General features: G+C 40.5%; 1 protein-coding gene, 1 non-coding gene and 1 pseudogene across 2 annotated transcripts; all 3 read right to left on the bottom strand.

The window, feature by feature from the left end:
* Nucleotides 1-36211: 36211 nt before the first annotated feature.
* On the bottom strand, nt 36212-101303 carry LANCL2 (LanC like glutathione S-transferase 2). The gene is made up of 9 exons (XM_078059945.1): nt 100154-101303; nt 92225-92342; nt 56911-57118; nt 55834-55981; nt 54587-54733; nt 50499-50681; nt 43118-43294; nt 42800-42872; nt 36212-39060 (listed from the first exon to the last, which is right to left on the bottom strand). Exons 1-9 carry the CDS (start codon nt 100355-100357, stop codon nt 38957-38959), a joined length of 1362 nt encoding a protein of 453 aa, XP_077916071.1. The 5' UTR covers nt 100358-101303; the 3' UTR covers nt 36212-38956.
* LOC118522670 (U6 spliceosomal RNA) lies at nt 66294-66400 on the bottom strand. Its single transcript, XR_004910748.1, has one exon. It is a non-coding gene; the product is annotated as a U6 spliceosomal RNA (small nuclear RNA).
* Nucleotides 101304-104271: 2968 nt separating the features above from the next.
* Nucleotides 104272-104546, bottom strand: LOC144379698 (CDGSH iron-sulfur domain-containing protein 1 pseudogene; annotated as a pseudogene).
* Nucleotides 104547-144179: the final 39633 nt, after the last annotated feature.

Below are 144179 nucleotides of genomic sequence, written 5' to 3'. Positions count from 1 at the left end.
ATTTATTAAAAAGAAATGCTAACTTTTTTTTTTTATTCCACACTGTCACCAAAATCCAGGATGAATTTTATGCTCACTCGCACAATCTCCAGTGTGCGGTAACTCCACAGCCCTAGTGGCTACTTTCTTGGACAGTGTGGGGCAAGAGTGCATAAGAAAATGTTCAGCTCTTAGGTTCTTGCTGGTTACTTACAGCATAATCCAGTAAGGTTAAAAATTAGGTTAATTATGAAAAGGTTGAAGGTAAAATCCAACCTCCTGTGACCTAGTTTGCAACCTGTAGTGAACCAACACAATTCTCTAGGTATCTGATATTGCAGATCCCTGTAACAACAGTTACAAGTCAGTCTTGGGAGGCGAAAGGTTGAATTTCTTCTTGGCACTCTGTAGGCTGCGCATGAGGGTTGTTGCCCTCCATTCTAGCTCACTGTTTCATTCCAATGTCCAAAGGTGCTGGATGGTCCGTCCTAAAACAGCATCAAGGTGCTGCTAAGGAATACCCAAGAGACAGCTTTAGTGGGACCCCAAAGTGCTTCTAAAATCATGTGTTCCTGGTCTGGTAGATGATGCCAGGACAAGCCCTGAGGTCTCCTGCCCCAAATGTGTGTCCAGACACAAGTCCGTCACTCCTTTGGTTCTCACCAAGTTCCCCAAGGAAACTCGGATGTCTCTGGAAGGAGCAGGTTGTTATCAGCAACTGAAGGGAGGACAAGGCAATCATAGTTCCATCACTTCAAGCTTGTCATTGTCTGGAAGAACTTCCCAGTGTGACAGTGTGGACGCACAAAGAGATCTAAGATAAAATTGCAGAAATCATGCCCTCCAGTCAAGAGTGCTCCTCCCTAAAAATCTGCTGGCCACTTGAGTACCCTTGGACAAGTGTTTCCTTGGACAAGTTGACCTAAAAGTTGTCCGGGACCTCTTGCATCTGACCTCTATGACTAAGCCCTAGAATATAGGTACAGAAGGGGGGATGGTGCAGAGGGGGACTAAGTAAGAGGGGGACAGGATCAACAGAGTCTGACGGGTGGTGAGGGCTCCGGTCTCCTGGGTCCAGGCTGGCTGTCCCCCATGCTGTCCTTTGCTACTACCTGCCAGGACAGGCCCTGTGTGGAAAAGCCCTCTGTGTGAGCAATTACCTAAGAACTGTGGTCTCTCCACCCCCTTCTCTGTGCTCCCCAGGGAAGAGGCAAAACCAGGGACCCTTCTAGGTGACCCCTAGCCCTCACAGAGACTTGGAGGCCTAGCAGGGATAGTCTGTTGGTCTAGTGCCCTGAAGGGATATCTCAGTTCTGGGAAGTCCTGGGGAAGGCACGTCCAGCTTACAGCTCTCTGGCTCTCTTTATCCCCTTCTAGCCCAGGCCACTGCCCGCTGTGTTAGCCCCAGAACCTGCAAAGGACACGCTGGCCGTGCTGACCTTGGAGATCATCTCCATTTTCCTGCCTTCTGCTCTTGCTCAAGTCATCCTTCCTCAGAAGGCCTGGCCTCATCGCCCTCGGACAGGGGCAGGGACAGGGGCAGGGGCAAAGGCACCGGCTTTCCACTCTAGGAGACAGGACACAATGGGACAGATGTTCTTGGTGTGCACCCTGTCCTAGAGAGATCAGGGCCCAGGCAGAGCCACAATGTGACCGCGGGGTGGGAGGTGGGGCCAGTCCGTGGGTACAGCGACTCCAGCGTGTCACCCCACCACTGGGGTCCCGGGAGCTCCAGATGTCTCCGTTTCGCCCTCTGGAAAATAGGGCTACGGAGGCACACGGGTGGGGTGAGGACTAAACAGACCACTTGCGGTCCCGCCGGCACTACTTGGAGAGGGGGAGGCACAAGGGGAGCGGGGGTGGGGGGTTGGGCAGGCCGGCCCCAACCAGTTGAGCTCAGGGCCCACGCCTCCTGGGGCCACTGCAAGGGTGCAGGGGCGGGGGTAGAAGTAGGGGTGGGGGCAGGGAAGGGCCCAAGGGGGCACCCGCAGGGGATCCTGCTTCATGCATCTTGACAAGATCCCTGCTAATATTCTTCATTCAAAAGAAACCAAACCCAAGGATTTATTTTTTTAATCTAATTATGAAAGTAATATGTGCTCACTACAGAAAATGTAATGTAGACTGAACACGAAGCACTAAGGAAAAGGAACATCACTGGCAACTGTCCTAAGGTAACAGTTGGGTACCTCTCCAGGCTTTCTAGCTCTCTTGCTTTAAGGACACACACGGGAATAAAATAGGAATATTTTGTACCCTGTTTTACTCCAACATTTTTTTTCATGGCATTAAAACATTTCCCTACCTCTTCCCTGTAAAGATTAAATAGTAGCCTACCATATGGCTGCTACACAGTGTACTTATGCTCCATTCTCTATAATCTAATTTTCAGGGTTTTGTTCCATTTTGTTCATTTTTTTAAATTTAAATTTTAGTTAATGAACCTACAGTACAATATTGGTATCTCGAGTAGAATTCAGTGATTCTTCACTTAGATACAACACCCAGTGCTCATCATCACAAGTGCCCTCTTTGATGCCCATCATCCATCTAGCCCATCCCCCACTCAACTCCCTCTATCAACCCTCAATTTATTCTCTACCATTAAGAGTCTCTCATGGTTTGTTTCTCTCTCTCCTTTTTTTCTTTTCCCCCTTCCCATATGTTCTTAAATTCCATGTATGAGTGAAATCATGTGGTATTTGTCTTTCTCTGACTTATTTCACTTAGCATAATATACTCTAGTTCCATCCACATTGCTGCAAATGACAAGATGCCATTTTTTGATGGCTGAGTAATATTCCATTATATATATAAAATGCAATTATATATATATGTAATGGATTATATATATATAATATATATATATAAAATGGAATATATATAGGCATGCCATATCTTTATCCATTCATCAGTTGATGGACATTTGGGTTCTCTCCATAGTTTGGCTATTGTTGATAATGCTGCTATAAACATCGGGATGTATATACCCCTTCAAATCTATATTTTTGTATCCTTTAGGTAAATACCTTGTAGTACAATTGCTAGATCCGGGGTAGTTCTATTTTTTAACTTTTTGAGCAATCTCCAAACTGTTCTCCAGAGTGGCTGCACCAGTTTGCATTCCCACCAACAGGGCAAGGGGATTCCCTTTTCTCCGCATCCTCGCCAACACCTGTTATTTCTTAGGTTGTTCATTTTAGCCATTCGGATAGGTATGAGGTGGTATCTCATCATGGTTTTGATTTGTATTTCACTGATGATGAGTGATGTTGAGCATCTTTTCATATGTCTGTTAGCCATCTGCATGTCTTCTTTGGAAAAATGTCTATTCATGTCTTCTGCCCATTTTTGACTGGATTATTTGTTTCTGGGTGTTGAGTTTGTTAAGTTCTTTATATATTTTGGATACTAACCCTTTATCAGATAAGTCATTTGCAAATATCTTCTTCCATTCTGTTGGCTGCCTTTTAGTTTTGTTCATTGTTTCCTTCACTGTGCAGAAGGTTTTTTCTTCATGAGGTCCCAATAGTTCATTTTTGCTTTTGTTTCCTTTGCCTCAGGAGATATGTCTAGTAAGAAGTTGCTGTGGCTAAGATCAAAGAGGTCTCTGCCTGTGTTCTCCTCTAGGATTTTGATGGATTCCTGTCTCACATTTAGGTCTTTCATCCATTTTGAGTTTATTTTTGTTTATGGTGTAAGGGAGTTTCATTCTTCTGCATGTTGCTGTCCAGTGTTCCCAACACCATCTGCTGACGACACTGTCTTTTTTCCATTGGATATTCTTTACTGCTTTGTCAAAGATTAGTTGACCATATAGTTTGGGGTCCATTTCTAGGTTTTCTATTCTGTTCCATTGATCAATGTGTCTGTTTTTTGCCAATACCATACTGTCTTGATGACTACAGCTTTGTCATATAGCCTGAAATCTGGAATTGTAATGCCTCCAGTTTTGTTTTTATTTTTCAGAACTGCTTTGTCTATTTGGGGTCTTTTGTGGGCCGTACAAATTTTAAGATTGTTTATTCTAGCTCTGTGTAGAATGCTGGTGGTATTTTAATAGGGATTGCATTAAGTGTGTAGGTTGCTTTGGGTAGCACAGACATTTTAATGATGTTTATTCTTCCAATCCATGAACATGGAATGCTTTTCTATTTCTTTGTGTCCTTTTCAATTTCTTTCATACGTGATCTATAGTTTTCAGGGTACAGATCTTTTACCTCTTCAGTTAGGTTTATTTCTACATATCTTATTGTTTTTGGTGCAATTGAACATGGGATTGATTCCTTGATTTCTTTTCCTGCTGCTTTGTTATTGGTGTATAAAAATGCAACAGATTTCTGCACATTGATTTTATATCCATCAACTTTGATGAATTCATATATTAGTTCTAGCAATTTTTTGGTGGAATCTTTCTACATAGTCCATTAAGTCATCTGCAAATAGTGAAAGTTTGATTTCTTCCTTGCCAATTTGGATGCCTTTTATTTCTTTTTGTTTTCTGATTGTTGAGGCTAAGACTGCTGGTACTATGTTAAATACTAATGGTGAGAGTGGACATCCCTGTCTTGTTCCTGACCTTAGGGGAAAGGCTCTCAGTTTTCTCCCCATGGAGGATGATATTAGCTGTGGGTCTTTCATATATGGCTTTTATGATGTTGTGGTATGTTCCATCTATCCCTACTTTGCTGAGGGTTTTTATCAAGAAAGGATACTGTATTTTGTCAAATGCTTTTTCTGCATCTACTGAGAGGATCCTATGGTTTTTATCCTTTCTTGTATTAATGCGGTATATCACATTGATTGATCTGTGAATATTGAACTACCGCCACAACCAGGAATAAATCCCACTTGATCATGGTGAATAATTCTTTTAATATACTGTTGAAGTTGATTTGCTAGTATTTTATTGAGAATTTTTGCATCCATGTTCATCAGGGATATTGGTCTGTAATTCTTTTTTTGTGGAGTCTTTGGTTTTGGGACCAAGGTAGTACTGGTTTTGTAGAATGAGTTTCAGACTTTCCATCTCTATTTTGGGAACCGTTTCAGAAGAATAGGTATTAACTCTTGTTTAAATGTCTGGTAGAATTCCCCTGGGAATCCATCTGGCTGAGGACTTTTGTGTGGGTTGGGAGATTTTTGATGACTGATTCAATTTTTTGCTAGTTATTAGTCTACTATTAGTCTATCTTTCTATTTCTTCCTGTTTCAGTTTTGGTAGTTTATAGATTTCTAGGACTTTGTCCATTTCTTCTAGGTTGCCCAGTTTGTTGGCATATAATTTTTCATAGTATCCTCTTATATTTGTATTTCTATGTTGTTGATTATGATCTCTCCTCTTTCATTCATGATTTTATGTATTTGGGTCCTTTCTCTTTTCTTTCTGATAAGTCTGGCTAGGGGTTTATTAATTTTATTAATTCTCCCCAAAAACAAGCTCTTAGTTTTATTAAATTGTTCTACTGATTTTTGTTGTTTCTATATCATTTATTTCTGTGCTAATCTTTATTATTTCCCTTCGTCTGCTGGCTTTAGGCTTTATTTGCTGTTGTTTTCTAGCTCCTTTAGGTGTAAGGTTAGTTTGTGTATTTGAGACTTCTCTTGCTTCTTGAGGTAGGCCTGTATTGCAATATACTTCCCTCTTAGAACTGCCTTTAGTATATATCAAAATTCTCGGACTGCCATTTTTTTCATTTTCATTTGCTTCCATGTATTTTTTTTATTTCTTTTTTAATTTTCTGGGTAAGCCATTCATTCCTGAGTAGGATGTTCTTTAACCTCCATGTATTTGAGGTCTTCCCAATTTTTTTCTTGTGGTTGACTTCCAGTTTCATAGCATTGTGGTCTGAAAATATGCATGGCATGATCCTGATTTTTTGTATTGTTGAAGGTTGATTTGTGACCCAGTATGTGATCTATTCTGGAAAATATTCCATGTGCACTGGAAAACAATGTGTATTCTGTTACTTTCAGATGAAATATTCTGAATATATCTGTTAAGTCCTTCCAGTCCAGAGTGTCATTCAAAGCCATGTTTCCTTGTTGTTCTTCTGCTTAGATGATCTGTCCATTTCTGTGAATGGAGTGTAAAAGTCCCCTACTATTATTGTATTATTATCAGTGAGTTTCTTTATGTTTAATAGTAATTGATTTATGTATTTGGGTGCTCCTAAGTTGGGGGCGTAAATATTTACAATTGCTAGATCTTCCTGATGGATAGACCCCTTCATTATGACATAATGTCCATCATCATCTCTTGTTACAGTCTTTGTTTTAAAATCTAGTTTATCTGATATAAGTATGGCTACTCTGGCTTTCTTTTGCTGTCCATTAGCATGATAGATGGTTCTCCAATTCTCACTTTAAATCTGCAGGTGTCTTTAGGTCTAAAGTGAGTTTCTTGTAGGCAGCATATAGATGGATCTTGGTTTCTATCCATTCTGATACCCTATATCTTTTGATTGGCACATTTAGTCTATTTACATTCAGAGTGATTATTGAAAGATATGAATCTAGTGCCATTGTGTTACCTGTAAAGTTGGTGTATCTGGTGATGTTCTCTGGTCCTTTCTAGTCTTTGCTGATTTTGGTCTTTTTTTCTCCAAAAAGTCCCTCTTAAAATTTCTTGCAGCATTGGTTTAGTGATCAAAATTCCTTTAGTTTTTGTCTGGGAAACTTTTTTTTTTTTTAAAGATTTATTTATTTTAGAGAGAGAGAGACAGAGAGCAGGGGACAGGGGCAAAGGGAGAGGTAGAGAGAATTTCAAGCAGACTCCCTGCTGAATGTGGGGCCTGAGACAGGGCTTGATCCCATGACCCTGAGACCATGACCTGAGTAGAAATTAAGAGTCAGATGCTCAACTGACTGAGCCACCCAAGCACCCCTGTCTGGGAAACTCTTTATCTCTCCTATTCTGAATGACAGCTTTGCTGCATAAAGAATTATTGGCTGCATATTTTTCCCATTCAGCAGGTTGAATATTTCCTTCCACTTTCTTCTGGCCTGCCACATTTCTGTGCACAGATCTGCTGCAAACCTGATCTGTCTTCCCTTGTAGGTTAAGGACTTTTTTTCCCTTGCTGCTACAATATTCTTATCCGTATTTTGTGAATTTGACTGTGATATGCCTTGGCGATAGTCGGCTTTTGTTGAATTTCATGGGAGTTCTCTGTGCTTCTTGGATTTTGATGTCTGTGTCCTTCCCCAGATTAGGGAAGTTTTCAGCTATAATTTGTTTGAATAAACCTTCTGCCCCTTTATCTCTCTCTTCTTCTTCTAGGACTCCTATGATATAAATATTATTAGGTTTTAATAAGTTGCTGAGTTCCCTAAATCTACATTCATGGTCCATTACCTTTCCTTTCCTCTTTTTCTCAGCTTCATTTTTTTTTTCATAATTTTATCTTCTATATCACTAATTTGCTCCTCTGATCCATCCATCCTCATTTTTATGACTTCTATTTGGGATTTCATCTTGGTTATAGCATTTGCATTTTTAATTTTAGCCTGACTAGATTTTAGTTCTTTTATGTATGCAGTAAAGGATTCTCTAGTGTCTTTTATGCTTTTTTCAAGCCCAGATAGTATTCTTATAATCACTGTTTTAAATTTTGTTCAGACATCTTTCTTATATCTGTATTGATTAAATCCCTGGCCATGAGTTCTACTTCCTGTTCTTCTTTTGAGATGAATTTCTCTTTCCCGTCATTTTGTCCAGAAAAGAAAAGAAAGAAAAAAGCAAAAAACAAAGAAAACAACAACACAAAACCTAGAACCTGGGTGTGTTTTGGTCTGCTTGTTAAACGAATCTAGATCCCAAAAGAAAAAAAGGAAAAAAAAAACTAAAAAGAAACAAAAAATGTTAAAATATATAAATAAAAATGTATAAATTTTATTTATAAATTAATAATAAAAGGTTTAAAAAGGGAATTGAAAAAAATAATAAAAAAATAAAGAATAAAAGTAAAAAGGAAACTAGGTCCCATTTCCCCTAGAGCTGAAGCTTTGCAGCACTCTATGACCAGAAGACTTTGTGTCATGCAGTTGTTTGTGCTAATCTTCTGAGGTAGGAGCCTGCTGTGCTGATCCTCAGGCTGACTTGTTTCAGTGGAAATCCACCTCCAGGGCACAGGGGGATGGGGCTTGGTTTAAGCAGCTCTGGCGTCCACTAGGTGGTGCTGTTTTGTTCCCGGAAAGCTTTCAGTGCTGATGGGTGGGATTAATATGGTGGAGTCCTGGTCTCCAGCCCAGGAGTTGAAAGTTTGCACCCCCACTCTTCAGTGAGACCTCACAGAAGAGCAATCAATCACCCCTCTTGTGTTCCTGGTTTCCGTCTGAACCCTGTGTTCATCCTGCCTGTGTCTAAGCTTTTTTATTCCAGGAACATGACTGAGTTTCGAAACTCCAAATTTTAGGGACTCCCCGTGGTGAAGACCCGTACTGTTCCTCTGGGGGAGGGTCTTGCCAAGCTTTTGCTGGTTGCCAGCTGGTCCCAGGAAAGCAGTTACACAACCACACAGCAGTTTGCAGTTTATGGCAAAACAGCAGAAAGCTGGCACCAAGACCTGCTGTTCTCAGCTGGCTTCCCACTCCTATGCCTGGAAACAGTGCAGCAGGTTGGCACCATCCATTCTTCTTGTGACCCAGGGGATTCTCAGACCACACTTGATTCCTGGGATTCTGCCCAGCTTCTCCACCTGAGCACCTTTAAGCCAGGCACATCACCCAAGGGTAGCAGACTTCTGAAAGTTCAGATTCTGTGCTCTGCTGCTTATAATATTTTGTGGTAGCCATGGTAGCCTCCTTAAGCAGAGCTCCCTCTCTGCTGCCATACCCACAGCTACATCTCCCCCACATCAACTCTCCACACCTCCTACCTTCCGAAATGTAGGAGGTGTTTCTACTTGTAGACTTGCACTTTTTGTTCTCTCAGACCTCCAATTGATTTCTTAGGTGTTCAGAATGGTTTAATTAATACTATCTAGCTATAGTCGATGAATGAGACAAGCTTCAGGTCCCCTTACTTCTCTGCCATCTTAATTCCTCCTCTGTTTTTCATTTTTAAATAAGAAAATATTCTCCACATTCAAAAGAATGAGTGTAACTTAGCATAAGATGTTGTGGTAGATGCTGGCTAGATACTTAGAAGAGCGGATCCGTCTTCAGCTGTGCCCACCTCTCCCAGGCCCTGGCAGCCAGGCAGGGGGCTATGCTAGTTGTGGAGTGAGGATGCTGGTAACCCAGGCCTACAGGCTCTCCCTCCCCATTCTGAAGCCTGGATTCAGAGTCTCACGCTGTGGAAACTGGCAGCATCGGGGTCCCTGGATGGCCGTGGGGCTGAGATCTACAAGCTGCCAGGAAAGGGGCTCCAGTGAAAATCAGTCTTCATTGTGATGGCTCATAGTTTGTTAGCATAATTGGATGACGCAGACCAAATGCAATAATAACATGAACACACCACATTGCCTTCCCACTTAAGAAAACGGAGGTCCCTAGGACTCTCTACCTCATTGCACCCCCTACCATTACCCTGAATTTTGTGTTAAAATCCCCTTACTTTTCTTTATAATTTTACCATATATGTCTTTTGCTTCCTTTTTAAATTTATGGTAATAATATAGTTCTCCAACTTGCTTTTTCGCACAAGTTGTTGCTCATTTTTCTCTATTGTGAATAATACTGTACTGTGTATGCTTGTTACTATTTTTTATGTGCATCCACATTTATTTCCTTAAATTGCTGGGTCAAAGCATATGTAGATTTTTTAGGGCTTTTGATACATATTACCTTTAGAAAGATTATACTGATTTATTCCACCAGCCTTTGCCAACACTGTATATGATTGCTAGTCCATATAAAATTACCAATTTGAACGGGGAAGAAGAAGCCCCATTTTTTTATTCAAGTTTGCATTATTTTATTATGTGTATCCCTCACCAACTGTGGAAAATAACTTCTTGAAGTGTGTGTGGTTGCCAAAACCAAGAGTGGCAAGATTAAGCTCGCATAGAAAAGAGAAGGTTAGCGGTGCCTGGGTGGCTCAGTCAGTTAAGTGGCTGCCTTTGACTCAGGTCATGATCCCAGGGTCCTGCGATCGAGTCCCACATCGGGCTTCTTGCTATGTGGGGAGCCTGCTTCTCCCTCTGCCTGCCACTCCCTCTGCTTGTGCTTACTCTCTCTCTCTCACTGACAAATAACTAAATAAAATCTTAAAAAAAAAAAGAGACGGTTAGGAAGAATATGAAATATAGCATTAAATATGTATTTATGAAATATATGTAAAATATAGCACTGGATATATATAGCATTAAATGTATAGATACATGAAATATAGCATTAAATATATATTAAGGGTGGAATAAATAGAAGTCTTTTAAGGTATCCACGTAGATACCTGTGGACACCAGCAGGCATCTCTTCTCCTGAATGGCCTTCTTCAGTTCATTATCCAAGTGGCAACATCACTGTCTGGGAGCAGTGTCTCTTCTGTTCTTTGAGAATACACAGATCCTACCTCTTCTTAAGTGTTCAAATCACCTGAGACTCAGGCAACATCAGTTTTCATCACTGTTCTTCAGTGAGCATGCCTTACTCATTATGAGCTTTGGAATCAAAACATTTCTGCCACTTACTCACTTGGTAACCTTGAGTGAGGTATTTTGCCACTCTGAGCATCAGCTTCCTTATCTGAACCATGAGGAAAGGAACACCTCCATTACCACCATTCCCTTGCCTGTCTGTTTTACAGAAGCTGGAAGGGCTGCACATCATTGTCATTTTCCCATCATATTCATATGGGTGATCATGACAGTTTTGGCCAATGAAAGATACTATGGAAGTCTACTCTGGGACTTCTGGGAGAGATTGAACTTTTCTAATGAATGAGACCGAAGTTGCTGGCACTACCACATGCCAGTTCATTCTGCTTTCCCACTTAAGAAAACGGAGGTCCCTAGGACTCTCTACCTCATCAATGGATGTGATATCTAAAGCGGCAGCAGCTATCCTATGACCAAGATGGAAAGATAATTACCAAGAAAATCACAGAGGTACCTGCTTTCACATTGTTGAATTGCTGAACCAGTGAGCCATTTCTTATTACCTGAAAAAATAAATTCCTGTTAATCAGATTTTCTGTTCATAGTGTACCTCTTGGGTGGTTGTGAGAATTGTGGAAAGTAATTTTTTTAAAAAGACTAAATACTAAGTGCCTAACACTTAAGTAGTCAATAAAAGGTATTTTATGATTATTAGTTGTAGGGTTAGCAGTACCAACTGACCTCAGTTGCCACAAGATATTTTCAACTCTGATGTATGAGTCTGGCCAGGAGTAAGAAGATATTTGTTGAAGGTCATTTCTTTGCTTCAAACTAGCATCAGTGACCTAGGATAAGTCTTGAGCCTCTATGGGCCTCAGTTTCTTCAGATGTTTATAAAAATGGTATCAAAATTCCCTTTCAGATCTAAAATTTTTTATTCTGTTTTATTTTCCTTACAAATCTTTTCCGTCACAGGATGTAGGATCCAGGCTGACACGACCAGAAAAGGATGTCTAGAGTAGGGAAGAGTGTGATATTTCTAGTCACATGTACACAATTCATAAGTCACTTGGGGCACGCTAGAACTCCCAGCCAGGCCTCCTCCTGTGGTACAATATGAAGTACCAAATACCAGCTAAGAAGTCATCATGGGATCAAAGAAGATGGCAGCTCAACAGGAGGACCCTAAGCTCTTGTCCCATGAATACAACTAGATAACTATTAAATCATCCTTAATATCCCCCAAATTGGCCTGAAGACTGGCAGGAAAAACTCCACAACTAACGGTAGAGAAGAGCCCACATGGAAGTAGGTAGGAAATGTGAAGACATGGTTTGGGAGAGAAATAGATCATGGCTGCTGCAGTGGGGAAGGAGCTGTGGTCATGGAGAAATGCAAGAGACAGACTAGCACACAGGGGAGCTCATAGGGAAAATGAAACCCCACAGCAATTGGCTTGGAAACTGAGAGGGGCCAAATTTCATGAGTTCTTGCAACGAGCAGGGCTGAAAGCCTAGAGTTTTAAAGGTCAGCATGCTTAGCTCTGGGAGAGGTCAGAGGCATTGGAACTGCTCTTGGAGAAAAGGCAGGCAAACAGCCTGGGAACACACAGCGTCAAAACAGTCATCTGAAGAGTACCTGGGACGTAGTGGGGAGGTTATTTGCTCATCTCAGAGCATGTCCCAGAGAGACAGCATTCATGTAGAGATCCCTCTGGGAACAAAGGAACTGGCAGGTGCCATTTTCCTCCCCAGCCCATCAACATAAATAGAGCCACTTGCCAGAACCCGCACAGGACAGGTACTCACTACCTAACTTGCCTACACCAAGCCTGCTTACCCCACATTCCTGTGGAACTGCCCCTCCCAGTCACACCTACTTTAGTCCCAGCCTGGCGGACCCCCTGCCTCAGAAGACCACCCAAACCACTGCTCACAATGTGTCTCGCCACTTGCAAGTTTTGCAGAACCTCAGTTCTGGTGGCAGTGGCAACAAAACTCATTCCATAAGCACAGCAGAGCACACCTGGGTAAAGCATGCCACATTCAGGCCAGTCACCAAACACTGCCCTCAACAGACAGAGAGCCTCTGCAGATGACTGGCCTAAGGATACAGTGAGCAGGACACAACAGCAGAGTGCATGCAGCACACACTGGAGACACTCCTGGAAGTGCCAGGCCCTGGAGAACAGGGGGCACTACATAACAGGTCACTACAGGACCTCTTCTTCATAAGGACATTAACCTCAAGAACAGATGTAGCTGACTTTCCTAAAACACAGAAACAGGCACAGAGACTTAAACAAAATGAAAAGACAGAGAAATTTATCCTAAACAAAAGAACAAGGCCACAGCCAGAGGTCTAAGTGAAACAGATGTAAGTAAGATGCCTGATAAAGAATTTATAGTAACGATCATAAGGATACTCACTGGACTTGAGAAAAGAGGGGAAGACATGAGTGAGACCCTTAATACAGAGATAAAGAATAACATAGCAGAGATAAAGGACACAGTAATGAAATCAGAAACATGCGTGATGGAAGAAAGAGAAGACTGAAACAAACAAGAATGAATTAATGACTAGAAGACAGAGTAATAAAAGTAATCAAGCTGAACAAAAGAGAGAGAAAAGAATTAGGCAAAATGAGAATAGACTTAAGGAATTCAGTGACTCCATCAAATGTAATAATATTCATATTGTAGGAGTCACAGAGGAAGAGAAAGAAAAGGGAGCAGAAAAATTATTTGATGAAATAATAGCTGAAAACTTCCTGAATCCGGCGGAGGAAACAGACATCCAGATCCAGGAGGCCCAGAGAATTTCCATCAAAATCAACAAAAGTAGGGGTGTCTGAGTGGCTCAGTTGTTAAGCCTCTGCCTTTGGCTCAGGTCATGATCCCAGGGTCCTGGGTTCGAGCCCTGCATCGGGCTCCCTGCTCCACGGGAAGCCTGCTTCTCCCTCTCCCACTCCCTCTGCTTGTGTTCCCTCTCTTGCTGTCTCTCTCTCTCTCTGTCAAATAAGTAAATTAAAAATCTTTTAAAAAAATCAACAAAAGCAGACCCACACCAAGACTTATTATAATTAAACTGGCAAAATATAGTGATAAAAAATTTTTAAAGCAGTGAGACAAAAGAAGAGAGTAACTAACAAGGGAAAACCCATAACACAAGTAGGATATTTTTAAACAGAAACTTTGCAAGCTGGAAGGGAGATGCATGATATATTCAAAGTGCTGAATGGGAAAAATCTGAAGCCAAGAATACTCTATCTAGCAAGGCTATCATTTAGACTAGAAGGAGAGAGAGAGTTTCCCAGACAAACAAAAACTGAAGGAATTCATGACCATTAAACCAGTCCTGCAAGAAATATTCAAAGGGACTCTTTGAATGGAAAGGAGAGACCAAAAGTGACAGCATAGAGGTAAGAAACACAAAAGCAGTAAAAATGAGTATTTCTATGAAAAGTCAGTCAAGGACTTCACAAAATAAAAGGATATAAAATATAATAGCATATACCTAAAACATGGGGAGGAGAGGGATAAAGAATGGGTTCAAACATAAATGACCATCAATTTAATGTAGATGGCTATATGCAGATGGAGTTATATACAAACCTAATGCTAACCACAAATCAAAAACCACTAATACACATGCAAAGAATAAAGATAAAGAAATCCAAATATTGATAAAGAAATTAGAAAACCATGAAAGACAAAAAGGGATCAGAGAAAATCTTCAGAACTACAAAACAAGTTAAAAAATGACAATAAATACATATCTGTCAATAATTACTTTGAATGTAAGTGGACTAAACACTCCAATCAAAAGACATAGGTTGACAGATTGGATTAAAAAAAAGCAAGACCCATATATATGCTGCCTAGAAGAGACTCATTTTCGACCAAAAGGAATCTGAAGATTGAAAGTGAGGGGATGGAGAAACATCTATCATGCAGGTGGATATCAAAAGAAAGCCAGAATAGCAATACGTATATGGGACAAAACAGACTTACAACAAAGGCTGTAACAAGAGGGGGGCAGGGCGGACTTAAGATGGTGGAGTAGTATGGGGACCCAGAGCTTGCCTCATCCTTCAAACATAGGTAGATCACCATCCAAACATCTCGAACAACTAGGAATTAAGGATTAAGGATAGAGGACTATGAAAACAATCTGCACAGTTGGAGGGAGAGACATGGCAAATGCAAGGTTCAGAGCTGTGAATTGGGGGAGAGGAAAGCCATGCGGCTGCAAAGGGGAGGGAACCCTTTTTGCAGAGCAAAGTCAGGGAGAGGGTGAAAGTGGGAGAGAGTGGAGCAGGCAGGGATTGCACAATAAGCCGCACCAAGGAGATACCCTGGGTTGTGCTGGAGGAGATCGCTCCCCAACCCAGAGTACATTTGGAAGAGCATTTTTTGCTTCTCCAAGGACAAAAGGCCAGCTGGGAGCCATTGAGTGGTGTTCAACAGCAGGGTCAGAGATGTGCACAGAGGGCAGAAAACCTCTTAACAACTTTCGCTGTGAGCCACAATAGACCTAAATCTCTGTGTGCACACAAGAGTGACTGCTTTTCTGCAGCAGAACTGAGCAGAGACAGCGGCAGATTGCAGATAACCTGACTGCTTCTTTTCACTGTCTGCCACAATAGAATCAAGCCTCTGCAACTGCTTTTCTGGGACAGAACAGAGTAGGGTACTGAGTAGGGAGCAGACTGCCGATAAGCTGGTTCCAGCTTTGCACTGAGCGTTACAATAAACTCTAGCTTCTTCGTGCACACTATGCAACTGCTTTTTGGGGACAGGATGGGACAGTGCAGGCTGTGAGGCTCTCCTCCAGGGGTAGGGGGTGGAGAGTGGGAACACACCTTGCAAGGCCCTTTAAAACTCGGAGTTTTGATCCCAGCGACCAGCCTGAGATAAAGTACAGGAGATCTATGGCTCTAGGACTGCCAATGGCCCAGGAACAGACAGGTTAAGGGCAGGGAACTGACAAAAGCCATGGGCAGAGGAGATTGTTTGCTTTTCTGAGAGGGCCTCCTGAACAGCAGTGGCCAGGAGTTCCCCTTGCCAGGGACAAAAGGGCGGATGACACCATATTCCTCCTCCTTCACCACTCCCCACCTCACCAGCACAGTCAGACTGCAAAGAGAAACACAGCATGTCCAGTGGAGGCTGGAGTCTCCGACACTAAACCCTGCCACCCTGCACTGGGCAGGAACATCTTTACAAGGGCAAGTAACCTTGTAAGCCAACCTACAGGCCTCTCCCTCAGAAGACCAACACAGGCCCCTGCATCTACCACGTCTCCTGATTAAAGAATGCTCCAATACACCAGCTTCTGGTGGAAATAGAACTAGGCTTGCTTTTTTTTTTTTCTTCTTCTCTTAATGTTTAAATTTAAAATTTTTAAATTTTTCTATTTCATATTTTCAATGTTTTATCTTATATATATTTTTTTCGTTTTTTTTTTCTTTTCTCTTCATCTTTTTTTGTTTGTTTCAGGCTTATAATTTTTTGTTCATTTGTTGGTTGGTTTGTTTCCTTCTATCGTTTTATGGATCAGGCTTCTAATTTTTTTTCTCTTTTTTTCTTTCCTTACTCTTTTTCATTCTTTCTTTCTTATGCTTTGAAATCAGGCTTGTAGTTTTTGTTTGTTTGTTTGCATTTTTGTTCCTTTTCCTTTTGTCTTGGATCAGGCTTTTTTTTTTTCTTTCTTTTACAGGCTTATCTTGCAAACAAATCGAAGCACACCTAGTTAAAGGTCCAAACACTCCCCCAAATACAAGCAAGGAGGAACTCTGTAGAGGACAGACCAGTGAGAAAGAGCAGCCAAAATGCAACAGAACAGGTGTACACAGCTTATACCAGAAACACTTCCTGAAGTTTTTGTTCTTCTTGTTGTTGTTCTTGTTTCTTTCTTCCTTTCTTTGCTGGAAAAATGACAAGACAGAGAAATTCACCACAAAAGAAAGAACAGGAGGTAGTACTCAAAACCAGGGATTTAATCACTATGGATATAAGTAAGATGTCTGAACTAAAATTTAAAACAACGATTTTAAAGATACTAGCTGGGCTTGAAAAAAGCATAGAAGACACTACAGAATCCTTTACTGTAGAGATAAAAGAAGTAAATCTAGTCAGGCAGAAATGAACAATTAAAGATGCAGTCCCAAGTGGAGACCATGAAAATAAGGATGAATGAAGTAGAAGAAAAAAATCAGTGATATAGAAGATAAAATGATGGAAAATAAGGAAGCTAAAAAGAAGAGAGAAAAAGCTATAGGTCACAAAGGGAGACTTACAGAACTCAGGGATTCCATAAAGTAAAATACTATCTGGATTATCGGGGTCCCAGAAGATGAGGAGTGGGAGAGGGGCAAAATGTTTATTTAAACAAATTGTAGCTGAGAACTTCCCTAATCTGGGGAAGGAAACAGGCATTCAAGTCCAGGAGGACAGAGAACCCCCCTCAAAAAAAAAAAAAAAATAGATCAACCCCTCAATATATAATAGTGAAGATTGCAAATTTCAAAGATAAAGAAAATCCCGAAAGCAGCTTGGGACAAGAGGTCGTTAACATACAAGGATAGACACTTAAGGCTTGCATCGGACCTATCCACAGAGACCTGGCAGGCCAGAAAAGACTAACATGATATATTCAATGTGCTAAGTGGGAAAAATATACAGCCAAGAATACTTTATCTAGCAAGGCTGTCATTCAGAATAGGAGAGATAGAGTTTAGAGGACAAACAAAAACTAAAGGAATTCGTGAACACTAAACCAGCCCTGCAAGAAATACTAAAGGAGACACTTTGAGTGGAGAGAGAGACCAGAAGTAAAAAAGACCAGAAAGAAACAGAGATGATCTACAGAAATAACAACTTTACAGGTAATACAATGGCACTAAATTCTATCTTTTGATAATTACTCTGAATGTAAATGGACTAAATGCTCCAATTAAAAGACATGGGGTATGAAAATGGATAAAAAAAACAAGACGCATTGATATGGTGCCTACAAAAGACTCATTTTAGACCCAAAGACACCTCCTGATTGAAAGTAGGGGGGTGGAGAACAATTTATCATGCCAATGGACATCAAAAGAAAGCTGGAGTAACCATCCTTATATCAGACAAACTAGATTTTAAACCAAAGACTAGAATAAGATGAAGAAGGACACTATATCATACTTAAAGGGTCTAACCAACAAGAAGATCTAACAATTGTAAATACTTATGCCCCTAACTTGGGAGCAGCCAAATACATAAATCAATTAAAACAAAATTAAACGAACTCATTGATAATAATACAATAATAGTAGGGAACTTTAACACCCCACTCACAGCAATGGACAGATCATCTAAGCAGAAGACTAACCAGGGAACAAGGGCTTTGAATGACACACACTACTAGGTATTTATTCAAAGGATACAAAAATAGTGCTCCAAAGGGGCACACGCACCCACATGTTTATAGAAGCAATGTCCACAATAACCAAACTATGGGAAGAACCCAGATGTCCATCAACAGATGAATGGATAGAGAAGATATGGTGTATCTATACAATGGAATATTACTTAGCCATCAAAAAGAATGAAATCTTGCCAATTGCAATGACGTGGATAGAACTAGGGGGTATTATGTTAAGCAAAATAAGTCAATCAGAGAAGGACAAATACCATATGATTTCACTCATATGTGGAATTTAATAAACAAAACAGATGAGCATCAGGGAAGGGAAGGAAAAATAAAATAAGATAAAAACAGAGGGTGAGGCAAACTATAGGGAACAAACTGGAGGGGAGGCAGGTGGCAAGATGGGGTAATTGGGTGATGGTCATTAAGGAAAGCACTTGATGTAATAAGCACTGGGTGTTATATGCAACCGATGAATCACTAAATTCTACCTCTGAAACTAATAATGCACTATATGTTAACCAACTTGAATTTAAAAAAATGTTAAAAATAGATCTACCCTGTGATCCAGCAATTGCACCCCTGGGTATTTACCCAAAGAATACAAAAACACTAATTCAAAGTGATACATGCAGCCCTATTTATAGCAGCATTATTTACAATGGCCAGGATATAAAAGCAGCCCATTTGTCCATGAATTTATGAATGGATAAACAAGATGTGAGATAGCTACATCTATATCTGTATCTATATATAATGGAATATTACTCAGCCATAAAACAGAGTGAAATCTTGCCAATTGTAATGACATGGATCTACTAGAGTGTATAATGCTAGTGAAATAAGTCAGTCAGAGAAAGACAAATCCCATATGATTTCACTCATGTGTAATTTAAGAAACAAAACAGATGAGCAAAGGGGAGAAAAGAGAGGGAAATACAAATTAAGAAACAGACTCTTAACCGTAGAGAAGAAACTGATGGCTACCACAGGGGAGTGGGGAGGGCAGATGAGTTTAACAGGTGATGGTGATTAAGGAGTTCACTTATCATGATGAGCACAGGGTGATTTATGGAATTTTTGAATCACTATATTATACACGCAAACCTAATATTACACTTACGGTAACTGGAATTAAAATAAAAACTTAAAAAAAAGTAGTCGTGCCAAAAAAGTTTATTCTATATATAACTGTCTAGTGCTCTGTTATCCAATAGAACATTCTATGATGATGGAAATGTACTGTATTTGCACTGTCCAATACAGTCACTACTAGCTACATGTGGCTATTGGGAACTTGAAATGAGGTCAATGAGATGAAGGAACTGAATTTTTAAATTTAAGTTAATCTTCATAAAGTAATTTAAATTCAAATATTTATATGTGGCTGGTGGCTACCACATTGGAAATGTAGCTCTAGAGTCTAGGCCTAACTTCTAAGTTACAGGAAGTGGGAGATGGCAGAACATGTTAAATGACACCATGGGGAAAGAATCAGACAAATCCATAGGGGGAAGTTTTGTAAGACAATAATACTGGAGTTCTCAGAAAGTCAATGTCATAAAAACAAAATAAAAAAACAAACAGGTGGGGACAGGGGGGTTATCTTAGGCAAGAAGAGATGAACAAAATATAAAGCATTCACCTGGATTGGATCCTGACTGAAAAACAACAACAACAACATAAACTTAAAAGACAGATACAACATAGTATTATAAAATCACTGTTAGTTTTCTTAGGTATGATATTGGTATTGTAATTATGTGGCAGGATATTATTTTTAGAAGATGCATAACGAAGCATTTATGAGCAAAGGGTCATATTGTCTACAACTCACTTTCAAATGATTCAGCAGTTGTATGTGTACGTATGTGTGAAGAGAGAGAGAGAAACCTAAAGCAGATAAAATTTTTTTAATAGTCCTGTCTTACATGATATCTCTTCTAAGAGAGTAGAAAATGTATCTATTGAACTGAGTGACCTACAAGATTTCCAAGCAGAATCGTAAAGATGCTGTCTGGCTGCTTCTTACTCTTTAGAGTGCAGGCATGCCTTGTTTTATTATAGTTTGCTTTCTTATGCTTAGCAGATATTGCATTTTTTACAAACTGAAGGTCTGTGGCAACCTCATGTCAAGCTAGTCTATTAGCACCAGCAGCATTTGCTCAATTCATATCTCTAGGTCATATTTTGGTAATTCTCAGAATGTTTAAAACTGTTTCATCGTTATTATATTTGTTATGGTGACTTTTGATCAGGGATTGACTTGCTGAATGCTGAGATGATGGCTAATAATATTTTTTAACAATAAAGTTTTTTTTTTAAGATTTTATTTATTTTTTGACAGAGAGAGAGACAGTGAGAGAGGGAACACAAACAGGAGGATTGGGAGAGGAAGAAGCAGGCTTCCCGCTGAGCAGGGAACCTGATGAGGGGCTCGATCCCAGGACCCTGGGATCATGACCTGAGCTGAAGGCAGATGCTTAACAAATGAGCCACTTAGATGCCCCAACAATAAAGTATTTTTAATAAAGGTATGTACATTATCTTTTTTAGAAAAAAAGTTATTGCGCACTTAATAGACTTCAGTATAGTGTAATCATATTTTTTATATGCACTGGGATACCAAAACATCCATCTGGCTTGCTTTATTGTGATATTTGCTTTATTGAAGTGGTCTGGAACCTAATCTGCAATATCTCCAAGGTATGCCTGCAAAATGTATGAGCTGAGAAAGAAGCTAAACAGAGGACTCTTAAACATAAAGGGGTCAGGACTTGCTGGTTTTGGAAATTCTCAGACCTCTAGATGGCAAATAATGTTAAAATTAAGAAATAAGTTTCCAAGCAAAGATAAAATTCAGGGTATTGTCAGAAAACTATGGTATAAAGATGGAAGGCAAGAGTATAGCTATAAAATCTTTTGTCAGGAGTTGTGTTAAACTTCTAGGGTCAAACCTCAGACAATTGTTCAGATAAACAAAAGAGCTAGAAACCTGAAGGTCATTGTGTTTAACAACCTAACAGAAGCTAATGTTGTAATGAGATGAGCATTTAGGAGGCCTGGGGAGGGGATGAGTGTATTTTTCAATTGAAGAAATTTGTATCATGTAGCCAGCTTCAGGGTGGCCCTCAGTGATCTTGGTCTCCTGATATTTGTGCCTCGGTCTAATCCCTCCACAACGAATACAACATAGTGGAAGTGATGGTATATGACATCTGATGTCTGGCCATAAATGAATGGCCTTGGCTCTCTTAGATCCTTGCTCTGGGAGATCCATTGGCCATGTCATTTGGACTCTCAAGCAGCTCTATGAAGAGACCCCTGCCCCCAGTTTATGTTCTTTCGAGACCCAGATATGACCTTATTTGGAAATAGGGTCATTGCCAGTGTAATTAGTCAAGATGATGTCTTACTGGAGCAGGGTAGGCCCATGATCCAATATGACCAGTGTCCTTGTAAGAGTTAAAAAAGGAGCACAGACTGGGGCACCTGGGGGCTCAGTCAGTTAAGCATCCAACTGTTGATTTAGGCTCAGTTCATGATCTCAGGGTCATGAGATCAAGCTCCATCTCAGGCTCTGTGCTGGGTGTGGAGCCTGCTTAGGATTCTCTCTCTCTCAAAATAAAATAAGATGAAAACAGGGAGGGAGGCAAACCATAAGACCTTAACTATAGGAAACAAACTAAGCGTTGCTGGAGGGGTGGTGGGTGGGGTGATGGGGTAATTGGGTGATGGGCATTAAGGAGGGCACTTGAAGTAATGAGCACCAGGTGTTGTATGCAACTGATGAACCACTGAGTTCTACCTCTGAAACTAATAATACAGTATATGTTAATTAAATTGAATTTAAATAAAAAAATTTTTAAAAAGATTCTCTCTGCCTCCCTCTCCCTCTGCCCCTGCCAGAATTGCTCAGCTAAATTGATCGTGAATTTCTGTCCTATGGACACAAATATGTTTATTGTTATTTTAACCCACTAAACTTTGGGGTAACTTGTTACACAGCAATAGATCAGTAATACCGTAAGGATCTTGGGGGAAGGCCATACCTTTAAATGAATAAATGAATAACTTCACTTATATATTTGATAAATTATGTGCTCTGGTCTAGAGCTTTGATGATGGTTTGGACACTTGTCTTGAGTGATCAACTGAAACAAGAGATTATCAGAAACAGCAGTTTGGGAAAATGGCATGGCCTTAAGCATGGTTGAAAGACTATAATTCCATTCCATAGGCACTGAATCCTGAGCCCTTCATTCTTGGCTTTCCTCTGAACACTGCTTTTCTTCCAGTTCTTTCCAAGAGACATGTCTCTTCCTCTCTACCCTATCTTATCTCTTCTTGTCCAGCCACTAGTCTTCTGTGTCAGAGTCCTGGTTTCCCACCATCCTTCTCCAAATCATTGTATCTCCATGGTCCCAATCTCAGTTAGATCCCAATTAGAGGAAATTTTTTAAAATACATCAAAACAAGGAGTAGAATTATGAACTCTTAGGTACCCATCACAAAACCATCAAAAATTATAAGTTCACAACCAATCTTGTGTTATCCATCTATATTACTTGTGACCCTTCCCTAGACTATTTTGAAGCAAATATCAGACATTTTGCCTATAATTATTTAAGCATGTAGCATTATCACACTTAAACTCAACAATCATTCTTTCATATCTTTAAAGATCCAATGAATATTTACATTGTTCCTGATTGTCTTGCAGTTTCTTAAAATAAATTTATTTGTATCAGGATCAAATAAAGTCATACCATGAAATGGATTTCTAAATCTCTTTGAATCTACAGGTTGCCTTTCCATCTCTTTTTTATCTTTTTATAAAACAAACCAGGTTATTTATCCTGCAGATATATCCACAGTCTGGAATTTGCTGAAAGCATCTCCATGATATTGGTATTTCTTATAAACTAGTAAATAGAGAAGCTTGATAAGATTCAGATTCTTTTTTTGTTTTGTTGTGAAGGTCTACTTGAGAAGTGGTGGTGTATATTTCTATCAGAAGGTATATAAGGTCTACTTGTCTCCAGATAGCCATTGATGATCATTGCCTAGACTCACTAATTAATTAAGGGGCAAAGCAGTAACATTTACATTCTATTGTTCCCTCCAATGTATAATAGGGTGAACCTGTGAGAACCATGCTTGTTAGAATAGGGTATAAAACAAGAATATGAAGCTCATGTGCATGATTTAAATGCTTCAATTTTGAGCACATCTTTTATCTGCTGCTTTGCTGTCTCTGTCCACTAAGCTTACTAATCTTTAGATGCTTTGCTGTCACTGTACTGCTCATACTAATGGCTTATCTTCCTTCACTACCCTCACCCTTCAGCAAGAATGGAAATTAGCTCCATTTTTATCCTGGACCTTGAAATATCCGATGCTACTCCCATTAATTTGGGTCTGGTTCAATCTCTGCCCTACAACTCAGTTACATTGGGCAGCTCTCCTGATCCTGAGTTGTCTCATAGCTAGTAAAATGTGGCTCCGAAGCTTCTGCACAGACTTTTGTAAGGCCTGAGTGGAGTAATTGAATGCAGTGATGCTTATCAAGTGCTTCACACAGTGCCCGGCTCAATAAATGATCGATATTACTACCATACCTTAGAAATGAAATGCACTCAAGGGATTAAGCCCATTAAAGATATGAGAGCCTAGAAGAAAGAATGTGAAGAATCCCTATTGTTATATCCCTTGAGTGGGCCACTGAGAACATTACCAATAACTCAAAATGTGCTAGTTTTAAATTAAATACCACATCTTTCTGGAAGAGTTAGCCATATGTGGGGGGGGGGGGTGTGTGTGCTGAAGCTGCAGCTTCTAAGTGGGACGAGCAAGCAGCTCCCTGAGAAAAGGTCTTGTGATTACCAGAAGAAGCAGGGAAGTGGTGCTGGAATGGGAAAATGATGACGATATCTGCCTTACCTGGCTTACTTCTGGGGCAGTGCCAGCTCAGAGGCATTATTAAAACCGTCTTTCCTTAGAGAATAATTCCTAATTTTTAAAGGTGACATTGATTTTGTGAACGTTTGTACTGTGTTAGCTGCTTTCCTCAGATTATTTTATTTAATCCCCCCAACAACCCTGTAAGGAAGTTCTGAATGTGGCAGAGCCCAGACTGGAACCCAGAGAGTCTGACGTTAGAGACCATTCTTATCTGAGTGTCTGTAAATGTTGATGAGATATTGAATAAAATGTACCGCCATCCCCCCAGGGCACTTTAATTTTACAACTTCTCTCTGGATGTGGAATACAGGAATTCCAGGTGTCAGCATATGTCTGTAAGGTTGCAGCTCCCATTTCCTTTCTCTTTCCCCCAACCCTAGCCACCTAGCTTCTGCTCTTATTGACCTTCAAGGTCTGTTCTTTCAGAAATGGCTAATATTTGTGATGGTAAAACGATTGGGAAACTATGGTGTTTTGCAAACACTTGACTTCTTCATTTATGAATTTTCCCATCTGACAAAAATAGCAGGCTTTCCATAGGGGACAAAATCACAAAATTAAGATGTCAGCAAGACAATTCAATGCAAGAAAAACTCAGAAAACCAGAGTGGCCTGGGGTGTGCAGTGTGGCAAGCGGTGCCCATCTTTCACTAGTCCCTGTTTGAACACATGAGAGTGATGCTGACAATTGAGCAAAAAGAAGTTTAAAATCTGCTTGATCTGTGCTGATCATGGTGGCTGGGTAGTGCTTAGTATAGCTTAGGAAGAGTCCCAGAAAAATTATAGAGATAAAAACTCTCGAGGGCTCAAAAATATTGGGCCATTCCTGGACTTTCAAGCCAGCCAGGGAACCTTAGGAGAGTGAAGCTGCAGGGTTGAAGGGCACACTTGGGCTCCCTCCCAAGGTCTGCTGGAGTGCAGCATGCCCTCCCTCAACCCCCAGTGTATTTTGATAAAGAGAATTTTGATAAAAAGAATGAGATCAACAAGGGAGGAAACAGCCACACATTTGGGGAAGCCAAAAAGCAGATGGGTGAGTGATTAATGACTGAGCAGAGGAAGGCTGTGGGAAGAAGGAGGAGCAAAGGGAGTCCAGAGCCCCCAGGAAGGAGAGCAAGAGCTACCTGGTCAGTCACCCGGACCCTACTCAAGGCTGTGGGACTGACAGCTCCAGGGCCTCTGGGTGGCAGTGAGGAGATTGAGTCTAGTTGGTTTAAACCCAGTCAGCTCTCCAGATGCCTCCCCCACCTACCCAAAGGCATCACAGCCCCCTCCCCAACCCTAGCACAAAATTGAAAGCTTTTTTTCTGAAAAGAGTTCTGGTCTTTGGCCCAGAGGACACTAGATCTAACTGAAGGTCAGACTGCCATCTGATGAAGGTGGCCACCCAGCTTCCTGCCCCTACTTCCTTCTGCCACCTGCAGAAGGTCATCTTAGTAGGGACTGGCCCCAGCAGTTCCCCAACAGAGAGGTGGATGAGATTATACCACACGGACCAGAATTTCCATCAGCTTCAGTCTCTTCATAACTCAGCAGTTTTTGAGTCAAGGGAGTTAAGATGGCACAGTAGCAGGGGGACCCTATGCTTGCCTCGTCCCTCAAACACAGCTAGATGAATATCAAGTCATTCTGAACACCCAATAAATCAATTTGAGGACTGAGAGAACAAACTAGAGGGAGAAAAGAGGCCACTTTGTGGAAGATAGGAGATGCAGAGACTCATAATCTGGGGAAGAAAAGGATCATGGCTACTGCAGAGGGAAGGGAGCCCTGATCATGGAGAGAGGGGAGAGAAAGAGAGAGAGAGAAAACATGCACAGCACACAGGGGATTGCACAAGAAAAATACTTTCCCAAAACCGTTGACTGGGAAAACACGAGGGGCTGATTATCATGAGTTTTTACAGCCAGTGGACCTCAAAGACTGCAGTTTTAGAAGTCCAGGCCACGGCCAGTGTAAAGCCTGGCATGTGCAGCGTTGTTCCTGTGGAGAAGGAGGGCAGAGGCCTGGGAGCAGACAGCATGGTCTCTGGATCCCCTGGGACACACTGGGAGAGATAGTTCCCCTTCTTGGAGTGCATTTGGGAGGGGTGGCCTGCCTCTCAAGGGACAAAAGAGCCAGTGGGTGCCATTGCATTCATTAGCACAGGGGCAGAGACACCTGCTGACGGCAGCTAACCTGGATGCTTGTGTTTTGCTGTGCTTTACTCAACTCCAACCTCCTGTGTGTTGGTGTGAGTACCCTTCTGGGACAAACTGGCACCAGCCCCAGCACCCTGAGACCCTCCCCCAGATGATCAGCATGGGTCCATGCTGCCCTGGGTCCCTAAAATTTGGAGTTTTGAAACTCAGCCTGTGTGCCTGAGATAAAACACAAGTGCACTGAACTGCCAGCCCAGACAGAGACAGGGTGAATGCAGGGATCTGAGGGATCCCTGGGACACACGAGTGGAGATTGTTTGCTCTTCTGTGAGGGCTTCCTGTACAGTGGAAGGTGCAAACTCCCGGCTCTGGGACAGGGGAGCAGCCAGGCACCATTTTTCTCCCCCACCCATCAGCACAGACTTCAGTGAGCAGCGTAGCCCCCACAGTGGAGGCTTGAGCCTCTTATACCAAGCCCTGCCCCCTGAGTTCTGCAGGTGCTTCTGTCCCAGGGCAAGCATTCCTGAGAACAAGAGCAGGAGTGGGCCCCCCAGCACAAACCCCCCACATACACCAAGTCTACTGACCATAGAGGTGCCTTGGTGGCTCAGTTGATTAAGCATCCGACTCTTGATTTCAGCTCAGGATATGATCTTAGGGTCATGAGGTCAAGCCCCACGTCAGGCTCCACACTCAGCAAGGAGTCTGAATCTCTCTTTCTCTCTCTCCCTCTGCCCCTTCCCCTGTTCTCTGTCTCTCAAATAAATAAATAAATCTTTAAAAAATGTCTACTAACCATAGAGTGCTGCTGCAAAGCTTCAGCTCTAGTGGAAATAGGACCTGGCCTCTTTTAACAAGCAGACCAAAGCATACCTAGTTACAACTTGCCACAGACTGGACAAGGCCCAAACACTCCCCACTGTAGGCAAGGAGAAACTCTGCAGAGAACTGACTTGAGGGAAAGAGCAGCCAAAAACACAGCAGCAGAGTGCCCACAGCGTGCACCGGAAACATTTCTTGAAATGCCAGGCCCTGGACAGTATATGACCTCTTCTTAATACAGCTATTACTCTCAGGAGCAGGAAACATAACAGGCTTTCCTAACACAGAGACAACAGAGACCTAGACAAAATGCCAAGATGGAGGAATTCATCCCCAAAAAAACAAGAAGAGGTCATGGCCAGGGATCTAATTGAAACAGATATAAGTAATATGCCTGATCCAGAATTTAAAACAACAATCATAAGGATTCTAGCTGGGCTTGAGAAAAGCATAGAAGACACCAGGGAGACCCTTACCACAGAGATAAAAGACCTAAAAACTAGTCAGGTCGAAATATTATTAAAGCGGACTCTATGAAAGAAAGACCAGAAGTGATAAAGACTGGAAAGAAAGAGATGATTTCCAGACACAAGACTTTACAGGTAATACAATGACACTAAAGTCTTATCTATCAATAATCACTCTGAATGTAAATGGACTAAATGCTCCCATCAAAAGACATAGGGTGTCAGAAAGGATAAAAAAATAAGACCCTTCTATATGTTGCCTACAAGAGACTCATTGAAGACATCTGCAGATTGAAAGTGAGGAAATGGAAAAATATTTATCATGCTAATGGACATCAAAAGAAAGCCAGAGTAGCCATACTTATATCAGACAAACTAGATTTTATTTATTTATTTATTTATTTAAAGATTTTATTTATTTATTTGACAGAGAGAGACACAGCGAGAGAGGGAACACAAGCAGGGGGAGTAGGAGAGGGAGAAGCAGGCTTCCCGCGGAGCAGGGAGCCCGATGTGGGGCTCGATCCCAGGACCCTGGGATCACGACCCGAGCCGAAGGCAGATGCTTAACGACTGAGCCACCCAGGCGCCCCAAGACAAACTAGATTTTAAACCAAGGATTTTTTTTTAAAAGACTTTATTTATTTATTTGAGAGAGAGAGAGAGGGAACACAAGCAGGGGGAATGAGAGAGGGAGAAGCAAGCTTTCTGCTGAGCAGGGAGCCCAATGCAGGGCTCGATCCCAGGACCCTGGGATCATGACCTGAGCCGAAGGCTGATGCTCAACGACTGAGGCACCCAGGCGCCCCTAAACCAAGGATTGTAACAAGAGATGAAGGAGGGCACTATATCATCATAATAATCTATCCAACAAGAAGATCTAACAATTGTAAATATTTATGCCCCCAACTTGGGAGCACCCAAATATATAAATCAATTAAAAACAAACATAAAGAAACTCATTGATAATAATACAATACTAATAGGGGATTTTAACACCCCACTCACAGCGATGGACAGATCATCTAAGCAGAAAAGCAGCAAGGACAAAGCTCCACACTCTTGTCGCATAGCCCGCCATGTGCACCCTCACGGCTCCATGTAAGCCTTCTCTGTGTGCCTGCTGGCTGGGTTCTCTGTGGGGCGAGGTGCTGCTCACTGAGAATGTGGCGCCAGATGAAGGAGCTGTAGCAGTGTCTTGGGCCCAGGGCCTGGTCAAACTCGGCTTCCCAGGCAAACAGTTCCGGCATCAGGAGAATGCCAAGAAGAAAGAAATCCTGAATTCCCTCCAGTACATCCCACCCCCACCCAAGTGATAGTTGGAACCAACCTGCACACTTCTGAGGAGTGTGAGGTGAACAGTGCGCAGGTGCACCCCCCCTTCACCTTACTGCAGGAGGCTCTGTCCGCCCCAGTGAAAATGCCACTGTGCTCATGACCAACCCCAAGTTCAATACTTGGTCTAGGATGTGCTGCCACAATGTTGCCTGGAACTTTGAGAAGGTCCTGGTGGGCCCAGATGGTGTGCCTGTGAGCAGGCTTTCCTGCTTTCCAGCCATCGATATTGAGCCTGATATCAAAGCCCTGCTGTCCCGGGGCCCTTCTGTGCCTAAGCAACCCTCCTATCCCTGCTGCTTGGCAGTCACAGCACTGCCCTCTGGAGGTTTCATCCATGATGGTGTTTCCTCGAAATCTGCAAGGAGGAACGCCTGATTTCCAAGAAAATCCCTTGTGATGGGAGCTTCTTGTCCATCCCAGCATCCCCCCCTCCCCAAACCAAGTCTCCTCACTAATAAAGTGTCAGGTGTCAGCCAAAAAAAAAAAAAAAAAAAAAAAGGGAAAAGGAAAAGAAAAGCAAATCAACAAGGAAATAAGGGCTTTGAATGACACACTGGCCCAGATGGACTTAACAGATATATTCAGAGCATTTCATCCTAAAGCAGCAGGACTTACATTCTTTTTGAGTGCACATGGGACATTCTCTAGAATAGACCACATACTGGGCCGCAAATCAACCCTCAACAAGTACAAAAAGACTGAGATCATACCATGCATATTTTCGAACCACAATGCTATGAAACTTGAAGTCAATGAAAAAAAAATTTGGAAAGACCACAGATACATAGAAGTTAAAGAACATCATACTAAAGAATGAATGGGTTAACCAGGAAATAAAGAAAAAATTAAAAAAGTACATGGATGCAAATGAAAATGAAAACACAAGGGTCCAAAACCTTTGGGATGCAGCAAAAGCAGTCCTAAGAGGGAAGTATATAACAATACAGGCTTACCTCAAGAAGCAAGAGAAGTCTCAAATATACAACCTGACCTTACACTTAAAGGAGCTAGAAAAGGAACAGCAAATGAAGCCTAAAGCCAGCAGAAGAGGGGAAATAAAGATTAGAGCAGAAATAAACATAGAAATAAAAAAGAAAATAGTAGAACAGATCAATGAAACTAGGAGCTGGTACTTTGAAAGAATTAATAAAATTGACAAACCCCTGGCCAGACTTATCAAAAAGAAGAGAAAGGACCCAAATACTTAAAAATCACAAATGAAAGAGGAGAGATCACCACCAACACCACAGAAATACAAACAATTATAAGAGAATATTATGAAAAATTATATGCCAAGAGACTGGGCAATATGGAAGAAAAGGGTAAATTCCTAGAACATATAAACTACGAAAACTGAAACAGGAAGAAATAGAAAATTTTAACAAACCAATAACCAGCAAAGAAATTGAATCGGTAATCAAAAATCTCCCAACAAAAAACTCTGGGCAGTTTTTTTTTTGCAGCATATAATCAGTGAACCCTAAAATCTGAAAGGTAAAAACTAAAGTCAACCAATGGGAAAAAGCAATTCAGATAAACTAAACTAAAAAGCAAGCTGAACATGGCTGGAGAAAAACTCCCAGCCCACTGACTGGTCTCACCTGCATTCTTTTTTTTTTTTTTTTTAAGATTTTATTTATTTATTTGAGAGAGAGAATGAGAGGGAGAGAGAGAGAGCACATGAGAGGGGAGAGGGTCACAGGGAGAAGCAGACTCCCCACTGAGCGGGGAGCCCGATGTGGGACCTGATCCTGGGACTCCAGGATCATGACCTGAGCCGAAGGCAGTTGCTCAACCAACTGAGCCACCCAGGCGCCCTCACCTGCGTTCTTGAGGCTGTGGTCCCGTGACGCCGTCCTGGTGTACTTGCAGGTGCCGTGAGTCCAGACCCGAGTAACCAGGGGGAGGAGCAACAGTATGTTTCTTGAAGTGTGGGGACCCCAGATCAGCCGCATTGATGTCACCCTGGGACTTGTCAGAAAAAAATTCTCAGGCCCCACCCCAGGCCTAGTGAATCCAAGTGTTTTCTGAGTCCTCCAAGTGTTGAAGTTTGGGAACCACTCATTCCTTCTGCCATTCTCCTAGGGAATATTCCCTTTCTCTTCTCTCTTCAAATCCCAGCACTGCTGCCACTTCCATCTTCACTCAGAAGTTTCCTACTTCACTGAGAAGACTGAAGAAATCCGAAGAGAACTTCCGCAGCTGCCGCAGCCTCCCAGTCACCCACCAGCCTGTGCACCATCCGTGGGCCACAGCACAGGGGCTAAGCTCCTGTCCACAGGGCACCTGCACTCACGCACTGGCTCCCACCTCCTCTGCTTCGTAAGGACATCACTCCAGCACTGCCCCTTGTTCAGTGTCACATTGTTTTTTTTTACCTGCCCATTGGTTCATACCCATCAATTTTCAAGCATGCTATTATTTTTCTGAACTTAAAAAGTTTTTTCTTTATCTTATGTCTCTCACCAGCTACGGCCCCATTTCTTTCCTCTCTTTTACAACAAAACTTCTTTCTTTCTTTATTTACATTTTATTTATTTATTTGAGAGAGAGAATGAGCACAAGCAGGGGGGAGGGGCAGAGGGAAAGGGAGAAGCAGATTCCCCATTGAGAAGGGAGCCCGATGTGGGACTCAATCCCAGGACCGTGGGATCATGACCTGAGCCGAAGGCAGATGCTTAATGAACTGAGCCACCCAGGCGCCCTACAACAAAACTTCTTTAAAGTATTGTCTATATTGCTGACAAATTCACCAATGACCTCTATCTACTGAACCTAACAGTCAATTCTTAATCTTTCTCTTGCTTATCAGAAGCATCTGGGTCAGTTGCTCATTTCCATCTGCACACACATCCATTTTCCTCACTGGCTTCTAGGAAAACATGCTTCCTATCCCAGTGACTGCTTCTTCTCACTCACTTTGGCTGGTTCTTTCTCTTCTCCCAACTTCTTCTTCTTCTTCTTTTTTTTTTTTTTTTTGTAAGATTTTATTTATTTATTTGTCAGAGAGTGAGTGAGCACAAGCAGGGGAAGCTGCAGGCAGAGGGAGAAGTAGGATCCCCACTGAGCAGGGAGCCAGATGCGGGACTCGATCCCAGGACCCTGGGATCATGACCTGAGCTGAAGGCGGATGCTTAACCGACTGAGCCACCCAGGCCCCTCTTCTCCTAACTTCTTAATGCTGGTGTGGCCCAAAGCTCTTTGTCTGACCTCTTATTCTCTTCCCTGTTCTCTTTATCCTCACTTCCTGGGTGAACTCATCCAGCCCTATGGCTTTCAATAACACTGATAGACTCCAAAGTGACAGCTCCATCCCAGATTTCTCTCTAAACTCCAGACTTTTCGTGTTTGTCATCTCAAACTCAATATGCTTAAGAATGAGCCCTCATCTTCCTGCCTGACCTCCTTCACATCTCAGGTTCTGGTTGCTTGGGACAAACACTTTGGAACTATCTTTGTCTACTTTTTTCTACTCTGCACCTATTTTAGGGAATTCTATTGACCCTAGCTTCAAGAAACATCTAGATTCTGACCACTTCTCACCAACTCCACTGCTCCTAACTATACCGGGGTGAGCTACCACCACCATTTCTTTCTTGGACTAGCCTTCTCTTTTCCCTGCTGCTACCTTGCATTCTCCCGAATGATCCCTTTAAAACATAGACCAGATAATGTCCTTCATTTGCTCAAAACTCTCCAGTGGCTCTCTACATCACCCAGAGTGAGAGCTAAATTCCTAAGAATGGCCTTCCAGGCCTAGTCTTCCTCTATCCTCTATCACCCTCTTCCTCATTCACTCCATTCCAACCAGGCTTTCTTTTTTTTCCATGAACCTGAGTGGTGTGCTCCGACCCGAGGGCCTTTTCACTGGTCTGCCTTCTGCCTGGGTGCTCTTCCACAAACGTTCATCTGGCCAACTTCATTTTCTTCATGTCTTGGCTCAGATGTCACAGTCTCTAGTCTTACTCTGATCATCCTGTTTAAAATAGTAATGTTTTCTCTCCGCCACTGTCAGTCCCTTTTATTCTGTTTTATCTTTTTTCCATATTATTACCTTAACATGAGACAATTTGCTTATTTATGTTCATTGTTTCTCTCTCCCTGCTATACTGCAAACTCTACAAGGTAAGCATCTTTGCTTTGTTCACAAAGCAACTGCCTAGAATAGTGTGTCTGGTGTTGAATAAGCTCTTAATGACCATTTGTTGAATAAGTTAACATCCTCAGAGAGATAAGATATTGCGGCTAAGAAATAAGAAGACAATATATTTAAAAGGTCCCTAAGAACAAGACAAACTCCCGGACATAAAGAAAGGAAACATTTAATAGAAGGACTGGAAAATAGAGTTGAAATCTCTTGGAAAGTAAAGCAAAAAGACAAGGGGATGTGGAAAGGAAAAAAAAAGTTAGGGACCGTCACGGGAGATTAACACCCAAGTAACACCAGGTGTTCAAGAAAAAGACAAGGACATCAGAGGGGGGAAAAACATTAAGAAATAAGTTAGAATTGAAAGACACAGGTTTCCAGGGAAGCTGGAAGGGCCTACCAAAAGTCCAGGACTGACTCATTATGGAGAAGAACAATGACATAGAGAAGAAAACATCTGAGAAGAAAAAGAAGAAAACATAGAGAAGAAAAAATCTGCACCTTGTAAAACGATGACATGCAAGGCACGAGATCACACACAACAAAACAAGGATCACCATGGCTATGAAATTCTCAGAGGTAATGCTGGAAGCTAGAAGACCGTGCAGCAACGCCTTGAAATTTCAGCAGAGAAGTGATTTCTAGTCCAGAATTCTATAAACAATCGGTGATTTAAGTGTCAGAGCAGAACAAAGACATCTTTCAGGCACGCAAGGTCTGAGAACATTTAGCCCAGGTGCCAAGAGGAAATGTGCTCCTCCTTCCCGACTCAGGGCTTCTTGGGGCCAGGAGAGCAGGCCTTGTTCCTTATCCCCCTTTTAGTCCCCAACAGCTGATATAGTATGTGATAACTTCCTCTGTGAAGAAATGGTTTGAAAAGCCGGCCTCATCCATTCTTGGGACCATGGGGAATATTTATGATTATGGGAGGATGTGTGATTGCATTGCTTGGTACATGCTTTATTCTCTTACGGGCAGTACTTTAAAGGGTGGGGTGAACTCTATTGACATGTGACCTGCACTGCTTCTGGTGGACGATCCTGTGAAGGCAACAGGCCACCTGATGCAGAACTGGGAAGATCTCTGTGGGTCTCTAAACGAAGAATAGGCCAGTGAAGTAGAGGACCCAACGTCTCTCAACTTTCCGATCTGTCATAGGCCTGAAATTGTTGCTTGGTTACTCCTTGCCCCTATGGGATTTCCTTGAAAGACCCTGGGGCAGTGAGGCGCTCACGCGTGCGTGCTCACGCGTGCACACACACACACACACACACACACGCTCAAGTGGCTGGAAGCTCCAGCATTTCATGAAGCACGGGATTTTGGAGCTGGACAGTTCTGGGTTTTCATTCCACTACTTAGGAGAGTGAGCCTGTTTCATCACATTTTAAAAGCACTACACCAACACCTTCACTTCCCCCAACAGAGCACTCACAAGTGGCTAGACACTTTCTCTACTTGTTATTTCATTTTAATCCTCCCACCAACCAAATGAAGATGTCCTGATTATTGTCCTGATTTTCTGGAAACAAAACAAAACTTGAGGCTCAGGAAATTTCTTGTCTAAGTTCACACAAGTGGTTGAATTCAGAGGTAAACACAGGCATTCAGCTTCTTAACCTCCAGTACATATGCCCCTTGATGGCTGGGATCAGCCTCATCTTCATGCCAGAGGGCGTCATACTGCACAGCTGGGTGATTACTTACCTGGGGTCCTCTCCTGCCATACCTGGAAGACGCACAGCGTCTTCTTCACCCAGGAGGCTTACTGCCCCCACCCTACAATGCAGAGGAGCTGTCTGATGTCCTCTTAAGGGAGGGCCTCCCCTGCGTCTGAGCTCAAGGCTACTCACTCCCAGCGGGTGTTCACCAAGCAGGACTGTGAGCTCAGGAGGCCAGAATCCATGACCGTGTGTCAGTTCACTCTCAGCACTTAGCCCAATGCTTGGCACACTGTAGGCGTGCAATAACCGTGTGCTGAATGAAGGACTCAAGCCTCCCACCTCTAAGTGGGAGCGGAAAATGGGTGCAGTGGTATTTGGGAAGCAACTGGACCTCATAATAGCCCCAAGCATCTGGGATCACTGGTGCTTCTAGCGATCTAGCTCCGGGGAGCCAGTCTTGGTTACAATGGGGCCTTAAAGGAGCCTGCAACCTTGCTCTGATCAGGAAGGGCAATGATGCAACACAGCCTTCCAGGGCCATGGGCCCACTGAAGAGCAGGCTGACGGGCATCAGGAGGTGACAGTCACTTTGAAAATTGACAGCTGGCTCTCCTCAAGTCAACGTGATATGGAAAAGTTGAGACCTGAAGGTAGCATCTTCCACTGTGATAGGGATCTTCCTAGATGGGCGGGTGCCTCGTGATCCCAGATACCCCTGCCATGCCCATCTTCCACAGCATCCCTGCTCCCTGTTTTGAAGCCCAGCTTGCTAACATGCATTCTTTACTCCAGAACCTGAACTTTTTACCTTTTGGAGTCAAAGGCCACTTCAAAGCTCTGATGAAACTAGGAAGCCCCTCTCCGGATAAATATTCATATGCATATGCACAGAAAACATTGTACACACCTAGGATCCTCCCAACAACCATGGCCCCACCCCGCCCTACAAACCTAGCCTCATGCCGGACTTAGGGCCAAGAAAGGAAGAGCCCCTCTAAGCTGCAGCAGACAGCCTGGGATGGAGTAAGGACAGTCTGTCAAAATGTTCAGGGAACCTGGACTTTAAACTTGGATCACTGCTCTTGTGAATCCAGCAAATGAAGTAATAGATGCTAAAAGCCCTACACAATTACACTAGCAGTTGGAGTCCCCCCCTCCCCCCCCCAGCCTGGAAGGCAGTAGGCTCGAGCAGGTGACAAGGACAGAGAAAGAGGCCCTGTTCCTCCTTTCCTAGGCATGTGCTCTTGCGCAAGGCCTCTCCCAGGTTTCAATTCTTACTTTCTGCAGGGGGCATCTAGGGGAAGGGGTACTGGGTGCAAGAGAGTATGACCAACGGCAAACCCTGCCTGTCCTCCATGCTAGCGGTTATCCTGGGCAAGGCTGTCAGCTTTCTCACTTGTAAAACAGGGATAACAGTGCCCGCCTCCAGCAGTGTTGTCACCATTTGTCACCGTTAAGGACGGTGAGGGCAAAGGCCCGTCACACCATGCCAACTAAATGTAGGCTGCTCTTACCATCATTGTCCAGCTTTCAGGGAGCCTTGGGATAAAAAAAGAACGCATGTGTAGATACCATGTTATCGTTCTAATGAATTATTCAGTACCTCGTGATGTGGGCGATTGCCACATTTTTAAGTGAGGAATGAAATCTTCAGAATGGTGACCAATGCTCCCAACCAACCTCACTCTCAAATGCAGATGGAGGTGAGAATAAACGAAGAGCCCACAAGTCGTCATCGTGGAACTGTCTTTACTAACAAAACCAAAGAACCCCACACACTTTTTGTGGCCATCGACTTTTTTTCTTTCAAATTTTAAAATGGTATTGTGCATACACATAGTTTTTAAATTTAGACACATTTTGGAGATCACAAACAAATCACGAGATCACCGTGCGATGTTCTGAGATCTGAATGCAAACACCTAGAATTACTGAACCGACCTCCGTAAGTCTTCTGTTCCTTGAAGTGGATGCCGTTTCTCCTCCGCCTTCAGGGACTGTCCCTTCTGCAGCAGCTACGTAACAGGTGCTAGGAAGGGGGTAACGTAGAGTCCGAGAGCTGCGCATCTGTTAACATCTAGTGGGTAAGCAGGAGGGTGTCAACCCAGCTGACTTAAAAAAGGAAACCCCATAAATAAAAGCTCCATTTATTCCACAAACACTTTATCTTTCCCTCAGTACATTAGTTGGAAAGAAGGCTGACACTTAACTTCTCATATATGGTGAGATGCCCAGGTAAGTGAGCGAGTCTCCGTTGCTGTTTCTGGTCTGGAGACATGTGCCCAGAATCGGGGGCTTCGACGTGCTCCCCCTGGCTGAGGCAGGATGTACTGGGGGTTTCCGGGGGCAAGCCCCGTGCTGTCCCACTGGCTTCCCCTGAGGAATTAAGTTTGGGCAAAGCTGTTAGCCGAAGCCTTGAGGCAGGTGAGACCTCCTAAGCCGTGTGTGTGTGGTCCGGAGGAGGTGGGTGGGGAGGGAGGGAGGGTGCACGGCTGTTTGGCTCTCTGCCAACAGTCCCCCTCAGCTGATTCAGGACCGCATGTCCTGACTTTAGGAATGGGGTACTGGGCTGCCTGAGAAGTACTGGGCAGGCCCAGGAGGTTGGTTAAAATATAACCAAGAGCATTTATACCCATGGAAGCCATCAACCTAACTTGAGAGAAGACAGTCATGACTTAGAAACAGTGTCTGCAATGAGGGCATCCATGAGGCTTCATCTAGAAAATGAAGGTCCTGGGGCGCCTGGGGGGCTCAGTTGTTAAGCGTCTGCCTTCGGCTCAGGTCATGATCCCGGGGTCCTGGGATCGAGCCCCACGTCGGGCTCCCTGCTCCGCGGGAAGCCTGCTTCTCCCTCTCCCTCTCCCCCTGCTTGTGTTCCCTCTCTCACTATCTCTCTCTCTCTCAAATAAATAAAATCTTTAAAAAAAAAAAAAAGAAAAGAAAATGAAGGTCCATGTTCAGATGCCAGGCCCACAAAGAAGGTTCAGCAACACCCGACGAACTGCATATGCATGAAGGAGATTTGTCTTCTGCATGGATATTCCTGCTCCTTTATGAAAGGAGTGGAAACTAGGGCTGATAAGTGATTAGACAGACCCTTATGGACAAGGACCAGACCAGCGGAGAAACCTATCTAGGCTTTTATGACCCGTGCCTTAGCTCACAAGAGGAGAAGTGCGTGGAAAGTCCTAGGCCACTGGTACGGTGATGACAAACTCTTCTAAAACCTGAAATCCACATGACAGAATTACTGAGAATATGCTAATCCAAATTAATGTCCATTTTTTCAGATAAAACAGGTCAGGCAGATTAATACCACAATTTTCTTGGTTAGATGATGTTTCCCATATGTATAAATGCAGACTAGTCCTTTTATTGCGTCATATATTTCAATCAAATGTGAGATTTCAATCACCCAAAAGTAGACCAAAAATGACCGTATTCCTCCCAAATTTACACTGAGATAACTTACCAAATTTTGATGTGAGTTTAATTGCAGGGACAGGGGAACAGGTGAATATCTGCTTATCGCCATCTGGAATTGTATCTACTGAACTTATAATAGGTTATGATGATAAAATTTTAATAATGTAAGCCAAATCTAGGATTGCCAATGCTTAGTCACCCCTACTTGATTTACAGTATGGTCATGGAAAGGCCTCCCTTGGATGTTTTCTGGTATCACGAAGTCCAGCGCCCAGGGCACTGGCTGGTTTGGGCTGGGACTGACAGGAGCCTCTGGAACTCCACACAGGTGCCCGGAACTTCAGCTGAGAACAGGGCGCCCCAGTAGAGCTGTGATGCATGCCCTCTGGCTTCTTAAAGACACCAAGGGTGAACACAAAACACAAAGAGGGAGCGGAGCGTTCGGCGACCTGGTGCAAAGGCTCAACCCCCACCCCCCACCCCCAACCATTCCAGCAAAACCCCCCTCTTATCTTCCTTTTCGGTTTTTGGAATGGTCTTTCCCTCGTGCTTGTCCGAAAGGTACTCACAGAGAGTGCTGACAAAGTATCACGAGGGTACCACCTTAGAGACGCTTGCTGGTAGATGAGAGAGACACCGCCTGACTATTCCCTCTCAACACAGGAGACGCCTCCCTTCAATCTGATACACAGAGAGGTGGCTGCCGCCGTGCTCTCGCGTGCGCTCGGCTCCGGGCTCATGGGAAGGGAAGGGCTTTCTGTTTGGAACAACTTACACCTCTAGACAACGAACACCAAGGAACATGCAAATGCTACAGAGGGCTGGAGGTGAAGAATTCGTATTTCACACCAGTGAGGGGAACACTGTTACGAAACGCTGACGGGATGGTTTCTGTCATTCATGCTCTAACTTGAGGGTCTTTGCAACAAAGGGGGCCCGTGAAGGTGATTGCTTCTTTTTTTTTTTGGCCTTCTTCCGGATTCACAGTTGGTTCTGTGTCAGGCACTAAGCAGCCTGGCTTTTGGTCCAAACAGGTGTCTTAGTAGTCTCTTTACATCTTTTTGTTCCTCTGCGAAGGAGCAAGTTCAAATGCTGGAAACTGGGATGTCTCTGGTGCCAAGATGTCCGAGAGAAAGTGAATCGCGCCAGCCATGCCTGCAACGTACAACGTGCATCCTTTTATTCAAGGGCATTAGGGGAGTGTCCAAACCAAAGTGACCTGTGATCACTGCCTGTACCAGGGCCTACAGGGATGATGGGAAAGGTGCTGAGGACGTCACAAATGACTTCATAAAAAAACAAAAACAAAACCAAAAAAACACAAAGAAATCCTTACATTAGCACCCAGCAGATGACGATACCAGTTTTCTTCCCTTATTTTTTTTTTTTTTTAGTTGGGTTCTGGGCTTTAATCTTGTGTCTTGCAACTCGGAGATGATCTCATAGAAGGGCCACCTAAAAAGTTACGGGTGCTGCTATGGTGTTACTTCAACTATAAAACTTCCTCTCTCAGCGCTTTATTCCTAGTCCAAACAAAAAGGTTGCATTTTGTATCTTCTTTGAATTTTAAAATTGCCACTTTAATTTTTAAAAACTTTTTAAAGTTTAATTCCAGTAGAGTGGAATTCTCTCTTCCACATCGGCGTTCTGCACGGTAGTCTGCGCCAAGATCGGGCTTTGAAGAGACCTACAGGAGGGTGGGCGAGGAAGCCTGCCGGCTCCAGATCTCTTGACAGGAGTTTGACCTACACAAGTGTGTGCATTTGTCCAATTCTTCACTCTATTAGCTTTAGGTGTACGATTTAATGACTCAACACTTCTCTACGTTACTCGGTGCTCATCACGCGTACTCTTCATCCCCATCACCTGTTTGCCCCAGCCCCCCGCCCACCTCCCCTCTGGCAACCGTCAGTTTGTTCTCTGTAGGTAAGAGCCTGTTTCTTGGTTTGTCTTTCTTTTTTTCCCTTTGTTTTGTTTCTTAGATTCCACATATGAGTGAAATCATATGGTGTCCTTCTCTGACTTAGTTTGCCTTAGCACAATACTGTCTAGCTCCATTTATGTTGTTGCAAATGACAAGATTTCATTCTTTTTCATGGTTGAATAAATATTCCATTACACACACACACACACGAATGCTACTTTAAAATGAACTTTGTTTTTGGGGCGCCTGGTTGGCTCAGTCGGTTAAGCATCTGACTTCAGCTCACGTCATAATCTCAGGGTCTTGGGATCGAGCCCCGTGTCGAGCTCTGTGCTCAGGGGCAGGGGATGCGGGGGGAGTCCGTTTGTCTCTGCCCCTCCCCCTGCTCATGCTCTCTCTCTCAAATAAATAAATAAAATCTTAAAAAAATAAAATGAACTTTGTTTTCATCAAAATCCCCACCGCAAATCACTGTAGTCTGCACCAAGATTGGGCTTTAAAGAGACCTACAGGAGGGTGGGCGAGGAAGCCCGCCAGCTGGCTGGCTCCAGCCTCTGGGCCCCTTATCTCCCTTTTCAATCAGAACAATTCCTCCCTTATTGGATTTTTGTTTATAGCTTTTCTTTTGACGTAAAATTTACATGCACCCAAACACCCAAGTCCTCAGTGGACTCCTCTGAGTCTGACAAATGCACACACTCGTGTAAACCAAATTCCTGTCAAGAGATATGGAATCCTTCCATCACCTGCCCCCCGTGTGTCCCTCTCCAGCTGACCCCTGCTGCCATGCCCAGCACGGAGTAGTCTGGCCTGTTTCAGAATGTCCTTTGAATGGAACCCCACAGTATATATAGCCTGTTCTGTGTGGCTTCTTCCCTCAATGATTTTGCAATTCATTCACATTTTGTGTGTGTCATCAGCTGTTTTCCTACATTTTGGTTGTTCTCAGACTAACCCTGTAAGTTTTTGTTTGAAGAAAGGGTTCCAGTAGCTTAAGAAATCTGAAAAACACTGACTTATTAGAACCTATTAGAAAAAGACAATGACCCACGACACCCTAGAGTGGTCCATTTGTTTTCTTGTTTTGGTGGGGAAGAGCAGCAGATTCACCTCGACGGAGCACTTGGGCAGGAGAAAGCTCCAGAAGGGGTTACCGTGTCAGTGACCCTTTCAGCCTAGTCGCCTCCACAAAGGCACCAGAACTACTCTCCACCCACCCCACAGGGATCTACCTAGAGCCCACCAAGGGAACAGACGAATCTAACTTCCCAGCCTTTAGGGAGTTGTACATTCCAAGATCTTGACCTACTCGGGCTTTGGAGCTGCCATTAATAAACCTGAATGCACTCCATTGAGAGTTCAGGTATTAACTCTGTTCTATCTAATGCAGATGCACTGCATTTTTATGATGTAAAAGACTGAAATTTTTTTCTGAGGATTATTTTTTCATTATGATTGCTTTGAATATTAAAAGGATATTAATCGGCAAAAGATAATGGCAAGTGCTCTATTTTCTGCTTATATTTCTAATATATGATTAAAAAATATACCCAAGAGCAGAAGCAGAATAGGGCCTATCACTACAGATAATTCAGACATCAGAAGGGAAATAAAAAAGGATTAGCTTTACACACATCAACTTGACACCGTAGGTGAAATAGAACAATGTCTCAAAAATACAAACTACTGAAACTTACCATATGTGAAACTGATAACTTGAACAGCCCTATGAACTAACTAGTCCCCACCCAAATCTCTACTCCAAGGTTTCACTGGAGAATTCTACCAAATATTTATGTTAGAATCAACACCAATTCTTCCACCAATTAATACATTATCTGTTCCAGAAAACAGAAGAGCAAAGGATACTTCTCAGTACCATTTATTAGGTCGGTATTACTCTGATGCCAAAAGCAAAGATAGTACAAAAAGGGAAAACTCTAGGCCAAATCCCTCATGAATATAGATGCAAAAATCCTCGACAAAATATTAGCAAATACAATTCAGTGATATATAAGAAGACCAAGTGAGGTTTATCCCAGAGATGCAAGGCTGGCTTAATATTTGAAAATCAACCAATGTAATCCACAATGTTAATAAAGAAGAAAAAAAAAATCCACACGATCATATCAACTGATGCAGAAAAAAGCATTTGACAAAATTCAACACCCATCTATTGTTTGATTTTTTTAAAAAATAGTCAATCATTTATTCCTTCTGAAGTTTACTTTGGAATTAGTATAAGATGTAGCTCTAAAGTAATCAAAAGTTATCACCAATTTATCCTAATATCATTCAACCTTTGCCCTTTGATTTCTGTGGCTTACATCACAAATTATCTAATTCACACACACAGGCACACACACAATATAAATACAAAAAATGTACGAGTCCTCTTTGTAGGGTTTCTGTTTTGTTTTCCTGAATTATAGTCTATATACGGTGCTTTGCAGAAGACTTACTGCGTTTGCTCATTTCCTGTCTTTGCTTGGTTTTCAGAACGTTCTCCAGTATGCTATTATTTTTTCCAACTACCTATTTTCCTAACTACTAATAGTTTTAAGCTACTAATATCAATTATTCATCCTTCTTTATATATCTGAAATAATTAAACATATTTAAATAACTAAACAAGTTTCCTGTGAATAGATCAGTATTATATACACAATGTTACAGACAAAATGCAGAGGAGTAACCTTATGATTTCTTCTTTTACTGAGTAGCAAACACTCTATGTTGTCTGCATATATTCTTTAGAAATATTTGAAGCACGCCCACGGGTGCACGAAATAGGTAAGGCAGAGAGACTCGACGTAATTTTCAGCAATAAACTACTTTGTTCACAGCTGCTTTACAGTGGGGGAGTTATTACTCAAGGAAGAGCAAATGCAACAAGCCAGTGCAGAGACACAGAAGGCCCAAATTCACTCACCCAGATATTTAAACCCAGCGTTTTCTGCTCACTCTTACCTTCAAAGAGAGAGTAGGGTCTGTCAGGGATGCGGCACCCGTGTGCTCCATATTCTAGACACCACTCTGCAAACTAAGGGGAAACACATTTAAGAGCAGAGATTTCACTTGGTGAAAAGGCAGCAAATGAGACACTGTAATGAATTCACCAAGCACTCGAGGAAGAGGGTTCCCGGGCAAGGGGTACTGCTGGGCCAGGAGAAACAGGGGAGACCACAGAGCTGGGAGAAACTGGTTAAGAGAAGGAGGGGAGCTGTAGTTTTGGATTTTGTGCATGCTCTGGAGTATTCCCAAGTTGTCCCCATTAAGACTCCTTACTTTGCAAGCTCGGTAGAGATACTTTTTATCCTGCGTGAGATGGTACAGGGACAGGAACGAATAGCCGTTCCCGGCTGTCCCGTGGCAGATCCCGTAGCCCTTCCGAAGCAAACCTCGCTGCCAAATGACATCACTACACTCCATGGCATCTTTCAGGTATTTCTCCTCCTTAAAGACCTGGGCAGTGAAAAGCAAAACAGCGTGAGAAAGATGTTTTCGATGATGAGTTAGCAAAACAGTTTCCCTTTCTGGCTAGTCATGACACCTTAGGAAACCTGAAACCTGAAACCTTACCCCCTCTGGGGGTAAACACGACCCCTACCAGCAACCCACAGTACCGCACCTCACGATCTTAACCTACCCATCTCTTCCCCTTGTCCTCCCAGGTCATGGTTCTGCAAAAGTAGTTCTAAAATGTAGTTAAAAAATTAAAACAGAAGCTACCAGAAACCAAGAAGCGTTCTGTAATTCCCAGAGCAATATGCCCTGCAGCACTAACATGCTCCTGGTGAAGTCACCTGAGGGACTGACGGTCCCACAATATCCTGTCAGCTAGGTCAAGAATACTCAGTATCCTGGGTCAGCCCCACCATCAGTGAGACCTGGATGGCCTGGCACTTCAGGGCTGGTGCGATCTGTCATAATCCATCACACGGAAACCAGCAGGAGCTTCCTGCAGTCCCCGGAGCAGACGTGCCTGGGCTGCACGACTCACTGGCATGGTCTCCACCGAGGGGTTTCTACGTCAAGAGACGGGTGAGCTCGCCGAAGACAAATGCCCGGCAGGAGGAGGCTGTCTGTTTTTGCCTCCTCAAATTCCCTTTTAAATTTTCTTCTCTTTCCCCTCACGTTTCATTTGTTTTGTTTCTCTAGTCCTTCCCTCAGAATCTGCTGTAATCTCCACTCGCTTAGCTCATTCCATGCTAGTGTAAATGAATTAAGAGGCAAAAGGGTCCTCAGAGAGGATCTCCTTGGGGGGAGCAAACAGGATTCATCTACCTGTGACTGATTAGTAGTGACCTCAAAAAAAAAAGAAAGATGAACTATGTGCATCAGTGTCTGCAGAGGGTAGAAGGGCAAAGAGAGAGACATTTGCATTTCACTCACTATTCCTGATGTAGAATCTATTCACCAGGGTCAGAAGCAAGACTCTTAACTCATGAAAGCAACTGAGATGTGCGCTCTGGGGTCAGACTGCCTGAGTTCGAATCTCAGCTCTGTCACCTTGTAACTGTGTGGCCTGGCCTTGGACAAGTGGCTCAATGTCTCAGTTTTCTCAACTCTAAAAGGATACTAGTTCTTCAAGTCAGTGGCTTGTTATGAGTATTAATGACACCAAATCAATCAAATGGGGGAAAAGTCTTTTCAAGAAACAATGTAGGAACAATCAGATATCCTGATGCTTACAAAAAAGAATCTCTCTTCTTACGTCACATATACAAACCTAATATACAAAATATACATGTAATATATAAAACGTAGTTAGAGACAGCTCATAGTTCTAAATCGAAATCCGTGCAGCTTGGAGAAGAATATTATCTGTAACCTGGGGGTAAGTAAAATTTTGTGACAATTAATAAAGGGAAACCTCACTAAAGTGGAGTTGGGAGGTTAGAAGGGCAAGCCTGCCACTCTACTCAATTCCAGAAAGACTTGTCGATTACAGACCCCAACAGAAGAGGGAACAGGAAACAGGAAAGAATCATCAGTTATAGGCCCCAACGGGGAAAAAAGGTTCACCGCATCTCCTACAAGAATTCGACTACCCCTGCAACTCAGCCAATGAGAAACTGGCATGACCCTGAACTCCTGCTTTTTTCCAATGGACTACATTCAAAACCACCTCTCCCCCGCTCCTCCTTCTTTTCCATAAAATAATGTTCATCTCCTTTGTTTGTTGGACTTGCCTACGGTTTTGTCATAGCTTGCATATCCCAAAATGTAATTCTCTGCTATTCTTGAATAAGCGCATTTTGCTGGTAAAATAACTGGCTGTTTTATTTTTTTGGTTAACAACTTCTTAGACAAGATACAGAAAGAAATTACCATAAAAAACTTGATAAAACACAGACTTTATCAGAATTAAAAACTCTATTCCTCAAAAGATACCATAAGGATTATGATTAGGCCAACTACAAAATTATTTCCAGGGTCGAGCTCTGCATCGGGCTCCCTGCTCGGCGGGAGGCCTGTTTCTCCCTCTCCCACTCCCCCTGCTTCTGTTCCCTCTCTCACTGTGTCTCTCTCTGTCAAATAAATGAAAAATCTTAAAAAAAAAAAAAATTATTTCCAAAACATCTATCTGACAAAGACTTGTAACCAGAACATAGGAAGAATCCTCACAGCTCAATAATAAAAAGATAAAAGATTAAAACAACGTGGGTAAAAGGAACGAACAGACGTTCAGCAAAGCAAGATACATAAACGAGCCATGAACACAAGCAAAATTGCTATCCATTAGAAACTACAATGAAATATCCGCCAGAATATAATTAAAAAGCCTTTCAGTACCACGTGTTCCCAAAGATGTGAACTCTCTTACATTGTTGATGGAATGTAAAAGGTACGACAGCTGTTACTTTGTGGAGATGTCTGGCAGTTTCTTACACTTACTTTCTGATCCAGCAATTTTACTCCGAGGTACTGGCCCAAAAGGAATGAAAACACATGTCTACAAAACGACCTGTACAAGAATGTTCATAGCAGCTTATTCATAAGAGTAAAAAACTAGAAACAACTCGAAAAAAATTGATAAAGTGGTAGATTTATATAAGGGATGCTCACACTCAGGAAGGTATCAACCATCTTGAGGAAGAAGGAAAGAAAGTATAATTTGAAAGAATCTCTCCAGCTGATTCTGATATGCACTCCTTCAAGATATTCCATGTTTCAAATAATCAATTTACAAATGAGCTTTTGGAACACCGTTTATATGAAAACATTTTCTGATGTCTGGTCAACGGCTGACCATCGGAGAGCATGTGGTGGTTTCCTACTTTAAGGAATCAAAAGATTATATCGATATCACTTTGGTATGACTTATATGGTTTTCCTGGGCCGCATATTTGTAAATACCTTCCCAAATACAATTTTCATTTGACCAGTGTTAGCATCTGTTTACAGTGGCTGAATCCACATACTGCTAATGCTGGAGGGCCCATGTGTGTAGTTAGAAGGTAGAACTGGTTACCATCACTTGTGGTTTACTGTCAGATAATCAAGAACTGCTCAGCAAAATAGCTTCCAGCTATAGGGTCCACAAATGTAATTTGCTAGAAAATCATTTGCAAGTAATATAATTCCTAATATAGCACAGAGTATTATTAAAACCCTGACATTTTTCAAGGATCATCTAGAATACAATATAATTTTAAATTAACAGTGTATGTTCATACAAAGTAGAGTCCACCCAACTAACACACATGATTAGCATCTCTAGGAAGGGAAAACAAATTAAGTGAAACTAAACTCAATTTATAGTTTTATTTGTGAAGGATATTAATATTTTTTGCAAACACCTGAAAACCTTATGCTTTCATCAGCATTCTTGAAGAACTTACATGAGTTCACATGCCAGCAAGAGAAAATGTTGAAAACTTATATAAAATGCAAGCACTTCCTAATTCTGAGACAGCCTCAATGAATGCAGATGCTCTTAATTTGAGTTAACAATAACTTGAGAGAAAATGGACCCTCGAGCTGTGTTTCTCTAGCTTTGCATTTCCACCCCACCCCCTACCCTGTCTCTGCCCACCCCACCCTCCGCCTTGGCCAAACACCAATCTCACACTTCACTCATATATTGTAAAACTCTATCATATATGCCTTTTCAAATTACCATTGAGGCCTTCTGTCCCCAAAGATTGATACTCCTCGCCTTCCTCATGTTTGAGACTCTTGATGTAAATGGACAAAATTAAGTTTTAGTGACTAAGTACGGGATCGTAATGTCTTTGCTCTATGCTTAAGAGAAGAGGGAACTTGCTGTTTCGGAAGAAGGCAGGGACAGACATTCCGATGATATTCTGAGCCAAAGCCAGATAAGCAGCAGCTGCTGGGAGGCATCTGTGGTTTGCCGAGAGCAGGGCTCTGCTATGGGTGCTTTGTGTGCTACCCGTGTGACCAGCGGCCGTAGAAACAGACGGCGTGACAACCAACGGGGCTAGGAGAAAGGGATCTCCCTAGGCTGATGGCCCCATTGGACGTCCTGGCTCCCGATTACCTGCTTACCGTTCTCTCGGGGAGGGGGGGAGACGGGGGGCTGGACGGGACACTCAAGCCGAGACCGTCAGCCACCAGGAGGGCCCACCTGCGCTGCTTGCCCTCTTTAATGTGAAAGAGAAAAAGGCGCCCGGCAAACAAAAGCTTTCACTTTTTCTCAAAGTCATACATCTGTTTTAAATATCGAAGGGTCCTTGTTTGTCAACAATATACTCGTCATGGTTGGACAATTACAATATTAGAGACTTATCTCAATGTCACTGAAGTTACAACAATCATTCTAATAAGGCTCTAAAAAAGGGAGGCACTGATTTGAAAGGAATTTTATTTTATTTAAAGACTGAGGTATTAGGCGCCTGGGTGGCTCAGTTGGTTAAACGACTGCCTTCAGCTCAGGTCATGATCGCAGTGTCCTGGGATGGAGCCCCTGCATCGGGCTCCCTGCTCACCGGGGAGTCTGCTTCTCCCTCTGCTCCTCCCCCTCCTCGTGCTCTCTCTCTCTTAAATGAATAAATAAAATCTTAAAAAAAAAATCAAAATAAAAATAAAGACTGAGGTATTGTTAAGAAGATGAATCCTTAAATTCTTTTGATTTCCAAAGAGTATATTTCACTATGCTTTTTCTTTTTAACATAACTTTCTGAGTTATTTTCTTAAATGCTCATACCTGACTTTTATATTTGAATATTTTAGGTGTTACTCTTGTAGGAGGACTAAAAAATTTTGAAAAATTAGGCAAAATCATGAGATTCCCCACAATTTTTCTAAATTATTATGGTTAGTCACAAAGGGAAAATAAAATTGATTCCGGGATTAGTTCTTTTGTTATTTCTAGGTAGAAATATGAATTCTGCTTCATTAATTCTATCTATTTCTACAAAACTAAGAGACTTTGCCAAAACACTAATCAATCATGTGGTTACTGTTATATACTTTGATATATGAAGAACAACCTCCAACACAAATATTACAAATAAAGATGCATTAAAAAGATAAAATTACAAAAGAAGCATTATTTACAATCCAATTAAAAAACGGGCAGAGGACCTGAATAGACATTCTTGCAAAGAAGACAAAGAGACGGCTAACAGACAGTGAAAAGATATTCAACAGACTAGTCAGCAGGGAAGTACAAATCAAAATCATAATGAGATATCATCTCACACCTGCTGGAATGGCTAAGATCAAAAAGACAAGAAATCACAAGTGTTGGAGAGGATATGGAAAAAAAGGAACCCGTGCACACTATTGATGGGAATGAAAATTGGTTCAGCCACTGTGGAAAACAATATGGAGGCTCCTCAAAAATTTAAAAATAGAGATAACATATGATCCATTAATTTGACTACTGGGTATTTACCCAAAGAAAACAAAAACACTAATTCAAAAAGATACATGCACCTCTGTTTATTGCAGCATTATTTATAATAGCTAAGATATGGAAACAACCTGAATGTGCACTGACAGACAAATGGATAAGATGTGATGTGTGTGTGTGTTTGTAATATATTACTCGGCCGTAAAAAAGGATGAGATCATGCCATTTGGTACAACATGGGTGGACCAAGAGGGTATTATGCTGAGCGAAATAAGTCAGACTGAAAAAGGCAAATACTGTAAGATTTCATTCATATGTAGAATCTAAAACAGAAAAATGAATAAACAAACAAAAAGCAGACTCATACCTGTAAATACAGAGAACAAACTGATGGTTGTTGGGGGGGTTGGGCAAAATGGGTGAAGGGAGTAGGAGATAACAGGCTATGGAATGAATAAGTCACAGGAATAAAAGGCAGAGCATAAGGAATATAGTTAATGATACCGTAGCAGTGTTGCATGGTGACAGATGGTGACAGATGGTGGTTACACTTGTGGTCACAGCATAATGTGTAAATTGGGGCAGCACTATGTTGTACATTTGAAACTAATACAACATTGTGTGTCAACTACATTCAAATAAAAACTTTTTTTTTAAGATTTTATTTATTGATTTAAGAGAGAGAGTGAGCCTGAGGGGAGGGGCAGAGGCAGAGGGAGAAGCAGACTTCCTGCTGAGCAGGGAGCTCAACGCGGGGCTCAATCCCAGGACTTCGGGATCATGACCTGAGCCAAAGGCTGACGCTTAACCGACTGAGCCACCCAGGTGCCCTCAAATAAGAAATTTAAAAAATAAAACCAAATGTGGTATAGTCTTCTAAAAAACTTGCTTGAAAACATTGTTTTCTTTAAACGTGAATTATTTTTCCAAGAAATGTTAAAAAACTTAAATGTTACAGGATACAGTAAGCTGTCTGTAATTTCAACTTCTATTTAATAAAATAGTAAGAGAACGCCTTTACGGGGCGCCTGGGTGGCTCAGCTGGTTAAAGTGGCTGCCTTCGGTCAGGTCATGATCCTGGTGTCCCAGGATCGAGTCCCCCATCAGGCTCCCGGCTCAGCAGGGAGTCTGCTTCTCTCTCTGACCCTCCCCCCCTCATGCTCGCTTTCTCTCTCTCTCTTCTTAAAGAAAAAGAAAACACGTTTAAAGACAACCTAAAAAAAAAAAGAAAGAAGCATTGTTTGCTTTCAACTTACAAGGTTAATCCTTGGTCCAGGAGAAAAATCGAATGCATTCTTAATATTGTGCCCAAATATTATCTTGAGACTACCAGAATTATTCAGTAAAGGGACTGCCTATTTTTCTATAACACCCTGTATGTGTAAAACTTTGAACATCACACTTCTCCCTTATGAATAATTTTATAACAATTTTAAACTCAAACTTAAAGGGCCCCAAATAAGCATCACCATCCAACAATAAAGACTTATTCAACCAAGAAAATAAAATGATGTGAAGTCAAACAAAAAAGCGTTTAGTTATAATAATGCCTACTGCCTTCTCGGATATTCACACGCAGAATAAAAATCATTACTATGCTGTCCCCCAGGTTTTCTTTTTACATATGAATATAATCCCTGTTAAAATACACATACATACCCTTATAGCTCCAACTACAGGGGTGATAAAGTGAAACAGGGAGATTTTATTTTGTAAAAACATTAATTCGAAAAGGTTTTTAGTTTGCAATCGAATGTGCTGGCCAAAATCAAACTGAGAACCTGTTGGAGAAAAGTGGATTTCTAAACATTAACTGCTTGTGATACAAGTGGAGGTACTGACCTTGTAAGCTTGCAGAAGCATGTGGATGACCCCGGGCGCACCATGGCACCAGTGGACCAAGCGATCGGTTTCATTGCTTAATGAGGACGGATAATTCCCAGATCGGAATCTTTTGTGGCGCACATAATCAATACTAGGTTTCACCATTTCTGTCAAGGTTTCTTGGTCCACTTTTGCTGCTGGCTTTAAACAAATGAAAAAAACCCCAAACATTTATTTTTCCTTAAGTTTTTTTTTAAATTTTATTTTATTATGTTAGTCATCATACATCATTAGTTTTTGATGTAGTGTTCCACGCTTCACTGTTTGCATATAACACCCAGTGCTCCATGCAGTACGTGCCCTCTTTAATACCCATCACGAGGCTAACCCATCCCCCCACCCCCCTCCCCTCTAGAACCCTCAGTTTGTTTCTCAGAGTCCATAGTCTCTCATGGTTCGTCTCCCGCTCTGATTCCCCCCCTTCATTTTTCCCTTCCTTCTCCTAATGTCCTCCATGCTATTCCTTATGTTCCACAAATAAGTGAAACCGTATGATAATTGACTTTCTCTGCTTGACTTATTTCACTTAGCATAATCTCCTCCAGTCCCATCCATGTTGATGTAAAAGTTGGGTATTCATCTTTTCTGATGGCTGAGTAATATTCCATTGTATATATGGACCACATCTTCTTTATCCATTCATCTGTTGAAGGGCATCTCGGCTCTTTCCACAGTTTGGCTATTGTGGACATTGCTGCTATGAACATTGGGGTGCATATGGCCCTTCTTTTCACTACATCTGTGTCTTTGGGGTAAATACCCAGGAGTGCAATTGCTGGGTCATAGGGTAGCTCTATTTTTAATTTTTTGAGGAACCTCCAAACTGTTTTCCAAAGTGGCTGTACCAACTTGCATTCCCACCAACAGTGTAAGAGGGTTCCCCTTTCTCCACAGCCACTCCAACATGTGTTGTTTCTTGACTTGTCAATTTTTGCCATTCAAACTGGTGTGAGGTGGTATCTCAATGTGGTTTTGATTTGAATTTCCCTGATGGCTAATGATGATGAACATTTTTTCATGTGTCTGTTAGCCATTTGTATGTCTTCTTTGGAGAAGTGTCTGTTCATGTCTTCTGCCCATTTTTTGACTTGATTGTGTTTTTTTTAAGCCTTTGTACTATAGCTAATATGGCAAAGCATCCATTACCTGGAATACTGAGAAACATATAAAATTCAAATTAATTCACTTATCTGGTTATTTAAGACTTGGGCAGACCTTGTTTTATTTCAACTTGTTGTGATGTTGAAGACAACGTCTGAAGGCCATCTGCTGGAGAATTCCCTCTTGCTCAGGGCAGGCCTTTAACTGACTCAGTGAGGCCCAGCCACATTATGGAGGAGAAACGGCTTTACTAAAAGCCCAAGCATTTGTAAGAGTGCTGACAATAATGATTCATCTTTGGCCCTCCATCTTGTTCATGTTTGCTCAGTGGCCTCTCTTGTGGCTATGTGTTCCGGGCCCCTTGGAGAATGACATACATACCTTAGAAATGCCGGCCAAGGCAGGGATGGGGGGAGGCCTGTTTTGGCCTCTCATGAATCTGTCAGAGATAACATAGTCTTGCCCCTTCCTGATGCACAGCTGGGGCCACAAGATCTCACTAAAGGGTAGCTGTCAATTAGGTGCCTGCAAGCCCTCCGAGGTGTGTGCGAACGCTCTGATCTCACTACAATGCCCTTCTGCATGTCCCCTCCCTCTACAAAATCTAGGGACTAAGGTCTGGACTTTGCAGAGAATAACTAGGCAGCTGCTGTAGATCCTCCTCTGCCCGATCCCCCCCGTCAGTAAGGTACCCCGAATAAAACTCTGTGTAAACTCTATGGAGTGGCCTGCTTCGTTTTCTGGTCTCAAAGTGTCTTCTCAGTCGGGGGAGACTTTCCTGTCCCTCCCCCACCTTCTAACACCATTTAAGTGTAAATCTCACCCAAAATGTCCTCACAGAAACACCCAGAAAAATGTGTGACCACATACCTGGGCGCTGTGGCCCAGCCAAATTAATATCTAATATTAACCATCACAGAGAGCTAGCTAACATTTTTAATGGGGGCTCTGAAATACCTACGTCTGTCTTTTATCTGAGCTGTTTCTCCAACATACAACAACAACAAACAACAACAAAAACAACAGCCCCATGTCAATCGCCCTCCTGGAACGGCCGCTGTGAGACCAAGGGTGGGGGGGGGCGCGCGATTCCGCCCGTGGGGGCAGGGAGGGCGCGCCCAGCACCCTGTGGCCTTTGAGGCCGGCCCGCTGCGCTCGGCTCTGTGCTTCGCTTCAAATACCCTCTACAGCCGGCTTTCTGGAGCTGAAAGATCTGGTTCAACTCCTCCGGACCCTCCCCTTTTGTCTCCAGCAGCAGCTAGGGGGGAACAGTCACGGCGCAGGGCGACCCTCCTGACGGAGATGCAGCCGCTCCGGCTGAAGACTTCGAGCGCAGCCCTCCTGCGCCGGCACGTCCCGGCCCGCACGTCCTGGCCCACACGTCCTGGCCCGCACGTCCCGCGCCCGCACGTCCCGGCCCGAGCGCACCCGGCCGGGCTCTCCTTCCGCGGTACCGGCACCGTCAGCTCCGGCGGGCTCGCGTGTGCTCTCCTCCATCCTGTCTGGTCGCTTGCCGTTCTGCCCTCTAGTCTCAGTCTACCTGTTCGTAGTCTGGGCCTCCGGATGGTCTCCTAGTCTCACCAGGGAAGTTGGGTTTCATAGCTGCACGTTCTTCACTTTAAAGGCAGATAAAGGGCACAACCCTGGGGACTTGTGTTTCTCTCAAGGAAACCCCGGATATCTAACAAAATTAACCTCAACACCTACATCTAAACTTTAAGGTTACGTCTTACTGGTGTGGTTTTCATATGGTTAATGTTCCCCTAAGCCAAGTTTCAAAAGCTGGTGTTAAAACATTTTCTTGGGGAAACAGAAAACAGAGACAAACTACCAACTTTCCAGAATAACAGTGCTATTTTAAAAAGAGATATGGACTTCTAGTTACTTTGAAAACATGTGTCTGCACTATAAAGAAAATTCACAAATTGGGATACATATGTTTTGCTTTCTACAACAATAAACAAAGACAACTAATTACCAGAAAAGGGGGTTTTAGGCCCGTTTAGATATGAATCTCCTTTAATGGTAGAGTAGGTTTAAAAAAGGGATTTGAAGTAAAAATTTTTAGCTTTTAGTTAAGAAGTTTTAACCTAAATGCTAATCCATGCTCCTTGACTTGCTAGCTTTGTGATTTTTGAGCATTAACTACTCTGTTATGGGTGTGGTCGATAAAGAAAGGCTTAATTGGGAAAAAAAAAAAAAAAGGCTGTGTACGCGGCAGGGAAGGGCACCACAGGCCATAGGGCCGGAAGCCGGGTGAAGCACTACTTGGGGGGGCGGTCTCCGCCTGCCTGACAGAACGGGACTACTCAGTTCAAGCGATGTCAGGCATGACTGAGAGACCAGATCAGAACCACAACAATAAACCAGTTGAAAGTTTAGAACACAACCGAAAGCAAGTTGGGGGTATCTGAATAGGAAAAAGTCTCTGCCTCAGTCGGGATTCTGGAGGCCCCTTCTGCTCCCTGAAGGTTCCCCTCTATTCGAAGAGTAACGACTCCAATGAGCAGAAGGACATGGACCGAAGGAAAATGTGGCCACTAGACACCTAACCCAGTACAAAACCGCATGTACAATGTGCTCTTAGGGCGCCTGGGTGGCTCGGCTGGTTAAGCATCTGCCTTCAGCTCAGGTCATGATCCGGGAGTCCCGGGATCGAGTCCCGCATCGGGCTCCCTGCTCAGCGGGGAGCCTGCTTCTCCCTCTGACCCTACCCCCCCGCCCTTCTGCTCGCTCTCTCACATTAAAAAAAAAAAAAAGTGCTCTTAGCACTTCAGTGCTTGGGGTTCATGAAGCAGAGCTTAAGTATCCACGATTCAATGTAGGATCCTTATTTTATTTCAGCCTGCTTGACTTACACTAAAATTTCAGTCCCCGTTTCCTATCTGGCCGAGTATGCATATACCAGAGTCACTGTATTAGGGTTTCCGAGCACCCTTCTTCACCTGCATTAGCATGTAGTAGATCCCGGCCATGCCGTGCGCCGCTCCAACATACTGCTTCCTGTGCCACTGGAACAGCAGGGGGCAGCGCTCGGCCTTCCTTTCTTCCCTCGACAGCGTCTTGCCTGACTCGATAATAGCGCTGACTACCTACGGAGGTGAGGAGACAGCGTTAGCCCAAAGAACTTACGTGTATCCTGTTTTCGTCTAATTAACACTAACAATTCTATATAGATTTCTTAACCTAAAAATCCAGAAGCAGGCAGTAGGCACCACTGTTACCTTTAGTTTATAAATTAATAAATACAGGCAGAGAGAAATCAGAAGAGAAAAAGAAATTAGGAAGTCAAACCACGACGTTAAAAGTCCTCTGTATGAACAGTTTACTAGAATCTAGAAAAACTTCCTATAAAAACTATCCTAGACAACTTAGTTGCCTTGTAACTGCAATGTTTTCTCCAAAAGACTGACAGTACATCTAGGAAAGGCTGGAGGAATTTAGCCTTATTTATGAAAGGCTAATGAAATGAGGTCTCTTGTGTCATGCAGATTTTAGTTAAATCAAAAGAATATCATATTTGTAATGACTATGTAGCAAAGACACAATTGTTCCCTCATATCCCTTCTCCCTCCACACTTTTGGTAACAGTGCTCTAAGTTTTGGCTGGGCATCTGGCCTCTCAGCTACAGAAAGACACGGTCCTTTGACTAAGTTCTGGAAGTAGGATGTGAGCAGAAGTGAAGTAGACCACTTCTGGATCATGGCCTTAAAAAAAAAAAAAAAAAAAAGAAAAGAAAAAGGAAAAAAAAGGAGCTGCTTATCCTCTACTTCCTCCCCTGTCTTGAGCCTAGGGGTGCTCGATTAGCTCTGGGGATGATGAGGGCACGCCCCTAGGATATGGGAGAAGACAAGAGAAGAACCCAGATCCTTAAGCCATAGTCACTGCGACTGCCTACCAGTTCAGATGCTTTAGGAAAGAGAAATAAAGATTCTATCTTTTTGAAGCTGCTGTTGTTTGGTACTAGTAAAAACAGGTAAATTAATAGGCCTAAGAGGAGGACAGATTAAAAAAAAAACAACATTCCTAGAAAGGAAAAAAAAGGAGCTATTTATTGCTTTTATGAGATGCCTTAAGAAATTACTCATACCCAGAAGAAGAGTCCAGCCCCTAACGTAGCCCTGTGCTAACAGACAGGCTGGGACGGTAGAGATGACAGGACGCCCACGGCTGACGGCAAGCCCACAGTACCTCTTTAATGGCTGACTCACACACGGTGCCCGGACCGATCTCCGTGTTCAGGTAGAGTAAGGCATACAGATAACCCGCCCGACCATAAAGCAGCTCATCGGGAAGCTCTGAATCTCGGCACACGATGGTTCTCTGGAGCTGCAAAAGTCTACCCAACAAGAAAAATTCTGTTTTCCCGGAGAATGTGTGAAATTCCTCTTTCTGAAACTGTTAGTAACCCCATCAGTTTAGAAATAACCTGTTACTTATTTTTAATTTAAAACTGATTCTAAGAAATACAAACAAACAAAACCCAAACAATAAAAACTTCTCCACTACACTAATTTCCCTCAGATAGCATATTAATAACAACACACCTTCCTGTTCAGAATATCTACCTTGATATCTAGTCTAACTAAACCTTGTAAGAGATGATACTCAATTTTGAAATAAGAATTAGAAGAAAATGATTTAAAATTTAAAAGAAAATTTAAAATACATTAAACTTAATTTATTTTTTAAATTTTTTTTGAAATTACACTTAATTTAAAAGAAATTAAAAGAAATAGTACTAAAATGTAGTCATTGTTTGGGAATTAGCTTGACTCATTCTATCTTTCAGCAAACATCAACTGACAACGTGTGCCAGACACTCCACCAGACCACGGGAGTAGGCCCTGATTTCTACCTCTTCGAAAAAGAATATAAACCAAAAGGTGCAATAAAAGTTTTATACTCTCTAACTGTTCCAAAACAAATGAACCTAAAAAATAACTTAGGATAGTGAATCTAAGGCACGGATATAAGCTAATTTTCATGCAGTGAAGGCAACCAGAAATTATTTAGGAAAAAGAGTAAAGAAACACGAAGAAACAGGTCTATTTCTCCCCAGATTAAGGCAGACACAAGCTTGGATAGAAAGGAGGCATATGATCTTCTCATTACGCTCAGCGTTAACATACAAACCTCCTTCACTTCTTGGAAAGATCTGTTGGCAACAGCAGACGAATTAAAAAATAATTTCCTTTTTGAATGTCTTTCTACCGTAAGACCTTGAATTGAGAATTTAGAGAAAATACTTCCAGTTTGAAAACTCACTTTGTGATGCATTCCTGGGACTCACAGTCGCTTCTGAGTTTGTGATACACCACAGCTCCTACAGCAAGGGGTCCGGCGTCTCCGCAGAGGAAAGTGACCCTGCGGCCATTCAGGTTCCGAAGTGTTCTCTTGACGTAATCCAGGGACCGGAGCAGGTGGGTCTGGTCACCCGTGACCCGATACAGCTGCAGGTACAAAAGGGCTATGCCTGGAAAATGCCCCCCCGGCCCCAAAGAAAAGCATCATTACCTTTCTTTTTCCACCTTCGGGACATTGTTTTATGATCACATGAAAAACTTACATAAACCCTAAGTTTCTGAAGGGGCATCATCAAACAAGCTACATCTGATACATCTTTGAAAAGCAGAGAGAAAGAAAAGCCCTCAGGGTAGAAAAAGCTTAAACCAAGTTGAAATCCATTATCTTGCTAATTGCTCTGTTACAGTGATTCAGTACGTCCTAGACAAGGTAAAACATTAAGACTTCCCACACATTCCCATTTTCTGTACGTTCATTTCAAGATTTTATTCCTTCTCCACTGTATTTTAAGCTAACTTGGATCCTTTTCTTTTTACTTCTCATATAATCATTTCCAAATTAAATCACTACTTTCTAAATTGTACACCCCTTTCTTTCTAATTTTTCTATTTCTCACAAGTTTTCAATTTTCTTTAGTGACCAAGCTATCCAAATGAACAACCAACCAGTGAGTCAACTCACTGTTTATGGGATAGCCATATGATGCAGAGTAAGGTAACAGACACAGAAGACAGAGTCTATCACCTATGCAACCTTCCTATCTTAAAGATTTTATTTATTTATTATTGAGGGAGAGAGCAGACTCCGAGCTGAGCGTGAGCCCCATGCGGGGCTCAATTTCACGACCCTGAGATCACGACCTGAGCTGAAACCAAGAGTCGGGTGCTTAACCCACTGAGCCACCCAGGTGCCCCGTAACCTTCCTATTTTAAAGAACAAATCCAGACACTTAAGTGAACCAGAAAGGGGTTTTTTTCTGAAAATCTACAGACGATGACCTACACAGCTTCTGAAAGAGGCCTGCTATTATTCCTGGACTCTAGTCACTATGATGGCTAAGTTAAAAAAAAACAAAAAACAAACAACTGTATAAATATATACTTAATAAAATATATTACAGAGAAAGTATTGAAGAAAATGATATGATGGTGAAAAGGCCAAACAACATTTATTCATGTTTGAATTGGGATTCTCTAATATTATGTTCTTTGTCTAATATCCTACTCTCACTTCTATTATTTTTCATTTTGCTTTTTACTTTATGTTGTTTTAATTGTTTCACTTGCGTATACCTGACACACAATATTACAGCACCTTCACGTGTACAACACAGCACGGTTCACCATCTATGTTCTGCTAGGCACTGTGTTTTTAAATTTCTCTAAATAGGTAGGGGTTTTTTTTGTCCTTTAATTCTCTATTTCAGAGTATCCTACTTCCTTTTCAAATGCTTAACCTCTCTCCCTCTACATATATTTGAAAAGTCCTTTTCTCATTATCCATTTCTTGAAAGTTGTTTAAGTCAGACAAATATAAAAGTACCATATTTGTAAGCCTTGGAAAAGTATCCTTCCATAGGAATTATTTATGAGGTCCTGTATTTAAGTTGTTTTTGTATTGAAGAAATTAAAATTACAAACATAAAGAAAGCAAGCTAAAAGTACCTAGAAATTTCAAACATACTCATTTTAAAAGGTTTACAAATAAGTACTTCATGATTGACTCAGAAATCCTTAAAAAATAGAATGATGATGTGGTCAGCCTATGAACCCTAAAACCTATAGTTATATATGTACTCAATGCTTAAATATTTTAATTAATTAAATAATTAATTTTAGGGGGGGAGGGGCAGAGGGAGAATCTCAAGCAGGCTCCATGTCCAGCACAGGGCCCAATGTGGGGCTCACTCTCACAACCCTGAGATCATGACCTGAGCCAAAATCAAGACTGGGACGCTTAACTGACTGAGCAGCCCAGGCGCCCTATTTATTTTTTTAAATGTTAGCCAGGTCTTTTTTTTAATTAATTAATTTATTTTTAAGTAATCTCCACACCCAACGTGGGGCTCGGACTCTCAACCATGAGATCAAGAGTCGCATGCTCTTCCAACTGAGCCAGCCAGGCACCCCAGTGCTTAAATATTTTAAAGTAAATGATAGGCAAAGTATTTTTTTAAAAAGTCATCCTAACATTCTGCCCTTGAATACTTCAGTATGAATATCTAAAATATATAAAGCCAAAATAGCATTATAGCATTATAACTACCAAACTAATAATTAGTAAGTGAGACTGAGCTGTGGTATATTTTTTAGTAAATCTTTATGTCAGTTTTGGTACCAGTATCATCCTTGCTTCATAAGATAATAGGAAGTATTCCTTATTTTCCTACCTCTGAAACAGTTTAAAAGTAGCAAAGAAAAAAAATAACACTGAGATTTCCTGTTCTTTTTTTATTATTTTATTTTTTTAATTTTATTATTTTTAAATTCCAGTATAGTTAAGGTTCAGTGTTATATTTGTTTCAGGTGTACAATATAGTGATTCAAGAATTCTATACGTTATTCAACGCTCATCACAACAAGTGCACTCCTTAATCTCCATCGCCTGCTTCATCCACCCTCCCCTGCCCACTTCCCCCTGGTAACCTTCAGGACATTATATACCACATCTTCTTTATCCATTCATCCATCAGTTGATGGACATTTGGGCTCTTTCCATAGTTTGGCTATTATCAATAATGCTGCTATAAACATCAGGGTGCGTGTACCCCTTCAAATCTGTATTTTTGTATCCTTTGGATAAATACCTAGTAGTGCAATTGCTGGGTCGTAGGGTAGTTCTATTTTTAACTTTTTGAGGAACCTCCTAACTGTTCTCCAGATTGGCTGCACCAGTTTGCATTCCCACCAGCAGTGCAGAGGGTTCCCCTTTCTCCATATCCTTGCCAACATCTGTTGTTATCTGAGTTGTTCATTTCAGCCATTCTGACAGGTGTGAGGTGGTATCTTATTGTGGTTTTGATTTGTATTTCCCTGATGCCAAGTGATGTTGAACATTTTGTCATGTGTCTGTTGGCCATTTGTATGTCTTCTTTGGAGAAATGTCTCTTCATGTCTTCTGACCATTTTTAATTGGACAATTTGTTTATCTGGTGTTGAGTTGTGTAAATTCTTTTTTTTTTTTAATATTTTATTTATTTATTTGACAGAGAGAGCACAAGCAGGGGGAGCAGCAGAGGAAGAGGGAGAAGCAGGCTCCCCATCAAGCAGGGAGCCCAATGCGGGGCTCGATCCCAGGACCCTGGGATCATGACCTGAGCCAAAGGCAGACGCTTCACTGACTGAGCCCCCCAGGTGCCATGAGTTGTGTAAATTCTTGACATATTTTGGATACTATCCCTTTATCAGATAAGTCATTTGCAAATATCTCCCATTCAGTACGTTGTCTTTTGGTTTTGTTGACTGTTTCCTTTGCTGTGTAGAAGCTTTTTATTTTGATGTAGTCCCACAAAAAGAGTAGCACTGGGATATCCTGTTCTTTGAAAGAAACTGTCTCTTAGTTTATTGTTTGTTTCCCCCTAGTTTTATTAAGGTATAAGTGACAAAACTGTATATGTAAGTGTACAACAGAGTGCTTTGATACATTTATGCATTGTGAAAATATTACCACAATCAGGTTAACAAATCCATTACCTCACATACCATTTATTTAATGTGTGTGATGAGAACACTTAAGATCTACTCTCTTAGCAAATTACAAGCATACAATCCAGCATTATGAACTATAGTCACAATGCTGTACATTAGATCTAAGAAACTGGTATATCTTGTAACTGAAGGTTTGTACTCTTTGACTACCATCTCTCCCATTTTTCCCACCCCGCAACCTGTGGTAATCACCATTCAACTCTGTTTCTGTGAGTTCATTTGTTTTAAGAATTCACATATATGTGAGATCATGGTTCTGTCTGGTTTATTTCACTTAGCATAATGTCCTCTAGGACCATCCATGTTGTCACCAATGACAGGATTGTGTTCTTTCTCGTGGCTGACTAATGTTTCATTACATCCACCCAGATGTAGGTATAGACACAGATGTACATGTACATGTAAATATAGATAGAAATAGATAAAAATACCACAACTTCTTTATCCATTCAACCACTGGTGGATACTAAGGTTGTTTCCATGTTTTGGCTATTGTGAATGATGCAATGAACACAGGGGTGCATGTATCTTTTCGAGTTAAGTTTTCTCCCTTTGGAAGAATACCCAGAAGTAGAATTGCTGGATTATCTGGTAGTTCTGTTTTTAATTTTTTACATTTACATTCTCCCCAAAAGTGTACTAGGGTTCCCCTTTCTCCACATCCTTGCCAACATTTGTCATCTCTTCTATCTTTAATAAAAGCCATCTTAACAGGTGTGAGGTGATATCTCATTATGGTCTTGATTTGCCTTCTTTGGTCCTTGGCCCATTTTTTAAATTGGATGATGATGATGATGATGATGATGATGATCATTTTTACTATTGAGTTGTATAGATTTTTTGTATATTTTGGATACTGACCCTTTAGCATAAATATGGTTTGCAAATATTTTCTCCCATTCTGTGAGCTACCTTTTTTATTAATTGCTTCCCTTGCTGTGCAGAACTTTTTAGTTTGATGTAGTCCCCCTTGTTTATTTTTTCTTTTGTTGCCTAAGCTTTGGGTATACAAATAACCATTGCCAAGACCTGTGTCAAGGAGCTTTACCCCTACGTATTCTCCTTAGAGTTCCATGGTTTCAGGCATTACATTTGAAGTCTCTAATCAATTTTGGGTTAATTTTTGAGAGTGGTATACGATAGGGGTCCAGTTTCATTCTTTTGCATATGACTCTCCAGTTTTCCCAATATGATTTATTGAAGAGATGATTTTTCTCCACTGTGTGTTCTTGTTCCCTTGGTCAAGGATTATTAACCATTTATGCTAGGTTTATTTCTGGGCTCTCTATTCTGTCCCATTCTGCTATGTGTCTGTTTTCATGCCAGTACCATATTGTTTTGATTACTATACCTCTGCAATATATTCTGAGATCAGAAGTGTGATACCTCCAGCTTTGTTCTTTCTGAAGACTGCTATTGCTATTCTGGTTGTTTTGTAGTTCCATGCAAATTTTAGGTTTTTCGTTTTTTTTTTTTTTTACATAATTATCTGTAGATCTCTTTGGGAAGTATGAATATTTTAACAACATTTCATATTCAATATTCATAACAACATAACAATATTTAACAACATTAATACTTCCAATCCACAACAATGGGATATTGTTCCATTTATCTGCATCTTCTTCAATTCTTTTATCAATGTCTTATAATTTTCAGCACATAGATCTTTCACCTCCTTGATTAAATTTATTCCTAAGGACTTTTCTTTGATGCTATTATAAATGGAATTGTTTTCTTAATTTCTTTCTCCAATAGTTTACTGTTAGTCTATAGAAACACAACCGATTTTTGTATATTAATTTTGTACTGAATTTGTTCATCAGTTTTAACAATTTTTTGGCAGGATCTTTAGGGTTTTCTGTATACAAGATCGTGTCACCTGCAAACAGAAACAATTTCACTTTTTCTTTCTGATCTGGATAGCTTCTATTTCTTTTTCTTCCCTAACTGCTCTGGGTACATGTATATATTTGTTATTTCCTCTTGATGAACTAACTCCTTTATCATTACATAATAACCGTCTTTGTTTCTTGTTAAAGTTTTGAAGTTGAAGTGTATTTCTTCATAAGTATATCCACCCCTGCTCTATTTTGGTTTTCATTTGCATCAAATGTTATTTTTTCCATCTCTTCACTTTCAGCTCTTTCACTTTCAGCAGTCCATTAAAGCTGACATGAGTCTCTTGTAAGCAGCATATAGTTAGGTCTTGTTTTTTTATCCATTCAATCACTGTATTTCTTTTGGTTTGATAATCCATTTAAATTTAAAGTACTTACTAATATGTAAGGTCTTACACATGTCATCTTATTCATATTCTGGCTGTTTTATATTTTCTTTCTTCCTCTTTTGCTGTCTTCCCTTGTAATCTGATGATTTTCTGTATTGGTACACTTTGGTTCCTTTTTAAAAATTGCTTGAATACTACTGTAAGTTTTTCCCTTGTGGTTTATATAACATATAACATTCTATTTTAAGCTGGTAAGTTAACTCTGACCTCATACAAAAACTCTACTCCCTTCAACATTTTGTTTCTAATGTCACAATTTACATATTCTATATTGTATATCCATTTAAAAATGTCATAGCTATAGTTATTATTAATATTTTTGTCCTTTAACTTTTGTGGTAAAGTGATCTACATTATTACAGTGCCTGAATTTGACTATACACTTGCTTTATCAGTGTTTTATATTTTCACATTTGCATCCTTTCATTTCAGCGTAAAGAACTAATTTCAGCATTTCCTGGAAGGCAGGTCTTGTGGTAATGAACTCCCTCAGCTTTTGTTTGTCTGTGGAAGTCTTTGTCTCTCCTTCATTTTGGAAGGACAGCTTTGCTGGGTATAGTATTTTTACTTGGTATTTTTTTCCTTTAAGGACTGAATATATCAACCTACTCTCCTCCCAGCCTATAAGGTTTTCCTGAGAAATCCACTGATAGGTTGATGGGTGTTCCTTTGACATAGGAGTTTTTTGTCTCTTGCTGCTTTCAAAATTATAAAATTATCCATGTCTTTGATTTTAGACACTTTATTATGTGTCTCAGTGAAGTACTCTTTGGGTTGAAAATATATGGGGAATTATAGGCTTCATGAACTTTGATGCTCATTTCTCTCCCCAGATTTGGAAAACTGTCAGCCATTATTTCTTTAAATAAGCTTTCTGTCCTTTTCTCCCTCTTTGTCCTGTGACTCCTCTAATGCATATGTATTGTTTCACTTGATGATATCCCATAATTCACATAGGCTTTCTTCACTTTTTCTTCATTCTTTTTACTTTTTTCTCCTCTGACTTTATAATTATAAATTACGTGTCTTCAAGTTCACAGAGTCTTTTGTTCTGTTTCTTTCTACTGCTGATGCTTTCTATTGCATTATTTTCATTTCATTCATTGTATTCTTCAGCTCCCCAATTCCTCTTTGGTTCTTTTTTTTGTTCTTATGATTTCCATCTCTCTGTTAAACTTCTTGTTTTACATATTGTTTTCCTGATTTCACTGAGGTGTCTTTCTGTGTTTTCTGGAAGCTCACTTCTTCAAAACAACTAATTTGAATTCTTTCTCAAGCAAATTGTAGATCTCCATTTCTTTTGGAGTAGTTACTAGAAAATTATTTTGTTCCTTTACTGGTATTATTTCTTTGATTTTTCATGTTTCTTTAAGCCTTACATTGTCGTCTTAGCATTTGAAGAACTACTCACCTCTTCCAGTCTTTACTAACTGCCTTCGGGGGGAAAAAAATGCCTTCTGTCAGCCCTGCTAGGGATTCTGAGGCTTTATCATACCTTTTCTATGAATATGCCTACTCCAAATTTCTTGTCCCCTCTTAGGAGTGAATTCTTATGATTGTATGCCTTCTCCTAATTCCACAAAGCCAGGCTACATGCTATGAGTCTCCTGTTTGCTTTCCCTACAGCAGTGCTAAATGCCCAAGTTTGTATGTTCTCTTTCACTTCTACAGGGTTGAGCTGGCTTTCTACTTATTCTAACTGTCCACAAAGACTTGTACTCTGCAGGTATAGGGTGGAGCACCATGTGGGTAAGGAGAATGAAATGTCAGAGATGGGGGCGCCTGGGTGGCTCAGTTGGTTAAGCGACTGCCTTCGGCTCAGGTCGTGATCCTGGAGTCCTGGGATCGAGTCCCGCATCGGGCTCCCTGCTCGGCAGGGAGTCTGCTTCTCCCTCTGACCCTCCTCCCTCTCATGCTCTCTGTCTCTCATTCTCTCTCTCTCTCAAATAAATAAATAAAACCTTTAAAAAAAAAAAAAAAAGAAATGTCAGAGATGCCCCTGGGTCAGATGGGGGGATTCACAGGCCAAGTATTCCCATCAGCTAGTGGCCAGGCTTCCTAATGGAGTGTGTGATTAGTAAGATCTGTGTTCCTTGTTGCGTTCTGAACACTGGCTGTTATGCTCCCAGTCTCCCTGCCCCTCAGTCATGTAGATCACCCCTGTATTCTGAAAGAGTGAGAGAGAAGTGAGTGTCTTTGACAGCATCCTTTGTAGCTGGGGAAATAGGAAACTCACTCACATGCTCTCACTTTCCCCTGTGGGAGAAACTGCAGGCTGAGTTCGTCTTTTTGCACTGAGCTGTGCCACCTTGGAGATGGGGTGACATAGGAAAAGTGAAACTGTTCTGCTTACTCTCTTCAGTGTTCCCAATCTCAAGATTTTTTTGTCCTCACAGTGGTGTGCTTGGAAGTTCTCTACTGGATTCCTGGGTCCCACAAAGGTACTCTCACCTGTGCGTGATTGCCACAATCAGTGTTCTTTGGGGGAAAGATGGTAGAAAACTCCTATTCCACCAATTTGCTGATGCTATTCTCCTTGGATTTCCTGTTCTTTCAAGGTTTGGTAAAATTTCCCAGTGAAATTTTGGGGGTAGATCTTGAACAACATTCTCAAGTTTTTATTTGGAAGTTTGTCTATTTAGATGTTACATCTCTCCTGGGGTGAGGTTTGGTAGATTATGTATTCACAGAGAATTATCCATTTCATTTACATTGTGAAATAAATTTATACACAGTGAAAAGGAGTGTGGCTTCTAAAATTTCCTGTTTCAATGGTTTCTCCACCTCATTTATAATGTTTCTGTACCTTCTTCCCCTATCTGCAAACTTCTGTTTGGATCTTAATTATATAATTAAAAGTAATTAATGTCACTACAAGCTTATGCCTACGTTCCCTCAATCATACCTTGGCTATGGTCCTCTACTACAGGGTTGGCCACCCCCACCCCCCTTTTTTGTAAAGGGCCAGAGAGCAACTTTATGTTACTCTTTAACGTCCCCATTCAGTCTCATTGCATACTCTTCTGCTTATCTCAAAATTCTTTAGAATAAAAAAAAAAGAATATAAATATATACTAGCAATAAGTGAAAGCTCTGTGCTGCACATTGTCATCAGGAATTGGTATTGTCAGTGTTTTGGAGTTTGTCAATTCCCTAATAACATACGATGTTGAACATCTTTTCATATACTTACTTCACATCTGTATTATCTTTTTTGGTGAGGGCCTTTTAGATATGTTGTGCATTTTGTAGTTTACCTCACACAAACTTTGTACATATTTTGTTACATTTATACCTAACCATTTCATTTGGGGTGGACGACTAATATGAATGGTACTATGTTTTTTTTTTTAATGGACTGCTTCATGAATGTGTATGTCATCCCTGTGCAGGGGCCATGCTAATCTTCTCTGTATCGTTCCAACTTTAGCATATGTGCTGCCGAAATGATCACAAATGGCACTGTTTTTAATTTCAAATTCCACTTACTCATTGCAGTTACATAGGAAAGTGACTCACTTCTCTATATTAACCTCATATCCTGTAACCTTGCAGTAACTGCTTGATTTTTTGTTATTTCTGATTTTCTACATAGAATGATCATGTCATCTGCAAAGACAGTTTTATTTCTTCCTTCCCAATTTGTATACCTTTTTATTTCCTTCTACAGTCTTATTGCATTAGTTAGAACTTCTGGTACAATGATGAAAGCGGTTGTGAGAGAGAACCTTCTTGTCTTGTTGCTGACCTTAGCAGGAAAGCTTCAAGTGTCTTATCATTAAATATGATGTTAGTTTTAGGCTCTTTTGTGGATGTTCTTCACTAAACAGAAGAACTATTCCTAAGTTTCCAGAGATTTTCTGTCAAGAATAGGTGGTAGATTTTGTCAAATGTTTTTCTGCATTTATTGATAAGATGATGTGATTTTTCTTATTTAATCCCACTCCACTCTCATATCACACTGTATCATTTCAAGGATAGAGCCAGCACCTCATAATAACAAAATATTCCTAATTCCTCCCTCTCGTCCCTTGTATCTTGATGTCATTCAATTTACTTATATGTATTACACACATTTAAGCATATATAAGTATCATATAAACATGCATGATTGAATAATGTTATTATTTTGAACAAATATTTTACACAAATGTTATTTTGAACATATAGTTTGACCCAGTAGAGTAATTAAGAATAAAAAAATAAAAATTATTATTCCACTTTCACCTATTCATTCTCTGATGTTCTTTTCTTTATGTAGATCCAAGTTCCTGACCTATATCATTTTCCTTCTCAAAATAACTTGTTTCAACATTCTTGCAGGTAGGTCTACTGGCAATAAATTCCCTTAATTTTTGTTTGAGGTTTTTATTTCTCACTAACTTTTTAAGGCTAACTGAGCAGGTTACAGAATTCTAGGACCCTGATTCTTTCCTCTCAGTATTTTAAATACTTCACTCCACCCTCATCTTGCTTATATGGTTGCTGAAAAGAAGTCTGGTGTAATTCTTATTTTTGCTCTGCTATAAAGTAGGACATTTTTTTTCCTTCTGTCTTTCAAGATTATTTATTTATGGTTTTATGAAGTTTGAGTATAATATGCCTACATGAAGTTTTTTATTTTTGGTCTACCTGTGGAGGTTTTTTTTGGTTGGAGGGCATCTATCCTATTTGGTGTTCTCTGAGCTTCCTGGATTTATGGTTTGGTGTCTGATGTTAATTTCTAGAAATTGTCAGTCACTATTGCTTTAAATATTGCTCCTGTTTTTTTCTCTGTTCCTTCTCCTTCTGATATTCCCATTTCATATATGTTATGCCTTTTGTCATTGTCCCACAGTACCTGAATATTCTCTACTGGGTATTTTTTAGACTTTTTTTCAATTTCATTTTCAGTTTTGGAAGTTTTTATGTCATTCTCAAGGTCACTAATTCTTTCCTTAATTGTGTTTTGTCTATAATAAACCTATCAAAGGAATTCTTCATTTCTGTTATAGTACATTTGATTTCTAAGCATTTCTGTTTTATTCTTTCTTAGAATTTCCATCTCTCCTGGGGTTTCAAAGATGACATTGGAGTAGGCAGACCCTAGACTTGCCTCATCTGAAAAATACAACTAGGTAACTATTGAATCATCCTGAATACATCAGAAATCAACCTGAAGACTGAAGGAACAAACTCCAAAACTAAGAGAAGAAAAGAGGCCACATTGAAGAGGTAGGAAGTGCAGAGACATGGTTTAGGGGAGAAAAGGATCACGAGTGTTGTGGGAGGGAGGGAGCAGAGGTGGTAGAGAAGGGCAAGAGAGAGGAGCACACAGGGGGACGCACAAAAAACATTTCCCCAAAGCCACTGACTTGGCAAATGAAAGGGGCTAAATTTCGTTAAGTTCTTGCAACCAGTGGGGCTTAAAACCTGTTGTTTTAAAGGTCAGCAGACTTGGCTGCAATAGAGCCCAGAGGGCACTGTCCAAATCCTGGAAGTAAGGCAAGCAAACAACCTGAGGGACAGATAGCATGGAAACAGGGATCTGAAGAGTGTCTGGGGCACACAGTGGAGACATTATTTGCTCTTCTTGGAACATGTCCCTGAAGAGCTGTATTTAAGTGGATGCCTCTCCAGGAACAAAGGAGCTAGCTGGCGCCATTTCTCTCTCCTGACCCGAAGCATAAAGAGAGTCACCTGCAGGAAGCAGTGCAGTGCAAACACTGGCTGCCTAACTTTTTGCACCAAGAAGCCCTACCCCTCTGTGCTCTGGTGAGACTGCCTTCCAGTCACACTTCCTTCAGTCCCAGTGCAGAGGGTCCTTCCTCCAAAGACCAGCACAAACTCATGCCCACATCACGTCTCCCAAATAGGGAGTTCCACAGGGCCTCAGTTGCAGTGGAGGTGGTGACAGGTCTCATTTCAAAAGCAGAAGAGCACACCTAGTTAAAACTTGCCACATTCAGGCCAGGCACCAAACACTGCCCACAGCAGGCAAGGACAGCCTCTGCAAACAACTGGTCTGAAGGACAGAGAAGCCAAAAACATCAGTACAGTGCAAGCAGCACACACCAGAGACACTCCCTGAAGCGCCAGGCCTTGGGCACTGCATGAACACTTTTCATAAGGCCATTACATTTAGGAACATGAAACATAACTGGCTTTTCTAACACACAGAAGAAGGCAGAGATTTAGACAAAATGCGAAGACAGAAGAATTTGTCACAAATGAACAAGATAAGGCCATGACCAGAGATCTAAGTGAAACAGACATAAGTAACATGCCTGATGGAGCATATAAAGCAATGATCATAAGGATACTTACTGGGCTTGGGGCAAAGCACAAAAGACATCAGTGAGATCCTTACCATAGAGATAAAAGTTAAAAAAGAATCAATCAGAGATGAAGAGTGCAATAAAAGAGATCAGAAACACAACTGAGAAATAAACAGCAGGCTGAAAGAAGTAGAGGAACAAACTAATGACCCCGAAGACAATGTAATGGAAAGAAATGAAGCTGAATGAAAGAGAAAAAGGAGAATTATGCAACATGAGAATAGATTTAGGGAACTCAGTAACTCCATCAAATGTAGTAATATCTTTATTATAGGAGTCCCAGAAGAAGAAGAGAGAGAAAAGGGGGAAGAAAATTTATTTGAAGAAATAATAGCTGAAAACGTCCCTAAATTGGGGTAGAAAACAGAAAGCCAGATACAGGAGGCACAGAGAACCCTGAGCAAAATCAACAAAAGACGGTCAATACCAAGACATACTGTAATTATATTTGCAAAACATATTGATAAAGAAAAAAATCTTAAAAGCAGCAAGACAAAAAAAGTCTTTAACTTACAAGGGAAACCCCATAAGGCTAGCAGGAGATTTTTTTTCAACAGAAACATGGCAAGCCAGATGGGAGTGGAATGATATATTCAACATGCTGAATGGGAAAAGTATGCAGCCAGGAATACTCTATCCAGCAAAGCTATCATTCAGACTAGGAGGAGTGATAGAGTTTTCCAGACAAACAAAAACTAAAACCACTAAACCAGCCCTGCAAGAAACATTAAAGGGGACTCTTTGAGTGGAAAGGAGAGACCAAAATTGAAAAAGACAAGAAAACATCAGAAAAAAAATCTCTAGAAAGAATGACAAAACAAGTAATAAAATAGCACTAAATACATTATCTATCAATAATTATTCTGAATATTTGTAAATGGACTAAATGCTCCAATCCACAGACAAAGAGTAACAGAATGCATTAAAAAAAAAAAAAGACTCATCATATGCTGCCTACAAAAGACTAACTTTATTTCATTTAAATTCAAGTGGCCAACACATAGTACATCATTAGCTGTTGATGTAGTGTTCAATGATTCATTACCTGTGTGTAACACCCAGTGCTCATCACATCATGTGCCCTCCTTAATGCCCGTCCCCCAGTTACCCCATCCCCCCCCCCAACCTCCCTTTCCACAACCCTCAGTTTGTTTCCTGGAGTCCAGAGTCTCTCATGGTTTGTCTCCCTCTCTGATTTCTTCCCATTCAGTTTTCCCTCCCTTCCCCTATGATCCTCTGCACTAATTCTTATATTCCACACATAAGTAAAACCATATGATAATTGAAAAGACTCACTTTAGACCTAAAGTCACACGGACATTGAAAGTGAAGGGACAGAAAGTGAAGGGACGGAGAAATATTTATAATGCAAACAGATGACAAAAGAATGCCAGAGTTAGCAATACTTATATCAGACAAACTAGATTTTAAACCAAAGACTGTAATAAGAGACAAAGAAGGACACTATAGGGTAGGACTTAAGGTGGCAAAGGATTAGGGGGACCCTAAGCTTGTGTCGTCCCTCAAACACAGCTAGATATTTATCAAATCATTCTGAACACCCAAGAAATCAGTCAGAAGTCTGAGAGAACAAAAACTGCAAGTCTACAAGTAGAAAAGTGACCTCTTTTGGAAGTTAGGAGGTGCGGAGAGTTGAATTGGGAGAGATACAGCTATGGATACAGTGGCAGGGAGGAAGCTTACTTACAGAAGTTACCACAAAGTATTATAAGCAAAATCTGAACTTTTAGAAGTCTGCTACAGTGGGGAACATGCCAGGCTTAAAGGTGCTCAGGTGTGAAGTGGGGCAGAATCCCAGGTGTGACACCGTGGTCCGAGGATCCCTTGGTTTGCAAGAATGGGTGGCGCCTAAGTGCTGCACTGTTCCCAGGCACTGGAGTATGGAAGCCAGCTGAGAACAGCGAGTGTTGGTGCCGGCCTTCTGCTCTGTTTGGACATAAATTTAGAAAGGCTGGGTGGTTGTGTGACCACTTTCCTGGCATGGCCCAGCAAATGGCAAAAGCATGGTGAGACCCTCCCCTGGAGGAACAGTATGGATCCGCGCTAGAGAAGTTGATAAAATTTGGAGTTTTGAAACTCAGTTTTGCACCTGAGATAAAAAACCTCAGACACAGGCAAGGTGAATGTAGGGTTCTGATGAAAACAGGGGACACAAGAGTGATTGACTGTTCTTCTGTGAGGGCTCACTGAAGAGTGTGGGCATGAACTTTCACCTCCCAGGCTAGATAGTGGGATACTGCCATATTCATCCTACCCATCAGTGCTGAAAGCCTTCAGGGAGGAAAACAGCACCACCTAGTGAAGGCCGGAGCTGTTTACACCAAGCCCTGCACCCCTGTGCCCTGGAAGTGCATTTCCACTGAAACAAGTCAGCCTGAGATCTCCTCCAGAAGACCAGCATGAACAACTTGCTAGCACTAAGCTTCCTGATCATAGAGTGCTGCAAAGCTTGAGCTCTAGGGGTAAATAGGATCGAACTGCCTTTTTACTTTTATTACTTATTTTATTATTATTTTCCAATTATTTTCTTATTTTTTGATTCCTTCGTTTTTAATATTAATTTTAAATTTACTTATATGGATATACTTTATGCATATATTTTTTATTTTTTGTTTACTTTTATATTATATTATTTATTTTATGTTGGGATCTAGATCTTTTTAACAAGCAGACCAAAACACCCAGGATCTAGTTGCTTTGTTTCTGTTCTGTTATATTTTTCTTTATCTTTTATGGTTTTTTTCCCTTTCTTTCTTCTTTTCTAGACCAAAATGATGAGATGGAGAAATTCACCCCAAAAGAAAGGAAGTACAACTCATGGACAGAGATTTAATCAATACAGATACAATGTGTCTGAACTAGAATTTAAAGCAATGATTATTAGGAGACTAGCCGGGCTTGAAAAAAAGCATAGAAGACACCAGACAATCACTTACTGCATAGATTAAAAAAAAAACTAAAATCTAGTCAGGCCAAAATTAAAAATGCTACAACCAAGACACAATCCCAAATGGAAGTCATAAAAACAAGGATGGATGAAGCAGAGGAGCAAATTAGTGATACTGAAGATAAAACTATCAAAAACAATGAATCTGAAAAAAAAAAGAGGGAAAGAAAGGTAATGGACCACAAAGACAGACTTAGGGAACTCAGCAACTTACAAAAATATAATAATATTCGTATCATAGGAGTCCCAGAAGATGAAGAGAGAGAAAAAGGGGCAGATGGTTTATTCAAACAAATGATAGCTGAAACTTCCCTAATCTGGGGAAGGACACAGACATCAAAATCCAGGAAGCACAGAAAACACCCATGAAATTCAACAGAAGCTGACCATCGCCGAGCCATATCACAGTGAAAATCACAAAATACACAAACAAGGAAAGAGTCCTGAAAGCAGCAAGGGAAAAAAAGTTCTTAACCTAAAAGGGAAGACACATCAGGTTCACAGCAGATCTGTCCACTGAAACCTGGCAGGCCAGAAAGCATTGGAAGGAAATATACAACGTGCTGAAGGAAAAAACCTGCACCCAAGAATTCTTTATGCAGCAAGACTGTCATTCAGAATAGGAGAGACAAAGACTTTCCCAGAAAAACAAAAACTAAAGGAGTTCGTGACGACTAAACCAGCTCTGAAAGAAATATTACAGGGGAATCTTTTGAGGGTGGGGGGGCGGGGGAGACCAAAAGCAACAAAGACTAGAAAGGACCAGAGAACATCACCAGAAACACCAACTCCATAGGTAAAAAAAATGGCACTAAATTCATCTTTCAATAATCACTCTGAATGTAAATGGACTATAAATGCTCCAATCAAAAGACATAGGGTGTGGGAATGGATTAAAAAAAAACAAGATCTATCTATAAGCTGCCTACAAGAGACTCATTTTAGACCTAAAGACACCTGCAGATGGAAAGTGAGAAATGAAAAACCATGTATCATGCTAATGGGCATCAAAAGAAAGCTGGGAGTAGCCACACTTATATCAGACAAAATCGACTTTAAAATAAAAACTGTAACAAGAGATGAAGGGCACTATATCATAATGAAGGGATCTATATCCATCAAGAAGATCTAACAATTATAAATATTTATGCCCCCAACTTGGAACACCCAAATATGTAAAACAATTAATAATAAACATAAAGAAACTCATTGATAACAATACAATAAAAGAAGGAGACTTTTAACACCCCACTTACAGCAATGGACACCTCATCTAAGCAGAAAATCAACAAAGAAACAATGGCTTTGAATAACACGCTGGATCAGATGAACTTAATAGATATTTTCAGAACATTTCATCCTAAAGCAGCAGAATACATATTCTTTGAGTTTACATGGAACATTCTCCAGAATAGATCATATACAGGGTCACAAATCAACCCTCAACAAGTACAAAAAGATTGAGATCATATCATGCATATTTTCAGACCACAATGCTATGAAACTGGAAGTCAATCACAAGAAAAAAATTGGAAAGACCACAAATACATGGAGGTTAAAGAACATCCCAGTAAAAAATGAATGGCTTAACCAGGATATTAAAGAAAGAATAAAAAAATATATATGGAAGCAAATGAAAATAAAAAGACAACATTCAAAAACCTTTGGGACGCAGCAAAGACTAAGAGAGAAGTATATTGCAATACAGGCATACCTCAAGAAGCAAGAAAAGTCTCAAATATACACAAAAAAACCTTACACTTAAAGGAACTAGAAAAGGAATAGCAAATAAAGCCTAAAGCCAGCAGAAGAAGGGAAATAATAAACATGAGTGCAGAAATAAATGATACAGAAACAACAACAAAAAAAAATCAGTAGAACAATTTAACAAAACTAAGAGCTGGTTCCTCGAGAGAGTTAATAAAATTGATAAACCCCTAGCCAGACTTATCAGAAAGAAAAGAGAAAGGACCCAAATACATAAAATCATGAATGAAAGCAGAGAGATCATAACTAACAACACAGAAGTACAAACAACTATAAGAGAATACTATGAAAAATCATATGCCAACAAACTAGGCAACCTGGAAGAAATGGACAAAGTACTAGAAACCTACAAACTACCAAATCTAAAACAGGAAGAAATAGAAAATTTGAACGGACCAATAACCAGCAAAGAAACTGAATCAGTCATCAAAAATCTCCCAACACACAAAAGTCTTGGGCCAGACAGATTCCCAGGGAAATTCTACCAAACATTTAAATGTGAATACTCAAACTGTTCCTAAAAACAGAAATGGAAAGAAAAGTTCCATTCATTCTATGAAGCCAGCACTACCTTGATCCCAAAACCAGACAAAGACACTAAAAAGAATTACAGACCAGTATTCCTGATGAACATGGATACAGAAATTCTCAACAAGATACTAGCAAATCAAATCCAACAGTACATTAAAAGAATTATTCACCAAGATCAAGTGGGATTTATTCCTGGGCTGCAGAGGTGGTTCAATATTCGCAAATCAGTCAACACGATACACCTCATTAATAAAAGGATGAGAACCATGTGATCCTGTCAATAGATGCAGAAGAAGCATTTGACAAAATGCAGCATCCATTCTGGATAAAAATCCTCAACAAAGTAGGGATAGATGGAACATACCCCACCATCATAAAGGCCATATATGAAAGACCCACAGCTAATATTATCCTCAATGGGGAAAAACTGACAGCTTTTCCCCTACTGTCAGGAATAAGAGAGGGATTTCCACTGTCCCCATTATTATTATTACAACATAGGACTGGCAATCTAAGCCTCAGCAATCAGAAAACAAAAATAAAAAGCATCCAAATTGCAAGGAAAAAGTCTAATTTTCACTCTTTGCAGATGACATAGAGAAAATCTATGTAGAAAATCCAAAAGATGGGGAACCTGGGTGGCTCAGTTGGTTAAGTGTCTGCCTTCAGCTCGGGTCATGATCCTGGAGTCCTGGGATTGAGCCCCATGTCGGGCTCCCTGCTCAGCGGAGAGTCTGCTTCTCCCTCTCACTCTGTGCACAGACTTGCTCTCTCTCTCTCTCTCAAATAAATAAAGTCTTAAAAAAAAAAGAAAAAGAAAATCTGAAAGACTCCACCAAAAAATCGCTAGAACTAATACGTGCATTCATCAATATTGCAGAATATAAAATCAATGTGCACAAATCTATTGCATTTCTATACACCAATATCAAAGCAGCAGAAAAAGAAATCAGGGAATCGATCCCATGTGTAATTGCCCGCCCCCCCAAATAAGATACCTAGGAATAAACCTAAGTAAAGTGATAAAAAATTTGTATTCTGAAAACTATAGATCACTTATGAAATAAATTGAAAAGGATACAAAGAAATGGAAAGCTTTCCATGCTCAGGGACTGGAAGAACAAACACTGTTAAAATGTCTATGCTACCCAAAGCAATCTACATAGCACCAGCATTTTTCACAGAGCTAGAATAAGCAATATTAAAATATGTATGGAACCAGAAAAGACCCCAAAGAGCCAAAGCAATTCTGATAAAGAAAAACAAAACTGGAGGTATCACTTATTCCAGATTTCAAGCTATTTTACAAAGCTGCAATCATGAAGACAATATGGTACTGGCACAAAATCAGACACATAGATCAATGGGACAGAATAGAGAAACCAGAAATGAACCCACAGCTATACGGTCAACTAATCTTTGCCAAAGCAGGAAAGAAGATCCAATGGGAAAAATTCTGTTCAACAAATGGTGTTGGGAAAACTGGACAGTCACATTCAGAGGAACAAAACTGGACCACTTTCTTACACCATACACAAAAATAAATTAAAAATGGATGGAACACCTAAATGTGAGACAGGAAATCATCAAAAACCTAGAGGAAAGCACAGGCAGAAACCTCTTTGAGCTCAGCCATAGCAACTTATTAGACACGTTGCCAGAGGCAAGGGAAACAAAAGCAAAAATGAATAATAGGATTCATCAAGATATAACCTTCTGCACAGCAAAGGAAACAATCAACAAAATTAAAAGGCAGCTGGCGGAATGGGAGAAGATATTTGCAAATAATATATCTGATAAAGCATTAGTATCCAAAATCTATAAAGAGCTTATCAAACTCAACACCCAAAAAACAAATATTCCAGTTAAGAAATAGGGAGAAGACAGGGTGCCTGGGTGGCACATTCACTTAAGTGTCCAACTTTCAGTTTTGGCTCAGGTTGTGGTCTCAGGGTTGTGAGATCAAGCCCCGCTTCAGGCTCTGTGTTCAGCTTGGATTCTGCTTCGGATTCTCTCTCCCTCTGCCCCTCCTGCTCCTGCTCTCTCTCTAAATAAAAAAAAAGGAAAGAAGAAAAGAAAAGAAAGAAAAAGAAAAAGAAATGGGCAGAAGACATGAACAGACACTTTCCCAAAGAAGACATCCAGATGGCTTACAGACATATGAAAAGATGCTCAACATTGCTCATCATCAGGGAACTACAAATCAAAACTACCTCACACCTGTCAGAATGACTAAAATTAACCATACAGGAAACAACAAATGTTGGTGAGAATGCGGAGAAAGGGGAACCCTCTTGCACTGTTGGTGGGAATGCAAACTGGCACAGCCAATCTGAACAGTTTGGAGGTTCCTCAAAAGTTAAAAATAGAAGTACCCCTAGGAGGCAGTAATTGTACTACTAGGTATTTACCCAAAGGATACAAAAATACAGAATCGAAAGGGCACATGCACCCCAATATTTATGGCAGCATTATCAACAATAGCCAAACTATGGAAAGAGCCCAAATGTCCATCATGTGATGAATGGATAAAGAAGATGTGAGTTATATGTAAAATGGAAAAAAATATTATTCAGCCATCAAAAAGAACGAAATCTTGTCATTTGCAACAATGTGGATGGAGCTACAGTGTATTATTCTACGTGAAATAGGTCAGAGAAAGACAAATACCATATGATCTCACTCATATATGGAATTCAAGTAAGAAAACATAAACATATGGGACAGGGTAAGAAAAAAAGGTGAGAGCGAAACAAGTCATAAATGACTCTTAACAATAGAGAACAAACTGAGGGTTGATGGAGGAACGAGGGCAGGATGGGCTAGACGGGTGATGGAGATTAAAGAAGGCAATTGTTGTGATGATCACTGGTTGTTGTATGAAAGTGACTGAATCAGTGAATTCTACTCCATAAACCAATATTGCACTGTATGTTCACTAAGATTGAAATTGGAAAAAAAAAAAGAAGGGGACTATATAATCATAAAGGGGATAATCCAATAAGAAGATATAATAATTGTAAATATTTATACACCCAACATGGGAGCACCCAAATATATAAAACAATTTTTCACGTATTAGATCACACAACAGGCTTCAACAAACACAAAAAGACTGAAGTCATACCATGCCCCTTTTCTGACCACAACACTATGACACTAGAAGTGAACAAGAAGAAAAAATCTTGAATGACCATAAATACACAGAGGTTAAACAACATGCTACTAAGCAATGAATGAGTGAACCAGGAAATCAAAGAAGTACATGGGGGGCGCCTGGGTGGCTCAGTCGGTTAAGTGTCCACCTTCAGCTCAGGTCATGATCCCAGGGTCCTGGGATCGAGCCCCGCATCAGGCTCCCTGTTCAGTGGAAAGACTGCTTCTCCCTCTCCCCACCCCCACCCCCACTTGCGCTCTTTCTCACTATTTCTCTCTCTCTCAATAAATAAATAAAATCTTAAAAAACAAAACAAAACAAAGAAGTACATGGAATCAAATGAAAATTAAAACATAACAGTCCAAAACCTTTAAGATGCAGCAAAAGCTGTCCTAAGAGAGAAGCGTATAGCAATATAGGTCTACCTCAAGAAGGAAGAAAAAGCTCAAAGAAACAACATAACCTAACTGATGGAGCTAGAAAAAGAACAACAAACGAAGCCTAAAGCCAGCAGAATAAAGGAAATAATAAAGATGTGAGCAGAAATAAATGACATAGAAACTAAACCCCAACAACAAAAAACAACAGTTCTTTGAAAATATTAATAAAGTTGATAAACCCCTAGCCAAACCTATCAAAAAGAAAAGAGAAAGGATCCAAATAAATAAAATCAGAAATGAGAGAGGACAAATAACAACTAATACCACAGAAATACAAACTATTATGAAATCTATATGCCAAAAAAATGAACAACCTGGGAGAAACGGATAAATTTCTAGAAACATATTAACTACCAAAACTGAAACAGGAAGAAATAGAAAATATGAATAGACCAGCAGAGAAATTGAATCAGTAACCAAAAATCTCCAAACAAATAGAAGTCTAGGACCAGGTGGTTTCATAGGAGAATTTTACCAAAATTTTAAAGAAGAGTTAATACTTATTCTTCTCAAACTATTCCAAAAAATAGAAATGGAAGAACTTCCAACTTCATTCTGTGAGGCTAGCAATACCCTGCTACCAAAACCAGGTAAGAATTCCACTAAAAAAGAGAACTATAGGCCAACATCCCTGATGAGAATGGATACAGAAATTCTCAATAAAATACAAGCCGACCTAATCCAACAAAATCCATTCACCGATTCATCCAATCTGACCTAATCCATTCACCACCATCAAGCTGGATTTATTCCTGGCTTGTAAGCGTTGTTGAATATTTACAAATAAATCAGCATGATACATCACATTAATAAAAGAAAGGATAAGAACCATTGGATCTTCTGCAGAACAAGCATTTGACAAAGTACGTCCGTTCATGATAAAAACCCTCAGCAAAGTAGTTTTAGAGGGAACATACCTCAAGATAATAAAACCCATCTATGGAAAACCCACAGCTAATATCATCCACAATGGGGAAAAACTGAGAGCGTTTCCTTAATGGTTAGGAACAAGGCAAGGACGTCCACTCTCACCACTGTTATTTATAACAGTACTGGAAATCCTAGCCACGGTAATTAGACAAGAAAAAGAAATAAAAGGCAACCAAATTGGCAAGGAAGAAGTCAAACTTTCACTATTTCCAGATGACATGATACTTTATATAGAAAATCCAAAAGACTCCACCAAAAAATCACTCGAACTGATACATGAATTCAGTAAAGTTGTAGGATACATAATAAACGTACAGAAATCTGTTGCATTTCTACACACCAATAATGATGCAGCAGAAAGAGAAATTAAGGAATGAATCCCATTTACAGTTTACACCAAACATAAGATACCTAGGAATAAACCTAATCAAAAAGGTGAAAGATGTGTACTCTTTAAACTATAAAACACTGATGAAAGAAAGTGAATATTACACAAAGAAATGGAAAGATATTTCATGTTCATAGATTGGAAGAACAAATAGTGTTAAAATGTCTATACTACCCAAAGCAATCTACACATTTAATGCAATCTCTATCAAAATGACAACAGTATTTTTCAGAGCTAAAACAAACAATCCTAAAATTTGTATGGAATCACAAAAGACCCTGAATAGCCAAAGTAACCTTAAAAAAGAAAAGCAAAGCTGGAGGCATCACAACTCAATTCAACTTACATTACAAAGCTGTAGTAATCAAAACAGAATGATACTGACACAAAAACAGACACACAATCATTGGAACAGAATGGAAAACCCAGAAATGAACCCACAGCTATATGGTCAATTAATCCTTGACAAAGCGGGGAAGAATGTCCAATGGGAAAAAGACCGTTCAACAAATGGTGCTTGGAAAACTGGATAGCAACACACCAAAGAATAAAACCAGACCATTTTCTTACATCATACACAAAAATAAATTCAAAATGGATGAAAGACCTAATGTGAGAGCTGAAACCGTAAGAATCCTAGAAGAGAATATAGGCAGTAAGTTGTGTGACATCAGCCATAGCAACTTCTTTCTAGGTATGTCTCCTGAAGCAAGGACAAAAGCAAAAATTAACTACTGGGACTACATAAAAATAAAAAGCTTCTGCACAGCAAAGGAAACAATCAACAAAACTAAAATGCAGCCTATGGAATGGAAGAAGATACTTTCAAATGACATATGTGATAAAGGGCTACTATCCAAAATATATAAGGAATTTATAAAACTCAACACCAAGAAGACAAACAATCCAATTAAAACATGGGCAGATTTTTGATAACGATGATGGGGAGGAACAGAGATCCCAGCAGAAACATGAACAGACATTTCTCCAAAGAAGACATCCAGATGGCCAACAAACACATGAAAAGATGTTCAACATCACTCATCATCAGGCAAATGCAAATCAAAACTATAATGAGATACCACCTCACACCTGTCAGAACGGATAAAATCAGTAACACAAGAGACAACAGATGCTCGTGAGGATGCGGAGAAAGGGCAACCCTCTTGCACTATTGGTGGGAATGCAAACTGGCACAGCCAATCTGGAGAACAGTATGTAGGTTTCTTAAGAAGTTAAAAAATAGAGCTACCCTACGACCCAGCAATTGCACTACTAGGTATTTACCCACAAGATACAGAAATACTAATTCAAAGGGATACATGCACCTCAAAGTTTATAGCAGTATTATCTATAATAGCCAAAATATGGACACAGCCCAAGTGTCCATCAACTGATGAATAAAGAAGATGTGGTATACATATATACAAAGGAATGTTACTCAGCCATAAGAAGGAATGAGATCTTGTCACTTGCACTGACATGGATGGAGCTAGAGGGTATTATGTTAAGCAAAATAAGTCAGAGAAAGACAAATACCATATGATTTCACACATATGTGCAATTCAGCAAAAACAAAAAAACAAAGCAAACAAAGAAACAGACTTTTAACTACAGGGAACAAAGTGATGGTTATCAGTAGGGAGGTCGGTGGGGGTGTTGGGTTACATAGGTGATGGGGATTAAGGAGTGCACTGGTTGTGATGAGCACTGGGTGTTGTATGGAAATGTTGGATCACTATATTATATATCAAAACTAATATTATACTGTATGTTAACTAACTGGAATTTAAATAAAAACAATAAAAAAAGAATTTCCATCTCTCTACTTCCATTATTAATGTATTCTTACATGTTTCCTTTTCCACTAAAATCCTCAGCATTATTAATCACAGTATTTGAAAATTCCTGCTTTGATAATGTCAACATTCCTGCCGTATCTGATTCTGCGTCTGACGTTTACTTAAGTCACTTCAAACTGTTTTAATCCTATTTTACTTTTTTTTAATTTTTTTATTGTTATGTTAATCCCCATACATTACATCATTAGTTTTAGATATAGTGTTCCATGATTCATTGTTTGTGCATAACACCCAGTGCTCCATGCAGAACGTGCCCTCCTCAATACCCATCACGAGGCTAACCCATCCTCCCAGCCCCCTCCCCTCTAGAACCCTCAGTTTGTTTTTCAGAGTCCATCGTCTCTCATGGTTCTTCTCCCCCTCCGATTTCCCCCCCTTCATTCTTCCCCTCCTGCTACATTCTTCTTCTTCTTTTTTTCTTTCTTAACATATATTGCATTATTTGTTTCAGAGGTACAGATCTGAGATTCAACAGTCCTGCACAATTCACAGCGCTTACCAGAACACATACCCTCCCCAGTGTCCATCACCCAGTCACCCCATCCCTCCCACCCCACCCCCCACTCCAGCAACCCTCAGTTTGTTTCCTGAGATTAAGAATTCCTCATATCAGTGAGGTCATATGATACATGTCTTTCTCTGTTTGACTTATTTCGCTCAGCATAATACCCTCCAGTTCCATCCACGTCGTTGCAAATGGCAAGATCTTATTCCTTTTGATGGCTGCATAATATTCCATTGTATTTATATACCACATCTTCTTTATCCATTCATCTGTTGATGGACATCTTGGCTCTTTCCACAGTTTGGCTATTGTGGACATTGCTGCTATAAACATCGGGGTGCACGTAGCCTTTCGGGTCCCTACTTTTGTATCTTTGGGGTAAATACCCAGTAGTGCAATTGCTGGATCATATGGTAGCTCTATTTTCAACTTTTTGAGGAACCTCCATACTGTTTTCCAGAGTGGCTGCACCAGCTGGCATTCCCACCAACAGTGTAGGAGGGTTCCCCTTTCTCCGCATCCCCGCCAACATCTGTCATTTCCTGACTTGTTAATTTTAGCCATTCTGACTGGTGTGAGGTGGTATCTCATTGAGGTTTTGATTTGGATTTCCCTGATGCCGAGCGATATTGAACACTTTTTCATGTGTCTGTTGGCCATTTGGATGTCTTCTTTGGAGAAATGTCTGTTCATGTCTTCTGCCCATTTCTTGATTGGATTCTTTGTTCTTTTGGTGTTGAGTTTGATGAGTTCTTTATAGATTTTGGATACTAGCCCTTTATCTGATATGTCATTTGCAAATATCTTCTCCCATTCTGTCAGTTGTCTTTTGGTTTTGTTGACTGTTTCCTTTGCTTTGCAAAAGCTTTTTATCTTGATGAAGTCCCAATAGTTCATTTTTGCCCTTGCTTCCCTTGCCTTTGGCGATGTTTCTAGGAAGAAGTTGCTGCGGCTGAGGTCGAAGAGGTTGCTGCCTGTGTTCTCCTTTAGGATTTTGATGGACTCCTGTCTCACATTGAGGTCTTTCAACCATTTGGAGTCTATTTTTGTGTGTGGTGTAAGGAAATGGTCCAGTTTCATTCTTCTGCATGTGGCTGTCCAATTTTCCCAACACCATTTGTTGAAGAGACTGTCTTTTTTCCATTGGACATTCTTTCCTGCTTTGTCGAAGATTAGTTGACCATAGAGTTGAGGGTCCATTTCTGGGCTCTCTATTCTGTTCCATTGATCTATGTGTCTGTTTTTGTGCCAGTACCATACTGTCTTGATGATGACAGCTTTGTAGTAGAGCTGGAAGTCTGGAATTGTGATGCCGCCAGCTTTGCTTTTCTTTTTCAACATTCCTCTGGCTATGCGGGGTCTTTTCTGGTTCCATACAAATTTTAGGATTATTTGTTCCATTTCTTTGAAGAAAGTGGATGGTATTTTGATGGGGATTGCATTGAATGTGTAGATTGCTCTAGGTAGGATTGACATCTTCACAATATTTGTTCTTCCAATCCATGAGCATGGAACGTTTTTCCATTTCTTTGTGTCTTCCTCAATTTCTTTCATGAGTATTTTATAGTTTTCTGAGTACAGATCCTTTGCCTCTTTGGTTACATTTATTCCTAGGTATCTTATGGTTTTGGGTGCAATTGTAAATGGGATCGACTCCTTAATTTCTCTTTCTTCTGACTTGTTGTTGGTGTATAGGAATGCCACTGACTTCTGTGCATTGATTTTATATCCTGCCACTTGACTGAATTCCTGTATGAGTTCTAGCAGTTTTGGGGTGGAGTCTTTGGGATTTTCCACATAAAGTATCATATCATCTGCAAAGAGTGAGAGTTTGACTTCTTCTTTGCCAATTTGGATGCCTTTGATTTCTTTTTGTTGTCTGATTGCTGTGGCTAGGACTTCCAATACTATGTTGAATAGCAGTGGTGATAGTGGACATCCCTGCTGCGTTCCTGACCTTAGGGGGAAAGCTCTCAGTTTTTCCCCATTGAGAATGATATTCGCTGTGGGTTTTTCATACATGGCTTTTATGATATTGAGGTATGTACCCTCTATCCCTATACTCTGAAGAGTGTTGATCAAGAAAGGATGCTGTACTTTGTCAAATGCTTTTTCTGCATCTATTGAGAGGATCATGTGATTCTTGTTTTTTCTTTTGTTAATGTATTGTATCACGTTGATTGATTTGCGGATGTTGAACCAACCTTGCAGCCCAGGGATAAATCCGACTTGGTCGTGGTGAATAATCCTTTTAATGTACTGTTGGATCCTATTGGCTAGTATTTTGGTGAGAATTTTTGCATCCATGTTCATCAGGGATATTGGTCTGTAATTCTCCTTTTTGATGGGGTCTTTGTCTGGTTTTGGGATCAAGGTAATGCTGGCCTCATAAAATGAGTTTGGAAGTTTTCCTTCCATTTCTATTTTTTGGAACAGTTTCAGAAGAACAGGTATTAATTCTTCTTGAAATGTTTGGTAGAATTCCCCTGGGAAGCCATCTGGCCCTGGGCTTTTGTGTTTTGGGAGATTTTTGATGACTGCTTCTATTTCCTTAGTGGTTATAGGTCTGTTCAGGTGTTCTATTTCTTCCTGGTTCAGTTTTGGTAGTTGATACATCTCTAGGAATGCATCCATTACTTCCAGGTTATCTAATTTGTTGGCATAGAGTTGCTCATAATATGTTCTTATAATTGTTTGTATTTCTTTGGTGTTGGTTGTGATTTCTCCTCTTTCATTCATGATTTTATTTATTTGGGTCATTTCTCCTTTCTTTTTGATAAGTCTGGCCAGGGGCTTATCAATCTTGTTAATTCTTTCAAAGAACCAGCTCCTAGTTTCGTTGATCTGTTCTACTGTTCTTTTGGTTTCTATTTCATTGATTTCTGCTCTGATCTTTATGATTTCTCTTCTCCTGCTGGGTTTAGGCTTTATTTGCTGTTCTTTCTCCAGCTCCTTTAGGTGTAGGGTTAGGTTGTGTACTTGAGACCTTTCTTGTTTCTTGAGAAAGGCTTGTATTGCTATATACTTTCCTCTTAGGACTGCCTTTGCTGTATCCCAAAGATTTTGAATAGTTGTGTTTTCATTTTCATTGGTTTCCATGAATTTTTTTAATTCTTCTTTAATTTCCTGGTTGACCCATTCATTCTTCAGTAGGATGCTCTTTAGCCTCCATGTATTTGAGTTCTTTCTGACTTTCCTCTTGTGATTGAGTTCTAGTTTCAAAGCATTGTGGTCTGAAAATAGGCAGGGAATGATCCCAATCTTCTGGTACCGGTTGAGACCTGATTTATGACCTAGGATGTGATCTATTCTGGAGAATGTTCCATGGGCACTAGAGAAGAATGTGTATTCCATTGCTTTGGGATGGAATGCTCTGAATATGTCTGTGAAGTCCATTTGGTCCAGTGTGTCATTTAAAGTCTTTATTTCCTTGTTGATCTTTTGCTTAGATGATCTGTCCATTTCAGGGAGGGGGGTGTTAAAGTCCCCCACTATTATTGTATTGTTGTCAATGTGTTTCTTTGCTTTTGTTATTAATTGCCTTATATAATTGGCTGCTCCCGTGTTAGGGGCATAGATATTTACAATTGTTAGATCTTCTTGTTGGATAGACCCTTTAAGTATGATATAGTGTCCTTCCTCATCTCTTATTACAGTCTTTGGTTTAAAATCTAATTTGTCTGATATAAGGATTGCCACCCCAGCTTTCTTTTGGTGTCCATTAGCATGGTAAATGGTTTTCCACCCCCTCACTTTCAATCTGGGGGTGTCTTTGGGTCTAAAATGAGTCTCTTGCAGACAGCATATCGATGGGTCTTGTTTTTTAATCCAATCTGATAGCCTGTGTCTTTTGATTGGGGCATTTAGCCCATTTACATTCAGGGTAACTATTGAAAGATAGGAGTTCAGTGCCATTGTATTGCCTGTAAAGTGACTGTTACTGTATATTGTTTGTGTTCCTTTCTGGTCTATGTTGCTTTTAGGCTCTCTCTTTGCTTAGAGGACCCCTTTCAATATTTGTTGTAGGGCTGGTTTCGTGTTTGCAAATTCTTTTAGTTTTTGTTTGTCCTGGAAGCTTTTTATCTCTCCTTCAATTTTCAATGACAGCCTAGCTGGATATAGTATTCTTGGCTGCATATTTTTCTCATTTAGTGCTCTGAATATGTCCTGCCAGTCCTTTCTGGCCTGCCAGGTCTCTGTGGATAAGTCTGTTGCCAATCTAATGTTTCTACCATTGTAGGTTACATATCTCTTCTCCCGAGCTGCTTTCAGGATTTTCTCTTTGTCTCTGAGACTCGTAAGTTTTACTATTAGATGTCGGGGTGTTGACCTATTTTTATTGATTTTGAGAGGGGTTCTCTGTGCTTCCTGGATTTTGATGCCTGTTTCCTTCCCCAAATTAGGGAAGTTCTCGCTATAATTTGCTCCATTATACCTTCTGCCCCTCTCTCTCTTTCTTCTTCTTCTGGGATCCCAATTATTCTAATGTTGTTTCGTCTTATGGTATCGTTTATCTCTCGAATTCTACCCTCGTGATCCAGTAGTTGTTTATCTCTCTTTTTCTCAGCTTCTTTATTTTCCATCATTTGGTCCTCTATCTCACTGATTCTTTCTTCTGCCTCATTTATCCTAGCAGTTAGCGCCCCCATATTTGATTGCACCTCATTAATAGCCTTTTTGATTTCTACTTGGTTCGATTTTAGTTCTTTTACTTCTCCAGAAAGGGTTTCTCTAATAACTTCCATGTTTTTTTCAAGCCCAGCTAGTATCTTTAAAGTGATGATTCTGAACTCTAGATCTGACATCGTACTAATGTCCGTATTGAGTAGGTCCCTGGCAGTCGGTACTACCTCTTGTTCTTTTTGTTGAGGTGATTTTTTCCATCTTGTCATTTTGTGCAGAGGAGAATAGATTAATGAGAGAACAAAATGCTAGCAGGGTAACAACGTCCCCAGAAAATATACTCTAAACAAATCAGAAAAGACCTGAAGCAGTGGGAAAAGAAAGGGAAAGAGAGAAAAAAGAAAAGGAAAGAAAAAAAGAAAAAAGAAAAAGATAAAGATAAAAACAAACAAAAGCAGAACAAAACAAAACAAAACAAAAACAGAATGTGATCAAATATGATCAGGCTGGATTATAGATCAGTGCCACACACTAGATTTTGGGTGTATTTTGGTCTGTTAAAAGAAAGTCCCTCCCAAAATTTTAAAGAAAGAAAAACTTATATATGTACAAAAATAAGGGTTGATATGATGAAGGGATGGAATATGACTGTAAAGATGGAAATTATAAAAAATTTTTAAAAAGGATTTGATAAGTTGTTTGAAAAAAGAAAGAAGAGGATTAAAAAAAAAAAAAAAGAAAAAGAAAAAAAGGGAGAGAATGTGATCAGGCAGGGGAGTAGAAAAAAAACCATACACTAGAGATTTAGAGTATATTTTGATCTGTTAGAAGAAACTATCTCAAGATTTTAAAGAGAGAACAACTTATATATATATGCCAAAAATACGGGTAACTACTATGAAGGGATAGAATATGACTTTAAAAATGAAAAATAAAAATGTTTTTTTTTTAAAAAAGGGATTGATAAGATGTTGGTTGAAAAAAGGAAAAAGAAAAATTCAAAAAAAAAGAAAAAAGGAAAAAAGAAAAAAAGACAGTTAAAAAAAATAATTAACTTTGAAAGACTAAAGAATCATGGTAAAAAAGCCATGAATTCTATGTGCAGTGTTCCCCTAGCGCTGGAGTTCTGCCGTTCTCATTGATCGGTAAACTTGGTCTTGGCTGGCTGTTCTCGCTGATCTTCTGGGGGAGGGGCCTGTTGCCGTGGTTCCCAAATGTCTCTGCCGGAGGCGGAATTGCCCCGCCCTTGCCGGTCCGGGCTAAGTAATCTGCTCGGGTTTGCTCTCCGGAGCTTTTGTTCCCTGCAAGCTTTCCGTACAGCTTTGGAGGCGGAGAGTGAAAATGGCGGCCTCCCAGTCTCCGCCCCGGAGGAGCCGAGAACTCAGGGTCCCGGTCCTCAGCGAGCCCCCAGAGAAAAGCAGTCAGTCCCTCCCGTCTCCCCGGTCTCCGGCCACACTCCGCGCTCACCCGGCCTGTGACCGCGCCTTTCTATCTGGCACCCGACCCCGGGTGGAGTCTCCAAACCCAGCAGATCCCCGCGGTGCGCTCCCGCGCCTCTCCTCCCCGGGGAAGAAGGTGAGTCTCCCCGGATCTGCCGCTTGTTGGGTCCCTGCTGGAGGAGCAGTGGCCCGACTGTCCCGGGATCACGGTTTATGACAACCCCGAGCTGACCGCCCGCGCCTGGGCTCCGTCTCTGCAGCCGGCTTCCCCGCTCCGATCCCTGGGAGCTCTGCCGCACTCAGGCACCCCCGGTCTTTCTGTGACCCCGAGGGTCCTGAGACCACACTGTCCCGCGAGGGTTCCACCCCCCACTTCGCCACCAGAGTGACGTCCCTCAGCGGAGCAGACTTTTAAAGTTCCGATTTTGTGCTCCGTGGCTCTATCACTTGCCAGAAGCGGCCGACGGAGGCCCCTCCCCCGCCGTCTATCCTCCCGAATATCGCCTCGGATTCACTTCTCCGCACGTCCTACCTTCCAGAAAGTGGTCGCTTTTCTGTTCAGAGAGTTGTTGCTATTCTTTTCTTCGATCTCCTGTTGAGTTTGTAGGTGTTCAGAATGGTTTGATCCCTATCCAGCTGAATTCCTGAGAGGAGACGGAATCCAGGTCTCCTACTCCTCCGCCATCTTGCTCCGCCCCCCTCCTATTTTACTTTTTTGCCTTTTAGTATTCCTTGTGAATTTTTATTGCAAGGTCAACATAATGTACTGGGTAAAAGAAACTGCAGTAACCGGTCCTTTAGTAATGTGGTGGTAAGGAAAAGGGGAGTAGAAGCACTGTATGGTCCTATGATTAGGTCTCAGTCTTTTGGTGTGCCCCTGGACTATGACCTTTACTAGTGCTTCTCAGTGTTTTCTTTCCTGTAGGTTGGACAGGACAGTTACAGGGGGCTGGAGTTGGGTACTTCCCTTCCCCCAGGGAAGTCTGGCTTCAATAAAACTCCAGTAGGTTAGGTTCTGGTGAAATAGCTTCTCCTGAGGGCCCATCTGGTGAAGAAAAACAATGCTCTCACATATTTCAAAATGGTTCCTCTTTCCTAGCCCTTCCAAAAGCACAAAGGGATTTTTCTCCAATCTCAGTGAGAACACTTGAAAAAGTGAAGAAGGGTCCTTATAACTGGGTCCATTTAGAGGCATTTAACTCTCATAACTGTTCACACTCAGCCTCTAGCAATTAATTAAAGTTTAAATTTCTTATCCCCACACGCGTTCCCACGGATGTTCCTTCGTGTGGCTCTCTACTCCAGTAAATTGTGATTTTCTGTATCTCCCTATCTATCTCTCCTATTTTTGGTGTAGACATTTGCCCTATGACCTCACTTCGCTAATGGATCTAAGAATTGTTTATCTTTCAGTTTGTTCAGCTCTTTACTCTGCAGTGACAACTTCTAAACTCATTTCCCAGACCAGAAACTAGAGTTCTCTCTTCATTTTATGTTTTTTCATTTTTATGGTATTGCTGTGCTTTCTGTAGTGTCCGTTCTTTCTTCAGCCCCTTGTCATTTGGACTTTATTTCTGAAGTGATTTTTTCTTGTCCTTCAATTTCTTTTCTTAGTTCTTTCAGTTCTTATTTCACATCATCTTATCGTCTTGCCATCTCTTTTCCGGGTTCCTTTTATTTCTGCTTTGTGATACAATTGCTTAATTAAGTTCCAAAATTAATGTTGAAAATGCTGCAATTCTTCTCCACATTGTAATGGCATTTTCCTGGTGTTTTTTTCTTCTTCCACTGACAAAATTTGATATTCCTTTGTTTCCAATATTACATATACAATTGAATTTTTTCTTAAGTTTGAATTAGATGAATTTTTCTGAATCAACTATTAACAGGAGGACTCTCTAAAAGAGGGAAAATGTTAGGATAGCTTTCCCCGTTTTTCTAATCTCAAGGGCATCCTCTTCTTACTAAGTGACAGTTTATGTGTATATGGTGACTCGTGGTGACCAGATTTCCTTTGATTCTCATATCCTTATTTGTTTCACATGGGTTCCTACCACTGACCCACTGACGTTTCCTTTTTGACTACACTACTAGCCAGTGCCACCAGGGATGAAGTTCCTGCCTCATAAAATAATCCCCTTTTATAGAATAATGCTGTTTAAAAAAATTCTATAACCTCTGTTCCCTGTATGCTCTCCATACCATATTTCTCTGCCTCTCTTCCTTGCCCACTTCGTGTTCAGATATGCCCTCAAAAATTCCCCCAGAGGGTGTGTGTCATCCTTCTGAGAATAATTATTTATTGATTTGGGAGAGGGGGAAGTGCAGAATACATTTTGCCACCCATGGGTCATTTGGCTTCCTCACCTGGACACCAGTGTCACTTTCTACAGTTATTCTGCATTCTATGTGTTTTTCATACGTTATTATTCGGTGTATTCTCTATCTCACAATTTTGCTAAAAAAAAATAATAAGTTGTGGGTGCTTCATTCATTCTTCTTATATTGTACAGTTTTAGGAGAAAAGATAGGAGGTATGGGTGTAAGTAGATTCCATAGTGCTACCTGAATCCCAAAGCCCTAAATATTATTTTTAACCATGCACACCAAATACCTCCATGATGGCTCAATCACTGATTCCAAAAGATGACAACAAATGGGGATTTTTAAGAAATACTGATTCTTGGACTCCTCTGCCAGAGATCCTCACGTAATCATTCTGGGATGGAGGCTAATAATATGTTATTATAAAGACCTCTGTTTCTGATGCATAGCTAATTTAGAACCTAATAATCATGGACTTCAAACCCCTATTTCAACAAGAAATGTTTTAAGTAAAAGACTTTTCAGGGGAAATCTGTGCTAATAATAACTATGTTATTTTTCCTTTAAAAATATCCTTCTTGGGGTGCCTGGGTGGTTCAGTCAGGTTGAGCATCTGCCTTCAGCTCAGGTCATGCTCTCTGGGTCTGGGATTGAGTCCTGCATTAGGTTCCAGTCCTGTACTGGGCTCCCTGCTCAGTGGGCTGTCTGCTTCTCCTCCTCCCGCTGCCCCTCCCCCCAGCTCATGCTCTTTTTCTCTCTCTCAAATAAATAAAATCTTAAAATAAATAAATAAATAAAAATAAAAATATCCTTCTTTGCTTTTTACTTCAAGTTAGCTAAAATTATCTTGGGGCTCCTGGGTGGCTCAGTCAGCTGAGCATCTGACTCTTGGTTTCAGCTCAGGTCATGATCTCAGGGTTGGGAGATCGAGCCTTGTATCAGGCTCTGCACTCAGCAGGGAGTCTGCTTGAGATTCTCTCTCTCTCTCTCCCCGCCCCTCCCCCCACTCGCAGGCACTCTCTCTCTAAAATAAATATTTCTTAAAAATCCTTCTTGCATTTTAATTCAAGTTAGCTAAAATTATCTAAATTTACATTTAAGGTAAATTTCTTTGGCTCTGTAAGTTGAATTAGCTCCATGTCTTTCTGAGTTTAATAGTTTTGAAAAATTTAATTTTAATGTCATTATGTAAATGTTGTATTCATAATAGGCAAATACAAATAAAGCATCACAGAAATAAATATAAAAATGAACACAAAAAAAAGATCAGGGCCATTATGTCTGGTTGTGCACTGCAAAAGCAGGTGTCAGTTCTCAGTAATTCTAACATGAATACTTACGTCTATGCTGTTCATTGACTACACTATAAAAACTTAACAAGGGCTGTAAACTGATACATAAATTGTTATTAGCAGTAACCATAATGCAGTCTAATCTCTCAGAAGAAGGTCTTTTATTTCTTTTATACTCCCTAAATTATTATTACAATGTTTGGGCTATATGGTAAAATAGTAAGAATGTAAAGGATAGTTAAGGCAAGATAATTTTGAAATTAAGTTTTTTGATGTAATGTGTATTACAGGTTGCTTATTCAATTATTATCACTAAATTCAAAATCAAAATCTTTATGTGTACAAATGAGTCAAATGAGTACAAGCAATAGGTTAAACAGTTTATGCATAATGGAGAAATCACATACTACAACTTGTCCCAAAGATCAAAGTAATAAAGGCAAATAAAAAACTGACCCTAAGGCAAGTTTTCTCTTATTATGCATTTTCATAGATACCCATATATTAGGTCAAATAAATAACGCTATAAAAATATGACATACTACATATCAAACTTCAAGCAGAAAATATTTCTTAGAAATAAAACTCCAAAGCACTCATCACTGAAGAAGTTCAAGATATCACTTAAAGGGTATAAAACTTTACTATTTTCAAAGAAGAAAAATTTTAATTCAAGTCTTATAATTATAAATCCAAAACAGAACATACCAATTACTTGAATCCCACATTCTCACCTGTCCAACCGGTATAAGCAGAGCAATCATGTGGGTCAGCTGTCTTCAGCCCCTCCTCCATTTGCTGTAGAAGATCTTTGATTTTGGTCTGGATTCGCCTTGTGAAATCATGAATGATCTGAGAACCAAAAGAATACAGAAATTTATATTGTGTAAGAATAGAGCAATACTATAATAAATACTTAAATAATCTCAGAACGTAAGAGGTAGAAATTATATTACCTGGCCCTTTTCGATGCTTCATTGGTGTCTACCTTGATTTTATAAGGTAAGTTTTTAAAGGAGATAATGCCCTATATGGACTATAGGCATTGGTAGGATTACAAAAAATAAGTTGTAGAAACCAAAGGAAATAAAAATTTTTAAAAAAAGATGGATTTGACTACACAAACATGTTAACTTCTGTAAGTTAAAGAATGTAAGAAAGATGGCTTAAAAATTAATGACAAGGGGGAAACATCTGCAATATAAAACATTGTAAGTAAAAAAAGACCACAACAATATAGAAATAGACCTAAAATTATCAAGGTACCTTACAAAAAGAAAAATATGAAATGACAAACATATGAAAAATGTTAAATTACTTAGCAATTAATGAAATGCAAATAAATATAAGTACCACAGTTTGCCTTATCAGATTAACAAATAATAAAAAAATTTAAAAACATTAAGTCCCAAGGCTGCTAAGAGCTAAGGAAACAAGTATTCTTAATCACTGGTAGCCTTTCTCAAGAGAAATTTAGCAGCATTCTTAAATAAGTAGTCGATAGTGTTCAAATTTTTTTTCTAAAGATTTTATTTACTTATTTAACAGAGAAAGAGACAGCGAGAGAGGGAACACAAGCAGGGGGAGCGGGAGGGAGAAGCAGGCTTCCCACCGAGCAGGGAGCCTGACGTGGGGCTTGATCCCAGGACCCCGGGATCATGACCTGAGCCGAAGGCAGACGCTTAACGACTGAGCCACCCAGGCGCGCCAATAGTGTTCAGATTTTTATGTCTTTGATGATTTCTGAAAGATCTAGCTGCCAGAGAAACTGCTGAGATATATTAAAATCCATGACTATGATTGTGGAATTTTCTATTTAACCCTTTATTATTTTTTGCTTTCATGTATTTTGTAGTTCTGTTATTAGACACAAATTTATGACTGTGCGTCTTACTGACAGACTGACTTGTTATAAAAATGTCCCTCTATGAGACTATGGAGAAAATGTTTTTGTGTTACCACACAGTTTAGGGCTTTCAAGCACATTTTCCTGAAATTTGGGATTCTAGACTAAAAGCAAACCTTAGGAATTAAGCTACAATTGTATACACTGTAATAAGTCCAGAGAGGTTTACTTAACCCTGGAGATATGTGTTTATATTTGAGGGGGATGAGGCCCTAAAACAGGAAGACACTGGGCGCCTGGGTGGCTCAGTCGGTTAAGTGACTGCCTTCGGCTCAGGTCATGATCTGGGGGTCCTGGGATCGAGCCCCGCATCGGGCTCCCCCTGCTCTGCGGGGAGCCTGCTTCTCCCTCCGCCTCTGCCTGCCACTCCCCCTCTTGTGCTCTATCAAATAAATAAATAAAATCTTTAAAAAAATTAAAAATAAAACAGGGAGACACTTCTGAATTGTATAACTGAAGAGTAACCGGCTTATCTTTTTCATAGAGAAATCGATTTACATTCCAAAGACTTAAGAGTATGATATTTCTAATGAAACTCTCCGAGAAGGAGAAGGGAAGACAGTTGCCTCTTTTCCATTTGTAAAAAGCAGAGAAAAGTTACGTTTCTTCATCATTTGCCTACAATACACACACGTTGCATAAGGAGGACGTTTGACATAGCTTTCATTGTGTTGCCCCACAGGGAAGACCTGAGACACATGGAACCACTCATTGGTTATAGTCTGTCTGATAAATAGTAAATCTCTGATCCAGAAACCTCTTGTGTACATTCAAGAAAAAATTAACAGATAAAGATCAAAGACCTAAACCAGGGTGACATCAGCATCACTGCAGCATTAGGATTAGGCATCCCTTGTTTTTGTCCTCCCTTTAACAATAAAAATTAGGCATCCATCCACAAACAGAAGTGCTTTTGTGTGAGTTGTGGAACCCAGCTCCTACACCAAGGGACCCATGGGAGGTCTCGCCCACCAGTCTATCAGGTAATAAGCAGAGATTCTGGTACTGGCTGTGGAACCTACAGGAGACTGGGAACTAGTTGTCGCCCCCGCCCCCCAAGCTGTGATCTGAGAGTGCATGCAGAACCCCGAGTTGAGCAATCACTTTCGGATCAGAAAACCTTTGGAGAAATCCAGTTTTTGAGAGGAAAAGTTCCAACAGTCCATTAGAGGAAAAAAAAAGAGTTTGTATGCATTAAATTGGGAAAGAGCTTGTCTTTATCAGCATTACCGCTTCCCAAAGGTGGAACAGCATAAGGCTAAATAGATGGCCCATGTTTTCTCCCATAGGGAAAAGGGAGAGCCCTTGAGTGAATGCCCAGTTTTCAAATCTTGCACGTGCAGGACTCTGTTGAAGAGACTCATTCTTCTTTCATGGCAGTCGGAGCATTACTGGGAGGGCTCTATGACTGGGGAGAAGAGGAAAATTGGGGCAGTAGCATATAAGATTCCCAGAGCAGAGCGCATGAAAGGGCTACAGTTCCCGCAGATGTGTTCTGGACTCAGACACAGGTTAATGAAAAATCAAGGAAACATGACATACCCAAAATATCACAATAATCTTCCACTAACCAAACCCAAAGACATAAAAATGTATGATTTATCCAATAAAGAATTCAAAATAGCTGTCTTAAGGAAACTCAATGAGCTGCATCTGCCTTTGGCTCAGGTCATGAACCCAGGGTCCTGGGATCGAGCCCCGCACTGGGCTCCCTGCTCCACGGGAAGCCTGCTTCTCCCTCTCCCCCTCCCTCTGCTTGTGTTCCCTCTCTCGCTGTCAAATGAATAAATAAAAATCTTAAAAAAATAAAAATAAAAACAAAGAAAATACAGAAAGAAAATTTAATGAAATCAGAAAAAGAACACATGACCAAAATGAGAAATTTAACAAAGAGATGGAAATCATGGAAAAGAATCAAAAATAAATTCTAGAGCTGAAGAATTTAATGAAATAGAAAACACAGCAAAGAGAATCAAAAGCAGAGTAGACCAAATAGAAGATAAAATCAGTGAGAAGATAGGAACTGCGAAACAACCCAGTCTGAAGACAAAAAAAGAAAAAAACATTAAAAAGAGTGAAGAAAGCCTATGTGATCTATAGGACACCTTCAAAACAAAACAACAATATCTGCACCAGTTCCACAAAGAGAAGGGGGCAAAACCTTATTTAAAGAATGATAGCAGAGAACTTCCCAAACCCGTGAAAAGGTCTGGACATAATAAATAGATCACCCCATTATTTTAATCCGAAATGTCCCTGTCTAAGACACGTTAGAATAAAACAATCAAAAACCAAACTGTAGGAGAGCTGACAACACGGACTCCATCTTTGGCCCTCCATCTTGTTCTTCATGTTCACGTGATGACCTCTCTTGGAGCTACATGTTCTGGGCCCCTGGAAGATTAACATACATACCTTAGAAATGCCCATCAAGGCCAGGATGGGGGAGGCTTGCTTTGGCCTCCCATGAATCTGTTAGAGATAACATCGTCTCACCCCTTCCTGATGCACAGCTGGGGCCATAAGATGTAATTAAAGATTAACTGCCAATTAGATACAGGCAAGCCCTCTGAAATGCATGCAAGCCCTCTGATCTCACTACAATGCCCTTCTGTGCATCCCCTCCCTCTATAAAATCTCTGTACTAATGTCTGGATCATTCTCCACCTGATCCCCCATCAGTAAGTTCCCCTGAATAAAACTCTGTAAACTGTATGAAGTCGCCTGCTTTGTTTCCCAGTCTCAAGGTCCCTTCTCCATTTGGGGGATGATGTAGGAAAGACGTCAGGGTTCGAAGCCGATGGCCAAGAAAGAATTCTTGAGACGTCTTCGGTGTAAAAAGGTGATTTTATTAAAGCACGGGGACAGGACCCATGGGCAGAAAGAGCTGCAAAGAGGTTGTGAGGGGTGGTGATTATACACCTACAAGTTGGGAGGAGGTTTAGGGATAGCGTAAGTCTCTAAGGAATTTTGAAAACAAGGTTTTCAGGACCTTGAGGGGACTCAGCTATTGTTGGGAAAAGGTCATTTATTACCGTTTAATAAAACCTTAGTCCTGAGACCCTTCAGATGTATATCAGTGGGCCATATGCTTGGGGGATGATTGCCAACACATATCTTGCGGGGTTTAGAGATAAAGGAAAATTTCTGAAGGCATTTTTATATGTTAAAGCAGACTTACGGGGCGGTCGGGCTAAGTGGGCCTTTTGCCCTTAGCAAGGTGCTGACATTGAGGCAGTTGAGTCCCTAGAGGAATTTCACTCTGCCTGCTTCAAGGACTTGTCCGTGGGCTGTGAGTAATAAGGAAATGTAATAATTTCTTTTCCTTTTTTCTGTCTCTGTTTCCCACATCAGGGGATACTTTACTGTCCTTCTCCTACCTTCTAACACAACACAGAGAGAGAAACCTAGAGATAGCAAGAGAAAAGATGATATATAACCTACAAAGAAACCTCCAATGGGATTTCTCAGCAGAAATCCTACAGTCTAGGAGACTAGGGTGATATATCCAAAGTGCTGGAATTCTGAGACATGATTACTGGGCACAGGTTTATCTACTTTTGGCTTCTTATTACCAAGGAACTAAAGATATTTGGGTCCATTGGTAAACAGGTTTACCACATTGAAAAAGCTACTATGAGGAAGCATATACTTCTAGAAATTGTGAAATGTATTCATAAAATAGCCAATTCACAGAATGCTTGTGGAACAGACAATCCGTAATTGTTTACTTCTTAGTTTTCACTAGAAATTAAGGTCCCTAAGGGTTAAGGATTCTAAACAATACATGTCATTTAAACTAATAGAAATAACAAGACTAAAAGGAAACAACTGTATTAAAAGTAGGCTAAGAAAAAGTACAATTTTTTTGGATAAGGAAAGATACGAAGAACATGTTTTTTGTTAAAGAAAAAAAGTGTAACTGTGTCCTAGAGTAAAACGACTGGTTGTTCCAGGATAAGAAAGAGGTAAAACCTGAATGGAGGGGGAGGTTGTAGAAAAGGAGTCTTGGGAAAGGAATTTTCTGTGTGAGCAAGCAGGCTAAGACCGGAATGAATTTAAGTTTTTAAAGAATGAGTCTAAATATCAAAAGTACACATGCAAAATTAGAATTCGGTTTTCTCCCTGTTAAAAGGACAAACTTTTGGGGCGCCTGGGTGGCTCAGTCATTAAGCATCTGCCTTCGGCTCAGGTCATGATCCCAGGGTCCTGGGATCGAGCCCCACATCAGGCTCCCTGCTCCACGGGAAGCCTGCTTCTCCCTCTCCCACTCCCCCTGCTTGTGTTCCCTCTCTGGCTGTCTTTCTCTCTGTCAAATAAATAAAACCTTTAAAAAAAAAAAAAAAAAAAAAGGACAAACTTTTCTTGAAATATTGGTCTATAGAGAGGCTGTGAAAGGTCTGTCTTTACTTTTTAAGTAGTCTGCCCACAAAGCAAAGATTCTGTGTCTTATCAAAGTCATTTTCTGTGCTTAAGTGTCGTCTGTAGCAAGATTTTAATCACTTGGGAGAAGGGAGTCTTCAATATTTCCGAGTTAAATTTTGTTCTCAACTATGTAACCTTTTGGATTTGCCTTTAAAATCTCGTGTTTCCACTTTGGTTATGTGAATCACTACTATTTCATAATGATCTATGATGCTATTTAGTCAAGTGCTCAAAATTTTTGACATTTTGACAACTTTCCAAAATCGAATTCTAAATGGTGTCTTTGCCATTATAACAACCTAGATTTCTCTGAGGGTCCCTGGAAAATCTCAAAGGATTTGTCTCTTACATTGTAAAAAATAGATGTAGAACGAAATATGTTTATTTGGCATGTTAAATTACATGTGAAGCACTACAAATAAGTGATGACAAACTTTCTTAGGGTATAAGGGCCCAAGAGGAGGCAACCCCAAGATGGGCCCCTTTGGCATAAACATTATTGAGTTAAAAGTAATCAAAACCCAGGGGTGGCTGGGTGGCTCAGATCACCCACTGGGTGGCCCCGGGATGGAACCCCGCACTGGGCTTCCTGCTCAGCAGGGAATCTGCTTCTCCTTATCCCTCTGTCGCCACACCCCACCCATGCTCTAAAATTAAATCTTTTTTTTTTAAAGTAATCAAAACCCAGCAGATGCAGGAAAAGCTCTCTGCCTCCCCCACAACTGCCTAAATTTACATTGTAAAGGAGAGCCTGTAACGGGAAGAAAGCTAGTAAAAAAGACTCCCCTTTACCTAAGGAACTCATCTGCATAATATGGCAACCTTGTTCTTCCAAACATCCCCTTTCACTTCCTTGCTAATGGTCTTTCTCCCCCTTTGTGTCCTCAGCACTACCGCCCCCCCTCCGCATACCTCTCCTTAGCTCTTAAAAGCTTCCTGTTGCCTCATTATCTTTGGAATCTCCTGTCTGTATGGATTCCCTGCAAGTACACCTATTAAATTTTATTTTCTCCTGTTAATCTCTTACGTGGGTTTGATTCTAAGTCCAGCTAGAAGGACCACAGGGCAAAGGAAGATCTTCCTCCTCAACAGGTGTATGTGTATGGATATATGTTCCAACATGACCAATTATCTTAAACTGTTTCACACCACAGAAATAACTACATTTCCTTATCAAATGAACTCTCATCACATCTTTAACTATGGCCATTTTTTAAGTCTTTTGTCATTTACAGTCATTGTTTTACTCTTATGCTTTTGCAAATGTGCTTCATCTTCAGAGAGATACACAACGGTAAGAACTCTGGCAAGTAGTCTAGAATACAGATTTCACCTAACTTTAAGATCATAAAGCTGAATTAGATAAGAATTTCCAGAACCAATGAAAAAACTGGACTCGAGCAGAACAAGAATTAACAACATGGGACTGAATGAACTGATGGGGATTATAATTTTTTCTTACAACTTTTTCTTTGAAACGTTGCTGGTTCCTTAATATTTTTTTTCCTCCAGATTTCAGAAACCTCTTCTCTTTACTCTTACGCTACTTGTGACTTACAGTAAAAATGCAAAACACATGGGGAACCAGGGAGGGGAACTGGGACTTGGAACACTTAGGTCAGTGAAAAAAACAATAACCTAACTGGTAAACGTCTGCTTTCACCAAACGTGAACAGTTACGCTGATGTTCACGTCTTCCTTTATTTCCACTTTTCCCCTACGAAATGAACGTTTGTTCAAATACCCCGTTTCAGTCCTGGGCACGCAGACAAGACCAATCCAAACGACACTACTGTTTATGAACAACGCTTTTTTGTTGTTCCTATGCCGTAAATCCCAAGGGCAGGGGACCAGGGGCCAGGCCTGATGATACAACCGGCCTCCGGGAGACGAGGAACAGACTGTCAGGGGGTACGCTTGCAGCTCCAGGGGCTGGAGCGCGTGCGAGGCCCCCGACAGAAAATAAATCTGCATGTCAACCGCCACTACAGCCCTGACATTCACTTCCACGTGCCAAGAAATAGAGGCTTCATCAATGTATTTCAAAGGCATGAGAGGCCAGGAGGCGCCTATCAAAAGGCAAGCTGTCAACAAAACAGAAATCCATAACCCTTCCTCCCGGAAGCAGGGCAGCTTGCTACCAGAACGCGCGCCCAGACGCCGTTCTTCCCCGATTCCCTCGCGCTCCCAGCTTGGGACTCGCGCGGCGCCCGGCGCGGAGAGGTGACGTCAGCGCGCCTTGGGGGCGGGGCGGGTGGACGCTACCATCGCCAACCCCCCCCCCCCAACCTGGCGCGGCCCAAGGCTCGGCCAGCGCCGACCGCCGACTCACCTTTCCGTTGTTGTGAAAAGGGAGGCCAAGCTCGTCGGTGGTGGGTGGGGGGCGAGTACAGCCCGTCTCCTCGGCCGCCCCGGCGGCGAACACCGCGGAGGCAGCGGCCTCGTAGTCCGGGAAGGGGTTGGTGAACGCCCGCTCCTCCATCTCTGCTTCCCCGCCCAGATGGAACTTCAGTCTCTTTGACATGGTCTCGCCCATCTCAGCCGCGCGCTCTTTCCCTACCAGTGGGGCCGCGCGGCACGGCGAGCGGGCGGGGACAAACTTCCTGGCGAGGCGCTTCGATTCGAGCAACGCTCTGGGAGCCCGGGCGTGCTCCCGCCGCCGCCTCTCTCCGCGACCCTGCGCGGCCGGGGGTCGACGGCTTCCTTCACGAAGGCTGCCAGCGGCGAGGACGAGCGGGGCTTCGGAGCGGGCAGGAGCCTCTCCCGGGGGCCGGCCTCGCAGCGGGGCGCCGGCACATCTGGCGGCAGCTGCTGTGCTGCACGTACTGCCCCCACCCCGCCCGGACGCCGACTGGGCCGCCGATCCCCGGTGGCGCGGGCTCGGGTGAAGCTGCCCGGCCGGGAGCGCGCAGGCTCCGCGGGGAGCGCTCAGGCCGGAGCCTCGGCTGCGCTGGGCAGCTCAGAGTCCGCACACGCCTGGCCGCATCGCCCCTTCGCCGCCGCCGCCCGCTCTCAGGCTGCGGCCCCGCGGGGACAGGGGCCCGCGGCTTGCACAGCCGGTCCGCGGCGACGCGCACGGCAGGGCCGGAGTCCCCGGGCTCTGGAATCGCTCCCGGGCTCGCCGCGCCCGGCTCCTCTTCTGCGTCCGAGAGCCTCTCCAGATTTTCCAGAGCAAGCCGAAGGACCGCGCGTGGCGCTTCCCGCAGGAAAAGCCTGTAGAGAGTAATTCGCTGTCATTCAAGGTGTGTGCGGTGTGCAGACCAGGGCAAGCGCGTCCCTAGACGCGCCATCATCAGTCTGCATTTTCACCAGCCGACAGGTTCCGCCGATGTCCTCTGCGCCCGGTGCGCCAGCCACGCGAGCAGCAGCAGCTCTTTGATATCAAGGGAAAAAAAAAATTCCTCTAAAGAAAAGCATTTCGAAACAGCCTAAAACACTGCAAGGATAGTGTCTCCCAGGGGCAGGGGGGGAAACAGTCCCTCCTATTCATCACAGTTGGGAGGGGGGTGTCTGGAGGAGGAGCCACAGGCCTTTTTTTTTTTTTTTTTTCCTTTTCACGTTTTATTTCAGTCCCTGTGTTTGAATAAACATAGGTTTGGTAACAGGAGGTAATGTTAATCATCTAAATATTTAATTGGCCTGAAAGATTTCTCTTTCTTAATTGCCCGGGAACATAACATGCATAGTAAAAGGACACAAATAAATCGTTGCCGTTTATGTAATCACAGTATGATTAACAACAGTCTTTGTTGGCTCTCTTTGTTCTTGTTGTCACTTTAATTATTTGGGACCAAATAGATGTAATGATTTCTCCTTGAGGAAAATATCTTATACCCCCCACCCCCAATTAAATATTGATTGAATGCCAGATGATGCTAGGTGATGACGAATAGACATTTAAAAAGGTAATTTCTGCCCTTCGGGTTCCTACAGTTAGTGGGTGAGAAAGGTAAGGATTACAGCGTAGGAAGAGATTTTTTTTTTTTTAATTCTGGAACCAAGCAAGATGCTTTAGTATAATAAAAAGTGACATGATAGAGGAAAACAGTGTCAAACAGGAAGGGATCAGTCCTCCTGCCTCTGGCCTGGCTCCCCACTGCCTGTACTGTTGTCTCCCCCAACTGTTCATGTGAAACACCCCCTATGATGGGATGGCCACCGGCGATTACAGTGTAGGGGAACATCATTTTAAAGGGATTACTCAGCATAACTATCCTCAGAGTTCAAGGAAACAACTATAACAGCGTGCCTATGTAGCTGCATCCCTTGAGGGCCTGCTCTGCTTTCTGCTTCATTTCCTTGTCCTGGTGTCCAACCCTCAGTAAAGGAAATTTTCTTACTGCTCCCAATTTTCATGCTTTCACCTGGAGGAAATTTAATCCCCTAACTACTGATGTTCAGCTGCCTTAGGAACCACCCCTCTCCCACCTCAGGGACTTCACTAGACAAAATACCCCACAGCAGATATTCACCAAAGCCTGAGTTATTTAGACTAGAACATCACAGGCACGTGGGGCAGAAACAGCCAGGGCTGGCTTTGCTATGGTGAGTCTGGTGACCTTTGCTGTCTCCTCAAACCCATTCGCTGTGAAGATCATTTTTCTCATTCTTAAAATGTGGTGGGTACCTGTGGACAACTGTTGGCAAGTACACAAACTTACACGGAGGACAACCAATATTTTCAAAGACTAAAAAAATGTAAAACCAATTTAAGGAGTTGCCATCTTTTCCTAAATACTGTCTGATCTGCAGGTCTGCTGTTAGTGGAAATTTCACTTACACTATTTTGCAGAGGAGCGAAAGATCTTTCTTCACCCTCCTGTTTCCTGGAGGCTCTTTAATACAGAAGATGCGGGGATCCGTTCTGCTGCCCTTTCAAGCTGCAGGACCGTCATCCTCCGGTGGCCACTCTTTAGTAGCATAAAGACTTGGGCCAGGGCCTTGAAATTACAACTTTTTATTCACTTAAGGCCAAACCAGATTCTTAGGGTGCCCTTCCCTACTCATCTATGTAAGTAAGGGGGGACAGTACAAGGATTAATGTCAAAAACAAATACCTACGAGTGGTGAGGACAATAGGCAATTCCTGACAAAGGAATCTAACTGGGAGAGGGGAACATCTGTGTTCACCTGGCTGAAACTAGGACACCACTCAAGGCTGGGCACTCTGAGAGGGTCCAGGGAGTGAGGCTTCCTCTTGTAGGAGACAGGTTTTCTTGAGAAAGTGAGCGGGGCTGCATGACAGGATCTTCCAGGTAGCGTGAATGTCGGGAGAGGGGTCAGGTGAAGGAGCATCTCTTGAGTACGTGTGAAGGCCTGAGGTTTGGTTTGTTTGCTTGTGTTTTGATTTATTAAATATCTTTTTGTTTATTCTTCACGTGTGTGTCATATGGCAAGCTTCTAGATTTTTCTGTGTTCCTAAGCCACTGAGTGGGTCCTCCAGGCCTCTCTGTGTTTGCCAGAGCTGCCCAAGCCTCCATGATGAAGACCTTTCCTTTGGGTAGTACAAGGGGAACCCCAGTAGGGAGACCACCAAATTCTCCTCTTCTTACACAGCAATTCCCTTTTGAGAGTGTCCTACTCTTTGTCCATACATCAGGGTCCAGGTTGTTGGTTGTTGGGGAGGAAACAGGCTAGCCCAGGGGTATAGAGGGGAGATTGGCTTTACCCCTATTCTCTGTTGATACATAAGATGGTTTCTTCCAACTGTAAGCCATATATGCTCTACAGCTCTAATTTAAGACAAATTTGATCCCTTAAGCCAGTAACTGGTTCTCAAAGTATCATCAGGGACTTTTTGGGGGCAGCTGTAAGGCCAAAAATGTTTTTTTTTCTTTCTTTCTTTTTCTTTTTCTTTCTTTCTTTCTTTCTTTCTTTCTTTCTTTCTTTCTTTCTTTCTTTCTTTCTTTTTCTTTCTTTCTTTCTTTCTTTCTTTCTTTTTCTTTTTCTTTCTTCCTTTTTGTTAATTTTGAGAGTAATTTAACATAAACGTACAACTATATTCTAATGTCATTATTTGAAATATAAAGAAACAGATCCTCACAGAACTAAAATAACTCACAGACCATGACGTGGTTTTTGCCTTTTCCTTTTCTTTAAATTTAGACAAGTTTGTACCATGATGTAGCAAATAAGGTAAATGCCATGAATATGAAAGCAGCAGTTTGCAATATACCCGATCTAGAACCCAGGGGAGGTGCACTAGACAGAAGTGTAGTCATCAGTATAGCATAAAAATATAGTCGATAATATTGTAATAACTGTATGGTGACAGATGGTAACTATACTTATCATTGTGGGTCTTACATAACGCATACAATTGTCAAATCAGTATTTTGTGCACCTGAAACTAATATAACATTGTATGCCAACTATACTTAAATAATAAAAACTAAAACAACAACCACAACAAACCAATTAGGTAACATCATGAAAAATTGGTTTGCAGAATTAAAACTCTCCATTTAAATTTCTTTTCATGATCGGAGGTCTCATATTGTCTCCAGTTTCTTCATTGTATTTTGTGTGAAATCCATCATAGAACGGGGATTTTTGGACCACCAACAGCAGCAGCACACACTGGGGTTGTCTTTCTGGATGTGAAGGTTTACTGTAGATTTGCTGCAATGATCTTTAACATAACATCTTCTGTAAACTAGATAAGCACTTGCAACACTGGTGACTGCTGAAACCCGTTCAGCTGGTGCTCTGGAAGTCAGACTCATTGCCTGCAAGGCATGTAGGATGCTGAGCACAAATGGGCTTGTGTAGACAGTGGAGTCAAGGTGCGAGAGGAGTTCTCAGACATTCTTTGCCTTTTTCACTGTACACTCATGAGTGTACAATGGGGTTTTCTAGAGGCAACATGATATAAGATGTCACAGCAGATTTAATAGAGAAGCAAATATGAAAGTTTAGCTATCTTCTCATAGCCAGGTGTAAAGAAATTGGTAAAAATGTAAAATAATGCCACTCTGCTCATGCACATTATTTTGGTTTTGAAAATAGTTACGTTTCATAAAAATATGTTGTTTACATTAACCTATAGCACGTAATTTATGTTATGTTGCCAAATTAATAAATAATTAACATTTTTCAGTAATAATTTCTAAACTGGTACATATTAATAGATATTGTCCATACAAAAGTTCTTTGGGATTCTCAATAAATTTTAAGTGTAAAGGGATTCTGAGATAAAAAATTTAAGAATTGCTGCCTTCAAACCTACAGAATGGGAGAAGATATTTGCAAATGACATATCGGATAAAGGGCTGGTATCCAAGATCTATAAAGAATTTATCAAACTCAACACCGAGAAAACAAATAATCCAGTAAAGAAATGGGCAGAAGATATGAATAGACATTTCTCCAAAGAAGACATACAGATGGCAACAGACACATGAAAAACATCATGTGTCTCAACATCACTCAGCATCAGGGAAATAGAAATCAAAACCATGATGAGATACCACCTCACACCAGTCAGAATGGCTAAAATTAACAACACAGGAAACATCAGATGTTGGCAAGGATGTGGAGAAAGGGGAACCTTCTTACGCTGTTGGTGGGGATATAAATTGGTGCAGCCACTCTGGAAAACAGTATAGAGGTTCCTCAAAAACTGAAAAATAGAACTACCCTATGACCCAGCAATTGCACTACTAGGTATTTATCCAAAGGATACAACAACAGTTATTCGGAGGGGCACATGCACCCCAATGTTTATAGCAACAGTGTCCACAATAGCCAAACTGTGGAAAGAGCTGAGAGGTCCATCGACAGATGAATGGACAAAGAAGATGTGGTATATATATACAATGGAATATTATGCAGCCACCAAAAGGAATGAAATCTTGCCATTTGCAATGACATGGATAGAACTAGAGGGTATTACGCTAAGCAAAATAAATCAGTCAGAGAAAGACAAATACCATATGATTTCACTCATATGTGTAATTTAAGAAACAAAACAGATGAACAGAGGGAAAGGGAAGGAAAAATAAGATAAAAAGAGAGGGAGAAAGGGAGGCAAACCATAAGAGACTCTTAACTCTAGGAAACAAACTGAGGGTTGCTGGAGGGGAGGTGGGTGAGGGGATGGGGTGATGAGCATTAAGGAGAGCCCCTGATGTAATGAGCACTGTGCTATTATATGCAACTGACGAATCACTAAATTCTACCTCTGAAACTAATAAACACTAAAATAAAGTAAAATAAAATAAAATAAAATAAATAAATAAATAAATAAATAAATGGAATTGCTGCCTTCAACAAGCTGTTCCATTAGGCATATTTCATTTCAGAGATATGGAAAATACAAAGCAGTCCAATGTGTGGATGAATACTGCAAAGTATACCCAGCAATGAGCACTTACCTCCGGCTATTTCCTGTCTCCAGTTGTCTTTTTTACTCTGTCTCCCTGTGACAGCTCCTGTATTTTGAGGTCATTTATATAAGTTCTTGCTTTGTGGGACTCGATTTATGACTGAAAGGTAATGATCAAGGAAAGGCTAAGTGTCTCTTCAAACATGTCAAAGGAGAATTAGAAACTGATCCAAATTTTGTGTCTGGTCATGGATGTTTCAATAGATTTGAAGCTTGTGCTGAAATTCAGAATGTAAATTGGATCCTAGGGCTTATACTATACTTGTAGAATCCAAAAGCATATTAGATTTTAACCAAGTCTGGGTTCTGTAAGCATTCCCAGGAAGACGTGATGGCACATTAGAGAGCATCTTTTTCTGCTTTTGTCCCTATGGCAGTTGTCAACATGGGTTCTCTGCGGCACTGCACCTGTTGCTGAGGACAGGGCCATTGTTCTCATAGGACTTAGCAGGGGCTGCTGAAGAGGTTCTTAACAGAGGAGGGCTTGGTCATCCTTAGAGTCTCTGAGTCAAAACAGACAATTTCAGACTCTTCCATACTCTCTTTCTACCTAGGATCAAAATCTATCATGATTATCCGAAATATCTAGGTTGATTTCTAGGTTTCTGTCGGAATTAGTGAGGATTTAACTTGTTTCAGACTGAGGGATAGACAACGAGGCAAAAAGGAACCCAGAAGCTGGTTAGACCCCAGGAAAGGTTATGGAGGAACAAGAAGAGGTGCAAGAACAATCTCTGCAGGACTCAGTCTGGGCGCTACACCTCATGCAGTCTTCTGTGGAACACGAGGTCAGGACCTAAGGCGGAATGAGGGGCTGAACTTAAAACACCGTGCTTATGAAATCCGGTAACTGGATTTCACATGGGAGACTTAGACCAAAGGTTGTGGTAACATTACCATCTCCACCCTCGTGTCTCATCAAGGCATGTGTCTGTGGGGCACCATTCCTCTGCTGTCCTTCTGGAACATGACCTTAGGAGAAAGGCCACCCTGAGAACAGCATGCTCTTGAGAGAAGCTCATCGTGAGTGCTCCAGAATAGAAGAGACATTAGGATGTACTCGGATAGGAAATTAAAGGTACAGCAGAGATCTCACTGCTGGGGTTCAGGTATCTCTGAGAAGGTCTGGGGACTTGCACGCAGCCCCAGCACCAGGCTATTTGCGAGAGTTTGTCTTCTCTTTACCCTCTGAGAGCCAGGTATAACCATCTGGTGCAGCAACAAAGCCTCAGTTGTTTGCAGGCCTGGTGTGATTCCGAGAACAACGTGGGTGGGATTGGGGCTTGTCCTCAGCTCAACCTGAGATGGGTTGTAGGGAAACAAAGTCACATTGAAGGAAAGATGGGCTTCATCAACCTTGTGCATTTCCTCCTTCTTACTACAGACCAGACACAGCCAGGCAGGTGCCAGACATAGTGGTGCCCTGCGAAGCAGAGGCCGACTCAGGGGAGCAGACTTATTCGTGAACGTAGGAGGCATATTATGAAGACTCCCATATATTTGGGAGGGGGTCAGTTTGCAGGTAGTGAGCCAGTGAAATATGAATTACTACTCTGTTCATGTGACCTTATTCATGAGCTAGGGGGATCGGCCTCCGCATACCTGGCATACAGAACAATTGCAGAGGTAAGGTCTTTCTGGGGAAAAAAATACAGGATTTTTTGGTAACAAGTATTGTAAGATAACTACTCAGGTAGCTGCTCTGCCTCCATCTAGCTAATTATTCCCTTTGCTCTTCTCCATGCAAGAAATTGGCCTCTCCTGTAAAGAAGATATATATACAATGGAATATTAGGCAGCCATCAAAAGGAATGAGATCTTGCCATTTGCAATGACGTGGATGGAACTGGAGGGTGTTATGCTGAGCGAAATAAGTCAATCAAAGAAAGACTTGTATCATATGACCTCACTGATATGAGGAATTCTTAATCTCAGGAAACAAACTGAGGGTTGCTGGAGTGGTGTGGGGTGGGAGGGATGGGGTGGCTGGGTGATGGACACTGGGGAGGGTATGTGCTATGGTGAGCACTGTGAATTGTGCAAGACTGTTGAATCACAGATCTGTACCTCTGAAACAAATAATGCAATATATGTTAAGAAAAAAAAAAAAGAAGAAGATAGCAGGAGGGGAAGAATGAAGGGGGAGAAATCGGAGTGGGAGACGAACCATGAGAGACGATGGACTCTGAAAAACAAACTGAGGGTTCTAGAGGGGAGGGGGTGGGAGGATGGGTTAGCCTGGTGATGGATATTGAGGAGGGCACGTTCTGCATGGAGCACTGGGTGTTATGCACAAACAATGAATCATGGAACACTACATCAAAAACTAATGATGTAATGTATGGTGATTAACACAACAATAAAAATTTTTTTAAAAAAAAGAAATAGGCCTCTCCTGATGCAAGCTGAACTTCATTTGGGACAGCTCTCCCCACCCCTTCATTTATGAAGAAAGAGTTGACTAAGTAGTTGACTCCCTGACTTCCTAAGCAGATAATGACATGGAAAGATCCGCCCCCTACCCTACACATTGCATTCCATTTATATGAACTACTCAGAACAGACTAAGCTACAAAAACAGAAAATAGATTAGTGGTTCTGTGGAACTTAGGGGAGTGGAGATTGGGAAGCGATGGTTAGGAGGTACAAGGTGTCTTTTTGTAGTGATGAAAATACTCTAAAATTGGTTGCGGTGATAGTTGCAAACCTTTGTGATACTGAAAACCATTGAATCGTATACTTTCAACGAGTGAATTCTATATGAATTATATCTCAATAAAGCATTATACACAAAAAACAATGCAGGGACTGATAGCCAATTCCTACCTAGCAGAGTGCTATAATCCTACTCTACAAAAATATAGGTGAAAGAAAGGACTGTTCTAACTTGCACTATGTGAGACTCAAGACACCTGGGCTCCATGTTGGAACACAGATTTATTATTGATTATTGTCCAAAAAGAAGGTTGTGGGAGTGGGCATTGCATGGTATTGTTCAAATGTGCTCTGATATGGTGCCCATGAGACTTAGCAGAGTGACAGAGATAACATAATACCTCCCTAGGCCCTTCCTCAGAATTCTCTCTGTTCCTCTTGCATCCTAGGATTGGTGAAGCCTGGCAGTGCAGTCTGGGTGGGGAGCCCCAAGCCCTGACAAAACATACAAGGGCCCACTCCCATTTCTTCTCGTCAGAGCACTCACCCTACAGGGTACAAACCAGATGCCCCAGAAGCTCCAGGAGTGGTAGCTCGGGGGTTTTCCTGGGGTCCCCATGCCTAACCCAGATTCTAAGAGAGTGGCCTAAAGAGAGTGATCAGGCCACAAGAATGAGGCTGATACACTGATTCAAATTGTTTATGTAAATGGTGGCCCTGTAAAACATCTGCCATGGGCCCTACGTACCCTAAGGTATGCCTTCCCCAACCTCAGAAATAAGGTTAATGGAGAAGAAGGAATGTCATGTGACTGTGTCACAGACAATATATGTGGTCAACTAATCTTCAACAAGGGTGCCAAGAATACACAATTTCTCTTCCAAAAATGGTGTTGGAAAATGATATCCACATGCAAAAGATAGATCCTTATCTTATACCATACACAAAAATCAACTCAAAATCTTTAAAGACTTAAACATAAGACCCCAAACTATAGAATTCCTAAAACAGAGAAAAAAGCTTTATGGCATTGATCTTGGCAATGATTTCACTAATGTGACACCAAAAACACAGGTAACGAAACCAAAAATAAGGAACTAGGGCTGTATCAAACTTAGAAGCTTCTGTACAGCAAAAGAAACAATCACCAGATAAAAAGGCAATCGGTGGAATGGGAGAAAATATTTGCAAACCATATATCTGATAAGGGGTTAATCTCCAAAATGTACAAGGATTTCCTACAACTCAACAGTAAAAAACTAATAACCGGACTTAAAAAATGGACTAAGAACTTGAACAAAATAGTCAAATTCATAGAATCAGAAAATGGAATGGTGGTTGCCAGGAACTGAGGGAAGAGGGAAATGGAGGGTTACTAATGAACAGGCATAAAGTTTTAGTCAAATGAAGTGAATAAGCTCTGGAGATCTGCTATACCACTTTGCACGTATAGTCAACAGTAATATATTTTGCACTTAAAAATTTGGCAAGAGGGTAGATCTTGTTAAGTGTTTTTTTTTCCACAATAAAAGAAAAACAACACCAAACAAACAAAAGGTATGTTCAGTTACATCTCCCCTATAATTTGTGTTGTTGGCATGTTTATATCATCTATGTATGTTATAAACATTGCAATACAGTGTTGATCTTTAAACATACGTCCTTAAAATAAATTAATAGAATTATAAAGAAATCAAACTGTCTCCCCTGCAGTGAGCAGCAGCTGAAATCTCTATTATTTCAATTTTCAGCTGTTAATATTTTGCTGGGCTCACTGGAGTCTCCCCTGGCATGTGTAATTTAGCAAATCAGCCAAGAATTTGGGCAGAGTTTACCATCAGATTTTGGAGTTTATTCCTTCTGTCTCCCTGTCGTCCAGGATTTATTCCCTAACTTTCCATCTGCTTTGCCAGCCCCAAATGTTGTCATTGGACATTTCAAGCTAGGAAGGCTGAGGCTTTCAGCTGCCTTGAGCTGCCTGCGGACTGAAGCTGCGTAACCGCGAATCTCTTGCCTATTGGGGTTCCTGGTTTTCAAAGAATGATTGCACTCCAGTTTCTGCCTGCTTTGGGTCACACACCAGTGCCTATATACATTTAAAAAGATATTTTTAAATTTTTTATTCAGATTTTATAAGTAAAGATTATAGGTTGGCAGAATCATTCCATTATAGCAGAACTCCTTCCTGTTAAATATTCTTCTGTAGCATGATTTTATTGGCTGCGTAAAATGCCGCTGTATGACCTACCACATCTTATTTTACCTGTCCACTATTATTACACATTTAGTTGTTTCCGTGTGTTTAGTAAGTAATAAATAACAAGAAGATATTAATGGCCACCAGATGGCCACCAAAGTGATCATGTAGCAGTACCCCTGCATTGTCCAGCTTTGGGTGAGGCCCCTCACCCTGTGTTATACTTGAAACATCCCCCAGAACACAACTTAGAATGTGTTTAGCACACTGTAGAGCTATGCTATGCTGTGGCCATATCTAGGAGTCCCTGGGACACTGTCAGGGAAATGGGGGATATGAAAGTCTTGGGGATCCCAGTGAAATTATGAGTTGAAGTCATGGAACTAAATAATATCTTCATTGTTAATCCTAAAATTACAAGGCATGCCCTTATTTGGCTGTCTAAGTCTTGTGCTGCTGTGGAAAGTATGGATTACATATGGTATTAAACTCCCTGGGTCCTTTCTTCTTTTATTCATACCCGCTTTGTGCTTAAGTTCTTTGGTCTCTCTGAATCTCTTTCACCTTGTCTGACCCTTCAGCCCATTCCTTCTCCACTGTTCCCAATACTCAGCTCCAGGAATTAGCGTGGATCTATGTAAGCGCAGAGAGTGATAATAGGACATTTTTGAAGACTTGCCTAGGGAAGAAGAGAACAATCTTTATTGCTGATTTACATTTAGGAACTCTCTTGCTGGGTAGTGCTTGGCTTAGAAGACAAAGCATCTTCACACACAAAAAATGACATTAATTATAGTGTTTTTTTACTGAGCTGGATATTTTAAAGATTCTTATTTTGATTGAGAGAACTATGGATATAATGAGACTTTAAACATTGCATTCACTTTCCTTTATATTCCTTTCTAGAATAATATCTTGACTGACAATTTATATATAAGGCTATGCGACTAAGACAATAAAATATTATCTATTGCAAAAGAATGAAGGAAGGGCGGAAGGGAGGGAGGGAGGGATGAGGGAGTGAGGGGAAAGAAAAAGGGAAAAAGACAAAAGAAGGATGGAGGGAAATGATGAACACTGGGTGTTATGTGTAGGTGATGAATCACTGAATTCTACACCTGAAACTGTTATTACACTGTATATTAACTAACTGAAATTTAAATAAAAACTTGTCAAAAGAAGAAAAAAAGAAGGATGGAGGGAAGGAATGAAGGAGGAGGAAAGTACCTTGTGTGGGTGTCTCAAGTGACTAATCGCCTTCTGAGTGAAGTCGGTTGGGGTCTCATAAGCCAAATCTTTTCAAATGAGTATTAATATTATATTCCTACAAGTGACTAAATTTTAGAATGTTAAACCTACTATAGACAGAGTTTTGGATCTTTCAGCTCTCCATCTGTCAGGGAAAGAATTGGCAAGGGTAGGGCTGACTCACATGATGGTAACTTCTTCTAGACTTGTATTATTTCCCTGGCCATATGAATATCATGGGCATTCTATGTGCTTGAGCAGAAAGTCTCTCTATGCTTTTTGTTATTATTTTTAATAAACTCTATATACCCAGAATTCATATCAGCACTGGAGGTTTCAGTTCTTAAAAGGAAATGAGGATTAACTAAGATTGGTTCCATCTCTACTGTGTCCTGTCAAATGTGGGATTCATCCTCCTCCTAGTACCTGGTTAACAAAGATAGAGAGATAGCCCAACATAACCCAACCAGATTAAAAGGTAACCCACCAAAGAAAAATTAGAGATTGGCTATCATGGATCTCATTAATGTAAAGTTTATTGTTTGCCAGTACTAATGCATGAGTATCTATGGTTTTCTTGGGCTCACAGATTCTTCAGATATTTTATTGGTGGATAATGACATGATAACCTATTGATATACTCAAAGTAGACAGTGAAAAGCCCATGGTTAGGCGAAAGTTGTACATTCTGACAAGGGGTTATTTAAATCTAAAAAACACTTTCCCTTAAGTCTAAAAAAATATTTTCCCATCAACATAACAACTCACAGTTACCTTTGTGGAAACATAATTAGGAAGATATGAAGGTTGAGCCTACTAGCATGATTTTGACCTGATTTCTGAGATATTTATCTTTAGAATCTTCAGCCCATACACTTATGGTATATTTTTATTTATTTATTTATTTATTTGTGAGAGAGAGCATGAACAGGGGGAGTGGCAGGCAGAGGGAGAAGCAGGCTCCCCGCTGAGCAAGGAGCCCAATGCGGGACTTGATCCCAGGACCCCAGGATCATGACCCGAGCCAAAGGCAGACACTTAACCAACTGAGCCATTCAGGCATCCCACACTTATGATATTTTTATTATCTTTCAGCATCTTTTAATATGTGACACTGAGATGTATCCAGATGGATCTGGGGGTTCCTGATATATTTGCATCCTACATGTCCTCTTCAGGTTCAGCATCAGTATGTCAGTTAAATGCCTACAATATATAAAATCCAATAACGTTTTTTCCAAAGCAATCTACAGATTTAATGCAATCCCTATCAAAATACCACCAGCATTGGGGGTGGGGCAAGATGGCGGAGGAGCAGGAGACCTGGATTTCGTCTGGTCTCAGGAATTCAGCTGGATAGGGATCAAACCATTCTGAACACCTACGAACTCAACAGGAGATCGAAGAAAAGAAGAGCAACAACTCTCTGAACAGAAAAGCGACCACTTTCTGGAAGGTAGGACGTGCAGAGAAGTGAATCCGAGGCGATATTCGGGAGGATAGACGGCGGGGGAGGGGCCGCCGTGGGCCGCTTCTGGCAAGTGGTAGAGCCGCGGAGCACAAAATCGGAACTTTTAGAAGTCTGCTCCGCTGAGGGACGTCACTCTGGTGGCGAAGTGGGGGGTGGAACCCTCGCGGGACAGTGTGTTCTCAGGACCCTTGGGGTCACAGAAAGACCGGGGGTGCCTGAGTGTGGCAGAGCTCCCAGGTATCGGAGCGGGGAAGCCGGCTGCAGAGACGGAGCCCAGGCGCGGGCTCTCAGCTTGGGGTTGTCATAGACCGTGATCCGCGGCACAGTCGGGCCACTGCTCCTCCAGCAGGGACCCAACAAGCGGCAGATCGGGGGAGACTCACCTTCTTCCCCCGGGAGGAGAGGTGCGGGAGCGCACTGCGGGGATCTCCTGGGTTTGGAGACTCCACCCGGGGTTGGGTGCCAGAGATAGAAACGCACGGTCACAGGCCGGGTGAGCGCGGAGTGTGGCCGGAGACCGGGGAGACGGGAGTGACTGACTGCTTTTCTCTGGGGCGCACTGAGGAGCGGGGCCCCGAGTTCTCGGCTCCTCCGGGGCGGAGACTGGGAGGCCGCCATTTTCACTCTCCGCCTCCAAAGCTGTACGGAAAGCTTGCAGGGAACAAAAGCTCCCGAGAGCAAACTCGAGCAGATGACTTAGCCCGGACCGGCAAGGGCGGGGCAATTCCGCCTCCGGCAAAGACATTTGGGAACCACGGCAACAGGCCCCTCCCCCAGAAGATCAGTGAGAACAGCCAGCCAAGACCAAGTTTACCGATCAATGAGAACTGCAGAACTCCAGCGCTAGGGGAATACTGCACATAGAATCCATGGCTTTTTTACCATGATTCTTTAGTCTTTCAAAGTTATTATTATTTTTTTTAACTGTCTTTTTCTTTTTTAATTTTTCTTTTTCCCTTTTTCAACCAACATCTTATCAATCCCTTTTTAAAAAAATTTTTTATTTTTCATTTTTAGAGTCATATACTATCCCTTCATAGTAGTTACCCTTATTTTTGGCATATATAAGTTGTTCTCTCTTTAAAATTTTGAGATAGTTTCTTCTAACAGATCAAAATATACCCTAAATCTCTAGTGTATGGCTTTGTTCTAGTCTCCTGCCTGATCACATTCTCTCCCTTTTTTTTCTCTTTTTTTTAAATCCTCTTCTTTCTTTTTTCAAACAACTTCTTATCTTATCAATTCCTTTTATAAAATTTTTAGTAATTTTCATCTTTACAGTCATATTCCATCCCTTCATCGTATCAACCCTTATTTTTGTACCTATATAAGTTTTTCTTTCTCTAAAATTTTGGGAGGCATTTTCTTCTAACAGACCAAAATACACCCAAAATCTAGTGTGTGGCACTGATCTATGCACCAGCCTGATCATATGTGATCATATTCTGGTTTTTTTGTTCTGTTTTTGTTTGTTTTTATCTTTTTTTCTTTTTTCTTTCTTTCCCTTTCTTTTCCCCCAGTTTCAGGTCTTATCTGATTTGTTTAGAGTATATTTTCTGGGGACATTGTTACCCTATTAGCATTTTGTTCTCTCATTCATCTGTTCTCCTCTGGACAAAATGACAAGACGGAAAAAATCACCTCAACAAAAAGATAAAGAGGCAGTACCAACTGCCAGGGACCTACTCAATACGGACATTAGTACGGTGTCAGATCTAGAGTTCAGAATCATGATTTTAAAGATACTAGTTGGGCTTGAAAAAAGCATGGAAGATATTAGAGAAACGCTTTCTGGAGAAATAAAAACTAAAATCTAACCAAGTCAAAATCAAAAAGGCTACTAATGAGGGGCAATAAAAAGTGGGGGCACTAACTGCTAGGATAAATGAGGCAGAAGAGAGAATCAGTGAGATAGAAGACCAAATGATGGAAAATAAAGAAGCTGAGAAAAAGAGAGATAAACAACTACTGGATCACGAGGGCAGTATTCAAGAGATAAGTGATACCATAAGACGAACCAACATTAGAATAATTGGGATCCCAGAAGAAGAAGAAAGAGAGAGGGGGGCAGAAGGTATATTGAAGCAAATTATAGCAGAGAACTTCCCTAATTTGGGAAAGAAAACAGGCATCAAAATCCAGGAGGCACAGAGAACCCCTCTTAAAATCAATAAAAATAGGTCAACACACCGACACCTAATAGTAAAACTTACGAGTCTCAGAGACAAAGAGAAAATCCTGAAAGCAGCTCGGGAGAAGAGATATGTAACCTACAATGGTAGAAACATTAGATTGGCAACAGACCTATCCACAGGGACCTGGCAGGCCAGAAAGGACTGACATGATATATTCAGAGCACTAAATGAGAAAAATATGCAGCCAAGAATACTATATCCAGCAAGGCTGTCATTGAAAATAGAAGGAGAGATAAAAATCTTCCAGGACAAACAAAAACTAAAGGAATTTGCAAACACGAAACCAGACTTACAAGAAATATTGAAAGGGGTCCTCTAAGCAAAGAGAGAACCTAAAAGCAACATAGACCAGAAAGGAACACAGACAATATACAGTAACAGTCACCTTATAGGCAATACAATGGCACTAAATTCCTATCTTTCAATAGTTACCCTGAATGTAAATGGGCTAAATGCCCCTATCAAAAGACACAGGCTATCAGATTGGATTAAAAAACAAGACCCATCGATATGCTGTCTGCAAGAGACTCATTTTAGACCAAAAGACATCCCCAGATTGAAAGTGAGGGGCTGGAAAACCATTTACCATGCTAATGGACACCAAAAGAAAGCTGGGGTGGCAATCCTTATATCAGACAAATTAGATTTTAAACCAAAGACTGTAATAAGAGATGAGGAAGGACACTATATCCTACTTAAAGGGTCTATCCAAAAAGAAGATCTAACAATTGTAAATATCTATGCCCCTAACATGGGAGCAGCCAATTATATAAGGCAATTAATAACAAAAACAAAGAAACACATTGACAACAATACAATAATAGTGGGGGACTTTAACACCCCCCTCCCTGAAATGGACAGATCATCTGAGCAAAAGATCAACAAGGAAATAAAGATTTTAAATGACACACTGGACCAAATGGACTTCACAGACATATTCAGAACATTCCATCCCAAAGCAATGGAATACACATTCTTCTCTAGTGCCCATGGAACATTCTCCAGAATCGATCACATCCTAGGTCACAAATCAGGTCTCAGCCGGTACCAAAAGATTAGGTTCATTCCCTGCCTATTTTCAGACCACAATGCTTTGAAACTAGAACTCAATCACAAGAGAAAAGTCGGAAAGAACTCAAATACATGGAGGCTAAAGAGCATCCTACTAAAGAATGAATGGGTCAACCCGGAAATTAAAGAAGAATTAAAAAAAAATTCATGGAATCCAATGAAATTGAAAGCACAACTGTTCAAAATCTTTGGGATGCAGCAAAGGCAGGCCTAAGAGGAAAGTATATAGCAATACAAGCCTTTCTCAAGAAACAAGAAAGGTCTCAAATACACAACCTAACCCTACACCTAAAGGAGCTGGAGAAAGAACAGCAAATAAAGCCTAAACCCAGCAGGAGAAGAGAAGTAATAAAGATCAGAGCAGAAATCAATGAAATAGAAACTAAAAGAACAGTAGAACAGATCAACGAAACTAGGAGCTGGTTCTTTGAAAGAATTAACAAGATTGATAAACCCCTGGCCAGACTTATCAAAAAGAAAAGAGAAATGACCCAAATCAACAAAATCATGAATGAAAGAGGAGAGATCACAACCAACACCAAAGAAATACAAACAATTATAAGAACATATTATGAGCAAGTATATGCCAGCAAATTAGATAACCTGGAAGAAATGGATGCATTCCTAGAGAGGTATCAACTACCAAAACTGTACCAGGAAGAAATAGAAAACCTGAACAGACCTATAACCACTAAGGAAATTGAAGCAGTCATCAAAAATCTCCCAACAAACAAAAGCCCAGGGCCAGACGGCTTCCCGGGGGAATTCTACCAAATATTTCAAGAAGAATTAATACCTGTTCTTCTGAAACTGTTCCAAAAAATAGAAATGGAAGGAAAACTCCCAAACTCGTTTTATGAGGACACCATTACCTTGATCCTAAAACCAGACAAAGACCCCATCAAAAAGGAGAATTACAGACCAATATCCCTGATGAACATGGATGCAAAAATTGTCACCAAAATACTAGCCAATAGGATCCAACAGTACATTAAAAGGATTATTCACCACAACCAAGTGGGATTTATCCCTGGAATGCAAAGTTGGTTCAACATCCGCAAATCAATCAGCGTGATACAATACATTAACAAAAGAAAGAACAAGAATCATATGATCCTCTCAATAGATGCAGAAAAAGCATTTGACAAAGTACAGCATCCTTTCTTGATCAACACTCTTCAGAGTATAGGGATAGAGAGTACATACCTCAATATCATAAAAGCCATCTATGAAAAACCCACAGCGAATATCATTCTCAATGGGGAAAAACTGAGAGCTTTCCCCCTAAGGTCAGGAACACGACAGGGATGTCCACTATCACCACTGCTATTCAACATAGTATTAGAAGTCCTAGCCACAGCAATCAGACAACAAAAAGAAACAAAAAGCATCCAAATTGGCAAAGAAGAAGTCAAACTCTCACTCTTTGCAGATGATATGATACTTTATGTGGAAAATCCAAAGGACTCTACCCCAAAACTGCTAGAACTCATACAGGAATCCAGTCAAGTGGCAGGATATAAAATCAATGCACAGAAATCAGTGGCATTCCTATATAACAAAAACAAGAAAGAAGAAAGAGAAATTAAGGAGTCGATCCCATTTACAATTGCACCCAAAACGATAAGACACCTAGGAATGAATCTAACCAAAGAGGCAAAGAATCTGTACTCAGAAAACTATAAAATACTCATGAAAGAAATTGAGGAAGACAGAAAGAAATGGAAAAACGTTCCATGTTCATGGATTGGAAGAACAAATATTGTGAAGATGTCAATGCTACCTAGAGCAATCTACACATTCAATGCAATCCCCATCAAAGTACCATCCACTTTTTTCAAAGAAATGGAACAAAGAATCCTAAAATTTGTATGGAACCAGAAAAGACCCCGCATAGCCAGAGGAATGTTGAAAAAGAAAAGCAAAGCTGGCGGCATCACAATTCCGGACTTCCAGCTCTATTACAAAGCTGTCATCACCAAGACAGTATGGTTCTGGCACAAAAACAGACACACAGATCAATGGAACAGAATAGAGAGCCCAGAAATGGACCCTCAACTCTATAGTCAACTAATCTTTGACAAAGCAGGAAAGAATGTCTAATGGCAAAAAGACAGTCTCTTCAACAAATAATGTTGGGAAAATTGGACAGCCACATGCAGAAGAATGAAACTGGACCATTTCCTTACACCACACACAAAAATAGACTCCAAATGGTTGAAAGACCTAAATGTGAGACAGGAGTCCATCAACATCCTAAAGGAGAACACAGGCAGCAACCTCTTTGACCTCAGCCGCAGCAACTTCTTCCTAGAAACATCGCCAAAGGCAAGGGAAGCAAGGGCAAAAATGAACTATTGGGACTTCATCAAGGTAAAAAGCTTTTGCACAGCAAAAGAAACAGTCAACAAACCCAAAAGACAACCGACAGAATGGGAGAAGATATTTGCAAATGACATATCAGATAAAGGGCTAGTATCCAAAATCTATAAAGAACTCTTAAACTCAACACCCAAAGAACAAACGACCCAATCAAGAAATGGGCAGAAGACATGAACAGACATTTTTCCAAAGAAGGCCATTTGGATAAATGGCCAACAGACACATAAAAAAGTGCTCAACATCACTCGGCATCAGGGAAATCCAAATCAAAACCTCAATGAGATACCACCTCACACCAGTCAGAATGGCTAAAGTTAACAAGTCAGGAAACGACAGATGTTGGCGGGGATGCGGAGAAAGGGGAACCCTCCTACACTGTTGGTGGGAATGCAAGCTGGTGCAGCCACTCTGGAAAACAGTATGGAGGTTCCTCAAAAAGTTGAAAATAGAGCTACCATACGATCCAGTGATTGCTCTACTGGGTATTTACCCCAAAGATACAAATGTAGGGATCCAAAGGGGTACGTGCACCCCGATGTTTATAGCAGCAATGTCCACAATAGCCAAACTGTGGAAAGAGCCAAGATGTCCATCGACAGATGAATGGATAAAGAAGATGTGGTATATATATACAAGGGAATATTATGCAGCCATCAAAAGGAATGAAATCTTGCCATTTGCAATGACGTGGATGGAACTGGAGGGTGTTATGCTGAGCGAAATAAGTCAATCAGAGAAAGACATGTATCATATGACCTCACTGATATGAGGAATTCTTAATCTCAGAAACAAACTGAGGGTTGCTGGAGTGGCGGGGGTTGGGAGGGATGGGGTGGCTGGGTGACAGACATTGGGGAGGGTACGTGCATCAAAATCCTAGGAGAGAACAGGCAGGAACCTCTTTGACCTTGGCAACTTCTCACTAGACACGTCTCTGGAGGCAAGAGAAACAAAAGCAAAATGAACTATTGGGACTTCATCAAGATAAAAAAAACAATCAAAAAATCTAAAAGGCAACCGACAGAATGGGAGAAGATATTTACAAATGACATATCTGATGAAGTGTTAATATCCAAAATCTTATCAAACTCCAACACTCTCCCCAAAAATATTCCAGTTAAGAAATGGGCAGAAGACATGAATAGACATTTTTCCAAAGAAGACATCCAGATGGCTAACAGACACATGAAAAGATGCTCAACATCACTCATCATCAGGGAAATACAAATCAAAACTCTGATGAGATATCACTTCACACCTGTCAGAATGATTAAAATTAACAACACAGGAAACAACAGATGTTGGTGAGGATGAGGAGAAAGGGGAACCCTCTTGCACTGTTAGTGGGAATGCAAACTGATGCAGCCATTATGGAGAACAGCTTGGAGGTTCCTCAAAAAGCTAAAAATAGAAGTACCCTTAGGAGGCAGTAATTGTACTACTAGGTATTTACCCAAAGGATACAAAAATACAGATTTGAAGGAACACATGCACCCCAATGTTTATGGCAGCATTATCAACAATAGTCAAACTATGGAAAGAGCCCAAATGTCCATCAATTGATGAATGGATAAAGGAGATGTGAGTTATATATACAATGGAATATTATTCAGCTATCAAAAAGAATGAAATCTTGCCATTTGCAACGACATGGATGTAGCTAGAGGGTATTATGCAAAGCGAAATAAGTCAGAGAAGGACAAATACCATATGATTTCACTCATATGTGGAATTTAACAAAACAGATGAACATAGGGGAAGGAAGAAAAAAAAAGAGAAGGAGGCAAACCATAAAACAGACTATTAACTATAGAGAACAAACAGAGACTCGATGGAGGGGACGTGGGCAGGGGATAAACTAGATGGGTGATGCATGTTAAGGAGGGCACTGGTGATGAGCACTGGGTGTTATATGTAAGTGATAAATCACAAATTCTATTACGGAAATGAATATTACACTATATGTTAATAACTAGAATTTAAATAAAAACTGGAAACATTAAAAAAAAAAATCCAATACCTTAAATAGGGCCCAAGTGGAATCATTAAGAGTGTGGACTCTGGAGCCAGACTGCCTGGTCTGAACAGCAACTCTGTTCCTTACTAGCTGTAAAAAGAACCTTGGACAAGGTACTTAAACTCTCTGTGCCTCAGTTTTCTCATCTGCAAAATAATGATAGTAGTAGTAAGGGTTATATGACATAAGTCATTTAAAACCTGGTAGGGTGCTTAGTACACAGTAAATGCTGAATAAATTGTAGTTATTGATAATATATTAGTATGCAGCTTATTTTTTCAAACTCTTTGATCACCTTCAGACATTAAAGCAATCCAGATGTTAATGTAATCCTATTATGTTGCTGTTCAGGCTCTGTTTAAGAAATTGTTGCCACCTCAAAGCCATGAGGCTATTTTCATGTTATCATTTGGGAGCTTTATTCTTAAACCTTTCATATTAATATCTATAACCCACCTGAAATTACTAATGTGTTTACTATCAGTAAGGACTATTTTTAATTTTTTCCCATTTGGATATCCAACTGACCCAGCATTATTGCCTTTACTCATTGTCCTATACTGCCAATTTTGTCAGAAGTCAAGTATGCATGCATGTGTAAGTTTGTTCTTGTTCTCTATTCTTTCCTTTGGTCTATTTGTCTATCCTTTTCCCAATACTGTTTTAATTATTGTTACTTTGTGCTAAGTCTTAGAGTCAGAAAGAAAAGTTCTACCACTTCATTCTTCTTCAAGATTGTCTTGGTATTCTTGGTCATTTGCAATTCCAAACACATTTCAGAATCTGCTTGTCAATTAACAAAAAGAAACTTCTGGGATTTTGATTAGGTATTTTGTTATTCCATAGATCATTTTGGGTAGAAATGACTTTAATAATTCTGAGTCTCAAATCCATCTCATATAAATATGTGCTTATTTAGATCTTTTAAATTTTCTCTTACTACTACTCTATGACTCTCTGTATAGAGATCTTACATATGTTTCTTTTTTTAAAAGATTTTATTTATTTATTTGTCAGAGACAGAGAGAGATCACGAGCAAGGGGGAGGGGAAGAGGGAGAAGCAGACTCCCTGCTGAGCAGGGAGCCCAATGTGGGACTCTATCCCAGGACCCTGGGATCATGACCTGAGCTAAAGGCAGACGCCCAGCTAACTGAGCCACACGGGTGTCCTGTGCTGAGAACTTATAAGAAGACATCACTAAGAGTGTAAAGTTAAGTCATAGGCTAGGAGCAGATATTTGTAGTACATTAAACTGACAGAGGGCTTGTATCTAAAATATATAAAGATCTATTTTTTGAAAAAGACAATACAGTGGATAAGATACGCAAGAGTCCTGAAGTGACACTTCACAAAAAAGGATAATGAAGTGACTAACAAAGATAAACATGCTCAACATCATAAGTCTTTAGAGAAATGCAAATTAAAATCAGACAATGATTTAGCAGAAAGGTAAAATTAAAAAGAATTTCCATATTAAGTGTTGGCAAGAATGTGGAGTAATGGGGAACTCTCATGCGCCATGCATTGGATTTCCTTGGAAAACTGTTTGGCAGTAACTACTAGAGTTGAACTTGCACACACCCTGTGATCCACTGTTCCATTGGTAGGCATAGACACAACACAAATGTATGCATGAACTGAAAGACATATATAGGAATATTCTTATTAGCATTATTTGTAAAGCTCCAAACTGAAAACAACCAAAATAGCCATCAATTTTATCTTAATTTATTTTATTTTTTAGAAGATTTTATTTATTTATTTGATGGAGAGAGCGAGAGAGGGAACACAAGCAGGGGGAGTGGGAGAGGGAGAAGCAGGCTTCCCGCCAAGCAGGGAGCCCGATGCGGGGCTTGATCCCAGGACCCCGGGATCGTGACCTGAGCCGAAGGCAGACGCTTTACTACTGAGCCACCCAGGCGCCCTTAGCTATCAATTTTAGAATAGATAAATAAATTGTAGTACAGCTGAAAAATGGCCCACCAAAGATAGTAAGTTTTAACCCCTGGAACCATAAATATTACCTTCTTCACAGTTATGATTAAGCTGAAGTTCTTGAGATGGGGAGGTTATTCAGGCTGGCTCTAAAGGCAATTAGATATACCTAATAAGAGGAGAACAGAAGAAGATTTAATATACACAGAAAAGGAAGAGAATGTGACCCAGGAAGTAGAGACAGAGGATGTGGTCACAAGTCAAAGAATGCTGGCAACCACCAAATGCTGGGAGAGACAAAGAATGGATTCTCCCTTACAGTCTCAGAAAGAAGTATGGGCCTACGAACGCCGTGATTAGAGTTCAGTGATACTGACTTTGGATTTCTGGCTTCCAGAACTGTAAGAGAATAAATTTCTGGTGTTTGTTACTGTAGAACTGTTTGTTACAGTCCAGAACTGTAAGCCACTGAATCTCTGGTAATTTGTTACAGCAGCAGAGGAAAGGAATACATCATAGAATGGAATAGTATAAAGCAATAGAAATAAATGACCTACTCAACACATACCAACATGGATGAATCTCAAAAACATACTTCTGAAGGAAAGATGCCAGAGTCAAAAGACAACATACTTATGATTCCACTTATATAAAGTTAAAAAGTAGTCAGAACTCTCTATGATGTTAGAAGTCAAGACAAGGATACCTTTGTGGAGGGGACAGTAACTGGGAGGAGGATGAGTGAGTTTCTGGAGTCTGGGGAATGTTCAGTCCTTTTAAATCTAAGGGTGTGTTCACTCTGTGATATTTCATGGAGTTGTAATCTTATAATTTATGTACTTTCTATATGTGTGTTTCACTTAAACAAAAATTTATTTAAAAAAAAAAACAACTAAATGAAATCTGGTCCAGTTGTACTTGATGTGAGTCTTCCCTACCATCACCGCTATAGGGATGTGGCTCCAGGGCTGGAGTGGGACCTTCTCTCTGGACCTACCCTGCTTTGGATTGTTTCAATCTGGTGCTGGTGGTTTCTCTCCTCTGCTGTTCTCTATATAAATAGTATCTGTGCTTGACTTGAGAGGGGGTAGCATTCAGCTTCACTCAGGCTTACCATTTATCATAGAGTATTCCTTCAAAAGGGGGCCACTGTTCTCCTGGTAGCCACATCAACAATCCAGGTCTCCATCTGTTCAGGGTGGAACTTGCTCTATTTGACCCTTTGCCTACGTGATGCCAGGGCTCCTGCTGTCCTCTGGCATCTGTGCTCCACAATGGAATACCTTAGTTCCCTTTATGTCCCCAAGATCTTCAGAGATCTGGGATGGGTGGCACATCCCACAGTGGGTCCTTCTCACCTTGCTGGCCTGGAATACTTGCTCTCCTGGATTACCAAAGAAAGCATCAACCAGGGAGAGAGAGGACAATATTTTTTCAGGCAGTTACAATTCCCAGAAATGATTCTTCCAATACTTCTCTCCTCTCTTGGCTTTTAGGTGGGAATAAATGGGTGAGAGAAGCACTTTCGTCTTTTCTGTAGAAGGAGAAAAGAGAAGCCTCTCACCATTAATGCTGGGCAAGATCACAAGGTAACTCACTGACTTATCCACCCCAACCCCTCCTCAGTCTGCTCCTCCTGGTAAGGCAGGTAGAGGGATGCAGTTGGGAGACAATCTCCTTTTTTAGTCCTAGAAGCAGAGTTCAATATCTGACCTGCACTATAGTGGGTATACTTTCTATCCTTGGCATTGGACCTTAGTCACTAATTCTGGGACAAATAGAAAAGTCCCACTTGATCTGTTATACCCAGGTCCAGTACCAGTCTTTGCAAATAAAAGAATGCTCAAAAGATGCATCCAAGCAAAGAATTCAAACAATGTTTTTTCCTCCTGAAGTACCCAAGGATACTTAGAAGATAGGCTCCAATCCTTGGTAACCTAGATTTTTATAAACTTGTATATTTTTGTCTGGTTGGACCCCAATGATAGTTATAACTAGAGAAACAAACTATATTTAGATTCCTTGACCCCTGGAATTTTACTCATAGCTGAGAATAATAAACCTTCATTCTAGTATTTTTGATACTAGCCTTTTTGAGTGGTATAAGGTGATATCTCATTGTGGTTTTAAATTTGCATTTGCCTAACGATTAATGATGTTGAGTATCTTCTCATGTGTTTGCTGGCCATCTGTATGTCTTCTTTGGAAAAATGTCTAATTAGATCCTTTGCCCATTTTTAAATCACATTATTTTATTTTACTTTTTTTTTTGGTGTGGGCCGTATGAGTTCTTTATATATTTTGGATATTAACCCCTTATCAGATATATTATCTACAAATATATTCTCCCACTCAGTATACTGCCTTTTTATCTTCTTACTGGTTTGCAACACTGTGCAAACACTTTAATTAGATGTAGTCTCAATTGTTTATTTTTTGTTTTGTTTACCTTGCCTCAGGAAATGTATCTCAGAAAATGTTACTACAGCTGAAGTCAAAGAAATTACTGCCTATGTTTTCTTCTAGGAATTTAATGGTTTCAGATCTCACATTTAGGTCTTTATTCCATTTCAAGTTTTTTTTTTGTGCATGGTATAAGAAAGTGGTCTAGTTTTTATTTTTTTGCGTGTAGCTGTCCAGTTTCCCCAGTATCATTTATTGAAGAAACTGTTTTTTCCTCGTATATTTTTGCCTCCTTTATCATAAATTAATTTACTGTATATGCATGGGTTTATTTCTGGGCTTTCAGTTTTGTTCCACTAATCTATATGTCTGTTTTTGTGCCAGTACCATACTGTTTGAATTACTATACCTTTGTAGTATATCTTGAATTCTGGGATTGTAATACAGCTTTGTTCTTCTTTCTTAAGATTGTCTCTTTTGTGTTTTTTTTTTTATGAATTTTAGGATTATTTGTTCTAGTTCTGTGAAAAATACTGCTGGTAATATGATAGGGATTGCACTGAGTATGTAGAATGCTTTGGGCAGTATGGACATTTTAACGATATTGGTTCTTTCAATCCATAAGCATCATATATCATTCCTTTTATTTGTGTGTTCAATTTCTTTCATCAATGCCTTAGTTTGCAGAGTATAAGCCTTTACCTCTTTGTTTAAAATTATTCCTAGGCATTATATTCTCTTTGATGCAATTGTAAATAGGATTGTTTTCTTTACTTCCCTTTCTGCTTTTTTGTTATTAGTATATAGAAATGCAATAGATATCTGTATATTGAATTTGTATCCTGCAACTTTTTTTTTTTTTTTAAAGATTTTATTTATTTATTTGAGAGAGAGAGAGAGTGAGAGAGAGAGAGCGCAAGAGGGGGTAGGGTTAGAGGGAGAAGCAGACTCCCTGCCGAGCAGGGAGCCTGATGTGGGACTCGATCCCGGGACTCCGGGATCATGACCTGAGCCGAAGGCAGTCGCTTAACCAACTGAGCCACCCAGGCGCCCTATCCTGCAACTTTTTGAATTCATTTATTACATATAATAGTTTTTGGTGGAGTCTTTAGGGTTTTCTACAGATAGTATGTCGTCAGTAAATAGTGACAGTTTTACTTCTTCCTTACCAACTTGGATGCTCTTTATTTCTTTTTCTTGTCTGTTTGCTGTGACTAAGACTTCCAGAACTGTGTTGAATAAAAGTGGTGAGAGTGGACATCCTTGTTCTATTCCTGATCTTCAAGGAAAAGCTCTCAGTTTTTCACCATTGAGGATGATGTTAGCTGTGGATTTGTCATATGTGGCCTTTATTGGTGAAGATGTGGAGAAAAGGAAAGTCTTGTGCACTGTTGGTGGAAATGTAAATTGGTACAGCCACTATGGGAAATAGTAGGGAGGTTCCTCCAAAAATTAAAAATAGAAATACCATATGATCTAGTAATTCTACTTCCAGGTATTTACCCAAAGAAAATGAAAACACTAAATCAAAAAAACATATGCACCCCTATGTTTATTGAAGCATTATTTACAATAGCCAAAGTATGGAAGCAATCCAAGCATCCATTGATAGATGAATGGATAAAAAAGTTGGAGATATATATATATATATATATATCCATTGTATATAATGGAATATTACTCAGCCATCAAAAAGGATGAGGCCTTACAATTTGTGACAGCATGGAGGGTATTATGCTAAATGAAGTAAGTCAGACTGAGAAAGACAAATACCATATGATTTCACTTATATGTGGCATTAAAAAAAACAAATGAATAAATAAACAAACAAAAATCAGACCTATAAATACAGAGAACAAAGTGGTGGTTGCCAGAGGAGAGGGGGAGTGAGGGGACGGGCAAAATAGGTGAAGGGGAGTGAGAGATACAGGCTTCCAGTTATGGAAAAAGTAAGTCATGGGAATAAAATGTACAGCACATGGAATATAGTCAATGGTACTGTGTTAGTGTTGTCTGGTGACAGATGGGAGCTATACTTGTGGTGAACATAGCATAATGTAGAGCTGTGGAATCACTCTGTTGTACACCCTACACTAATATAAACTGTACTCAAAGGAAAAAAAAAAACTGTGTATATATACATTAATGGAATATTACTCAGCCATAAAAGAAGGAAATCTTGCCATTTAAAATATGGATGGACCTAGAAAGTATTATGCTAAGTGAAATAAGCCAGAAAGAAGAAGACAAATACTGAGTGATTTCACTTATATGTGGCACCTAGAAAACAAAGCAAAACAAACAAGAACAACAAAAGAGAGAAGTAGACTCATAAATATAGAGAAAAAACTGGTGGTTGTCAACGTGGAGGGGGTTGTAGGGGTGGGCAAAATGGGTGAAGGGGATTAAGAGGTACAACCTTTCAGTTATAGAATAAATAAGTGATGAAAAGTGTAGCATAGGGAATGCAGTCAATAATATTGTGATACACGGATTGTGGTGAGCAGTTGAATCACTGTGTTGTGCACCTGAAACTAAGTTTAATATTATATGTCAACTATACTTCAGTTGAAAATTTAAAAAATTTTAAAAACCTTAATTTTACCTGCCTTCATCTATATTCTTGCACTGGGAAAATAAAACCCTTAGTTTTTAAAAAAAAATTAGTAGATTTTTTAGCAGTTTTAGGTTTACAGAAAACATTAAATGAAAAGTACACAGGATTCCCATATAACCCCTTTACCCATCACCCTTGTAATTTCCCAAATTTCTAATATCTCACATTAATGTGCTACATTTGTTGCAATTGATGAACCAATATTGGTACATTATTATTAACCAAAATCCATAGTTTACTTTAGGGTCACTCTTGGTGTTACACATTCTATGGTTTTTAAAAAAGTATAATGACATGTATTCATCATATTAGGTATCATATAGAATAGTAGTTTCACTGCCCTAAAATCCTCTGCTCCATTTCTTCATCTCTCTTCTGTTCCGTCCCTCCAACCCTTGGCAACCACTGGCTTTGTTACTGTCTCCATGGTCATGCCTTTTTCAGAATGTTACAGAGTTGAAATCATACAGTATGTAGCCTTTTCACATTGGTTTTTTTTATTTAGTAATATGCATTTAAGGTGTCTCCATGACTTTTCATGGCTTGATACTAATTTCTTTTTACTATTGACTAATATTTCATTGTCTAGATGGACCAGAGTTTATTTATTCATTCATCTACTAAAGGACATCTTGGCTGCTTCCAAGTTTTGGCAATTATAAATAAAGCTGCTATTAACATCTGTGTGCAGGTTTTGTGTGGACATAGTTTTCAACTTCTTTGGGTAAGTACCAGGGAATGTGATTGCTGAATTGTATGGTAAGAGTGTATTTAATTTTGTAAGAAATTGCCCAAAGTAGCTGCACCATTTTGCATTCCCACCAGGGGGTGTGTAATGGTATCACATTGTTGCTTTAATTTGCATTTCCTGAATAGCATATAATGTGGAACATCTTTTCATATGCTTATGTGGCACCTGTATATCTTCTTTTTTTACGTTCAAGTATAATTAACATACATTAGTTTAATTCAAGTATAATTAACATTACATTAGTTTCAGGTGTACAATATAATGATTCAACAATTCTATACATTTCTCAGTGCTCATCAGAATAAGTGTACCCTTAATCTGCTTTATCTATTTCTCCCATCTCCCTATCCACCTCCCGTCTAGCAACCACCAGTTTGTTCTCTATATTTAAGAGTGTGGGATTTTTTTGTCTCTTTTTTTTCTTTGTTCATATATTCTGTTTCTTAAATTCCACACATGAGTGAAATCAAAAGATATTTGTCTTTCTGTGACTGATTTCACTTAGCATTATATCTTCTAGATCCATCCATGTTGTTGCAAATGGCACAATGTCATTCTTTTTAATTACTGGGTAACATTCCATAGTATATATATGCCACATCTTCTTTCATTTATTCATCTATCATCTATCAGTAGGCACTTGAGTTGCTTCCGTATCTTGGTGATTGTAAATAACGCTTCAATAAACATAGTGATGCATGTATCCTTTTGAATTAGTGTGTTCATTTTCTTGGGGTATATATCCAGTAGTGGAATTACTGGATCATATGGTAATTCTACTTTTAATATTTTGAGGAACCTCCATACTATTTTCTATAGTCACTGTACCAATTTACATTCCCACTAATAGTGCATGACGGTCCCCTTTTCTCCACATCCTCATCAACCTTTGCTCTTCTTTTTCTAGCTCCTTTAGGAGCTGTATCCCAAGTATGTTGGATTTGTTATTTTCATTTTCATTTGTCTCTCTATATTTTATATTTCCTCTTTGATTTATTGGTTGAGACATTCATTGTTTAGCAGCATATTATTCAGCTTCCTTGGATTGTGTTCTTTTCAGATTTTTTCCTATGATTGATGCCTAGTTTCATACTATTGTGGTCATAAAAGATGCATGATCTTATTTCAAACTTTTTACATTTATTGAGACTTGTTTTGTGATCTAACATGTGATTTATTTTTGAGAATGTTCCATGTGCACTTGAAAAGAATATGTATTCTGCTGTTTTTGGATGGAGTGTTCTGAATATATCCGTTGGGTCCATTTGGTCCAATGTGTCATACAAAGCCACTCTTTCCTTGTTGATTTTCTGTTTGGATGATCTATCCATGGATGTAAGTAGGTTATTAAGATCCCCTACTATTATTGTATTACTGTCAGTTTCTTCCTTAACATCCATTAATAGTTGCTTTATGTATTTAGATCCTCCAATGTTGGGTGTATAAATATTGTAAATATTTACAATTTTCTTGTTGAATTGTTCCCTTTATGATTATGTAATATCCTTCTTTGTCTTTTGTTACAGTTTTGTTTTAAAGTCTATTTTGTCCAATATAAGTATTGCTACTCCAGTTTTCTTTTTGCTTCCATTTCATAGTAAATGTTTTTCCATCCTTTCACTTTTGATCTGCATGTGTCTTTAGGTCTAAAGTGAATCTCCTGTAGGCAGCGTGTAGATGCGTTTTTTTTTTTTTTTTTTATCCATTCATTCATCCTATGTCTTTTGATTGGACCGTTTAGTCTATTTACATTCAAAGTAATTACTGGTAGGTAAGTACATACTTATTGCCATTCTGATACTTGTTTTGGTTGCTTTTGTAGGTCTTCTCTGTTCAGTTCTTCTCTTGCTCTCTTCTTTTGTGGTTTTATGGCTTTTTAAAGTAATGTGCTTGAATTTCTTTCACTTTATTTTTTGCATATTAGTAGTTTTTGATTTGTTGTTATTAGGCTCATATATATCATCTTATGCATATAGCAGTCTATATTAAGTTGATGGTCATACAAGTTTTAACCCATTCTAAAAGCACTAAGTATTTACCTCCTTGTATATTTTATGTATATAATGTCATACGTTACTTCCTTTTATTTTGTGAATCCCTTGACTGATTTATAGATATAATTGATTTTACTATTTTTGTGCTTTAACCTCCATGTTAGTTTTATATGAATTATCTACTACTTTTATTATATTTGTATTTAATTGTGAATTTTTTTTCCTTTCTTAATTTTCTTACTCCTGATTATGGCCCCTCCTTTCCACTCAATGAATTTCCTTTAATGTTTCTTGTAAGGCTGGTTTAGTAGTGATAAACTCCTTTAACTTTTGTTTGTCTGGAAAATGTTTTTCTCTTTTTCTATTCTGAATGATACCTTTGCTGGCTAGAGTATTCTTGGTTGAAGGCTTTTATCTTTCAGCACTTTGAATATATCTTGCCACTCTCTTCCAGCCTGCAAAGTTTCTGCTGAAAAATCAGTTGATAGCTTTATGGGCTTTCCCTTGTATGGAACTGTTTTCTTTTCTCTTGGTGCTTTTAAATTTCACTATTTATCATTATGTTTTGCCATTTTAATTATTATGTGTGTTGGTGTGGACCTTCTTGGGTTGATTTTGTTGGAGGATCTCTGTGGCTCTTGGACCTAGATGTCTGTTTTTTAGCCCAGATTAGGGAAGTTTCTAGCTATTATTTCTTCAAATAAATTTTCTGCCTCCTTTACTCCCTCCTCTCCTTCTGGGAGTCCTATAATGTGAATGTTATTATGCTTGATGATGTTGCTGAATTTCCTATACCAATTCTCATTTATTATTATTTTTTTTCTTTTTGCTGTTCAGCTTATTTTCCATTACTCAGCCTTCCAGTTCACTGATCTGTTCTTTTATCTCCTCTAGTCTACTAATGATTCCTTCTAGTGGATTTTTCTTTTTTTAATTTTTAAAAAAAAGATTTATATGTTTATTTGAGAGAGAGAGACAGAGAGCATGTGCTAGAGAGCTAGCATGAGTGGCGGGGGGAAGGGCAGAGGGAGAGGGAGAGAGAGAAGCAGGCTCCCTGCTGAGCAGGGAGCCCAATGTAGGGCTTGATCCCAGGACCCCTGGATCATGACCTGAGCTGAAGGCCGATGCTTAACTGACTGAGCCACCCAGGCACCGCTGTAGTGTATTTTTATTTTCAGTTATTGAGTTATTCATCTCTGATTGGTTCTTTTTTATATTTTCTATCTCTTTTTTAAGATTTATTTATTTATTTGAGAGAGAGAGAGGTCATGTACAGGCAGGGAGGGACAGAGGGAGAGGTAGAGAGAGAATCTCGAGTGGACTCCCTGCTGAGCACAGAGCCCAAAGTGGGGCTTGATCCCATGACCCCGAGATCATGACCTGAGCCAAAAGCAAAAGTTGGATGCTCAACCAACTGAACCACCCAGGTGCCCCAATATATTTTCTATCTCTTTTTTGAAGGTCTCACTGGGATGCCCCATTTTTTCTCAAGTCCAGTAAGTATCTTTATGACCATTACTTTGAAGTTTCTGTAAGGCATATTGCTTCTCTCTATTTTATTTAGCTCATTTGCTGAGGTTTTGTCCTTTTCTTTCATTTGAGACTTATTCCTCTGTCTCCTAATTTTGTCTAACTCTTTGTATTTGTTGTTATGTATTAGGAAAGTCAGTTATGTTTCCTGATCTTGAAAGTAGTGGCCTTATGAAGAGGCCTGTTGTGTCCTGTGGCATAATGTCCCCTGTTTACCAGAACTAGACATTTCAGGGATGCCTCCTATGTGGGTTGCATGTACCCTAATGTGGCTAGACCTCATTTGTTTTTGTTCAGTGTGCTGCAGTGGCCCATTTTGCCTGTTGTGGGCAAGGTTTGGTCCCTGTGCTGTGAAGGGGCCAGTCTGGAGCCATCATGGGCTTGTAGTTGAGCAGTGTCAGCAGTCAGACCAGATTCCTGTCCTCAGACTCTTTGCTGAGGTCACTCTGAGCTGCAGGGCACTCTCCCTGTGTTGTCCCCTGAGAGGCTATAGTTGGTGGGTAGGGTCTGCAGACAAACCAGATAATTACCTCCAATCCATCTGTCCAGGCTGCAATGACCCTGAACTTCAGGGCTCTCTCCCTATGGTACTCCTGAGAGGTTTTTGTTGGTGGGCAAGGCTGACAGATCAGATGCCTGTCCCTAGTCTGCTGGGACTGCAGACGTAGTGATCAGTAGTGCACTCTTTGTATTGCAAGTTATAAGGTTTGCCTGCTGGTGCTGCAATCATATTAGTGTATGTGGTTATCTCTCTCTTTCCCTAGGGCAGAAATCACTTTGGAGTGGTGCTGGTCCTTGCTGTGACTACACTCCTTGCAGGATGAGACAGGGTAAGAGCTGCTTTAGAGGTACTTCTGCTGGGTGGGACTGGTTGGATAGGGTGGATCCACAGGACAAATTAGTACTGGGTCACATGGTGTTAACAAGCTAAGTGGAGAGTGTTTGCACTGGTTCCCACAGGTGTACTGCTATCTAGGCTGGGGATCTGGGGAGGGAAATGGTGCCCACCAGATCTTTTGTTCCTGAAGTCTCCTAAAGGTCCTTGCATCTCCAGCACCTCTTCTGAGATGAGTAAATAAATCTCTTTCAAGATGCTGCTTCTATGCTGGATCTCAGTGGGTTGTTTGTTATGCTATCTCTTTAAGGGTGGGACTCAGCTACCTGTCGTCTGTAGGCTCTTCCAGAGCCAAACCTGCTGATTTTTAAAGTACTTGGAGTTAAGCCCTGCTGGTTATAAAAATTCACAAAGGTAAGCCCCTCTGGTTTTCAAAGCCAGATGTTATAGGGGCTCATCTTCCCAGTGCAGATCCCCTGTGCCTGGGATGCCTGGTGTGAGGTCTGATTCTCCCCTTCTTTGTGCTTGTGGTGTCACTCCCCTTGTGGTTTGTCTCACAAGGAGTTTGATACAGATCACATCTCCACCCCTCCTACCAATTTGATGTGACCTCCTTTCTCTTTTTCCCCCCACATTTTTATGGTTGTAAAATGCATATAAAAAATTTACTATCTTAACCATTCTTAAGTGTACAGTTCAGTGGTATTAAGTACATTGATATTGATGTGCAACCATCACCACTACCCAACACCAGAACTCATTAAACAATAAATTCCCCTTTCCTCCCTCCCCCTATCACTGGTAACCACAATTCTGCTGTCTCCATACTTTTGACTACTCTAGGTATTTCATGGTGGTTCCTACTCTGCCATCTTCCTAGAACCCTTTCAAAATGCCCTATTTTTGAGAACATGAATTCATTATTCCTTGATTGAGAAGAAAGCATCATGGTATGGGAAGTTCCATTACCTCCATATGAAAAAGGAAGATGGTGTGTGTGTACTGATTTCTAGAGAATGCACAAAAGTGAGGCAATTTAAAGCAAGTCATCTGGTATTTATAGCTTCCACAGGTATCCAGAGCTTCCTTCAGTTTTGAAGCAAACAAAGGCAGGTCCATGACAGTCAAGCATACAAAGAATGATTATGATTTGAAGGATTTGTTTTCTCTCATGGGCAAGTGATCTTGACTTCCTTTCTAACATAGTAGTGGCATCAACAGTGCTGCTTAGTCCACTTGTGTTTTGTATTCTCTTATGCTTCAGAAGTCTTTTGAGATGGAACCCATTGATTTCATGTGGAGTTTATGGCAGGGGCTCACAGTTGGCTGGAATTTTTGAAAAGACTTTTAAATGGAGGAAACATTTATAGAGATTGAGCAGGGTTAAGAGACAGAGTATTTTAAGGCACCCAGAGACTAACACCATTGGGAAGGTTTATCAGGCCAGTATCCAAAGGAGCAATGGTGTTACCAGAGCCTGCATGAAAACTAGATTTCTGGAAGAAAATCTAGTCACAGAGTGATGCATTGCCTGCCACAAACATGCCAAAGCAGGGAAAAAGGAGATACATCTTTGGCCTCTCTCTCTTCTCTCCTTTTCTGACCTTAGTCAGTGCCTTTCATTGGCCAAACCTTCAGAAAGCCAGAGGGTAAGACAGCAAAAGGGACAGTGTCCACAGAGGTTAGCATTCTGAAGCACAAAACAGAATAGAAGAAGGTGTAGAATGAATTAAGGGGTTAGGGCTGGAGAGGAACAGAATGTAACCAGCACAGATATTGAGTGATGTTGAGCATTTTTTCATGTGTCTGTTGGTCATTTGTGTCTTCTTTGAAGAAGTGTCTGTTCATGTCTTGTGCCCATTTCTTGACTGGATTATTTGTTTTTTGGGTGTTGAGTTTGAGAAGTTCTTTATAGATCTTGGATACCAGCCCTTTATTTGTTATGTCATTTGTAAATATCTTCTCCCATTCCATAGGTTGCCTTTTAGTTTTGTGGACTGTTTGCTGTGCAGAAGCTTTTTATCTTGATGAAGTCCCAAAAGTTCATCTTTGCTTTTGTTTCCCTTGCCTTTAGAGACATGTCTTGGAAGAAGTTTCTGTGGCCTAGGTCAAAGAGGTTACTGCCTGTGTTCTGCTCTAGGATTTGATGGATTCCTGTCTCACATTGAGGTCTTTCATCCATTTTGAGTTTGTCTTTGTGTATGGTGTAACAGAATGGATCCAGTTTCATTCTTCTGCATGTGGCTGTCCAATTTTCCTAGCACCATTTATTGAAGAGACTGTCTTTTTTCCATTGGATATTCTTTCCTGATTTGTCAAAGATTAGTTGACCTAGAGTTGAGGGTCCATTTCTGGGCTCTCTATTCTGTTCCATTGATCTATGTGTGTGTTATTGTGCCAATACCATGCTGGCTTGATGATCACAGCTTTGTAATAGAGCTTGGAGTCAGGCATTGTGATGCCTCCAGCTTTGGTTTTCTTTTTCAATATTCCCCTGGACCTTCGGGGTCTTTTCTAGTTCCATACAAATTTTAGGATTGTCGTTCCAGCTCTGTGAAAAGTGCTGATGGGTATTTTAATAGGGATTGCATTGAAAGTGTAGCCTGCTCTGGGTAGCACAGACACTTTAACAATGTTTGTTTTTCCAATCCATGAGCATGGAATGCTTTTTCATCTCTTTGTGTCTTCCTTAATTTCTTTCATAAGTGTTCTGTAGTTTCTAGAGTAGAGATCCTTTACCTCTTTGGTTAGGTTTATTCTTAGGTATCTTATGGTTTTTGGTGCAATTGTGAATGGGATGGATTCCTTAATTTCTCTTTCTTCAGTTACATTGTTAGTGTATAGAAATGCAACTGATTTCTGTGCATTGATTTTTTATCCTGCCACGTTGCTGAATTGCTGTATGAGTTCTAGCAATTTTGGGCTGGAGTCTTAGGATTTTCCACATAAAGTATCATGTCATCTGTGAAGAGAGAGGGTTTGACTTCTTCTTTGCCAATTTAAATGCCTTTTATTTCTTATCATTGTCTGATTGTTCAGGCTAGGACTTCTAGTACCATGTTGAACAAAAGTGGTGAGAGTGGGCATCCCTGTTGTGTTCCTGACCTTAAGGGAAAAGCTCTCACTTTCTCCCCATTGAGAATGATATTTACTGAGGGCTTTTCATAGATGGCTTTTATGATATTGAGGTATGTGCCCTCTAACCCTATACTTAGAAGAATTTTAATCAAGAAAGGATGCCATATTTTGTCAAATGTTTTCTCTGCATCAATTGAGAGGATCATATGGGTCTTGTCTTTTCTTTTATTAATATGATCTATCTGGTTGATTGATTTGTGAATGTGGAAACACCCTTGCATCTCAGGAATAAATCCCAGTTGGTCGTGATGAATAATAATTTTGATGTACTGTTGGATCCTATTGGCTAATATCTTGGTGAGTACTTTGGCATCCATGTTCATCAGGGATATTGGTCTGTAATTCTCCTTTTTGAAGGGGTCTTTGTCTGGTTTTGGGATCAGGGTAGTGCTGGCCTCATAGAACGAGTTTGGAAGTTTTCCTTCCATTTCTATTTTTTGAAGCAGCTTCAGTAGATAGGTCTGATTTCTTCTTTAACTGTTTGGTAGAACTCCCCTGGGAAGCCTTCTGGCCCCGGACTCTTGTTTTTTGGGAGGTTTTTGATTACTGCTTCAATTTCCTTGCTGGTTATTGGTCTGTTCAGATGTTCTACCTCTTCCTGTTTCATTCTTGGTAACTTATAATTTTCCAGGAATGCATCCATTTCTTCCAGATTGCTTAATTTGTTGAAATGTAGTTGCTCATAGTATGTTCTCACAATTGTTCGTATTTCCTTGCTATTTGTCGTGATCTCTCCCCTTAAATTCATGATTTTATTAATTCAGGTCTTTTCTCTTTTCTTTTGGATAAGTCTGGCCAGAGGTTTATGGATTTTATTAATTCTTTCAAAGAACCAGCTTCTAGTTTCATTGATCTGTTCTACTGTTCTTCTGGTTTCTATTTTACTGATTTCTGCTCTAATCTTTATTTTCTCTTCTCCTGTTTGGTTTAGGCTTTATTTGCTGACCTTTCTCCAGGTCCTTATGTGTAAGGTTAGCTTGTGCATTTGGGATTTTTCTAATTTTTTGAGAGAGTCTTGGATGGCTATGTACTTCCCTCTTAGGACTGCCTTTGCAGTATCCCATAGGTTTTGAACTGATGTGTTTTCATTTTCATTGGTTTGCATGAATTGTTGAAGTTCTTCTTTAATTTCCTGGTTGACCCATTCATTCTTGAGCAGGATGCTCTTAACCTCCAAGTGTTCGGCCTCCTTCCAAATTTCTTCTTGTGGTTGTGTTCCAGTTTCAAAGCATTGTGGTCTGAAAATATGTAAGGAATAACCTCAATCTTTTGGTATCAGTTGAGATCTGATTTGTGACCCAGTATGTGATCTATTCTGGAGAAAGTTCCATGTGCATTTGAGAAGAATGAGTGTTCTGTTGTTTTGGGGGGGAATGTCTGTATATGTCTATGAAGTCCACCTGGTCCAATGTGTGATTCAAAGCTCTTGTTTCTTTGTTGATTCTCTGCTTAGAGGATCTGTCCATTGCTGTGAGTGGGGTGTTGAAGTCCCCTACTCTTAATGTATTATTATCAATGTGTTTCTTTACTTTGGTTATTAATTGGTTTATATAATTGGCTGCTCCCATGTTGGGGGCATATATATTTATAATTGTTAGAGCTTCTTGTTGGATAGACCCTTTAAGTATGATATAGTGTCCCTCTACATCTCTTGCTACAGTCTTTGGTTTAAAATCTAATTTGTCTGATATGAGGATTGCTACCCCAGCTTTCTTTTGAGGTCCCTTAGCATGGTAAATTGTTCTCAACCCCCTCACTTTCAGTCTGGAGGTGTCTTTAGGTCTAAAATCAGTCTCTTGTAGACAGCATATGGATGGTTCGTGGTTTTTTTTTTTTTCCATCCAATCTGATACCCTGTGTCTTTTTATTGGAGCATTTAGCCCATTTACATTCAGAGTAACTATTGAAAGATATGAATTTAGTGCCATTGTATTGCCTGCAAAGTCCCTGTTTCTGTAATTGTTTCTTTCTGGTCTATGTTACTCTTGGGGTCTCTCTTCACTTACAATATCCCCCTTAATATTTCTTGCAGGGCTGGCTTGGTGGTCACATATTCTGTCAGGTTCTGCCTGTCCTGGAAACTCTTTATCTCTCCTTCCATTCTGAATGACAACCTTTGCTGGATAAAGTATTCTTGGCTGCATGTTCTTCTCATTTACTACCCTGGATATGTCTTGCCAGCCCTTTCTGGCTTGCCAGGTTTCTGTGGATAGTTCTGATGTTATTCTGATGTTCTTTCCCCCATACGTAAGGAACCTCCTCTCCCTGGGTACTCTCAGGATAGTTTCTTAGGCCGTAAGATATGCAAGCTTCACTATTATATGTCAGGGTGTTGATATATTTTTATTGATTTTGGGAGGGGTCCTCTCTGCCTCTTGGACAGGAATGCTTGTTTCTTTCCCCAGATTAGGGAAGTTCTCAGCTATGATTTGTTTAAATATACCTTCTAGCCCTCTCTCTTTCCACCCCCTTGGACACCCCAATAATTCTGACATTGGTTCTTTTCAATGCATCATTAAATTCTCAAAGCCTTTCTTCATGGGCTATTGTCTTTCTCTCTTTTCCTCAACTTCCTTTCTTTGCATCATCCTGTCCTCTAGATCACTTATTCTCTCTTTTACCTCATTTACACTAGCTGTTAGAGCATCCAATTTAGACTGCATTTCATTCGTAGCATTTTTAAGTTCAGCCTGATTAGATCTCATTTCTGCCCTTAGGGATTCTGTATGTCCGTTATGCTTTTTTTCAAGCCTAGCTATCAACTTTTAATTGCTATCCTGAATTCCATCTCTGACATCTTACTTATATCCATATCTGTGGCAGAGAACATTGCCTCTGGTTCTTTTTGTGTGTGTGAATTCCTCCTTCTAGTCACTTTGCCCAGATAAGGATGGGTGAGCCAATGAGCAGAGTCCAAGATATCAACCATGGCCCAACCAAAATATATCCTAGACAAATCTGAAGTATTTGGAAGCCACAACAGCAAAAGGAAACAAAATCAAAATGAAAGAAAACAGAAATGGGGGTGGGGGGAGAGACTATAATCTTTCAGGGTGAACAAAGCAGGGTGATCCACTTGTTCCTGATTGCATTTTCTGTGTTAGAAGACACTACATCCCAAAATTGCAACTAAAGCAAAACATATATATATTTAAATAAAATTGAAAAGAGTGAAAAAAGGACTAAATTGAGGCATATATCTATAAAATGTAGATGTAAAAAAAAACATTAAAAAGCAACTTAAAAACGTAAGTCGGTAAAATAAGAATCTAGTTGAAACGGGAAAAAGGTAAAAAAAAGAAATGGAAAATTTTAGACTGAAAGATAAATGAACCATGAGGAAACACCTGGATCTCAATATACTATTTTCCCTAGAGCTGGAGATTCACAGTCTTGTGGGATCCATACAGTTGTAGTTCATCACCTCTTCTTCCAGTCTGCCTAGGATCCTGAGGGTGCTAGCTATTGTTAGGAAAAGGTCTGTTATTACTCTTTAGTAAAAACTCAGTCATGAGACCTTCAGATGTTTATTGGTGGGTCATATGCTTGAGGGATGATTGTCAACATGTATCTTGGGGGGTAGAGATAAAGGAAGGTTCCAAAGAAATTTTTATATGTTAAAGTAGACTTACAGGATCCTGGGGGTTGTGCTAAAATTGCCGTTTGCCCTCACCAAAGTATTAACATCAAGGCAGCTGTATTCCTAGAGGAATGTCACTCTGCCTGTTTTAAGGACTTGTAAATGGGCTGTAAGTAGTCATGATATTTAATTTTTCTTTTGCCTTTGTTTCCCACATCATCTTGATCTAGGTGGTGGTTACATGAGCATAAAAATATGTAAAAATTCTTCAGCCTTTGTGTAGTGTAGGTAAATTTCACCCCAATTTAAAAAGAAAAAGAGAGAGGATTAGGGGAAGATGGCAGAATAAGAAGTACCATGAATCTTTCTCCCCACCTAAACAACTATTACATAGGCAAAATCAGTCTGATGTAATATTTTGGAACTCTAGAGCCTACTGAAGGTTTGCAACTTCCAAGGAAAGGCTTTAATAATAAGTTGTGGTTAACCTTGGTCAATTTCAGCTCTTAGCACAACACCATCTATCCATCCCCCACTCCTCACCCCTATAGCAAGCAGCCATGCTTATGTTCCAGGAGCAGCTTGACACAGTTTGCAGGAGCGAGAGTGGTAAAAAATGATCCTGTCCTCCAGATGTTAGGGGTCTGTGCTCTTATCTCAGATGGATGCTTCCAATCACAGAGATTCAGAAAAAAGAGGTAAGGCCATTGTTATTGCACCCCCTCCCCAATTGTTGCAAGTCCCTTCTCTCTGGCTGAAGTGATTTCCAGGGGATTTAAAAGGCTGCTGCCTTTTCCTTCCCCTTCATTTTCTCTCTTTTTCTTCTTTTGAGAGCCAGTCATTGAAAACTAGCTTATTCAAAAATAACCACACAGAGAGCAAAAACTAGAAAGTCATCATGCATTCCTAGGTGAAGGCAGAGGTTCAGGAAAGATCTGAGAAGACATTAAGTTTATGCTTAAGACCATAGTTGGTACATAGACAGCCTATAATAAATATACAAACAAAAACAATAAACAATAACAAAAAACTGCAACCCAGGGGGATAGGAAGACTTTGATTTTAAGAGTTACCACATTGTTAGATTCAAATGTCCAGTGTTCAACAAAAAATTAGAAGGCAGTCAAAGAAACAGGAAAATATGGCCCACTCAATGGAAAAAATAATCAATAGAAACTGTCCCTGAAAAAAATCTAATGACATACACTGAAGACAAAAACTTTATTTTTTAAAAAGATTTTATTTATTTATTTATTTGAGAGAGGGAGAGAGAGAGAGAGATTGAGAGAATGAGTGGGAGAAGGGGCAGAGGGAGAAGCAGACTCCTTGCAAAGCAAGAGAGGGAACACAAGCAGGGGGAGTGGGAGAGGGAGAAACAGGCCTCCCGTGGAGCAGGGAGCCCAATGCAGGACTCGATCCCAGGACCCTGGGAACATGACCTGAGCTGAAGGCAGATGCTTAACCAACTGAGCCACCCAGGGGCCCAGACAAAGACTTTAAAATAGTTGTCTTAAACAGGCTCAAAGAAGTAAAGTAAACAAGCATAGGGAAAGTAAACAAACAAACAAAAACAAAAAGCAGTGTGTGAACAAAATGGAAATATCAATAAAAGAATAGAAAACTTTAAAAGAAGCAAAAGAATTCTGGAGCCAAAGGTTTAATAACTGAAATGAAAAACTCACTACATGGATTCAAAGGCAAATTTGAACATTCTGAGAAAAGGATCAGCAAACTTGAAGATAAAACAATGGAAATTTTTAGTCTTAGGAACAGAAAGAAAAAAGATTAAAAAAAAAAATAAGTGAACCAGGCCTAAAATTTTTTTTGGGATGAATCTTAAAAACAGCATGAGAGAAATGAATTATCACATGTGAGGGATAGATCCTCAATAAGATCAAAAGCATATTTCTCATCAGAAGCTTTGGAGGCCAGAATTCAGTGGGCCAATATATTCAAAGTGCTAAAAGATAAAAACTGTCAACCAAGAATCCTATATGTGACAAAACTGTCCTTTAAAGGTGAGGGAGAAATTAAGACATTTCCAGATAAACAAAAGCTGAAGGAATTCATGACCAGTAGATCTGCCTGCAGGAAATGCTCAAGGGAGTCCTGCAGGATGAAATGAAAGGACACTAAACAGTAACTCAAAGCCATATGGAGAAATAAACATTTCAGTAAAGGTAGATGCCTTGGCAATTGTAAAGCTAGCATTATTGTAACAATGGTTTGATTTAGCTTTTTTGGTTTCTACATGATTTAAGAGACTAATACATTTAAGAGCAATTTGTACAAAAGTTAGCATTACTGTAACATTGGTTTGCAACAACCCATCTTGTTTTCTACATACTTTAAGTGACTAATGCATTTAAAAGAATTACTAGTTTATGTTTTGGGACAAACCATGTGTACAGATGTAATTTTGTGATATCAACAACCAAAATAAGTGGGAACAGAACTATAAAGGAGCAGACTTTTTGCATGTTTTTGGAGTTAAGATGGTATAATTTCAATTAGAATGTTATAATGTTAGGCTATTAAATGTAATCCCCATGGTAACCACAAAGAAAATAGCTATAGAATATTCATAAAAGAAAATGAAAAAGAAATTTAAATATTTCACAACAAAAAAGTCAGTTGAACACAAAAGGAGATAGTAGTGTAGTAAGTGAGGGACAAAAAAGCTGTAAGGCTCATAGAAAACAAACAGCAAAATGACAGAAATAAGTACCTCTCTATAAGTAATTCCTTATATGTAAATGGACTAAACTTTCTAATTAAAAGACCAAAATTGGCAGAATAGAATAAAGAATTCACTTTATATCTAAAGGCACAAAGAAGTTGAAAAATGAAAGAATGAGCAGAGATATTGCACATAAATAGTAACCAAAGGAGGGCAAGGGTAGCTCTGCTGATATCGTACTAAATAGAATTTAAATCAAAAACATTTATGAGACAAAGAAAGACATTACGTACTAATGAAAGGTTTAATACAGCATGAAGATACAACAATTATAAACAGTTATGCACCCAGTGACAGACCATGAAAATATATGAAGTAAAACTGACAGAATCATAAGGAAAAATTAGTAGTTCTACAATAATAGTGAAAGATTTAATATCCCACTTATGATAATGAATAGAAAAACCAGAGAGTTATAAATAAGGAAATGGAGGACTTGAACAACACAATAAACCAATGTCTGTAATAGAACACAGACCCAACAACAGCATAAACATTCTTCTCAGGGGCACGTAGGCCATTTTCCAGGATCTACCATATGTCAGGTCACAAGTGAAGTCTTTTTTTTTTTAAAGATTTTTATTTATTTATTTGAGAGAGAGAGAATGAGAGACAGAGAGCATGAGAGGGAGGAGGGTCAGAGGGAGAAGCAGACTCCCCGCCGAGCAGGGAGCCCGATGCGGGACTCGATGCCCGGACTCCAGGATCATGACCTGAGCCGAAGGCAGTCACTTAACCAACTGAGCCACCCAGGCGCCCACAAGTGAAGTCTTAATATATTTTTTAAAAGTAGGTATCACACAAGGTGTATGTTCTGATCACAGCAATATCAAGACAGAAATCAACAACAGATTAAGAACTGAAAATTTCATAAAATTGTGGAAATGTAACAACACACTTTTAAACAACCAATGGATCAAAGAAGAAATCACAAGGGAAATTAGAAAATACTTAGAGATGAATGAACACAAAAACACAATACATCAAAATCTAGGGCCACCGCAAAGGCAGTGCTAAGGGGGACATTTATAGCTACAATCACTTAGATTAAAAAACAACAATCGTCTGGATCAAGATGGTGATGTAAGAGGATCCTGAATTCACTTCATCCCACAGACATACTGAATCTACAGTTACATAAAGAAAAAAAAAACACTTCCCTGAAAAACGACAATAGGAACAACAACAAAAACTAACTGAGCAACTCCTAC

Source organism: Halichoerus grypus, chromosome 12, assembly GCF_964656455.1.
Source record: "Halichoerus grypus chromosome 12, mHalGry1.hap1.1, whole genome shotgun sequence".
NCBI classification, from domain to species: Eukaryota; Metazoa; Chordata; class Mammalia; order Carnivora; family Phocidae; genus Halichoerus; species Halichoerus grypus.
This window is presented reverse-complemented; position numbering and strand designations above follow the sequence as displayed.

Coding starts and splice junctions, on each gene's coding strand:
- LANCL2 (XM_078059945.1), bottom strand. CDS start 100,357: ATGGGCGAGACCATGTCAAAGAGACTGAAGTTCCATCTGGGCGGGGAA. Junction 55,982..56,910: donor TCCCAGGAATGCATCACAAA/GTGAGTTTTCAA, acceptor CTTGTTGGGTAG/ACTTTTGCAGCTCCAGAGAA. Junction 50,682..54,586: donor TCTACTACATGCTAATGCAG/GTGAAGAAGGGT, acceptor ATTTGTTTAAAG/CCAGCAGCAAAAGTGGACCA.